General features: G+C 37.0%; 3 protein-coding genes across 5 annotated transcripts; 1 reads left to right on the forward strand and 2 right to left on the reverse strand.

Annotated features, from left to right (window-relative positions):
* Window positions 1-2,588: 2,588 nt before the first annotated feature.
* TBCK (TBC1 domain containing kinase) lies at window positions 2,589-92,028 on the reverse strand. Of its 2 annotated transcripts, none has more exons than XM_014062210.2 (26): window positions 91,926-92,028; window positions 88,175-88,393; window positions 81,656-81,728; window positions 69,007-69,121; window positions 67,258-67,331; window positions 65,972-66,113; window positions 65,450-65,510; window positions 63,775-63,836; window positions 62,272-62,333; window positions 59,787-59,935; window positions 57,329-57,467; window positions 56,444-56,543; window positions 55,149-55,198; window positions 53,886-54,015; window positions 53,530-53,628; window positions 52,364-52,426; window positions 49,910-50,036; window positions 48,825-48,875; window positions 46,927-47,010; window positions 46,380-46,465; window positions 44,283-44,319; window positions 40,873-41,034; window positions 29,222-29,397; window positions 20,252-20,427; window positions 14,316-14,475; window positions 2,589-3,266 (listed from the first exon to the last, which is right to left on the reverse strand). In XM_014062210.2, exons 2-26 carry the CDS (start codon window positions 88,365-88,367, stop codon window positions 3,156-3,158), a joined length of 2,682 nt encoding a protein of 893 aa, XP_013917685.1. In that variant the 5' UTR covers window positions 88,368-88,393; window positions 91,926-92,028; the 3' UTR covers window positions 2,589-3,155. The 2 variants fall into 2 exon arrangements, with proteins under 2 accessions (XP_013917685.1, XP_087580308.1); XM_087724182.1 differs by lacking the exon at window positions 91,926-92,028 and adding an exon at window positions 89,232-89,267.
* Window positions 91,993-117,002, forward strand: AIMP1 (aminoacyl tRNA synthetase complex interacting multifunctional protein 1). 2 transcript variants are annotated; one of them, XM_014062224.2, is made up of 8 exons: window positions 91,993-92,118; window positions 93,838-93,944; window positions 102,904-103,037; window positions 106,461-106,574; window positions 107,354-107,515; window positions 107,968-108,173; window positions 110,265-110,433; window positions 116,757-117,002. In XM_014062224.2, coding segments are annotated over exons 2-8 (954 nt in total). In that variant the 5' UTR covers window positions 91,993-92,118; window positions 93,838-93,942; the 3' UTR covers window positions 116,924-117,002. The 2 variants fall into 2 exon arrangements, with proteins under 2 accessions (XP_013917699.2, XP_013917708.2); XM_014062233.2 differs by lacking the exon at window positions 93,838-93,944.
* Window positions 117,003-117,054: 52 nt separating this feature from the next.
* Window positions 117,055-121,126, reverse strand: GIMD1 (GIMAP family P-loop NTPase domain containing 1). Its single transcript, XM_014062244.2, has 3 exons — window positions 121,073-121,126; window positions 118,801-119,214; window positions 117,055-117,721 (listed from the first exon to the last, which is right to left on the reverse strand). The coding sequence occupies exons 2-3, from the start codon at window positions 119,191-119,193 to the stop codon at window positions 117,461-117,463; spliced, it is 654 nt and encodes a 217-aa protein (XP_013917719.2). The 5' UTR covers window positions 119,194-119,214; window positions 121,073-121,126; the 3' UTR covers window positions 117,055-117,460.
* Window positions 121,127-144,179: the final 23,053 nt, after the last annotated feature.

Consider the following 144,179-nt stretch of genomic DNA (forward strand, 5'->3'; position numbering starts at 1 on the left):
AGCCTTCAGCTCCAGAAATTTCAAGTTAACATAAATTATGGAGGACTGTCAAATTGGAGAAAAATGGGTAAAATTAATGTAAATTTAAAATAGACAATTGTTAAAATTTGCACCAGTACCTATCATCCTTGAATATCTAAATTTTGGATTCATGATAGATGTCTCCAAAATGCCAGAAAATAAGTAGGCTAATTACAGACTACAAAGAATTAACTAAAGATTATTTTGAAGGGTGGAAGCAAGTGATTCCATCTAGTGATAGGAAGGTAAGGACGCTAAATCTTTTTAATACCCTGGGTTCTATAATAACCATTGCCTCTGATTCCTCAGATACTGACAAGTTGGTTGTTGTAGCTAATATTAACAATTATCCTCTAGAAGAAAGATTTATTATGCTACTTTTGTGCTCAGTGGCGCCAGAGTTATGTTCTAAAACTCAGGGAAAAAAAGAAGATAAAATTTCTCCCTAAAGAGAAAGGTGGAATCAGTGACTCATGCTACAATCAGCTTATAGTGTTACTGCCAGGTAACTACATATTCACTAGAAAAACACGTCCTTTGATAGTTGAGGGAACATGCTTTGGAATACCTGGAGGATAAAAGGGATATCCATCTCTGTTTTGTCTAAGAATTATTTTTAATCTTACTTTTATATTTAGAAAAGAAAAAGAATCAGAGGTATTGAGGTAAGATGCATTGTATGCTTTGGGTTATCTAAGTACAGCCAGCACCATTTAACTTTTGTATTGTTTAAGCAACAGGAATGAAATCACGGATTTTCCAGCTGCCTGCTTTAAACTTTTTAGGTCATTTAGAGTTAGGGTGGCATAACATTTAGAGCAGACATATTAATCTAATATATTTCATTTAGCAAATTTCAGTAGATTTAGTCTAATAATGATAACATTTGAATCCTGCTCTGTTCTTTTCTCCCCAGATCTGTTTGGAGATGAGATAGCATCTATATTTGTTTAGGCCTAGAAGAGGCCTAAGCAGTAAATCAACATTCAGTCAACAGCAGGCAGTAGTAAAACATGCTGAAACTTTTCCCAAACAGCTTTGCATTTTCTAAGCGTGTTCCTAAACCAATCCAAAGCTTTTAAAAACGAACTATTGAATGGGTATGAAATAGTTTTTCCTTGTCTTCATCCTATCTTAGCTTCCACAGGGATGGGATGTTGGTTGATAAAGGTGGACTGGACGAATTAAATCTGGGTTATTTTCTCCATTTCTCATACTTAACTGCTATAGTGAACATTCCCAATGTCCTTATAAAGCTTATTTTCTATTTAATTTTTATGAACCTGGCTTGAGGTTAAAAAAAAAGCCAAGAGGGTAGTTTAGGCAGTTTTATTTATACATTTCAGTGGTGGGTTTCAAAAATTGTTAGAACTTCTTCTGTAGGTGTGGCCTGCTTTGTGGGAGTGGCTTGCTGGCCATGTGACTGGGTGGGAGTGGCTTGCTGGCCATGTGACTGGGTGGGCATGGCCAACTTGTAAAATGTGGTGAAACTCACTTAACAACGCTCTTGCTTAGCAACCAAAATGTTGGCTCAGAAACTCTGGCATTTGAAGCATGCAGGTCTTAAAGCTGTCAAGTTACAAGACCCTTGCACCCCTAACCCTTTAGAAAAAACCCCCCAGGGGTGTCCAAATTTGACAGCTTTAAAACTTGTGGACTTCAATTCCCATAATTCCTATGGCATTTTATTTTAATCTTTATTTTTTCATGAAATATTTAAACATAAGTAATTTGTGCATGGGAAATAATGTTCACCATATCCAATGGTACTCTTACATGAGTGTCCCAAATTAATAAAATGGAAAGTTGCACCTGAAAAAAAAAACACCTGATGTGGGAGAAATAAATCAATATAATGATGTTCCTTGAACCCTATTTTTTACACTGCCACTTAGATTTTTCAAATGATACATTATTTTGGATTGTAAAGGCATTCTAATCTAATTATTACTAAGCACTGAAACATTCTTTCATTCTTTCCATAAAATAAATAAAAACACACAATTTAAACTTGTTAAACACTTTTTAAAGGCAGTCTCTTAGTGAGAAAATTATTAGGTCAATTTCCATTTTTTGCACTGATGAGGATTCAGGGAACACACACACATACCAGTGGTTGGTTGCAGGCAGTACACCCTAGTATGGGGTGTACCGGGTACCGTTCTGGTACGGTGCTCCGGAGGGTCCACCCACCCACCTGAGCTCCTTACCTGTATTTGAGCTCTTCGGCGCTTCCACGCACAGAGCTTGTGTGATGCTTCATCAAGCAGCTGGAGCATTGCGGAGGCATCACGGAGGTAAGGACGCATGTGTGCACTGTGTGTGTGTGCGGTGCGCATGCATGTGGGGGACGCTGAGTCCCGTTGCACCATATCGGTTGCAATGGGATCCGGAACCCACCACTGACACACACATATACACACACACTTTCCTCTCTTCTTGATTAGCAATGCTAATATTTACAGAAACAATATTTCAAATATAAGAGTTAAAAGTTTATTCTTTTACAAATAATTTTCAAGTCACAATATATTTACATTTAACAGAATTATTATTATAGAACTATGACTTATCATGACAACTGATGCACTATCACAGCTGTAACAAACAAGAGATGATTTAAGTTGTTTGGACATATTTCTATAAAAATATTTTGTTTAAAGATTCAACAAGCAGGTTCTGAAAGCAATTTCTGGTCTCCCTCTCCCCCCTTTACTTGATTTTAAATATTCCATGGTCTAGAAAAACTAGTTAAGTCAAACAAATTAATTCTTGAGGTGAAATAATTATATCTAAAATGTATCAGTCACTCAAATGATACTATTCATCCATATAATTTCAAACTCATAATTTGAGTTGATAAGTGCAGATTTTATATATACAACTTTGTTTTTTCTCTTGCTGGATGGACAAATTTCAATTGACGATTTCCTAGAATTACATCATTTTAATGCTTTATAGCTTCTTCCAGTCAAAGTAAACTTCTGTAAAAAATAATAAATTGGAAAAAAAAACCCACTGAACTGAAAAAACACTGTAAACAGACACAATATTTGAGTCATGAGCAGAATTAAAATGTTGCTGTATTCTTAAGAGTTTTTCAGAGAGCTAGAAGACACTTCAAGCTTTTCTGGTCATATTTGTGGAGAAGGAACTGTTAGAAGACCCGTTGGCTTGATTTTGTTAATGCCGCCATCCAGAATGCAAATTCTTGGATATTTTATTTTCACCAGATGAGCTGCGAACTGAAGTAGAAATATTTTACGTTAGAATGATGCATATATATATTGTTTCAATACTCAACTTATGACTACAATTGAGCCCATTTTTGTTGCTAAGTGAGACAAATGAATTTTGCCTCTTTTACAACCTTTCCTGCCATAGTTGTTCTGTGAATTTTGTTAAGTGTTAAGTTGTGAAGTTAATAGCACGGTTGTTAAGTGAATCTGGCATCCTCATTTACTTTACTTGTGAGAAGATTGCAAAAGGTGATCACATGATCATGGGAAATTGCAACCATCTTAAATATGAATCAGTTGCTCATATTCATGATCATAAGTGGGGAAAATGATCATGTCACTTTTTTTAGTGCCATTGTAACTTTGAACAGTGATGAAAGTAATAGCAATAGCACTTTGACTTAGATACCACTTCATAGTGCTTTTACAGCCCTCTCTAAGCGGTTTACAGAGTCACCATATTGCCCTCAACAATCTGGGTCCTCATTTTACGCACCTCGGAAGGATGGAAGGCTGAGTCAACCTTGAGCCAGTGAGATTTGAACTACCGAACTTCAGCTAGCATAGCAGTAAGCTGAAATAGCCTGCAGTACTGCACTCTAACCATTGTGCCATCTTAGCTCTTAACTGGTTATATGTTGAGGACTACCTACATGTAGCTATATAAGAAAGACTAGGGTCTAAGACTAAACTTATTAAAGCTTCTGCATTCTCCTATTATCAAAGAGCAATCTTTACTTACTAAATTATTTTCAAGTAATTTTTATGTTTGTTTTATACAGGAAATACTACAGGTTTACATACTTTTTTCAAACTGAAGTGATTCAGTTTTAGCGGTAGTCCTCCACCATCTTACTATCACCCCGTTTATCCATAACGAGCACTTGTAGAGCAAGTGTGTTGAGACACTTCCCACTTGAAAATTATCCTGAATGTTTAACGTTTGCATGTTAGGTCTGGGTAACTGAATTTGAAGATACATATTAATTTCTTTATTTGACTGATTTCTATTTATTCTATTAGAATATGTTAGTGCTTTATTATATTTCTTTAATATTTATGTATGGATTTTATTTATTTATATCCCATCTTTATTATTTTTTAAATAACTCAAAACTGAACAAAACTATATTGTACTTTCCTCCTCCTATTTTCCTCACAACAACACTGTGACTGAGAGAGATTGATCCAAAGTCACCCAGCTGCTTTCATGTTTAAGGGGGGACTTCTACATTCAGTTAAAAATAGGCCAACATCTTTGTTTTCAGTGATAAATGTGTAAATTGCGAGACAACATAAATATTTTCTAGAGCAATGGGAATGCTACTGACTTTCAGATTTCACTTTGAGTCTTATAATTGCACTAAATATATATTCAATTGGTAGACAACATGTGTTATTACATATATTTATAGAATTTTCATAAAGTATCTTTATAAAGTTAAAAGATAAACACCAAGCAGTACAAAAAGAAAGAAATTAAGAAAAAAGTATTGAAAGCAATAGAAAGAAAAACAAGACAAAACAAAAATACTTAAGTGACTTCCAACATTCTTTAAAGCAGTTATAGACTTATTTGACATAGTTTTCTCCCTTCTAATTTATATAACATGATTTTATTTTTGCCACATTAACCCCTCACCTATTTCAAGAAAATAGTCTTAGTTTTTGCCTGAAAATCCTTCATTTGCTTAACAAAAGTATACTATAGAATGGAAAACCGATTCCTTGTAATTCTAGAATAAGCTCATGACGGAATATCTCCCATAACTATTTAATTAAGACATTACACAACAAATGCTTTATGCTTCCACTGTGATGCAACTACATGGATAACCATTTTAGAATTGGTCACACAACTCAGCTATGGTGTTAACTCATGTTAAATCATATTCTATAATATTGGTAATATGTAATATTAAACAAAATCCCTATGCAGATCTGACAAAAGTAATACATGCTTGTTTAAACTAATAACAACAAAAATATTTTGACCTCAGCTGACAATTAAAAAGGAAAAGCAGTACAAAAACTACTGAAAATCTATGGTTTCTCGATCTGAAAACTAGAGATTAGTTTGCCTTAAACAATAAAGATATAATTTTGTAATGTTTCACAAGAAATATTTTTTGTGTTGAGCAAATACAAGATAACATCTATTGGTACATGATGAAAGCTAAAAGAAAAATCCTTCAAAGGTTTTCATGTAGGTCTTTGGGGACTGGAGATAGAGTACCATGATCTATATCTAGTTGTTACTTGTATAGGCAAGTAATACAGATATAACAGTCAGAGGTAATTGTTCTTAAAAGCTTTAGTGAAGAAGAAAGCCAAGGAATCTTGGCGTCCCTCTTCTCATTCAAGTGTGGCCAAATCATTACAGGATAAACACAGGACTTGTGTGGCCAATAGCAAGAAGAATCCCAGAAGATCACATTTGTGGGGATAGGGGTACAATACAGATAGGACAACCTTAGAGCTTAGAACAATTATCTTGTTCTTTTGGTGAGGAGGTCATTCCTGTCCCCAAACCCTAAAACTATTTATGAAAGGTCTATTTGTATATATTGGGCATCAATATTTTAGGTCTATGATGTTCAACTATGCAGTTAGCAAGTTACATTAAGCCATAAATTGGTATTGCAGAGATAAGCAAGAAAGGCAACTGGTCATAGTAAGTAATGAGAGATAAATCACAGTACATATTAAATTCAGCAAATTTCTTTTGCTGTAGGCAATTCTGTTTGTTAATGGATGGACCATATTCCAACCTTTTGCTATTTTTGTCAGTCAATCAGAATTTAGCCACAATCCCTTGTTTTGCATGTGTAATGCTGAAGTGAAACTGAATTTGGGGTTGTTCTTCCTTCTCCTGGTTGCTCAGGAGAAGAGAGGAAATGCAAGGCACTTAGATCAACATTTCCCTGATCATTCATATATATCATAGTTTAGTACAGCAAATCCAACCCAAGGCCTACTGGTTCCATTAGGCCCTGAACAGCTAGTAAAGTGACACCACAAGAACATAAACTTTTAACATTATATCATGGTTTAGCATGTCAGGACAAGGTGCCAGACACAGAAGTCCTCTCCAGAGCAGGCCTGCCATCAGTTCACACCTGCTGATGAAAGCCCAGACACTCTGGGCAGGCCATGTTGCAAGGATGCCAGACCATCGTATCCCTAAACAGATGCTCTCTGGTGAGCTGTCTCAAGGAAAGCAATTGCAGGGGGACAACAGAAATGATACAAAGACATGTTGAAAGCCTCCTTCAAGTCCATGGAAAATGACACCACCTCCTGGGAAACTCTGACACAAGATCGATCAGCATGGCACACACTGATCCACCAAGGCTGCCAGACATCTGAGGACAGAAGAACAACCATAGCACAAGAGAAGCGAGCACTCCACAAAGCCAGAGCAACAAATGTTGCAACAATGGTGCCCACACATGTCTGCCTGACATGTGGCAGAACATTTCATGCCCGTCTAGGCCTTACCAGGCACCTGCAGACACATCGTGGACAGCCCACAACCTGATAGATGTCAAGGTCTTCTTTGAACACGATGGACGAACATCATCATCAAAGGGACACCACAAGAACACAAACTTTTAACATTATATCATGGTTTAGCATGTCCAACCCAAGGCCTACAGGCTTCCTAAGGCCCTGAATAGTTAGTGAAGTGCACCACAAGATTGTAAACTTTTAACATTGTATGATTTTTAGTGATAGTTCTCATATTATATTTATATACAGCCCAAGACAATTCCTCTTCACTTGATGTGGCCCAGGCAAGCCAAAAGGTTTGGCATGCCTGGCGTAGCATATCCCCCAAATACTAAGTTCTATTTACCCAAAAGGCAACTGCAGTTGCTGATGCCTCATAAAATCTATTGAATCTTGTGCTATGCTGTTGCTCTTTTGCATTGCCTAAGTAATTGATGGGGCTTTGACAAATGACCCTTTCAGAACTCCTGAGGAGATGATGAGCTATAACCGCCATCATGCTGGGAGACACATAGCAACAAAGCAGATGAGAATCTGTGACAACTGGTCAAATACGGTATTTTCTAGCTGGGTGGTCTGGAGAAGGAAGGAGAAATACTAAAGGTTTGATTTAAAAAAAAGAGACATAATTGAACATTTTGACAAAAAATGACAAGTCTTGCAAATACAATTCAGGAAAATATGAAGTTGGATGAACAGACATGAAAGAAAGAGTTTTGTATGCCTGTAGCTTTTTCATATTTTCATCTGGAAATGGGAAAACAATTACTACTAATATATATTAATGGAAATACCATTCCATAAAAAAGTAAACATAATAAATGCTTGATCTAAAATACTACCCAAAAAGAGAATCGAAACTTTTATGCATATACAACATTTCCCATTCAGATTTTGAGGGTGGGTGATGGGTAGGAAGTCACTTGCATTTTTATATCACCAAGTTTGCACATGGATGAAGGAATATATGCTTAAACACGAGAAACTGTCATCATCGGATGCATTTTTCACATTAAGATATTATTGGTATTTGTTATTATTTCTAATTTATTTTAATAGTTTTTATTCCAATGTATAATTAACTTTAACTTTTAATAGATTTATATGATATAAAAATCATTTATATAATGATTTATAGAATACTGGATATGATTTAAACAATGTAGAACCTAAAATCTGACATAAGGAAAACAACAGCAGTAAATAATATGTCTTTATTTCAATTCTATATTGAAAGGTAAATTAAAAACCAAAAAAGTTAAATGAAAACTAGGGCCAAAGGTAAATGTTCTCTACTGTTGCTAAGATATCTGATCGGCAGCCAAATTTCTGACAAGTTAAAGAGCAACAGAACATGTGAATAATCAAAGAGACTAAAATCAGAAATGATAGGTCATTTTCCAGTACTGTTTGATTTCTTACCTCCAAAGTCAGAACATAACTCTTACGGTGATTCTTTAACAAAACAAAAAGTTAAAGGATTATTTCTAGCACGTATTACCTCTGGCTGGAGGGGAAGAGAGAATCATTCCAAATATTTACACGTATTTCACTTTAAGTTTCATATATACTTCCTGTAGAGGGGAAGACCTTAGTTTTCCATTGCAAAATTATAGTAATAAAATGGAACTTTCCATTATAGGTGTGTTTCAAAGCAGAGGAATTTGAGTTTTGCATAAATAAAACAATTTCCCGAACCCATATTTAAATCATATCATCTTTGTAGACACAAAGAGACATAAAAATGATATCTTTCTCTTCAAACCCTCTAGATAAGCTAAATTACAGGTGGAGAAGAGAGGGAGAATTTTATCATCAAGTGTTCTAACTTCTTCTTACAGTTACTTTTTTTTAATGAGCCCTTCCAATCATGTAGCTTTGGGGAATAAATGTTGAAATAATATATTGCTCTAGAAAATGTAAGTATATTATGGCAGTCTATGAGACTGCAGGATGTAGTAAATGTATTTATCAACTCTGCATTCTATTATTAGCAGAAGAAATCAAATGCCTTAAATTAGTTTTCACTTGTAATTCATTAAATCCTGCAAATCCTTGTCTAGGGATTTATCTCTTAAGCTACCATGACATTCAAGCCTACCATGGGAAGTTATGAACAGAGAAAAATGAGTTGGTAGCTGCTGGGAAGGGAGTATACAGCTACTACTCTAAACTCCTAGTGTCAGAGATAGAATCAGAAAAGACATCAAAATTGTTTAAAAAAAGGATGTGCCCCTTTTGGCTTTTTAAAACTTCTGCATTATCTTTGGCACTGTATGTGACTAAACCTTCATATGGGTTCTACTGATGCATAAGGGAACAGCACCAAAATTTGGTTTCTTTTATTTCAAAGACAAAGTAGTAGCTCATTTATTTTTATGTTGCAGAGTTTATTAAGTTGTGTAAGCCATGTTGAGCAGTATTGAATGATGCTGAATTCAGTTAAATTGAATAGTTTATTTGGCCAGATGAAATTAGACACCCAAGGAATTTGCCTCCAGAAGCTTCAGCGTACATGCAAAGCAACAAAGTAATGTAATCATCATCATAATGATAACACCAATAAGAGGGTGGAGTAAAGAAGATAATACAGCCATGCTAAATGTGTAAATACACATAGACTATAGACAGCACTATGACAATTAGGTCACAAGTCTATGAGCTGTGATGGTGCAGTGGTTAGAGTGCAGTACTGCAGGGTATTTCTGCTGACTGCTGATTGCCAGCAGTTCGGCAGTTCAAGTCCCACCCCTCACGGTTGACTCAGCCTTCCATCCTTCCGAGGTTGATAAAATGAGGACCCAGATTGTTTCGGGCAATAAGCTGACTCTGTAAACGACTTAGACAGGGCAAGCACTATGAAGCGGTATATAAGTCTAAGTGCTATTGCTATTCAGCAGAATGATGGCACGAGGGGAAAAAACAGTCCCTGTGTCTGTCATAGTTGTTTTGTCATGCAATGCCCTATAGTGCTGTCCCAAAGGAAGGAGTTGTAACAATTTGTCCAGGATGTGAGAGGTCTACAGATATCTTCTCACACCTCCTTCTGCCTGTGCAATATACAGGTTTTCTATGGAGGCAGACTGGATGCAATTGTTTTTTTCTGCAATCTTAACCATCCGTTGGAATCTGTACTTGTCCTGTTTGGTTGTTGTACCAAATCAGACATTTATTGATGTGGCCAATAAATTGAAGTAAACAGCAATTTTATTTATTTCATATCATTATGTGTGTCTATATGTTTTCAAGTCAGGGTGGAGTCCTGGTGACTGGATTAGTTCCTGCAGTTTTCTTGGCAAATTGTTTCAGAAGTAGTTTGCTATTGCCCCCATCTTATGGTTTAGAGAAAAACTGATTGGCCCAAGGTCACCCAGCTGGCTTTTGTTCCTAATGTGGAACTATAATTCATGGTTTCCTGGTTTCTACCTTGGAGCCTTGACCTACTACATCAAATTGGCTCTTGCAACAACATTTATGCTTTGACCCAAATTAGCCGATTCTGTGAGGTGCACAGAGAAAACGAAAAGTAGAATGGCTCAGCGTTAAAACAATGAACACAACACAATAATTAAAGACTCCAAGTGGACTAGAATTATAAGCTGTAGATGTGTTGCATTTATAACTGCAATTCAGTCTTTCCTAGTCCTGTCCTGGTTTTTTTTGGGGTATGTGTGTGGATCATTACACTTATACAATAGTTTAGCTTTCCTACACCATACAGATGACTGGAAAACTGGTTTCACAGCTTTTCCCCATCTGAGGGTGGGGATGGGGATAACGCAAGATTTAAGGCTGAATGTAGACAACTATATGACTTCCAATTGCTTCCACAAGTTTGGAACTTTTGTTTTTACAAGTGAACTTAGAGGTGGAAAAGAAGCAACAAAATAAATACTAATAGAGTTGACTATATGTGACATATTTATTTTTACATACATAGTCAACATAGGATGCTTCCAAATTGGGCTTTCATCTTGCAATTATTATACCTCATGGATATTTTATAGAAGAATCTGTTCTATTTTAACCCTTCCCATCAGAGATGGGTTTCTGCCAGTTCGCCCCAGATCGGGGGAACGGGTAGTGGCAGCAGCAGGAGGCTCCTCCCACCCACCTGGATGCTTCTGTGCATGTGCAGAAGCACTGCATGAGGGCACAAGCGAACTGGTAGTAAAATAAATTGAAATCCACCACTGCTTCCCATGCCTTCTTATCACTTCTATTTCCACTTTCCCTCTGCCCCCTAAAAAAGAAAAGGTCAGGAGAGCACATTTTGAACGGAAGCAACAGTAATCCTCTGTTTAGAAACATCCATAAAGAAAGGATGGCAGAATGAGAAAGAAACAAAGTTAAAATAATAAAATCAAATTAATAACTTCTGCAATTGCAACTCTCCTCTTCTTAAAATCCAATTAATTTAAATTTCTAAAATATGAAATCAATCTAAGCAAATGGGGAAAGCTTGCAAGAACATTGTTATATACATTTACTTCTCTTTCCTGAATATGCCAATATCCTTTTTCATATATAATTCAGTTCAAAATACTTATATAGATGGTCTTAACTTACAATAGTTCATTTAGTAATGATTCAAAATTACAGTGGCACTGAAAAAAGTGACTTATGGCTATTTTTCGCACTTATGACCATTACATTTTGATGACCAGGTCATCAAAATTCAGATACTTGGCAACTGCCTCATATTTATGATTTTTGCAGTTTCTTGTTACTATGTGACCACCTTTTACGAAACAGAAAGCATTAAAAAGGTTTCTGAGATGTGGCTTGGAATTTAAAACAAGTGAAAGCAATCTAAAAGAGTACAACTCTACAAACATCAAGGTAATGAGTGAGATAAGTAGTAAGGAACAAACTATGACAAAAATGCACTATTTGTTCACTTGAGATAAAAGGAACATTCCCTAAATTCTCAACGGGTAAGGAATGTACCCCTTCCACTCTATAATTTCAAGTAGAAAAGGCAGGTATAAGAGTTCAGCTCACAAGCAGTTTAAAGTTCCTATTAATCTAGGTAGATGGCAAATGTGATAAGAAATAAACCTACCATACAGTACAGTCAAATATATATAATTTTAGATTTTGAGATCTACTTTATGGATTTATTTTCTTTCTTTAAAAGTAGACACATTTTCAAAATAATCACTCCTCTCTTGCGAAGCACAGATATCTCACCATTACTGAAGATTGCAATAAGTGCATTTTGTAACATTCATGCCATTTAGTTAGATAGAATGAAAAAGTCCATGAGTGTTTTTTAACAGGCTAAAAACACATCATCACTATTATCAGAGGAGAGGGCTAACATATCTCCTTGTGGTCATTTCACTTACAATATACTTATGATGCTTGTATGACTATAATTGCAATACATATTAAACGATGGGAAAAAATAAAAAGGCTGTTTATACCGTTTCTCATTTTAGCTTTCCATGATTTATATTAACTCATGCAAATAATCAGACAAATTTAATTTTCAAAAATTATTCAAACCTTTTTAAACCTTTTACCAAATGCTTCCCGGGTTTCTTATCTGAGTAATAATGTTTTGGTAACTGCTTTAACTCATTGATCTGGCCAAGTGACAAGATTCATGACTTCACCTTGCCTATTTACGTGTCAACAGATAACCTATGTTTGAAACTTTACAAAGCTGTTTATCCCCTTGGGGACTTCTATACTTATATAAAAACAAATATTCCCAAACAACTAAATGCCGAATAATTAAAAAATGAGAACACATTTTGTGGAAGAACCGTCTGTACCACATTGTACAAAATTTGAAACATTTCTATTGCTTGTAGCATGTTCTTTTCCACTTTTTGGTTGATTTTCCTTACTGGTAAAAAAAACAACCACAAAAATAATTGTTTTGGTTTTCCCATGCTCAGCTATGAGACTATAATGTTCTATTTCCTAATTCTAACTCTGGGTTATCTCCACAATAACCTCTATGAGACTGGGTTGGTTCCAGAGTTGGATTAGCTGATTTGGCATACACTAATGAATACTGCTATGGGTATCTACTGTGTAGTATTGTTATTTTGGGCCACTCAGCCAACAACTTTCCACTGAAAATGTGCCTTAAAATGAATTTTCCAGTACTTATGATGTTTTGAAACAATCTTCTTTAGTTATCAGCCAAATGAATAATTCCCACATGGAAAGGTCACCAAGCATATTTAAAAACCAATCCGTTTTATAGAAGGAAGAGATCCATGTTTAGGCCAGGAATGTGTCATCCTGCCTTATTTCATTATCAAAATTAAAAAAAACAAACCACATACATTTTGGGGAAGATGAAATCCCATAACTGTACTTCTAAAAATATAATACACTAGCAAGCATTCTGATGGGACAGTAAAATAATATAACCAAATTATTTTAAAATGATTCCTGTTACTGACTTAGAAACAGGTCATTAATTTTTACAGGGCAAAATAAATGAATGGTGATAAAAAGTTCACACTCCCTAAGTACTAACAGTTATAAAAACAGGACAAAGGTAAAGTTCATTTGTTTAATCCTCACTATATCTGGAATGGGCTTGAATTTAAGAACCTGTTGTTTCTAGAATCAAAGAACAAAATTTCTAAATGTCACTATCACCAGATTAATGAAATTAAAAACTGGCTACCTCTTAAAAGAAGAACATGTCTTATTGACAATCACACTAGAGAGAAGATGTGATTGCTAATATTATCAACCTCTTGAAACCGCTAAAAATAACAATTCCTTTTACCCAGTCATTCCTACAATTTCCTTATCATCATTTCAGGCAAGCAGAAACTATGTTGGAGTAAAATACCGCCTTTTTATTGTAATATGGGTTTGTCTCTATAGCCTAGCCTTGCTATAAAACATTGCATATATTTTAAAGTATAAAACACCCTGGAATGGAATGAGTTAATTTGCCTGTTAATCAGATTCAGATATATTTCTCATGAGAAGTGAACCCACCACTAATTTATTTGTTATTACATTATTAAACTTTCACAACTTATTGTAGATTATCAGAGTTATCGTCCAACATAACCAGGCTGAAATGATGATCTAGGCATTTTTACAAAAGCATTTGAACTCTCAATGTTTATGTAGGTATTACTTGATTTTTAAGGTGTCCACATAGTTAATGGTGGATTTGGGGTATACAATTTTACCAGTGGTAGGATTCCAATTTTTTTTTACTACCAGTTCTGTGGGTGTGGCTTGATGGGCGTGGTAGGGGAAGGATACTGTAAAATCTCCATTTCCATCCCACTCCAGGGGAAGGTTATTGCAAAATTCCCATTTCCTCCCGATCAGCTAGGACTCAGGAGGCAGAGAATAGATGGGGGCGGGGCCAGTGGTGGGTTCCTACTGGTTCTCCGAACTACTCAGAATTTCCGCTACTGGTTATCCAGAACCTGCTGAACACCACCTCTGATTTTTACATTTGTAAATTGTCTGTAAAATTGCAATTCAGGTAGTATTTGCCAAGCATTATTCTGAACAATATACATACTTTCTCCCTAAGCAACTTACCTGTGCTGCATTCTTTGACACATGTCCTACTATCACCACAACTCTCCCTTTAAAGCTCTGAAGTGTGGAAGTAGCAGGGCACTGGATGAATTCTCCTTCAGCAGTGAATGCTGACCCAAATGGGATATTGATACTTCCTGGTATATGCCCACGGTTAAAACTAGACAAAAAGATTTTTAGTTAAGGAAACTTAGAATGAGGAGGAGCATAAGAACAAAACTAGAAACCTTATAAAGGCTCACAATTCAAAAAGAGCATTGGTACCTACCTGATACGCTTCTTCTATTAGGGTGGAGATAGCATCCATGCATGGGTTGACACTGTCTGTGCTCTGATTGGACTGAGTCTGAATATTAATTAGCCAATGTACTATATGACCCACCTCTGTGAGTGTTACCACCCAGTTTCCAGCAAAGTAAATGAAGACACAGACTCCACGTGTTATCCCCCAAAAAACAATCTTTAGTGATACAGGTAAACAGAACAAAACCAAATGCATTCATCAACCATGAAAATACACCAACGGCAGGTAAAAGAGGTCGCCTCCAAAAAAGATAAGGGGCTGGATGCTATCTCCACCCTATTAGAAGAAGGTATCAGGTAGGTACCAACTCTCTTTCTCAATAAGGGTGGAGATAGCATCCATGCATGAAAACTCTGGAAGGATCCCTGTTTGCTTCTGATTCTCCTCTTAAAAACAGCATTTACATGTATTCTGGTTCATCAGGACAAAGATAGAAAATGAAGCTATTTAGTGCCGTTATTCTGCAGTTATCGGTTATGGTTTTCATAGAATACCAGATAAGAGAAGCCCCAAGAAGACAAGTTCACCCAAAGTCTGCTTTAACCAGAATTATTTTTCTACAAATGATAAATAGAACAAAGGAAATTGTTATTCTAAAACAGGAATAAGGAACTCTGACATAAACCTGAGATTTGAGATTTCTTGTAGCAACCCACCTCTGATGTAACCCTAGAAATACTGACTTACAATAAATTCCGTGGATAATAATGTAGGTTTGTTTTCAATATTTATGCATAATATTCACTGTTAATATTATTAGGCTCTTTTTTATTATTATGTTAAGCAGAACAATCATGCTCTCCTCTGCATTCGTGCAAGAAATGTATTTTTTAAATACATATTACTAAATCTGATGTGTTTATAAAGTTTTTTTAAAATACCTACAGTTCAGCTTCATATTAAATGGCTATTAAACAGGTTTTAATATTTTAATGAAGTTTTATTAATTGCATGCCGTTTTGCATTATTATTCCTATCTGACTATAAAAACAAGAGTAGATTAATAATGCTTGGTGGAGCTAAACAAGTTCCAATTTCACCTACTGAGCACAAATGTTTGGTTTCCATGCTAAAAATCAAAGTAATGACTTTTCATTTAAGTTATTGCAACACTATGATAAATTCTAAAATCCCCTAGGAAGGCTTACAGCTAATCTAGGATTAATACTAGTTTGAATACCTCTTAAAACAACTTGTATAAGCAATTCCATTTGGATGACTGTCAAGATTATAACCATGAGAAGCATAACTGATACATTTTCTTGAGATCAACAAAAAGCTGACCCATCCCACTAGTAAAAAGAATTCATTAATTTCATCTAGCTCCGGGCTGTCAAACTCACGGCCCGCGGGCCAGATGCGTCACACGCTGGCCACGCCCATGCCCGGTTTAGCAAAGGGGGAAAAAGTCCTGATACATCACGTAACACCGCTGTGACAACGCAAGTTTGATACCCCTGATCTAGCTTGAGGTAATAATTACCTTTGACTTTGGTCAACGACGGCAACATTTCAAATAAATCTACATCTTTATCATTGATAGTATAATAGTAATTAAAAGTAGGAGAGCCCTTTCTGAAAACTTTATAAATGCATCTTCTATAAAAAGAATATCATTTACGTTGGGTTTCTGCAATTGTTTTAGTGTGTCACCATGCAGGCCTTTGAAATATTTACTCTAATCTTAAATGGCATCTTAACCATTCCAGAAGTGAGCTGACTATAAGTAGCAGAAATGGACCCAACAAAACCAAAGGATTGTAGCTAATTTTACTAAGATCCTCAATCAAAGCATAAAAAGCTATTGGCTTTTTTATAACATAATTAGCAAACTCGTTTTTTTAAAGAGAAAACTGGACTATTACAAAAGCAAAATCACTTAAATGTTATGCTGTTATTTCACTTAAATGCTACCCTGTTACCCTATACCATGCTACCTTTTAACCTGAAGATTTTAACATAAAAAAAAATCATTACAGCTTATAAAATAAATTTAGATTATTTTAGTTTAGCTTCTATAAGATTTAACATGGGAACCACCACTAAAATAAGAATAACTAGAAGCTCAAAGTTGCTAGATTTGGCCTAACTGTCCAATCAATTTGTTATTAATTATATTATTTCTAAACATGCTGGATTTAAATTGTTAGGTGTGAATACGGGTATACCAAAGTATGAAATGATGAGCACAACTAAACTCTAATCACAAAAGTCAGGGACAATCGCTCAAAAATAATGGCTAAATTATTTAACTGTGCAGTTTGGATAGAGGCACACCATAGCTGGGTTTCAAGTTTCTATATGAGCACTAGATGTAATAGTATGTTGGAAAGACACTGGCAGATAGGAGGAAGACCTACAGAGTGGCAATGGTTAGGTACTATAAGAGCAGCTGAGATTGCAGAAGGAGTCGGGAAGTGGCAAACATCTCAGGGACCCAGTCTTTCCTTGAACTGTAAAGGCAAGGTGGTGGTGGTGGTGGTGGTGGGGGGTAGGAGACATACTTTAGACTTGTAAGATTCTCTTAATGACACCTTACAATAAAGATAGACCAAGTATTCCTCTTTCTGCTTCTTTTCTGGAATACCTCAAAGAGACTAGATGAGAATAGATGAAAACCCAGACATATAGGACAATTAGGCTCCCATCTAGTGGTTGACTAGATATGTGCAGTCTACATACTCACACTGAGTACTATTTAAACTGCCTGGAGTCTGTATAGATTGACCTTTTACCTTCTGTTCTAGGTAAGGTTTTCATTTCAGCTGAATTAAGAAGCTTCCAGATAAAGCTTTTATTGTAAATGACCTGCTTTTTCTTAATGGCATTTTCTTTTAATTTCCACTGAATTAAGAGGCTTCCGGATAAAAGTTTTATTGTGAAATGACCTAATTGTGTCAATGGAATTTTATTCCAAAATATTTTTCTATTGCTTCTTCCATTTTTTCCCTCAGATGGATGGATGGATGGATACAGAATTTCCCCGAAAATAAGACAGGGTCTTATTTTCTTTTGACCCCCAAAATAAGCGCTTGGCCTTATTTTTGGGGAGGTTTTATTATTTTTGAGGTGCAGGAGGCGGCGAGTGTGGTCACCTCATGGCTGCTGTGTTGCAATATTTTCGGCGAGGGCTTATATTCGGGGGAGGGCTTATTTTAGCACATGCGCTCAAAAGCCTCATTGGGCTTATTATCCGGGGAGGTCTTATTTTCAGGAAAACAGGATAGATAGATAGATAGATAGATAGATAGATAGATAGATAGATAGAGAAATAGCTACACAATACTTTTACATCAGTAAAATTAAATTACTCCTAAATCAGAAAATGTTTTAAATTCTGTTTAGACATATGCAAAATTATAATTAGGATTCTGGGCCTAAGAATCTGTAGGACGGCCCTATTTTTGCGTTCGAACACAAAAGCAATTTTTTCCCACTACTGAAAACAGCACTTGGCTTTCAAATGAACTCCAGGGAATACATTCCAAAAAGTGGGAAGAGTTGGGAAAATTAATTAACATTTAATTTGGGTTAACTGAACACTGCTGGTATGATTATTCCTTATATTTAATTAAAGATAATTCATCAGAAAATAGGGAACTCTCGAGAGTTCCCAAGGATTGCAAGTTGTGGATTCTTGTTTTAAGTAGAACAGATTAACAGTTAATGAGAGAAAAACAAAGCAATCTCTGTGAACTGAGAAATGCTTTCTATGCTTGGGATATAGTTCTCCACTGACTATGGAACTAAACTCCCCCAAGATACTGCTGCTTTTTGTAGTACTTCCTATTTTGGGTATATTTTACTGATCTATTAAAAGCCAACCTCTGGGTTTAACAGCAAATCTTACAGATGAAATGTTATTAACTTTACACACCCGCTATCTTGGCAAGAAAAGCTGCCTGTTAATTTCAACAAAGAGTTTATTAGTAGCAGAACTGCTCACGTTTCTGCGAGATTTTCTTAACGTATCGTGCAGGCAAATTTAAAAGCTTTCCTTATAAACGAACCTGGCTTAAAAAGATTAAACTGCTGCCAGAGAAAAAGCTTCAGAAAACTAAATAATCAAAATAGATTAACACGGTGAAGCTTGGCCTTGCAAACTTCAACAAGCACATGAAATTAATAAAGAAAGAGTAGTTACACTTGATCGCTGTTTCTTAAGTTAGATAGTAAAACATACTGAGGGTTGGGTTTTGGCTTCTTTTCAAGTCATGGCAATTCTGTGTTCTCATAAAGGTGTGGCTAAGAAAAGGGTGTTTCAGTATAAAAGAAATTCAGTTCTAAATGTTTCTAAGTCGCTAGCACTGAAAATAAAATTATCAGTTCAAATTAATGATACCTGACACAAGAAAGGACGCAGGATTTTTCATTGGGTCTTCTTACTGAAAAGCAGACATGTAGGCTCAGAGAAGATATGTTGAGTAATGGCAGTTATGTTGAATGAAGGAAAACTAAGTAACTTAATTTTAGAAAGATAATAGATAATCTATAACCTAGGGGAGAAATGAAAATAAATAGGATCATCATTTTTTATTAATCGTTACTTGGATAATATGAATTGCCCAAGAGTTTCATTAATCACTGTTGCAAGAGTGAAGGAAAGCAGACTTGTTAGCTATTTATACCTGGCACAGAAGGGAGCCTAAAGTCTATTGGTAGTACTGTACGGACCTTGTCTTGAAACTTCCAAAACAATCCAGTTGTTAGACTTAGGGATGGAAAAGGCATCTTATTTGACATTCAGCCAAGGATTTCTACATTAATTTTTGCAAGCCACTATTTATGTATTTATTTCTCTATCACATTTACATAGGGTTTACACAGTGACTCTGGGCTACTGCTCGTCCCAATCTACCACACACAAGGTTAATAGTATGGAGATTAAAAAAAAACAAGAAATACTTAATTTGGAGTTATTCCTGCTGTGGTCTGTTACGTTTTACTCTGTTGCAACTCGCTAGCACCACTGATACTAGGATAGTTATTTCTATGTCAGGCTGATAGGACTATTTGGATTTTTTTTGTCTGTTTGTTAAAAATGAACATAGTAAAGGTATATTGTCTTCTCCTTGATGTATGATTTTCTGGTTCCACCACAAATCCGCGAAGCCCTTATTCGCGGAGACATAAGCGCGAAGACTAATTCGCGCCGTTCGAAGCGCTAAGGAAAAACGCGACCCTACTGCGATGACATAATCGCGGAGGGCAAATCCGCGCATTCCCAAGCACTCAGTACCCTAAACCTAACCCTAAACCTAACCCTAAAACAAACCCCTAAACCTAATCCTAACCCTTACCTTAATTGAAATTGGCTTTCTGCTGCGGCGCCGTTTTAAAGCGCCCTTCTGTTGCCGCACTGTTGTTGCGGCGGTGATGACGTCGCGGCTTTAGCGACGCGATTTTATTACCGCTATTTTGACGAGTGCGGTTTTGTCGTGCTACGTGATTTTCTAAGTGCTGATGTTTCCCCACCCCCGCATAATGGATTAAAGATAGTTTAGTCCTATGAATTCTGGTCAGTGATCTCCCTCCAATGAATGGAAGCTTTTCTCCCATTTCTCATAAAATACTTTTTCAAGCAGAAACTGTGAGAAATGATTAAGCCACGACTTTCAGCAAAGAAGGATACTCCTCACTGTTCCGAATGTCAACAATCAGCAACTTTGGTTTGCTAGACTTTGTCTTCTTTGTTGGCGTTTTAGAATGGCCTGGTCCTGTCAGGTCACAGAGGTCAATCAAATCTTCAGCCGAGATCCGTGGTGACACTTCAGATTTCAGATCATTTAATTTGATAGAATCCCTAGACTTTTCGACAAAGAAAAGGAAGTGCAACAAAAGTTATTATTTGCATTGACCATTTCTATGAGTTTGTAAGGAAATATATTTCCACAACTATCTTGCAAGCTATTTGTCATGGCTGCCATTTTTCTCCAGTAGCCTTTTTCAGGAGGGGAGGCATGTCATGGCCACCATTCTGCTTCTTGCTTCCCATCGCGTCTTACCAGCCTGACATTTGCAACAGGGGAGGAGAGAGACTGGAATGTGCATGGTTAAGGCGGTGTTGTGATTGGGATTAGTTCATGGGGCTCATAGGCCACATGGGGTCTGCAATACTCCCGAGTATGATCTGACCCAAATAGAAATGCTACCTGTTTCCAAAAATAAGACCTCCCTGAATAATAAGCCCAAATGGGCTTTGAGCGCATGCACTAAAATAAGCTTTCCCCTGAAAATAAGCCCTTGCCAAAAATATTACAACACAACAGCAGCCATGAGGTGACCATGCTCGCTGCCTCCTGCACCTCAAAAATAATAAAACCTCCCCAAAAATAAGACCAAGCGCTTATTTCAGGGGCAAAAGAAAATAAGACCCTGTCTCATTTTTGGGGAAACACAGCACTTGGAAATATTTAACAAAATAGAGATACAATAAAACATGGATATTACTAAATAATAATAATATATTTAGTTACCAACCAACATAAAGTTTGTGATGAACCTTGCATAAGTTTGGTGCCTTGGTTTAACTCAGGGGTTTCCAAACTTGGCAACATTAAGACTTGTGGACTTTAATTCCCAGAATCCCCTAGCCAGGGGCTGGGGAATTTTGGGAGTTGAAGTAACAAGTGATAAAATTGTCAAGCAGTGAAGATTGCTTGGCGCAGGCTAAAGAGATGTCTGCTATTAGAGGCAGCATTCAGGGAAGCGAAAAATCAGAGTAAGAAGTGAGACAACTGCTTTGTGCATTAATTTGATGGTAGGCCAGGAGAAAGAATGGTTGACACAATGACCCATGTATACACACAACCCATCCACACCCTCACATTTGGACCTACACCCACACAGACATACATAAATACTGAAAAAAATGAACACAACAATGTTTTTATATACTATTATATAAAGTTCCTATTTGATCTTAACATGTTGATGTATTAATTAAAAATGTATTTTTCTAAATCAATGTATAGTCCACAAAGTTTCTTATGTATGTTTAGTGGTTCCATTTCTATCTGAGTTTGACACCACTGTCTATATCCACGTGGCACGTGGAGGCATGTCATCTGGCATGTGCGGCATCACCGTTACTCTTCCGGCTTTCTCGTGCGCATGCATGCACGATGATCAGCTGGCCTTCGTGTGTGTGGCAGTGCCAGAAATTGGAAGAGCTGATCTTCTGTTTGAATGTGCGTAGGCCAACAGATTGTTCCATGCGCGCCAGTAACCGGAAGACAACTTGACCACTGTGCATGCATGCGCTGGAAACTGGAAGTTAATTTTCCAGTGCCTGCATGCCCCCTGGGCAGCTCCACTTCCGGGTTGTGGAACAGATGAGCGTGTGCATGCTCCCTTTTGGCACTTGGTGCCAAAAATATTTTGGGAGAGGACAATAGTTCAGTAAAAGAAGATACCACTGAACAATAAAATTCTAAGACTAGGTTCTTGACATTTCAAAGTGAAAAAGCAACAAATCTTAAGTTCATTGGTGATGCTAAAAAAATAGCAGGAAGACAATGGAAACAAAAAATGGGTTACTTGACCATATATTGGAACAAATGGTAGCTAAAACTCTGTGTAGAAGGTTCCTAGAGTGACTTCATTCTTTACTCCAATTGTAGAGAGGTACAATTTATATGTTATCATACTATAGAAGAAAAATGAGTGGGTATGTGACTTTATTCTTTACTGCAATTGTAATGCAGAAAACAAAACTTTGAATAACTTGTTCGCAGAAAGTATTCATAAACTCTGGAAAAAAAACTTATTTTTAGCTATAAGCAAATTTTGCAATAGTTACCTGAAAAATTGCAAGCTATTTAAAGTGCACTAAAGCCCTAATTAGTTCCCACTTAATAAGAAAGGAAACCACTTCAATCATTTCTCATGAAGAGGTATGTGTTAGGATGGAGAAAGCCTCATAAAGAAACAAATATAAGAGAGTCCTGCTGCTGAAGCAGTATTTATTTTTCATCTGTATAACACCATCCACATTTGTTTTTCTCTGTGGTGGTAAGTCTAGGAGTTTACTTTAGGAAGCGATTAGCACACTGAGGAGAAATTCTGCTCGTGGCATGAAAGGTATTCTACATAATAAATCTAATACCACATTAGCAAAATTCAGAGTTGGTTTTTGATGTAAAAGGATTTGTGGATGATCACTGAAGATATTCAGCTGATAAGAATGTTATGTGTTAAAATCCTATTGCCTGTGGGCTTTGGTTATAATTCTGAGCATTTTGCTAGACTTGGAACTGTGGGACTGGCAAATGTGTACTTGCTTATGAGAAGAACGCAATATGAATTAAAACTTTCAGATTTTTTCCTAGTAATAAAGTATATCTATCTATATCTCCTTTTAAAAATGAAACTATTGCACCACTCAGATAATAACCTCAAAACAAGTGAGGCAGATTTTTATGAGAAAATAAGGGGCGGGGGACATGGAGATATTTCAGTGATTCTGAAAGATTTAGGGATACACACACACACACATACACAAAAACACACATACATACATATTATGGAATATCTTCTGAATATATGCAATATTTGCTATGTAATTTCCATCAAAATTATAAAGTATGTTCCTCAAGCAAATCAATAATTTTAAACCATCATTAAATGCTGATGTTCATGTCTCTTAATACTGCATAAATAGAATAGATAGCAAATCAGTTCAAAGTTGAAAAAATGCACTACTTGAAACAATTTCTTTGTTTAAACTTAACTAAACTAAACTAGATTAGATGAGACTAAAATTAAACTAAACCTAAACTAAATTATTGATACAAAGGAGGAAAGAATGTTTAAGTCTTGTTAACATAATCATAATGAAGGTAAAGAAAAATTAGCATATTTATAAATTGATAGAGACAAAATTGACAAAAATGTTTCCATCAGATGCTCAGGTCATTCCCATAACAATATTTTTCCCAAAATGTATTTCCATTGGTTAATGAGATAACAAACATACCACTTCATACTAGTAACACATGAGCCTACTGGAATGACAAATGATGGATTGGCAATAATAAATTATACTGAAAATAAAATGTAGCCTTAAAAAACATTTTTCAAATTCTTCAGGAGGGGGAAATTAGCTCTTGGGGGGATGAAAAACTTACTTAGAAGCTCCATGATGAGACCCATATAATCTTGAACAACAAAAGCAGTAGAAAAATAGGGGTGGGGAGAAAACCTGGCACTAGATGAAATACTAACACTGGCACATTCTTCAGAGAACATTTTGGATTGAAATGATACTGAAATATAAATAAAGATCACATGACTGTAAGTCAGAAAATAGCTCAACAATTCAAAATGCTTAGTGAGTCGGGTAAAGCAAAGAACCACTTCCTAAAGCTATAGGTTATTAAAATACTTTGTGCATGTAAAACAGAGCTGTCCTTCAATTTGTAAACAGTTAGAAGCTAACATGAATAACACAGATATGTGGAAAAAGTGAATGTGTATTAAAAAAGTCAAAAGTCTGGCTATTGAGTTTAATTCAAGCAATTCCAAATTTCCCATCAATATTTTATTTCAGGGAAATTGAACCAGTGTTGGGTTCCTACCGGTTCAGCTGAACCGGTAGTGGTTTTGCATCATGGATCACTGGAACCAGCAGTGACCCAGGCCTGCCATGCTCCCAAATCGTTCTCCGGGCAGTGCCATAGGCGCCATCTTGTTTTTGGCAGAACAATTTTTATTGCACTGTGCATGCCCATGCATGCGCACAGCGCACCCACGAGTGAATCAGGAGTAGTGCTTGTTGGAACCCACCCCTGAATGGAATGTGCATTATTATAGTCATGGCCCATGTTGTCTTTGGCAGGCTGCTAGTAATCAGTGTGACAAAACCACGGGGACAGGGGAAAAACACTACAATTGCTTAATTAAATGCAATTAGTTTTTACTATTCCCATGTATTTAACATTTTGTTTATATTTCATTGAAGCCAGAATTTGGTAACAATTTTAGAGTGGCCCTGAAAGTTGGACTCAAGACTCTGGATGGCTGGATAACCTTAAGTTCTCAAACTATCCACTCCTGGTTTAAACTGATTCTCCTCATCATAGGAGTTAACTAATTAATCAGACTGTGGGAATTAATTAATCAGATTGTGCTATGTTTATTAGAATTTAGTACCTTTACTGCTATTTATTGCATATAAAGCAAAACAAGTGATGAGATGCTGCATGCACACAAACAATATGTACTAAGCTCCTTTAATTGTCATTTCTTGAACTCTGAATTCATACTTAGAGGATCAGCACTACACAATAACTCAGATTAGAATGTTTCAAAATTTAAGACTTTTCGGCAAGAATCTTGCTCATGCTGTGACATAGCATATGAGAAAGGTGAGATCTTTCCATCTGCCATAGAAGATCAAAATTGAGGTACTATCCTTAAATTCAAGCAAGCAAAATGAATCTCTGTAGTCAGAGATGACTCATTAATCACACGACAGTAACCAGCTGTTCTTCACAGTAATTTCCATGGTCCATGTATGGGTGATTAACCTAATCGTACCTAAATGCAGGTAGCCTTGGATAATATAAGAATGTACTGCACTTCAGAGACAACATTCTGTCAGTCAAAATCTTGGCAGAATCATGGCAATAATGCCTAATGTTTGCAACCAGAATGATGGCTTAGTGAATTCCTGGAATAAATATATTCTTAAAATGCTACTGATACAACTACTGCTTGAATGGAATGTTCTGAAAGTGTTTTGCCAAATCGCAGACACTGTTATCTAATTGAATAAATATTGCAATGAAATTGGAAAGCCCTACTTCTGTCTAGCGAATACAATGAAGATGTTGTGGTTATGAGAAAAAAGACACAAAAAACAATCACCTTTTAATGTCAAGAGCATGTATGATGTAGAGAGTCCTATAGATGTGTCCTGAAAGAAAATGGGAAGGACCAGTTGTTGGTACACATAGAACATTCTGGAGATAAATAAAACTACTTTCCCCTCAAAAATGGCACTAATTATTAGCAAAAGAACCAAACTTTCATTCACCAACATTGATTGTTACCAATAATGCTACTGTCTTCCAAGGGAGAATATAGATTGCATAGCTGCCCAATAATTCATAAAGTGTTACCAGCAGCAGAGAGACAACGAGAAGTTCCAATTTGAAACTGTGTGGTGGGCACATTCAGAAACAACTGTTAAAGCTTTTCAAAAACTGTTAATAGTTGGGTGAAGAGACAAAGTGGGAGGGAGACACACACACACACACACACTCATGGGGGGGGGGAAAGATGGATAGAATTGTGAAAAAAGCAGCTGCTGAAAGATAATACTTTGAAGGCAAGAAAAAAAAGTTTCTTTTCCCTTATCATCAAGAACCTGGGAAGATCAGTGAAGAAAATGGATATTGTAAGCAAAATAGAAAATGTAAAACGTTGCTGCCTAGGCTTTCTTGTACTTACCAAAGAGGAAAAGGTCAGATATAAATAACACATGATAAATCTCAAAATGAGTAAACGTGGATGGAAAACTAAAATAGGAGGCTCCACCTGGCCAAAGACAAAAGAAAAATGCATGGCAGCATAGAAACACTGCCAGATTCACCAAACAATCAGTGCAAATTTCACCATGGCCATTAATCTTGGAAATGACCCTGGTGTCAGCACCTTTAGAGGCCAAAGGTATATAAATGTGTACTTCTGCACAATTGGAAAGTAGCTCCCAATGAGATGGCAGCAAGACTGCTTTTAATCTAACATTGTAAACATGAAGATATTTAACTGTTGAATGGGATAGTATTCAAATTATTTTACAAATGAACAAATAAATAAAGTCCCACCAGTAACAGATGAGGTAAGTATGTTACATCTTCACAGAGTAAAAATGTAGTAGTAGAACACATTGGCAAAATGCTGTTTTTATCACCAAATGAACAGACAATTGGCAAATACACCAAACCCACAGTTCTGTAAGAAGGTTGAATAATAATACTAATTTTGTGCTATTTGATTTCTGAATTATGATGTCACTATTACAACGTCAATGAGGATCCTGACCTGCTCTAACTTGGGGAAGGTACACAGCATATTAAACACTGCTGAGAATTCTAGCTGGTTGATATGACGTTTGTGAACCATGGAATAATGTAGTTTCTATAGCTTAACAATACCTCAACCATACTTCATGTTTTTGCAATCAGTGAAATAGATGGCATGGGGGCAAATAAAAAAAAGAAAGAAGAAAAGAAAAGTAAAAAGAAAAGGTAAGATAGCAGTGGAATAACTAGGCCTTGAGAGACTTCACCTGACACCTTGAAAAGAGGCTAATGTCCAATTTGACAAGAATATGTACAATAAGCCTTGCATTAATAGATAAGTGATGTGACATGAACATTTTCCAGAGTTATCTAAAAGATAAAATTATCGAAGTTCGAGAATTAACTTCCAGTTTGGCTATAGGGCTGTTTTTTGCCCTCTGGAGCTTTCAGGGAAGCCTCCTGAAGGCGAAAAACGGCCCTACGGACAAACCGGAAGTCACTGTTCCAGAACTTCTGGCTTGCCCATAGGCCATAGGGTGAAAAAAGTGTGCGTGGGGTGTCTGTGTCACACTGGTCACATGCACATGTATGGGGGGGAGGGTTCATGCATGCATGCACGCTGGGTCACACGCACAGCATTAGCGGGAGGTGCACAACCCCCCTGTGCTCCTCCCGCTTTTGGCATGTGATTAAAAAAACGTTAGCCATCACTGACCTAGGCAATTTTGACAAGGATTTGATAGTCCCTTAGACAGGAGGCTTCTTAGTCTCACAAGAGAAGCAGAAAATGAATCTGATAACAAAATAATATCGAAAAGAGGGAGATGACCGTTATATGATAACAAAAAGTTATTATTCAATTAACCTTAATGCCTATTATAAATGTGTTCTACATATTAATATACAAACTCAATCACTCTTGGAACTAACCTACTGGAACAGAATGATCATTTAGATTTTTGGAACAATTGTTAATGGAATGGTCTGGATTTCAACTGATGAAAATAATAATTTAATGGGATTCAATGGAAAAGATGGAATGTAATTTATTCCTGCTGTAGGAAACTGTTGCTAGATTTGCCAGCAGTTCTCTTTCTGACTAGTTGTTACCCAATGCCAATATGTTTGCCTATTGAATGTAACTTTTGCAAATTAATCTTCAGTATTATTGGTTTTAGAGCTTACTAAGTAATACATCTTCCATTGTAGGCTAACGTGTAAACCAGTATGCCAACTTTAAGATATTGAATGTATTTATCAGAAGTACAGGCTCCTGCCAAATACTCTACATACAGAATCTATATAAAACTATTTTCCATTTGAAATGCAAACTAAAGAAGGGCTGGGTTTTTTCCTTTACTCAAGCAACCCTGATATAATGGGATTTGGAGAGGAGGAATCAAACTCCTTCCTATACATTGTAAAAAATCTCTGTCCAATTCAAGGAAGTAACATTGACAAGAATTTCGTCCATGAATCCTTAGTCATTTTCTAAGAAACTCTGGGATGTGAAATGACATTGCTGCTGAACCTTGTATCACCTTGGTCTTCAAATAGGAAGAAGGGGTTGTTTTGGTTTCTCTGCCTGGTAAAGATCAAATATCCTCTGAAGGTAGAAGGTGGCTTGACCCAAACTCTTATTTCCTCAACAACCACTACAAAAATGTGCTTGCAAACTCACTCAGAATGTGTTTGATTTTGAAATCCTTCTTGTCATAGTCTTTTTATGATTATAATAACTATTCATAATTTTACAAGCAAATGATGTCCAACAAAAAATCAAGAGCCAACATTTCCCCCTTCATTTGGATATAAATCAATTAAAAATGGAATATTCAGGGTTTAAATAAATAATGTATGGTGTTACACATATATTAATTATATGACCTGCTAACACATTAAGTTTTAGAAGGACACAAACCATTTCAAATTCTAAATATTTTGGGTTTGGGGCAAATAGTTCCAGCGCAAATATTCTGATCCTCTTCCGACATTCCAGAAGTGTTCCAACCTTGATATGGACCAGCTGTTTCAAACTCAAAGCAGGTGTCCAAATGTTCTTCATACCACCATTTGGTTCCTTAAGTTTACATTTTGGTTCATTTTATTACACTCATTCACTATGATTAAGTATATCAACTCAACTCAATTCAACTCACTTAATGTTTGTATTTTTGCAAGAGGCAAAGTACAAGTGTAATTCCAACATTCTTGAAAAGATGACATATATAGATAGTGCCAAAACTTTATGCACTCCCTGGTTGAATCTTTGAGCTTATTATGTTTAATGATAGGCACACCCACTCATTTTTCTTCTATAGTATGATATCAAAATAGGAATAGGAATTAGTTATTAAGCTGTTAGACTATGAACATAATGTAACTAAGGTTCAAATCCATCTGTAGCAACAAAAATTTCATGGACAACATAAGCCATCACTATCTTTCAGGCTTGTGATTTGGAAGAAAGAGGATTTAAACCCTATGAATGAATAAATAAATGCAATTCTAAACAGACCTAAAATATTTAAACTTTCTATTCTGTTATAATGTAAGACAACTAAATAACTCACCAGGTCACTCCTGGATGTATCCTGATAGTCTGATGAGAAACAAGATATTAGACTTCTTGTAGAATTGCTTTCATTGGTTTGTTTAGGATGCTGGGCATATTGTCTGTATGTAGCACTTTTGGGAGTCCAGCAGAAAAGGTTAATTGATTCATGGACACACCGTTCAATATCAATTTCTGGAAATGAGACACCAATGAAAAAATGAAAGAAAAGAAGTGAGTATTCAAATAAGAACAAAAACTGCAGCTGACAAGCACATTTTAAAAGAACACATTATTCTAAAATAAATTCATTTTGTTTTTTTAACATACCTCGTAAATATGATAAAATAAGCATGAAACTTATTTCTCTTCTACTGCCATGTAACCAAGAGAAAAGAACAAGGTTTAAGATGAGGTATAGACTTTAAATTACAATATGTAATTACAGCTTCTGGGCATTCTGTAATGTTTTTAGGGTAAAATGTGGCAAAATCAGAAAAAAAAGGTTTAGGACAGGGGCCAGCAACCTCCAGTTCTGGAACCGCATGTGGCTCTTTCATCCCTATTGCGGCTCCCCGTTTTTGGTCAGGTCCACAATTGATAGGGCGTTCGGATAGGACAATAGAGGAAAAAGGATGCCGCGCGAGCAGGAGACTCTATGGTGGGGGAACCGGACTTCTGGTTAGCTCCAGAATTGAACAGGGGGCTTTTATTTAGGACCTTTGTAGCTCTTTGAGTGAAGAAGGTTGTCGACCTCTGGTTTAGGGGGAACTAAGTTAGAGAACTAAGAAATTGACAAAGAAATTGAAGTATGCTGTAAAGCAAAATTCTCTGAATTTTTAAGTCACCTAGAGTCACCTCCAGGAAGCATATAAATTGAATAAAGAAATAAAATTTGTAGTCAAGGTGGCTGGCTTTCACTACTTGATAAAATTGTGCAATAAAATTTGAAAATGAAAAATTGGAAAACTATAAACAATATAATACAATTAGCAACAAACGATGTTGTTATAATATTAGTAGGCCAAAAAGTACCAATATAAAAAAGCCCTGAAGTGTGGATTAATTGTTGAGTATGAATGGTTAGAAGTTCTTACTGAAGTTTTGAAAATATTTATATAAATTGTAAAACCATGTTTCTGTCTCTTAATATTTATTTTTTTAAAACTTATGGCAATTTGTGTCTTATAATTTGGAGTAGTGTTGTGTCTTTTCTACAAAATTACTTTCCTGCAAAGTCACATATATTCCGTGTGTCTGAAATCAGGACAAAGACATATTAGAAGGACACCACCTTTTACGGTTGGGGAGAAGGTAGGATAAAAATGCTTAATAAAACCTTAGTAATCAACTTTCAACAAAATTTCTCCTTTACCAAATTCATAATTCATAGCAATCTAGCTTGAAAACATCGACAGGTTATTTATAAAAATTAAGGAAGTCTGGTTAATAAATTTACTTGCTGAAGATTTAATGATCTGCAGCAGTGGTGAGGTTCAATTTTTTTTTTACTACCGGTTCTGTGGGTGTGGCTTTGTGGTCCTGGCAGGGGAAGGATACTACAAAATCCCTATTCCCTCCCCACTCTCAAAATTTCCGCTACCGGTTCTCCAGAACCTGTCAGAACTGGCTGAATACCATCTCTGATCTGTAGTAAAAAAAAAAAAAAACTACTGAATTTTCCAAAAACTTGTACTTGTATGCACTAGTAAGTTATTAGAGATAGGAGAAACTTGAACTGTGCATAGCACTCCATAATAATATATTAATTTTCAGAGGCTTTTCAAAGATAGTTGATAACACAAGGCAAACATAGATAGATAACAAAGGATACTTTTTTGAGAAAAAACAATCTTTCTGCAAAGACTGATCACAGGAAAAATAGTAATTTAAAACTGGCAAAATGTTATATGAATAGCACTGGAAAAAATGAACCATGCAGTCTCACATAAAGTAATCCACTTTAAAGCTTGCTCCTTTGAAATACAGGGGGAAATTTAGGAATGATCAATGGTTTGTCCATCTCAAAATTGGCTTTAAGAACTGGACTGACCCACAGCCTCAAACAGTTTATTTCCTAGGTTAGGTCACTCTCTATAGAACAGAAATAATACAGTGCTCCATAATAATAATAATAATAAAATGAACATATACATGACCTACAGCATAGCATATACATCCCATTGTTTTGGGATATTTAATTCATAATGTATCTGATTTTAAGCTGCGATCTGTCTGAAGAGATCCCATATATGCTCTATTATAAATCCAAATTTTTTTTCCCAGTTTTGCAATTACTTTACTGCAAATACCTGTTTCTTTGGCTATACCTGTTTCTTTGGATGTATTGCAAAGGAAAACGAGTTTATAAAGCACTCTTCCCTTTGAAAATGATTATGATCTCCTCTGGATCAGAAGCTGCACACCAGACAGTCTGAGGAGCCAATGGGCAAACAGCCATTGGAACAGAATTGGGAGGCAATGAGGCTGAGCAGAAAGGGCTGACTAAGATAATGAGGGACCAGAGTCTGGCAGGATGCCTACCAGAGGAACATACTGGCAGCCACAGAAACCAAAACAAAGATGAGCTTCGTTGGGAGCAGATGACAACAAAAAATTCTAAACGAGTCTTTTGGACTGGATTTATAGAATAACTTAGGTAGTTCAAAGTTGGCCACTACTAATCAGATGATCTACATGAAATACAGTTCAAGGCATGGTTCAATGTGAAGGAGAAATAATTCTCTCTCTCTCTCTCTCTCTCTCTCTCTCTCTCTCTTTCTCTCTCTCTCTCCCTCCCTCCCTCCTCCCTCTCTCTGTGAAGTTTTCTTGGAAGTAGTTTTCTATGTGTCTCTTTCTGAAGGTAAGTATGACTGGCCCAAGGCCACCCAGCTAGCTTTCTGCCTAAGACAGGACTAGATCTCAAAGTTTTCCAGCTTGCAGAAAAAAAGCATTTAAGAAATTCACTAGAAATTGAGGTATAAGAAGTAACAGTATTGCTGCCAAAAGATTCTTAATCAGGTGCAGATGAAGAACCCATCACACTGTTTAAAGAAGTAGTTTAAATACTGCTTTGTGTCAATACCTAGAAAATAAAACTGTGGTGTGAAGATTGGGAAAGATCCCTATTCATATTCTAAAAAAGGGAAATATTTCCAAGTTGATATGCAAACTATGAAACTATTGTAATAATTAAGAAAGAAGAACAGATACATACATAAACACAGAAATGATAGATGAACAAGCCAGTTTCATAAAAAAATAAGGGGAATGAGATTGTTTAATATCTTTAATAAGATGGATAATCGAGAGCAAGAGAACATAAGAAGGATTTTTATCTATGTATTATTGATTACAAGAGTTTTGGTTGGCAAGATCATACCTGAATGTAAAATATATTAAGGCATGTGTTTATTTTGATTCTTTCTTCTTAGGAATCATTATAATGGACAGAATGTAAGAACTGGATTTGAGAAAAACACACTGGTTGAAAACTAAATAAGGGAATGCGACACAATATGGATTTCCACCCATATCTGTTTAGCTTGTAAAGATTTTACAGCCACAATACAATGGCTGTATTGAAAGAGATGTCAGCTGAAATCAAAATTGAAGGACAAAACATCAACTGCCTGAACGTCTATAGAGATTCTCAGTCATCCAGATCATGGTTGTTTCAAAGGGGCTTTTTTTAGGAGGCAACTGGACTTTCTTCTTCTTTTGAAGATGTTTGCTTCATATCCAATAAATTTCTTCAGCTCTGACAGGATAGTGGGGAATGGAAGGATTTATATTCCTTGCAGACAGCTGGTCATTTGCATCTTTTTGGAGCAGGGGTGTCAAACTTGCATTATCACAGCGTCGTCATGTGATGTATTGCGACTTTTCCCCGCTTTGCTAAATCAGGCGTGGGTGTGGCCAGCATATGACACATCTGGCTCGCGAGTTTGAGCTCTGTTTTAGAGGGTCCTTGAAACACTTGGAGGTTTATCTGTGTCCTCAGAGTAACCTGTTGCCTCCTGAAAAAGCACCTTTGGGACAACCATGACCCGAATGACTGACTGAAAAGTTAATCAGCATGGATTTATAAACATCATAGAGATCAGGTGGAAAACATGAATAATTACAAGAATTATCGTATTTTTCAGAATATAAGATGCACCTCCCCCCAAAAAAGAGGGTGAAAACTTGAGTGCGTCTTATACACTGAATGTAGCCCCATCCACCCATTTCCCCCTACCGTTTGGCTCCTGCCTCCCAGCAATTTTACCTCTTTGCAGCAAACGGGGACTTGCGGAGGCTTCAATAAGCTATAGCAATCCCTGCAGCCTGTAACAGCTGATGATCGGGAGAAACTAAAAGTGAAACTTCCTGTTTGCTCCACGTGGCAAATTGCTGGGAGGCAGATTTTTTTCTTCTTCTGCCAATCAGGCTGTTGGCTGCAAAGAGGTAAGTCAACAACTATAAATGCCTATAGCAGTAATGATGAACCTTTTTGGGCTCCCATGCCAAAAGTGGGGGGAGCGCAAGGGGGTCGTACGCAGACGTGCCATATGCATAATGCTATGCACGCAACCCCCCATGCCCATATGCGCCCATGCCCATGCGTGCTCATCCTGCGCATGTGCGGGTGACACCCCCTTTTGGCCCGCAATAGACTTGGTTTTTGCCCTCCCCAGGCTCCAGAGGCTTTCAAGGAGCCTGAGGAGGGCGAAAACAGCTTCCCCTGCTCTCCTGAGGCTCTTTGCTGTCTCCTGGACTGTACTGGTGGCCACTGAAGAGCCTGCTCTTGGAAGTGGAGGCTGTGGCCGATGGGCTTGGCCCTGGGCTCTTTCTCTGCCTGCCTGGGAGATGAAGCCCAGGGAGGAATATAACAGCCATTTTGGAGGGAATGGTCCCAGCACCTTCCATTTATATGCCTGCCACTCCCTGTCACCTTCGGAGGCAACAGAGACTGCTCCTCTTGGTGGGGTGGCTGAGCTGGCCCGCGCCGGGCCCCAAGCCTCGTGACCACTCCACCCAGTGCACAGACTTTGTCTCTATTGCGGCCTGAGAAGGCCTGCACTTTGGCTGGCCGACGCCTTGGGAGACCCAATTCCTGGCTCCATGTTCCTGACCTGGGTTATGAGACAACCCCTGGGCATTATCCTCCGCCCCCTACAATGCTATTGCCACTACCATCTCTGCCAGGCATGTTGCCTACGTCCATGCCACTGCCGCCTCAAGTCCCAGTAGTCATTCCGCCAGTTCCATCAGATGCACCAAAAGCATCTGCAACCACCTGCCACACAGTGGCTTCTCCTTCTGGCTGCTCCAGCATCCCAGCCAGAAGCAGCACTGTGACCGCTGCCGAGGGCGAGGGGGCGGTGGTGGCAAGGATGGGCAAGGGCTTCCCTCCCTCCCCACCCGAGCGGGCTACTTGCAGAGCTCCAGCCGATGAGGATCCGCGGTCTGGAATGCTGCTGCTTCCAGCCGGGATATATTCTGCCAGGTCCTCGGCGGTGTCTTCATACAGGTAGCTTGCCTTCCCACCAGCAGCTCCTCCAGTGTCCTAGCTGGAAGCAGCAGTGCAACAGCCGCTGTTACCAGGGTGAAGGGTTTGCAGTGGTGTGAACAGGCGACCGCCACCCCTTTGTCCCTTCCCCAACAGTGGCTGTTGCACTTCCTCTTCCAGCCAGGATGTTGGCGGAGTAGCTGTTGGCAGGGAGGCAAGCTACCTGCATAAAGACCCGCTCTGCATCTTTTGGCATGCACGGCCGTTGCTCTTCCTGTTGCTGTTTTTTGCGTGTGCATGCGTGCCAGGAACCAGATCACCAAATGGTTGATGTGGATGTGCACCCTGGAAACAAAAAGATCATTTTGTGGTGTGCGCATGCACACAGGCGGTTCCACTTCTGCTTTCTGGCACACCAATGCCTGTGAAGACCAGCTGGCTGCTGCGCCCGAACCTGGAAGAGCAACTGGTGATGGCTCCGCGTGCCATAGGTTCGCCATCACGGGCCTATAGAATGTTCAAATTATTAGACTTATTTTTAAAAGATTGCTTTATTATTATTCTAGACAACTTAACAAAATGAAGAAGCTTTTTAAAATAAATGCTTGTTCTGAAGAGGCCCATGCTATTGTTTTAAAAAGTGCTATTCTTTTAAATAGCAGAGAATAACTATACTTCCAGAAAGCACATCAATTTTAACAGCATCTGTACAAGTATAGTCTGAATTATAACACTATAATCAGTGTATATTGTCTGTAATGTTTGTGGCAAGGAGGCAAATTGCTGAGAGGCAGAGGCAGATATTTCTCTCTTGTTTTTCCCCCCAAAATCTAGGTGCATCTTATACTTCAGAGCGTCTTATACTCCTAAAAATACGGTATCAGCCTTAAATTAAATGGCATCTTTTTTGCAGTTCATGGCATTATAGAAACAGGTGTGTGAAAATAAATCACTTACTTTCTCTACCAAAGCCAAATTTTCTACCTCATACTTGGCTGCAAGCTATTCAATATTGGCAGCTATGAATAGCTTTTGTTTCATAATTCCCTTATACACCTTTGATGAAGTTTTGAAACCTGTTGTATAAACACATCTGCTTCTTGCTCCTAGTCAAACTCATCAGACATACGTAATTCCAAAATTCATAAGGATAAACAAAACTCTTCTACAAACATTCAGCTCTTATGTCTATCTGTGAAACAGAAATAGTAAAATCCTAATGTTCTGTGTTTATTTCTTTCATGAAGCACTGAGCTAGCTCCTTGATACATGTTCAGAAAACGTTAGCTCCATTCCCATTTGCTAATGGAACTGTTTACATATTTGAGCTATTTTTATTATCTGTACATGTCTTGATACTTCATGATGCAGTTGCTGCAATCTAAAGATGTTTTGGAACATATGGAGACACACCTCTTTGCTTTTCTACAAAGCAGTCATATCTTTTCATGGAACTATGCTACAGCTGTGAAAGACAGCTGCAGGTTTCTGGGAAGATATGAGTCACCCAGAGTTGGTTATAAAATGGGCATGGGGTATAAATATTTAACCAACCAACCAACCAACCAACCAACCAACCAACCAACCAACGCTTTAAGGACCTGTAAACATATGCTAAATGCTTCAAATTACTTTTTTGAGTCTTTAAATTTTAAGTGCGCCACAGTCCTAATCTACATGTCTAGATCAAAGAAACAAATATTGTATTTTTTGGCCTATAAGACACTCCACAGTATAAGACGCATCTTAGTTTTGGGGGAGGAAAATAAGAAAAAAAATTCTGCCTCTGCCTGCTAGCATCCATGGTATTCATCTGTTCTGTCAGTGTGTGAGAGAGTTGAGGACTGTTTGGAAACAAACATTATTTGCTGTGTGAACAACAAGAAAGGAGACAGCAAGGAGCTTTGTGTACTAAAGCTGTATGCTGTGCTGAATTCTGAAACTAAAACTGAAATTGAAACTTCTCTCCTCTGCTGAACTACCACGTTGGAAAACCTGCTTTTGGTATTGTATGTTTACTTAAGGTGTTATGTTATATATAAAGAGAAGTTATTGAATCCTGCTGAATGAGTTACACCTCCTTGCAGCAAAAAGCGAACAGCCAGGTCAGCTTCAGCATATTATTGCAGCCTGACTCAGCATGAGCAGCTGATTGGTGGGTTGATCGGCCTCCCGGAATACTGCCAATCAGCTGATCCAGGCTGCAGGGATTGCCACAGACCATTGCCTCCTCCGTGCCTTGCGTTTTTGGCTACATTCGATGTATAAGATGCACCCAAATTTTCACCCGTAGTTTTAATCATCAACATTAGATAGATATACTTAATATTCAAAGGAAATCTCTTATTCCCTCTCTTTAAATCGAATGAGCCACGGCAGGGCTTCCTTTTTCATAGGAAGCACCTGTGAAAAAAAGTGACATTAGGAGAATATGTGTAATATTAGAATTGAGATTTACTAAAATGTCTCTCTTTTCTGGAAAACATCTACAACACAAACAAAAGTATGATTTTTTTAAAAAAAGGCAGTGAGGTATTGTGGAAGGTCAGGTAACATGCTAATTAGGAAGTAGGGTTAAGGTTAGGGTTAAATTATGCATGCTGTAAGTAAAATATTTGCTGTTTTGCATAAAGAATTCCAGAGAAATAGTTGATTCAGAAAAAAGTTCTTTTGTGACACTGTTTTAAAAAATATATAAGCTACATTTTATTAAATTCTGGGCTTTCTATGGAAATAACAGCACAAAACCTAATATTTATGTGTATACAGGTGAGTACGTGTGTGTACATGTCAATACAGCCATAGAAAGTGGATATCAGTTTGCAATCCCAGGATTACTTCAAATGCTGATGCAGTAAGCCTTTCAAGGGCTCACACTGTTCAGCTCAATACTTCCCTTGTTTGAAGCCTGCCTTTTTCTCACATCAAAGGAGAATCAGACTGAATGACAATGATACAATTTTGATTACAGTGTGCATTTATTGCAACTGAATTTACCCTAGCTGCTGAACTTTGGTGACACAAGATACCGAGGACTTGCCCAAAAGCCTTCTTGAGGCCTTTTAAAAGGTAAAGGTTCCCCTCGCACATATGTACTAGTCGTTCCTCACTCCAGGGGGTAGTGCCATTTCAAAGCCAAAGAGCCAGCACTGTCCGAAGATGCCACTGTGGTCATGTGGCCGGCATGACTAAACACTGAAGGCGCACGGAACACTGTTACCTTCTCACCAAAGGTGGTTCCTATTTTTCTACTTGCATTTTTATGTGCTTTCGAACTGCTAGGTTGGCAGAAGCTGGGACAAGTAATGGGAGCTCACTCCATTACGTGGTGCTAGCCGACCTTACTGATCGACAAGCTCAGCGTTTTAGCCACTGAGCCACCGCATCCCTAGCTTTTCCAGACCGCAAAATTAATATGGTCAGTCCTGGTTCAAATTGTATTTCTCATCTGGCCTTGCCAATGTCTAAAGTAAGTAGGAATTCTGAAAATTATATTTGTGCACACCTGGCAAGCAGCAGTTACTCTACACCGTGATCTGAAGTATATGCCACATATCCTTTGAAGAGAGAATCTATGCAAACTCTTAGGTATTTTTTTTTTAATGACAGTTAAGGAGAAATCATTACAACCTACAACGCAGACTACAACCTCAATTCAGGTACACATAAATTCACATAATGAACTAGTTCAGAACTCTACTTCAATTAAGAATGGTTCTTTAAAATCTTAGTTAGGAGCTGGTCCCAACCATTTAACAAAGATTCTTAGTTCTTAGATGGTTTTAAAAACTTTAGTTGAGATGCCAAGATTATTTAAATAAGATGTTAAAAAGTAAACCAGGGCTCACTGGAATTCTGGTTCTTTACCAAAAATAGAACTATTCCTAAAAGAGGCCCCTTAATGTCTGATTTTTTTTCCTGTACTATTATCTAGGGCATACTTCTAACCCAGTAATTTTCTCATGTAGTAATTTCAATTTGCCTTGCATGTTTCCTACAAACAAATCCCAGAACCTTCAACAGTCTATGTTCAAAAATTTCATAAGAAATTTGCAATCTGGTATGAACCATGGTTAACAAAATTACCCCAAAACATTACACAAACCACTCAGTTTGATGAGTTAGATTTCCATTGCTTGAGTGCCCTCCCTCCCTCCCTCCCTCCCTCCATCTATCTAGGAATGACTACGAGAGACAGGAGGGAGATCTCAGATTGGACATTCAACAGGTAAAAGATGTTTCAGCCCACAGAAGGGAAGATGGCATGGGAAACATTTCAGAAAAGACCTGCCCTAGATTTCCAGAGAGTAAAAAGAAAGGATGAGAGAAATACTTTCGGCCTTGCAAGATTCTTAATCGTACAATAAAGCTAGAGTTAGTACTCTTGGTTGTGCTTCTTGTCTGGACTTTGCAGAGCTAACAATTCTCACAGCAACTTATAGTGCCAGGATTATAGGTATCCCCAAACTCCTTTCATGCATTCCTTGGTGTCCTGTATTGGGGGGAAAAATCAGCATTGTCTTTCCCTGGCATTTGAAGATAAGAAGCAGCATGAAAAGCATTCGTTCAGCCTGAAAATAGGCTTCATATATCTCTATAAACAAAAAATGCTCACATAAAGAGGGCAAAAAGAAAATAATCACTCTGTTTAAGTATACAATACTATTTGCATCAGTATTCCACTCAATGTAGCATGGCTTTGTTTATCAAAGGGTTGCTTTTCCCTGCTGCATAGGATCAGATTCTATGGAGAGTTAACATATTGTCATGACTAGCATTCATGGATGCATATAATTGATTCAGAAAATACACACTGCTAAAGTTTTAGCAGAACAGAAGCACTAAAATTGTAGAATTTATAATGGTCAGTAAAAAATTATGACTGTTAAAGTCTTTCCTCAAGAAATAGGATCTTGATCTTGCAGCATCCAAAGGTGAAAATGACTTGCAGACATGCTGTGCTTCTAAGATGGTAAGTGGAAGTACAGGGTGAAATGGAACTCAGAACTGTGGGAAGGGAAAGCAGATAATCCCGGCATCATGCTGCTCTCTTAAACTGCTTGGGAAGGCCTGGACCCAGTCAGATACGGATCAGCTGCTTCACAGACTTGAGGTTGGGCAGTGGAAGCTGTACTCTGAAGTGCTGCAATCTTCTCCAAATCATAAAACCAATTTTCTGGGAAGATTTATCTTTTTCAACTCCAAGTTCAAGAGAAAGCTGTGATTGTCATTTTATCACTGCATTTAATGTCAGAGCTTAAAATATCAATTGTGCTAATCAACCTAAACTCTGACAAAATCACAATCTGCAAGAAGACTGACCCAATTCTGCCTGTGCAACACAGACTAATGTAGGTAAGTAGAACTGTAAGACCCAAATGACTCAAATTGAATTACAAGAGGCTGAATGGTCTTATATTTTGGCATATACGCAATTAATTCAGGTACCTCATATTATTAACATACATATGTATACACCAGAGGTGGGTTCCTACCAGTTCGCACCTATTCGGTAGAACCGGTTCGTCAAATCTACCGAACCGGTTAGAAGAGGTTCCACTCGGAAAGCAGGCCACACCTACTGAAGAGGTTCCAAAATTTTTTGAAACCCACCACTGGTCCTTGGATATGATTATTCTACACTATCATGCTCATATTTATAAAACTCAGTGCCTCTGTGAAAGGTAAGGATGACTACTGTGTTTGTGGTGCAATCAGAACATTGCGTGTGTTGAAGTTATTTTAATGCAAACCAAAGATGCCTTTTAAAAAACAAGTTTACATCATATTCTTATGCATGCCAGTGCTGTGTGTGAGGTAATTTAAGATGGTTCTGACAAGTGTCGTCGGCATCTTCATATCCGGTCACATGGGCAGCAAGCTACTCCCACAAAGGAGGCCACACCCACAGAGTAGGTTCGAACAATTTTTGAAACCCACCACTGGTATACACACAAAAAAGTGCATAAAAAAGAACTGAACTATACTGAAGTATATTTACTGAAATTTACCTCTTTCAATTTAACAAAGGTTGCCTACAGCTAAGTAAAAATGTATTCAGTACAACATAATTACCTATTCACACTAATTCTTTCCTATTCAAATTCTAGAAATTAGGAATATCAGAACAAAGTCTAGCCAACGAAGGTATAAAACTGATAAAGATAATACTGTACCTGGTAAATCAGAAAACAGCAAAATGCACTCGTTGAAGCCATTGGAGAGAAGACGATCCCTCAGCTGCTGTAGGATAGCCACTCCAATGCAGAATGGGAAGGAAGAATTTCCCAGTAGTAATGTATCCCACAGATGAAAGATTTTGTGCAAAGGAAAGACATCTGCAAGGCAGCCAGCAAAGAAATATCAATTGGGGGAGAATAAGTTTTCAAGTTTGTTTGTTTTTGTAAATAGGTAATCAGGCAACAAGCACAAGAGAGTACAAGACTTAAACAGATTTCTTTTTTCTTCTTCCTAGAATGCAGATGGCAAGAGGAGATTCCACAATAAGTATAAATGAGAAGAGCCTCTAAAGCAGGGGTCACCAAGCTTTCGGACCTCAGGGACCACTAAATTCATAATTTTAAATCCTGCAGAGCACTAATACGATCTGCCCAATGACCGGCTGGGTGAATGTGGCTAACTCGATATCACTCATGTCAAGGGATGCCTCGCCAGCCTGTCTGCCACTCCTCAACTGCCCGCCTGGGCTCCTTATTACCCCAACAGGAAGTAGTTGCTGGAGCTAAGCAGCCACCATGAGAAGAATTGGCAAAACAGCCCAGTTCAAATTGGATCTGACCGAGAAAGAGGCTCAGCAGAAGCAACTCACTCAGGACTACAAGCATAAGCTTTCCAAGCAGAGGGAAGACTTGCGGGAGTGCAAGGCCAGGTACCAGCGCTTGGAGGTGGTCAGCCAGTTCCAGGTCATGATGCAGTCCCATTGGAACAAGGTCCTCTGGCTCTTTGCCACCAGTGGCACTTCCCCCCAGCCTTCGACCAGGAAGCCGAAGCAGACCGTAAGTCAGAATTTCTGCCCCCTCCAACCCACACAAAAAGACCCTGAAGGGGGAGACTCTCTGCAGCAACACAAACATTCACTGCACGTATCCAGCCCAGGAGCCGTAGTTTGAGGACCCCCAATTTAGTGCAATATAAAAAATGCAAATAATTTTTTGCGGACCATCAAAATTTTCTCGCGGACCACCAGCGGTTGGTGACCACTGCTCTAAAGCAGTTTCTATTGTGTATCTTATTTTAGATAGCAATGTATGGTACTATGCAAAAGAAGGGCCAAAGCATAAGGGTTTTAACAGGGATATTCATGAAAGCTATGGCCCAATCATATCTGAACTGCAAAATGTACTAAGGGATAGTTTTAGCAGGCAGCAAGGAAAAGAGGACTGAACAAACAAAACTTGGGTAAAAATTAAAAAGCACAAAGCACAAGATAAAGAAGACAACATACTTTAAAAATGACAGCAAATGTACATGTCTCAGGAAAATGTTGTAGGATTCTGTCGGTCATTGGGACCAGAGGTTTTGTCTTCTGAGTTTTCGGATTTGTGCTCAGGGAACATCTCTCTACCAGCATGTGTCACAGAAGTTCCCTGAGGATGGCTCCAGCACCAGACCAAAAGCTCAACTGTCCCAATGACCTACCATTCAGATTGAATCCTGCAACATACATTTCATCTATTCACCAAGTTTGAGTTTCAGTACAGTTCCATCAATGGCCAAAAAGGAGCATTTCATCTAGTTATTTATGATGTAGGCAAAAGCACATTATATCAATCTTTTTCTAGTAATTCTTAATGTGAAGTAGAGTAACACGAAAGAGCGTTGACAGGCAGGGCTGGGCAACTCTTTAGATCAGTAACTTGGAAAAGCTCCTTTTGGAATGGTCCCAAGAATGTGACAATAAGTATCCATCCAGGAGCACTTAGAGCTACCTCGTCTTCTCATGGGATCATGCAATGCCTTCTAAGGCTATCACCTTATCTTAAGAGAAGTCCTAGCTAATTTAAAGAGTTGCTTTTCCACATCTATTTAAGCTTCAGAGCATCTTTATGAAATCTGGATTGAGAAACACTGCACAACCCATGTCACACTTCAATTTAGGCATGGCTATCAGTATCAGAAAATACCTGAATTACTATTTTTTGAATACTGAAGATTGTTAGATGGTCCTGCTGTCTTCTTCCAATCCAGATACTTTGTTTAAAGTCAGTGCTACATTCAAGTAATGTGATTGTGTGTTTATTATTCTTTTTAATTTAAACTGATGCAAGGTTCTATCATTTCCTGATCTGGGCAATAATAATTATAATAATCAGTGGAATAGAGAAATCATTTGGAGGAATTAAATTTAATGTGAAGGACTTCCTTCCTAGTCCTCTGATATAGCTGGAATGAATTGTAAACCATATCTGCCCATTTCATCTAAACCAGGGACTTGCAGTTATTATCAGTTTTAAAACCAATCTTGATACTGTTTGCCTATTTCATATGAAATCACAACATTGATGAAGAAAAAAAGCAGAAATACTAGCTTCTAAAATTCTTATTTGGATAAAAATAAAGGGGAAAGTAGAAGTCATGGTTCAAACTCCTCAAGCACTATTTTTTAAACCTGGTACCCTCGGAACATGATGACATAAGCAAAACTGTCTGTTAATTCTGTATGTTGTAGTACAACAAAATACCCACTTTAATATTATTAATGAAATATATACTGTCACATACAGGCAGAAAGGTAGTGTGATCTGATAATCTCTCCACATGTTATTGGTTAAAATTAACATAACAAATAAATAGGGCCAAATAATTTTGTATTTATTTTAAAAATGATGTTCAATAATTTGAACCTCAATTCCTAGAGGAAGCCAAGAGGTTAATGTAGCACATTTCCTCTACAGCTGGTATTTTCTGAATTTAACTATACCATATTAGGCTAATTGTGATCAAGCCTCTGGGTAATGGTTACTTTATAATTAGGTATTTTAAATTTGAAATCATATCAGAATTCATAGTATGTGACAGTACTGTGTCATTTATAACAGTAGCTATTATAAAATTCACTTTTTATTTAGAAAAAATGCTTACTGTTTAATGTCTAGACATACAAATCTCATGTTAAGTATGAGCCATATTCCACATATTTATGGATGTCTGTAGGATAATTTCTAAAGAATTGTACATAATTCATTATGTACAATGAGCACAACACATTAACACAATTTTCAATATATATTTCTGAAGAACAAATTGAATATTTAACTGAACAGATAAAAGTAAGAATTTTGCGCAAAATGTGAATGGCAGATTGAGAAGCAAGAGGAGATATTCAGGGTGAAAATATATCATCCTGAAATGTATATATGACTGAAATAATTCTGTTTTGCACTAATATTGCTTTAAATGCACAGTTGTATTTATTCACTGGGTGAATAAAAAGCATCTTCAATGAGGGTTTAGTGCTTAATGATGATTATTGCCCTGAATTAGAGACTGCCAAATAAAAATATTAAAACTTGCTTGCGATAAAGAAGCATATACTTGTAAATGAAAAATGAGAAAAGATACTTACGTGTGAACATTGTAAGAAACCAAGGAATAGCATATAGCTATAACAACATCATGGGAGAAAAAAAAGAATATATTGTTAAGAGTAGATCATTGTAAATTTTCAATCACAGATTAGATTTGGAATTCTATAAATCTAACTTAGAACATGTATGAGAAGTTTAAATCAGTTTCAATCTCTATTATGATATCCCACCCAATCTAGAATTCAAAATTTTTGAACCAGAGTCTGATTATATTTTAGTGCTGCATATAAGATGTTCCTCACATAATGATCACTCATTCTGCAACTGTTTAAACTTAACTCTGGTGCTGAATTGATAAGTGTATTATAAATGCTTTTTCACAAATATTGTAATTATGATTTAAAAATTTATTCGCTTGAATTCGGAGTTTTTAAAATGAGCTTAAGCTTCAGAAGATCCATCCTATATCTAGATAGCCACTAACTGAGAAAAAGAGCTAATTCTGCTTATTCCATCCATCTTACTATTTCTACTTTCATCAACAATACTCTTTGGTATGGTGAGGACTTCCTACACTTTTCTTGGTGCATACTGCCCCCTACCTGTCCCAACAGGTATAAGCAAGTTAACAGCACTGCTCTCTTTTTTGCCACTTTGTTTAGAGAAAATTCCTCTATTGTCCACAACACAACCGGCAGTAATAAAGTGTGATCCATAATTAATAGAATACTTATATGCTTCTGCATTAGGATGTTCTATACACAACAATCCTGTGAATATTTTTTTCCAAAATTGTTCAACAGAGAACAATTTGGGAATACAGAATAAAAATAAGTCTCATTTTATACCACTGTTTTCTTCTGTATTTTTAATGGTTATATTTGATTTTTATTTTCAGGTGCAATGAGAGCTCATAAAAGTCAAGAGGTAGTGCCTGCCTGATCCTTAAATTAGGACTTCTTTCTTATAATTCCCAGGTCATTTCTAAAAAGAAAAGATTGTTAGCCACCCTGAGTCTCCCGGGAGTAGGGCGGCATACAAGCTAAATAAACCTAACCTAACCTAACCTAAGATTGGACACCCTGCCTGAGCAGAGGGCTGGACTAGAAGACAGACCTCCAAGGTCTCTTCCAACTTTGTTATTCATAGATAAAATTAAGTTGTAGGGAGCATACAGGGAACATCCTCTTCATGCAGGAGGAACCAACAAGATTAATCAGTGTTTCATATGACAGGATTAATTCTCAAGCATGAAAATAGTATTGCTAAGTGTATATACTTTGATGGATTCTGGAAATATTTTGTTGAAAATCCTATCAAATGGCAGATCTTGCAGAATTTGGCCGCTTGATAGCTGCTATCAGCGTTTGGTTGATTCTTGCATTGAATTTGTTTTGGACCATGGTACGTGGATATAGATTATATCTATATTCGAGTTTTCCCCCGAATGCCATCTCTCTGCTTAACTAATTCCCAGAACACTGCCAATAATTTACTAAGATTGTATTACTATTATTCTTCTCTTCCATCCTAGTATCTATCTCTCCACACTTATGTCTATAACCATATTGCTTGTATCTTTCAATTTATATTGTTTTTGTTTCCTAGTATGATTTGATAGCTTATTAGTAACCTTGATTATCACTAAGTGTTGTATCTTTTTATTCTTGATGAATGTATTTTATTTTCCTTATGTACGCTGAGACCATGTGAACCAAAGACAAATTCCTTGTGTGTCCAATCACACTTGTCCAATAAAGAATTCTATTCTATTCTATTCTATTCTATTCTATTCTATTCTATTCTGTTCTGTTCTGTTCTGTTCTGTCCTATCCTATCCTATTATTAAACCTCCTGCTTTTTCTGCGTGTATTAAAATATATAAGCTGCAGTGGCGCACTGGTTAGAATGCAGCACTACTTCTGCTGATTACCGGCTGCCTGCAATTTGGCAGTTCAAATATCACCGGCTGAAGGTTGAGTCAGCCATCCATCCTTCCAAGGTATGTTAAATGAGGACCCAAATTGTTGGGGGGAAATATGCTGACTCTATAAACCGCTTAGAGATGGCTGTAAAGCTCTGTAAAGCAATATATAAGTCTAAGTGCTATTGCTATAAAAAGCATTTGCACTTACATCTGGGATGAAACCTATTTCATTGAGGTGGTTACTCAGTTCAGGATCATGGAATGCAATCATCTGGGAGAATACCGTAAGATATTCTGGAAGAAAAATAAACAGTAAGACTATTCGGAAATGATTTCAGCAAGAATTCAGCCTCAAGGATTTTGCTTTATGGAATCACCGTTGCAGCAGAATTCCAGGAAAGAGTTAACAAACTCAAAATATTTACTCCTAAAATAATTCACAGCAGAGAAACAAAAGCACAACACCACCACAAGGAACACTATAAAAACTATGAATAGTAACACTATCAAAGTAAGAGATCAATGTGTAGCTTTATTAAAGAAATTCAAAACAAACTGTATGCTGCAATTCAGCAACTGCGGCTGTTTTAAGTTAGTAGTTAGATGCAGTTTTCGTATTTTTTTTTAAAATTGTGGTATGGTACTTTCCACTAGATATCAAAGCAGATTGTAAATTTTAAACTATAAAAAGATAATAACATGTATATAGGTTTTTAAAGGCTTATTTTAAATGAGATTTATAGCAGAAAACCTACCTTGAATAACATGAGAATTATCCTTTAGAAAGAAATTATAGAGATATTTTGGTATAAAAGCAGACATGCAGGAATAGGCCAAAGCTAAAAAAAAAAAGAACCAGAAAGAGAGTCAGCTTTTTATCCAACCATTACAATTTTTAGAACAAATTGAAAACAATGTTAGTCTGTTCCCATTAAATAATTCTGTAAAATTTACAAATACAGGTATCCTTGACTTACAACCATTCATTTAGTGATCATTCAAAGTTACAACATCACTGAAAAAAGCGACCTATGACCATTTGAAACACTTGCAACTGTTGAAGCATCCTCACAGTCATGTGATCAAAATTCAGATTTGGCAACTTGCAAGTATTTATGATGGTTGCAGTGTACTGGGATCATGTGGTCAACTTTTGCAACCTTCTGACACACAACATCAATGGGGAAGCCATAATTCTTAACAACTGTGTTACTATCAATCAATCAATCAATCAATCAATCAAACAAACAAACAAACAGAAGAGAGCTGGAAGTTAACAGTAACAGAGTTAGAAGTTACCTTGGAGGTCATCTAGTCCAACCCCCTGCTCAAGCATGAGATCTTATACCATTTCAGATAAATGACTGTCCAGCCTCTTCTTAAAAACCTCCAGCAACTATAACTTCTGTACTGTGCAAGTTGTTCCACTGGTTAATTGTCCTCACTGTTTGGAAATTTCCCCTTAATTCCAGGTTGCTAATGTTGTAAAATTTCTAACTTAACATCTAGAGTGATTTTACTTAATAATTGTGGCAAGAAAAGTTATAAAATGGGGCAAACATTCACTTAACAACTGTCTTGCTTAGCAATGGAAATTTTGGCCTCAGTTGGGTTCGTAAGTCAAAGTCCACCTGTAATTTCAAAGATTAAGCAAACTTATAAATACACTACAGTTGGATACAGATTTAAATATATATAATATAACAGAACATTTATACTCTTATCAGTAGAATTTAACAAATTTGTCTCAGTCTAGATCCAAGTCCCAGAAATCCATACTGGAATTGCAAGAAACGTTTATGTAATACATAAACTACCATTCATAGACCAAATATGAGAAAACAGCAATTAGCTGAAGTACAGATTTATCTGATTTATCTGTGCCTGTCCTTTATCTTCCTGTCCTGTCCTTCTCTTCTCTCTTTCTTTCTTTCTTTCTTTCTTTCTTTCTTTCTTTCTTTCTTTCTTTCTTTCTTTCTTTCTTTCTTTCTTTCTTTCTTTCTTTCTTTCTTTCTTTCTTTCTTTCTTTCTTTCTTTCTTTCTTTCTTTCCTGTCTGTCTTCAATATGGTCACCTATTCACTGAGTGATTCTGGGTAGCTAATTCAGAGTTAAAAACACCTGACTAACCTAAAGCTATCACACCTCACATGCTAAAAGGGGATCCAATAATACCTTGGCTCAATATTGGGAAAAGGACCAGGAATCTCAATTGGGGCAATCTGAATCTCAAGGGAAGTTCTCCCACAGGATAGGCACAGTGACAAAAATGTTCCTGACTTCCATAAGATGACCTTAGTTAACGAACTAACCCAGAGCATGCCAACCCTATTTGAATGTGTTAGGTGGGCAAGACAACCGGAAACAGACAGTCGTGCAGGTATCCCAGCCTTATGCCATGTATTGTGAGCAAACTCATGAATTGCTCTATAACAGAGCTGTCAAACTCACGGCCCGTGGGCTGGATGCGTCATGCCCATGCCTGGTTTAGTAAAGGAAAAAAAGTTCTGATACATTATGTGACGACACCCTGACACTGCACATTTGACACCCGTGCTCTATAATATGCATGAGCCTAGTGAAACGGAAACACAGAGCTAATCAGGATTTAATCACTGCATGCATGAATTCAACATTCATAAAGACAAAGCTTACCTTCATTGTTGAAATTCAGATACAGGAAAGGCGCACAAAGGGAATCAAGACCTACAAGGAGATATATTATGCAAAAATATTGCTATGAAAAAACAACAATCCACGGAGTTTAAGAATATCCAGAAGATAAAGATGCAATTATATAATCAAATATTCTGCAGAAGTTATTTACAGATATACCGTAGGCTACTTTCAAAACTATCATATGTGATGTAGTCACCAAGTAAATTGTTAAATAAATCCATGGGTTTGGAGGGGTGGCCATTTATGCCTACCTTCTGAAAAGATTCATATATCAAATAAATCTATAATCAGAAATTTGGAGCTCAGTCTGGTCATACTTCCAAGAAAACTCAATGGTCTCTGTCATGAATACTAGAGCAGGTTCTTTGAAAAAAATATGTTTCATTCCAATAATCTGGATCATTCTTAGTTCTAAGCCAAAATGTGAGATATGGGGCCCTAGCCATGGGCTTGAGAACAGTTCTTCCAAGATATGCATAGAATTATATTCGGGTTATGTGGATAGTGTTATATTTGAATATTATTTTGTTTAGCCATTAAAATAGCACTACAGTTCTAACTAACAAAGAATACCTGCCAAATGTCCCCACTTATCAAGACATATGACTGAAACTCAGCATTCTTGCAGGGGGAGGGGAGATCTTCATTCCATAAGGGCTCCCAACTCTTCCTGGGACAAGGGTAACTTCCACTCTGGGAAGCTCATGAAACCTCAGCTCTTCTTCAAGGCCTTTGGGATTTGATTGATGTGCAGCTTCTATCCCCAGAAATCTTATTATTCCTTAGCTTGATTGCATTCTTAACTGCAATTATATTCTATAATAGTTCTATTATACATTATTGTTTTATTTTGTTGTATGGACTTTGGCTGTTCCTCTTGTACACTGCTTAGAGTCAATTGACCAAAGTAGTATATAAATCTATATACATCAATTATTAAACTTACTCACTGAAAGCAATGCAACCCCCCCCCCCTCTTTCTCTTAGAATGAATTAAGAGCAATTAGGAAAAATATATATAAAAAATATAATTGCTAGCCACAAGAGCCAGCTGAACTAACCTTGCCAGTATACAAGATCAGGATGAGAAACTACCCAGGCTTTCAAAACCCGCCTAAATTTTGCATGGCCTTCCGGCGATGACAGTAGTTCATCATACTGATGACAGCGAGGGATGTCAACTTCAATCTACAATGTAAGCAACAAGAAGGAGCATAGGACAAGCCATAAAAAGAGACTAGATGCCCAATCCCTCTGCATTTCTACAGTTCAAATTAGTGTGAAAGAAGGCTTATTCTAGGCACCAAATATCAGGCCTGGGAACATTTGGAAATGCCATTTTCTAATGAGTATAAATCCTTTAAATAGAAACACAAGGTAGGAAAATATAAATGAAAAGACTCACTACCCTGTTTTCCCAAAAATAAGACCTGCCTGGATAATAAGCCCTCCCTAAAATATTTAAACACATGCACAGCCGGTCCCCGCCATTTCCTGGGGGAGAAAGGGGGGAATATGCTCCACGCGCCCTGCATGTACCTGCCATCCACGTGGAATGGCCTCGTGGAGGCCACTCACGCAAACCCTAGCTACCACTACCCTTCTCTTAGTGGCGGCCACAAAAAGAGTGGCAGACCCAGCCACGGTAGGGCTGGCAAGAGTGTGCCAGAAACAGAACTGTCGACCCTCTCTGGATCAGCTGATCAGCAGGCCAAAGTTAAGGGGCCTCCTGCACCTCAAAAATAATGTGACCTCCCTGAAAATAAGGCCAGGCGCTTATTTTGGGGGTCAATAGAAAATAAGACCCTGTCTTATTTTTGGAAAAACATGGTAAGTGTTCCTTGGATGCTAACTGAATGCTGTAGTTTCATAGTTTACCTTGCAACAGTGCTCAACTCTTATTTTCCCATCAAGATCAATTTGTATTTCTAATCCTCATAGCAATGGACGTACAAAGGACCTAATAATGCTGTCCCAAACTCTCCATAAACTTGAAATATAATTACTAGGACATTTCCCTTGCCCCCAATTATAGATTGAATTGAAACAAGAGCATCTGGAGTAATAAAATCCTATTATATGCACTTGACAGAAGATCAAAAGGCAGAGTTCTGTCATAGGAGAAATATGGGAGTTTATTTGCCTTTCATGCATAATATTCAATTTTAAGATTAAAGTCATTACTATGGGGAAATAAAGACAACATGAAACCAAGTTTTTTTTCCTTTATGTTCTTACATATGGGGATGCAGATGGGGATAAGCTAGAAATAGGTATAATTTCATGGCCATCACCATCATTAGTTTTATTACAGTCTTTCAACTAATAAGCTCAAGAATAAAACTTTGTAAATATATAATATATTGCAGGCATAGAGAAATATAAGTTCTCCATAAGTTTAACAAAAATCTGTTTTATTAATTCTATTCCTATAGGCTATAGCAGATCTTCCATAGCTAAATATTTAAAAAGTTACTGAATAAATGATACAACTCCAATGATTTGACTACATGTCATACTGTATTATAGAATGGGCTCTTACACAAAACATCTATAAGACATGTCAACCTTCTGATTGTTTAAGAGGCGGTTATGGTGCTTCTCATTAGACACATTTTACACACAAGCTTCATTGATTACCACTCTTGATTCAGTTCAAAGTGCTGGTAATTATCTACAAAGTTGTTCATGGCTTGGGACCAGGTTACCTCCTAGTATTATCTCTCCATATTTATATCTCAGTCCTGTTAGATTTGACAGGACAAGTATTCTCCAGGTCCTGGTCATCAGGGTGTATCATCTGGAAGTGTTTCTTTTCAGTTTTGGCACCCATCTCTGGAACAAAAATCCGTCTAAAGACTAGACTTGTCTTGACCCTGCTAACTTTTCATAAATCCTTGAAGATTTGGTGTTGTTATGGAGTTTTGACTGGGTGGTTTAGCCTGTATAATGGTTTATTGTTGTGTTGGCTATTCTTTTTTCATTTTGGCTGCTGTATAAGTTTATTTATTAGTTAGGGGTGGCTATATTAATTTGAAAAGAAAGAAAGAAAGAAAGAAAGAAAGAAAGAGAAAGAGACAGAGGGAGGGAGGACTGGTTAGAGTACAAATGCACGGGTCATACCACGTAGTCCAAACTTTACCCATGTTTTCATTCCAAATATGTTAAACAGAGTAATAATAGTTCCGTTGTGATGGAATTTCTACAGTAGCAATGCTATTTTATTAATAAATAGTATTAAGTAGTATTTGGAAATAATTCAATGTGTCAGGCACAAAAAAATCAGAAAGCAAGATGGTTCAAATAACCCTCTCTACACGAATCTGAATTACTAATGGTCAAAGTAAATTGGAAGTAGATAAAAAGTCAACAGAATTCAAGTGGACTGGACTTGCATCTCTTGTAGGAGCGAAAAGACTGATGATGCACTTGACTCTTCCCTTGGGCTCAACTCGGTTATCTCCTACACAATGATTCCAAAGGCTTATGACACTTACAAGTAACAAAAATCTTACCTGTCTGTCCGTAGGAATAGGAGTGTCCTTATCAATAGAATCATATTTTGCTTGAATATCTCCCTAAAATGAAGATATTGTAAGTTTTAGTGTAACACTGCCAAACATTAGAAACATCTCAGAAACAACCTACAGCCTATGAAAATTACATAGCATCCCTGTAGCACACAGATCTACCAAAGCTCTACAGAACATCTTAATTTAAAAAAAAACCTTGTAGTCCAAGAAGAAAAAAACAGGAGTCATCTACAACATACAATGTAAAGACTACTAAATAGCCACTATATAGGACAAACAGAGAGAAGAACAGTAGTGTGTATTGATCATCACAACTAGCAGTCAGACACCATGATGAAAACCTCTTTAATTTCACAATACATGGACCGAGTTAGTATAGTTTCAATTGACAAGCTATGTGCAGCCTAGATCAAGATAATTTTTAAAATGGTAGATAATTCCTAGAAGCTTGTCACTCAAGATAAATCAGCCACCCACAGGCACATAGAGATAAACAATATGTACACATCATTCAAAATAGACAATTAAAAATGTTTTTTTTAAAAAGACCAGAACACTTCCACTCAAGCAATCAACAGCCATATGTAAGTGGGATTATCACCAGTTTTAACACCAAATAAATACAGTAGCAATAACCTAATCAAGGAATTTATCAACTGAGACAAACAATCAAGCAGTAAACAACCATCTACTCAAAGAAATACCAAGGAGAAGACAATTTGCCACCAACACTGACAGGACAAGCAAATCTTTCGCATAGATGTTACCTAGTCAGGTAATGAAATGTCTGCAAGCAAAGCACCAAGCTCAGAGAGCACCAAGGACTCCACTGAAAGAATTAGTTAAGTCTCTACTAAGAATTTTATTTATCCAGAGCTCAAAGTACCTCAAAGAAGAGATGTTAATCAGGAGTGCAAAACTGTAAATGTAGTTTAGATAAAAATTCAAAATGTCAGCTACTATCCCTACCTATGTTGTATCATTGCTACAGTCTCAGGCCAAAACTGCAGATTCTACTTTTTCATTAATATTTTGTAGTCAGTTGTGATTTTATGTGTACAGGCTAATTTCCAATGTTTTGTAGAAGGTAGGGTTGGCATATTGCCTAGACAAGAGAACAAAAATCCTTGCATCTTTCTTACTCTTACCTCTACTCCAAGTAGTGCTGCCCAGGTTAAACCTCTCATTAGAGGTGGAATATCAACTCTGGCTTCTTTCCAAATTTGATTTTTTTTATAAGGATAGGCCTAGAAATAACATATCGATCTTGTGTTAGTAATACTTCTATACTTTTAATAGGACCTAACATTTCAATGCTGTTAGCCTTTTGTATTTTATAATAATTTATATACATGCTGTGAAAGATTCTATAGATCAAATGCATTGATGGATATCAAAAAAATATGAATATGGCTAATAAAATTCATGGCAAAATTCATCAAGGGAAATTAAATAGATAAAACCAAGATTATGATGGCATTTGAGGTTTTACTAAACAACACACCTTTAGTAGTCTGTCAAATAGGACAATCCTGTTTAGCTGATATTCAGTATCCCTCTCCCGAATAATAAGAGGAAGTTTGGCAGCAGCAGATAATTCGTTGTTACTATTTGAATGGGGTATATTTGACTGGCTGAAAAAACCCAGAGAAAATAGTTCTTAAAGTATTATCTCTAGACTTAAACAACAGAAGTAATCATAAAATAAACTAGGAATGAAATAATTGAAATCATTATCTTGTGTGGAAAACAAATCCAATTTTCTTTTTATGAACTAGAGCTTGATTAATTTATCATAAAATATCTTTGTATAAGAATATAATACAAATACACTATATTGCCAAAAGTATTCGCTCACCTGCCTTTATTCGCATATGAACTTACAGTATTTAACCTGTGATTATGTCTCCCCGACTGAACTGCTGTTAGTATTTTTTCCCCCTTTGGATTCATTGTTGAGTCACTGACACTGCATTAGTGCCCATAATGTGGCTAGATATTTCCTTAGTCTACTCCATGCTTCATTCATTTTTATTATCCTACAGATGCATATCAGTTAAAACATGACTTCTCCAAATTAATGACTTTTTTCATTATTCTTTGTGCTAATTATAGTTTGTCTGGATTTTATCAGACTGATTTTCATTTATCTGTTCTGTATTAATATGAGTATTGGGTAGAGAATTTGTAACAGTTGAGGGGAGCAGGTAGTCCTGTAAGTAGCTCGGTTCTATGGTATCTAAAGCTTTAAAGGCAATAACCAGGAAACTTGCATTGCACCTGAACATCTATTGGGAGCCAATATAAGTTCATATGCGAGTAAAGGCAGATGAGCGAATACTTTTGGCAATATAGTATACATTGTACTATGTAATGTTATAAAACATAATACAACTACAATTAATCACTGCTCATGGCTGATCTACAGGGATCAATAGATGCATTAATAAACTTTCAGAATTTCAATTTCTTCTTTCTTCAAGCCCTACTATAAAATATTTTACTGCTTCACAAGCCTGATTCTGGGAACAACATTAAGATACTTCTAGATTTCATAGGAGTAAATATATATGTTGAAATTAACAAATTAATCTACACTGATTTGCAGTAGATCTACTTTAAACTCTGGAACCATTAAAGACTCTTACACATCTTATTAATTTTATCTCTAAGCTAGTATTTTGCTTCCAAAGCGTCACCAGTCTATTTCCTAGGAATCTGAGAGATTTCTATCCTCTCAAACAGAAAATTTGTTTTATATACTTACTCGTCTTCAAGCAATGGATAAAATGCTTCTCCACCAACATCTTTCAATCTCTAAAAATAATATAAATTTTCAGTTAGAAAAATATCCATTTAACATAGCCGAGAATTAACAAAACAATGCTTTATTATTTATTTATTTAATTTATTTGCTGCCTGCCTTGTTTTGAAACTACTCTTTTAATACAGTAGTTTGATCTTGGTTCAAAAGGAGGGTTGGATTGTTTGTGGCAAACACAGCCAGTATGTATATGCAGCCTAGGTGGTTGAAGACGACTTCAGAACCTTTCCCAAAATTCTGGAGCTCATGCAAGGATCAGTGTAGCATATTTATTCCATGATACTATCAGTGCAAAGGAGGGAGACTTGAATGGGAAGATCTTGAATGGGAAGTACTTGTGTTTTGAAAAAATATAAATGTAGAAGGCAGGCTGGTTAGTTTGATATTGTTTATGAATAGTAGGAGGTTTAGGGTAGGGTTGGAGAGAAACACTTCATTCTGGCCTAGGCTTTCCAAGAGCATGAAGCAAATACCTTGTCCTGACAAAAAAAAAACCTTTTATTAATTTACTGTGAATTCTGCTCATTCACATTTGGCAAAGTATTCCAAAGGAGGATTTACAGTCATAGACCTTATCTGGCTTGGAGAGCTGCCAGGCTGATATCTGCAAAACTTGGCAAGGAGTCTTGGTGAACCACGAACCAATTAAGCAAACTAATTGTCTCCTGCAAACGCCACTCCTCTTTTATTTCCTCTGGGAGGGGCTGTTCATCGTCCACCTGTGGCCTTACTCCCAAGTCGACACCTGTTCTTTAGCTGTTCCCTTCATCTGGCAACTCTGCATGTGCGCACACTGGGAGTAGGCTCCAGATATTCATCTGCCTCACTGATGTCTGACTCTGAAGGCAGCTGATAGCTGGCATACGGCTCTGACCCCTCTCTGTCTCCAACACAGAGTCCTCATCAGAGCCTTCCTCAGACTCCAGGACTGGCCCATGTTTCTCCCCCAACCTCCTCACTGTCCGAATCGGCTGCCAGCTCTGCGGGCTACTGGTGGGCCATAACACACTTTTAGAAGGATTAGAATTTCAGCAGGCCCTCCATGCACTCCCTAAATATGCTGTGGATAAATATAGTTAAGATCTCAGGACTACGAAAGGAATGCAATGCAAAGATGAGTCTCGTTGTGCAAGGCAAAGACCATTCTAGTAATAATGGTTACAGAACTTAAGTCAAACATACGTATTTAAAATAGATAAATGATCCATATTCTATTTCAAGGAATCATAATATCTTACATTCCTGAGCTGACAGAGTGATAGTGTCACAGTTGTATCATCCAAAAGGAAACTTCTGTCACGCCCTTGTCCAAAACTCTCCCCATCTTCAAACAAAAAACTAGGAGTAAAAAAAGAAAAGGAAAACAAATTTCAACAAAACAAGCAGTAGCTTACTTAGGTTTTTCCTCCCCCCCCCCCCGTTTCTAATAAAACTATACTTTCATTATATTTGAAAGACTTGATCAGTCTGCAGTTTCGTATATTTAGGGATATATTTATATTTACTCTGCTTCTGCTTGTTAGTTAACATAATTTACAAATAAAAATAGTATATTTGAGAAGTTGAGGTGCTAGTCAAAATAAGTGCAGTTAATTTTGCAAATGCAAACAATGAAAAAGTAATACTGATACGCCAACCATTTTAAAGTGAAAAACTCTTGATTTTCACATCATGTGAAATTAGCTTTTGTTGTTACACGTCATCAAATAGATAGGTGGGTATTTGATTTCAAGTGGTTACTTACCTACAGGCATCTATATTTTAATTTTAATCAAATTGTTTAGCTACATGATATTAAACAGGCAGCTAAGTAATTGACTGGGATGGGCGGCTATAGAAATGTAATTAAATAAATAAAATTAATACAATGAAATATTTAAGCTGAGGAATATTTTAACTGTGTGTGTGCGCAGAGAGCACCTCTGAAGACCTTTCTACAAATTCTCATTCATTTTGAAGGAAATAAAAAGTGCAAATGTAACGAATCAGGCAACTAGACCTTTAGACTATTGGCCCTTTTTCCTATTTAAAAGCCAGTTTCATGTTATCATTTCTATATTTCTTTCTTGCTTTTGTTCCCAAAAGCAGAGTGTTCTCCTTCCCCTTCCGCCTGTATATCTTACATAGGAAGTGTGCAGATGGGAGGCTTGGAATGAATGATATCCTTGTTGACAAGCTCTTTCTCCAAGTCACCTCCAGCCAAACACCAGAGATAATACACTTCTTCAATTGTCCTTTCTGCTAGGTAATCAGAACTTTCCTCTATTAATAGAATTCAACAAAGACATCTGTTAAACACAATTATTGTATCAATTGACCAGCAGCTTTCTTTTCCCTAGGTTGAAAATCATGTATTTTGAAAACTGAATGAAAAATTTTCAAATAAAACTTTTCCATGCGTTATCAAATAAAAATAATATTTTACTCACAAAGCAGGGAAAATGTATAACAGAAGGAAACCAGCTGGGCAATCTATTGGCTGCTCCGTAGGAAGAATGTTAATGTTTCCTTAACAATTTGTTAGCAATTCAATAAATACAAGAGACAGGACTCTGTTAAATACTTCATTTGTTCATAAAATGGATTTTATCATCAGTCTCTTATTATATATAGCTGTGGTGGCTCAGTGGTTAGGAGTGCAGTACTGCAGGCTACTTCTGCTGACTGCCGGCTGCCTGCAATTTGGCAGTTCAAATCTCACTAGGCTCAACGTTGACTCAGCCGGAAATTCCATCCTTCCGAGGTGGGTAAAATGAAGACCCAAATTGTTGGGGGCAATATGGTGATTCTGTAAACCATTTAGAGAGGGCTGTAAAGCTCTGTAAAGCGGTATATAAGTCTAAGTGCCATTGTTAGTGCTATATAAGGCAATATAATAGAATGCAGGATGAGTATTAAATTAATCCAAAATGTTTATGTCTGCTCCATAAACTATACTAAGAATAGTATACTGCCCACTTCTCCAATCCAGTGTGTTCAGAAAAATTCAACTTAAACCATCATTATCTTGAATTTAATGACTAATACCCAGGATAGACAGGGACAATAAGAACTATAGATCCCTGTAGAGGATGTCTGCCTAGATGCAATGCTTTAAGCATGTGTGCGATACAAAATGTTTTCTACTTAATACATCTGAAAATCTATTAAAACAACAACAACTTACCAAACAGAATAGCAATAGCACTTAGATTTATATACCACTTTATAGTGCTTTAAAGCCCTCTCTAAGCGGTTTTACAGAGCCAGCATATTGCCCCTAACAATTTAAGCCCTCATTTTACCCACCTCATAAGGCTGGAAGGCTGAGTCAACCTTGTAGCTGTTGAGATTTGAACTGCCAAATTGAAGGCAGCCGGCAGTCAGCAAAGTAGCCTGCAGTACTGCACTCTAACTACTGCACCACCAAATAATGTAATTAACTATTAATTCATCTAAAGTAGCATTATTGAAAAAGTCACAACTCTTTCAGATCTCATTTCCCTATCTAGAATGTATTTAATTGAAAAGGCTGGGGACGGAACATATCACTCTGGAATCTGTTGGTAGTTATGTTTTTTCATGTATGCCACCAAGCAATCATTTTCCTTACAGTTGGCTGTAGTTGGCTAACTACATAGCAAATATTTCATTAAAATCTATAGCCAGGGATTTCCGCCCACAGAACTAGAAATGAAACATTCATGTTAGCATCTGAAATCTGGAAATTATCAGGATACAAAAGAGTTATTAGTTATAAAGGGTTATAGGTCAAAGAACTTTCAGGAGAAAGAGGACAATACTAATAAACATGGATAAAAAAGAGCATTTATTCTTATATCGACTTTATTATATTTACAAATAGCTAAAGGTGGTGAACTTATCCAACACTCTTTCCTGATAGACTTAGACTCAAAATAACTTTATTGTCACTTTGAGTGTATGCTAATCAGCATACATTAAAATGAAATTTTGTTGCATACAGATCTCAAAGGGCCTCCCTCCACCTCTAATATACACTACATAAACATGGCCAAATAAATAAATAAATAAATAAACAAACAAATAAATAAACAAATAAATAAACAAATAAATAAATAATGCATATACCCACATTATATGACATGGAGAAACAACACAGTCTAGTTCGGATGTACAAGGTGCGAAAAACGAATCTTACATGTTTATCATAAAGAAAGGGAAGAAAGCTGTTACAGAATCTGGTAGTCCTGCTACAAATACTTTGAAACCTCCTCCCCGAAGGGAGCAATAGAAACGGACCATGAAGTGTGTGCCTGGAGTCTCTAACAATGCTTTGAGCTCTAAGCACATAGTGCTTATAAGCAGTATTCTGAATGACAAGAAGCGAGCTTACTACCATCTTCTCAGTTGTCCTTACCATTCTCTGTATGGACCTTCTATCTGAGGTACTGCAGTCACTTTCCCTACAACAGCAACCCTGTGAGATGAGTTGGGCTGAGAGGGAGTGACAAGCCCAAGGTCACCCAGATGGCTTTCATGGCTAAGGCGGGACTCATCATCTCCTGCTTTTTAGTCTGGTAACACTGATACTAGGGAAACAGCTGGGATCGCTTATCTTACCTTGAAATAGCTGATTAATATCCTCAGGAAGAGATAAATTAGCACATCTTAGATTAGGTGAGAAAAAACTGACAGGTGTATGGAAAGCTGGATATAAAGATGAGATTTCATTGAACACCGGATCATTCAACAATTTTCCAGGAGTAGGCCTGGTATATCAGAAAAAGGAAATAAAGGCAAACATATAACAAAAATCCAAACAATGCATACTATATATACATTCATTCCTATAGTCCTATGCACTTTTCCTTAGATGTAATATACATCTATATCTATCTATATACACACACATACCCCTTATTTTTAACAAACTACACTTTCTGTTTTCACTGCATGTATTTAATTAGCAATTGAAGCAAATCCCCCAGCATTATATTTTGCAAACTCATAGTCAATCCTCAAGGACACATATTGAGCCATGTTCACAAGAATAATCCATTTGTGAATGCAGCATGGATCAAAAGTAGACACATGACTCCTGCCTCAATGTCGCAGTAAATTAAAATTGATGGTATAATTTTACAACCCACCCCAACCCCCAATTCATGCTTTGCTGCCTCGTCATGGTTTGGCGCATATGTGTGCACTGCTACTGACGGTAATGAGTAAAAAAATGCCAGGAGCCCATTCCAAGTCTTCATCATACCAAAAGGGTCAGCCATAATGTGAAGGTCAGTCAGGCTGCTTAGCTAAATCAGGCAGACATTTATACTGGTCAGCAGTGATACAGGAAGAATTTGGGGGAAAGAAGATTTCTTTTTGAGAACAGGAAATAAATTTCATACTGTTTAAGAGAAGACCATGGTAAACCACTCCTGTACATTAAGAAAGCCACACAGGAATAAAATATAAAATGACTGATGATCTAGGGGCAGATGTTGAGACCCTCAGTTTGGATGGCGCTTCACCTACTACTGAGGAAAGCTGAGGATATTTTGGAACATTACTGTGATTATGATGTGTCTTGATTAAAGGCTTCAGGATACAATAATACAGGTAGTCCTCAAGTTATGACCACAATTGAGTCCAACATTTATGTTGCTAAGTGAAACATTTGTTACGTGAGTTTGCCCAATTTTACGACTTTTCTTACCACAGTTGTTAAGTGAATCATTGCATTTGTTAAGTTAATAACATAGTTGTTAAGTGAATCTGGATTCCCCATTGACTTTGCTTGTCAGAAAGTCACAAAAGCTGATCACGTGACCCTGGGAAACTGCAACCGTCATAAATATGAACCAGTTGCCAAGTATTTGAATTTTGATCACATAACCACGGGGATGCTTGCAATGGTCGCAAGTATGACAAATGGTCATAAGTCACTTCTTTCAGTGCTGTTATAGCTCTGAATGGTCACTAAATGAACTTTGTCAGTTGAGGACTACCTGCATAGTTGATGATGTTATCCATGCAGAAAAAGAAAAACCAAATCACAAAGACAGAATAACAATTTTGCATGAATGCAGGGAAACTCAACACAGCAAAAGATGAAATGAATTGACTACACATTGACATTTCAGACATCATTAATTGGAGATGGATGGGGCCTGGACATTTTCAATCAGAGATCTTACTATTTATTACTGAGGACATAAAACACAAAGAAGATGTCAGTGTTCCAAGAAATGCACGCATAGAAACCAGAACTCTGAGGCAGGCAAATTCCTCAAAGAACAATTTATTGGCTACATCATATTGGCACAACTGATGAAAGCCGACTCAGAGTTCCCGCTACTTTCATCTAATTAAAAAATAAAAGTTTCCCCTTTCCCCCCAAGTCACTGGTCACACTGTCCAATCAAGATGCTGGCTGGTTGCCTGGTTACTTCACTCCTCCCTTGGTCAGCCACCTATCAGCATGTCCTTGGTTTCCACAGAAAACTTTCTTGTTTTGACTATAAAACCCCATGTAGCTATTTCCCCATCTCCTTGTCCCTTCTTCTGCTTTGTGGCAACATGAAGCCTCCAAGATGGCCTCAGCCAGGTTCATTTCAAGGTTGAGAGAAGGAATAGCACTGCTTGCATAGTTAGTAGAGGTATAATAAGAAAGCTTCTTGAATATAATACAGTCAAAGATCAAAGAATATAAATTAGCAATGAAGAAAACTCAGGGAGTAGCTCAGGGATGAAATGGGGGGTCCTTGTTGCTCTCTGAGCTTGGTTGTTCTTCTTTCTTGGTTGTTTATTGTTTATGTTGGCAACACAACTTGCAACTCTACAATATATTTCTAGATGTTAACTAGAACTATAAAATGTGACTGAAGTCACGGTTGTTTGATATCTATTATTTACTTTTTGTTCCAAGTCTAAAATCTGCTTTATATGGACAAAAAAGCTGCTAGACATAATGGACATAAAGTTTTCAAAGTAGGCCTAGATATCTACAGTTTTCATTTTAGAAAATACAGAGCAACAAATTGTATATGTAACACTTGTAGTTTTGCTTTTTTTTCAGTCTAATTAATGTATTTGTAAGGTCACTTACCGTTTGGAAGGGTGGAATGTAAGACACTTCTTAAGTAGAGCTAAAATATTTTCAGGAACTTCCTAGTTCATAAAATATAAATTTCAATTTAGTCAACTCATTTATTGCGGCCGCGCGAGCGATTGTGGGTGCACCTCGTTTCACCCACATAACACCTATCCTCCGCGAGCTGCACTGGCTACCTGTCGATCTCCGGGTACGCTTCAAGGTGCTACTTGTCACCTACAAAGCCCTTCATGGTAGTGGATCTGGGTACTTGAGAGACCGCCTACTGCCAATTACCTCCACTCGACCAATTAGATCCCATAGATTAGGCCTCCTCCGAGTTCCATCTGCCGGTCAATGTTGACTGGCAACCACGCGGAGGAGAGCCTTCTCGGTGGCAGCTCCGACCCTATGGAACGATCTCCCCGTGGAGATTCGTACCCTCACCACCCTCCAGACCTTCCGCACAGCCCTTAAAACCTGGCTGTCCCGTCAGGCCTGGGGTTAAAGACCGTAACCCACCCGAATTGTATGAATGTTGTGCTTTTAATGATGTACTGTCTTATGTGTTAATCTGTTTGTTCTCCCTTCCCTCCGAATTGTAAGCCGCCCTGAGTCCCCCCAGGGAAAAGGGTGGCATATAAATAAACTACTCAAACTCAAACTCAAATATCAAATCTATACAGATTGTTTTATATGGTTTAACCAAACAATGGACATCTACAATAGCAATAACCATCCACAGTACATATAAATAAATTAAAGCCAATAACTAATCCAAGTTGCAAAACCTGGAGAAATTGTAATTGCCATGATGAAAAATATATAAATAATAGATTAAAAACTTAATAAAATAAGATCAATAAATGAATCAATATGGCTAATTAAAAGTTAAATAAATTAAGGATAGCAAATATTCAACTAAATGCTCTTTGAAAAGGTTCATGTTCCGTAACATTCAGACGCAGATAGAGCAAATCTTAATTCTAAAGAGACAATTTCAACAAGGCTGGAGTAACATCTGAGAAATGTTCCTCTGGCCTACATTCAAGTAGGGTATAGTTGGATGTGATATACAAACACTAAGCAAAACATGCCAAAATATAGGCACTTCCTTTCAAAATGAATTAAAGTGAAGTATTCTTCTGATTTACAACCAAGAACTGGGGTATAAATTATATCTGCTACACTTTAGAACTGAACAAAATCAACTAAATATACTGCAGCAGATTTTCAATCAATCTTTACTACGGCCACAGTCCATTACCCAGCAATTTTTTTCATTACATGCCAATTCAGAAAAAGCAGAAACAGTTTAATATAGCAGATAGGAGTGAATATCCAGTAACTGTGGATATTCAGAGAGTAATCAATCTAAGGATCAAGTAGTTTCTTTAAAGGCATTGTTATTAAATCTTTTGGTTTATGCTTCAAGAAAAAATCTACTATAATTATAAAAAAAACCATATAATTATGAGTGATAATTAATCATTGTGGGTATAAGTAAGAAATTCTGACCTTCAGAATGTCCAAGCATCCATGCTCCTCAGCTAGTACTGTTATGATGTCATCAACACATCCTGTATGTGAGAATGAATTATTAATAATTCTCAAGAAAACAGCAAATATTTTTCATGTTTTTCAAGATTTATGACCACAGCATGAAATCTTGAACCTATAAAAGCTTCTTCTTACATTCATAGAAATAGTTTCCCCCCTCTTTTACTGGTATGCACGTAATGCTTCTCTTCTATCTGGTCTCTCAAAAGCAAAACACCCATCCAGAAATGTGTGGAACTGAGATGCACAAAGTGGATAATCTAGCCAATAGAAGGATGAGTAAGCATTTTTGCTTCTGATTTCTATATTTGATTATGAAGGACATTATTCAAAACTCTATGTAGGCATACTTATCAGCACACCAAACTGGCTCTCTTGTATAAAAAAAATAACATTATTGCAATTATTCTATATTAGCTCTCATGTATACAAAGAAATAACATTTTTGCAATTATGCTACACTAACCAAAAAGATACAACATAGTATTTTTAAAGTGTCCTCATTTTATATTTCAAGAACCATTCCACAATATTCTCTCTTAGAAAACGTTCATCTCTAGGGAGAAAGCTGATACCCTGGATGTCAACAATTCACATAATAAATTCCATTCTAGTATCTGAGATCAAAATTATTTGATCACCTTAAGCACAACAATGAAAATCAACCTGTTTTTGTTTAATACACCAGGAATAGCCAACTTTTTCCATTTGTGGAAAATTCATAACTTTGAGAGAATATTCTGGGTTTTCAAACAAAATGACTGCTTTATGACATCTTCCGTACTTATAAAATGACTTTGGGCCATAACCAATAGCCAATATCAGTAAAAGGCATTTAACAAAAGGCAAATTGGTAACATTATTTTCTATTACTTCCTCTTTACCCATATTTTCTGCCATGTTTGTTTTTATATATTTTTTTCAGGGTAAGTTAGCACACTTCCAAACAAAGTATTGGGCATTGCCACTCATTATTTTTATTTTTTGACTGGGGGCCTAGTTTCATTATTGAAAATAAAGATGCTAGAAGTTGGTATTTTGCTCTGAAGCACAACAGCTTCCCACGTCTTTAGAATGAAAGAGTTGAGTAAAAATTTGGGTAAAGTTGCTTATATCAGTATTAAATATATATGTTCTAAAATATGGATGGTCTGATAAGCCTAAAAACTGTAGGGTGGCTCCTCTTTGTTCAAAACAGTAAAAAAATAAATCAGTTGTAGCAAATTTAAGAAAAGGTTAATAAATATTACATTGGGTAAGGCCACACCTATTTCATTTTAGTTGTAACTTTACAGGTACTAAATGTAGCTATTATATACAGGCCCAGTGTTTGCAAAAGGGATGATAAAATATCAATCAATGTTCAGAAAAAGGTTACAACACTTAAAAGAATAATGAAGGCATAGGTTGGTATATTTTGTAGGTAGTCAACACTTATTCCACTCCAAAACCAATGAAAGTTGTCTCACTGTCCTAATAACCTGCAGTTAAGAGCAATAATACTCTGCTGCATTTATGGGTAGAGCTCACTGAATGCATTTCCAATTTTCAGATACCACATTCCAGAGCTTGAATAATAACTCGGTACTCATTTGGGATTTTATGAGGCCTTCAATGATTGTTAGTTACTCACCAAGATTAAGTATCAGTTTTAGTCTCTCAGCTACATCCAAACTCTGAAACAGCTTTCTGCCCTAAAACCAACAATAAAAGGGGTGATTAATGAAGCGTTATTATGAACCGCATAGTCATTGTGTGTACTTAAATCATGTATTAACTGAAACATCCGTGAGGATAATTGTTGTTTTTAAACAGACCCCAGTAAAAATGTGCATAGGCCTAAAAGATCCGTATGCCTATCTCAAGGTTATGCTGAATTTCCTCTGGTCCACACCACAGGAGAAGGGGGAAAGTGCAACAACGGCAGTATTTTCTGGACATTAATTCTTGTCTGAATTTAAATGACTCAAAGAAAGTTCAAATATACCAAGCATGATCCCCAAATATCTTGAAAAAAGAGAGAGCATTTCTGAAGCTGGGGCTGCTCAGGTGTATTATCCTCACTAATGTTTAATGACTTTGAAAGTCCTGATGAAGTTGAAAGTTGTGGTCCAACTATGGTTCCCTCAAAAGCATAAAAACACATGTCACATACCATACAAAGTTCAAATAATATAATACCAAGAGACCACACATCTGATTTAGGTCCAGAACGCAAGGACTTTTCACTCTGTATGTAATCACTGCATTTAATAATTCCTTGTGCAATTACTTCAGGGGCCAGATATGATGGGTACCTAAAAATGAATATCAATTTATTAAAATAATTAAAAACCAAAACAAAATAGTAAGAGAATGCTGAGACAAATTATTCCTGATCACAGATATTACCTTGAAAAAGAACATTATTTATGTACCACATGGACACTGATTTTTATAATTTCTCAGACCCGCAACACTTTTTATTGTTTATTGACCCAGACAATGGGATAAGTTAACTTATTTTCAAACTATACTTCGAATTTTGTTAAACTGTTAAAAAATTATTATTCAGGAGCAGGTGATGACAAACAAACTTCACAACTCATTTGCCAATGCCTATATTTTTCTTTAATGTACAGTCATAACGATGACAGAAGAACTTTTTTTAAAAAAATGTATTCTGTCATTGAAGTCAATTTGAAGGTCCAATAGGTTTTACCAGTAAGCCATGGAAATTGAGAATTGACTTGGTACCTAAAGTCAAAGTCTGCTTTTAAAGGTCTAAAATGCACTACTGAGTCCACTCTAAAGGACAACAAGTCTTTTTTCCCAAGCTACTTATAGTTTTCAGAGTGTTCCTTCTATTACACAATTTCCTAAGTTGCTATTTTCTCCTTTTTTATCACATTAATATTATTTCATCATTGTTAACATGATTTCATTAATGCAAGAACGTATGTGTATATCAGGGTCTGTCTGTCTGCCTCTCTTTCTCTCTCACTCTCGTCGATGGCCCCATCAGAAACTGGTTTGGAGGAGGAAGATGACCCGGAACTGAGGCCATCAGACAGGGGTGACACGAATCCCCAGAAGTGTCCAGAAAACCTGGGAGATAAGGAAGACACAGACATGGGCCTGTCTAGAATCAAGAGGAGCAGTCAACTGGATTGCTGACCTCTTGCACTAACAGAAGCAGGGGAGAATCAGCTGCTGATTTTTAGCCTCAATCAGTGGCAACAGACTGCGTCCAATGAGGAACAGCTGTCGTAAGAATAATAGAAAGTGACATTTCTATGATTCTAATGAGAAATGCCTTTACTGGTGAATTTATTCTATGCATACACAGTATTTCTTGAATATTGGAAGAGCAGTAAATGTCAATCTTAGTCAAACAATCTAGAAAATTACTCTTCTAACGTTCATATATGATTTATGGTTATTTTAAAACAATCAACTTACCCTATAGGAAAGTCAACATCTGCACCATAAGCAGTCATATGATAAAGGCCAAATTTTGACAACTTACTATGCCCCTGTTAAAAGAAAACAAACCATTTAACTATTCGACAACGTTTTTGTGCCTTGTACATTAGAAATAAACATCAATACAAATCTTTGAGGTTCCAATTCCTATGGACAAAATTTGAAAAAATACCTCCCAGTGGTTTAAAATTATCTTTTTTTGTAAAAAGAAATCCTTCTTGAGCATGCCTGTTCTTAAACAGGCACGCAAAATGTTCTTTTTTTTTAACAACCCACGGTATAAAAATGCACCAAAAGGTACTATGATGTTTCGCCTTTATTTATACACTTTGGCTTGTTTCAAACATACCATGTTTAGTCAGAGTTTGTGACCTTCACTAAGAAATTGTGATTAATCAAAACTGAAGATAACATTTCTGAACTCATCACTTGAGGATAGAAAAATATTATTATGTCCAAACAGAACTGTTATTGCTTGAGTGAGTGAACAATTGTTTCACTGGCATATTCCAACATAGGGCACACATACAACTTTTATACCTATGGTATATGAGAAAACAAATTATCCCAAGGAAGCCTTTATTATATAAATTAGGAGTAGATTGCTTTTATGGAAACAGACTACTTCAGCAGAAACATCTCTGTTGAAGCTAGGCAAATTTATTGGAAATGAAATGAAATGGAAGGAGAGTCTTTTTAATCTGCCTATTTCCCATGCATGATTTTCACTCTAATAGTCAAATACTCATCCAAATTCATCTACACACATGCTCAAACACACACATTCAGCCACTTAATTTCACTTCCACAGATCTAACATTGGAGCTTTCCTTCCATGCTGAATGGCTGGGAACAGGCATCATTTTCTGCCAGTCCTGAAAGTACAGGTAATCCTCAACTTACAACAATTCATTTAGTGACCATTCAAAATTACAGCAGTACTGAAAACAGTGACTCACGACCACTTTCACAGTTACAACTTTTGCATGGTCATGTGATAAAAATTCAGACCCTTGACATGGATACTGATTCATATTTATGACCATTGCGTCTCCCAAGGTCATGTGATTATTATTTTTTTGCAACCTTCTCATAAGCAAAGTTAATGGGGAAGCTAGGTTCATTTAACAACAGGGTTACTAACTTATCAACTGCAGGGATTCACTTTAACAGCTACTGCAAGAAAAATCATAAAATGGGACAAAACTCACTTAACAAATGTGTTACCATATTTTTCAGAGTATAAGACGCACCTTTTTCCCTCAAAAAAGAGGCTGAAAATCTGGGTCCGTCTTATACATTGAATAAAGCATTTTTGCCTCCTGAAATCCTGGCCCATTTTTTGCTCAATTTTGCCCCTTCCCCAGCCTCCAGGAGCACTCTATAAGCTTCCTAATGCCCTTTTTTTTGAAAAAAAAATCGGGCCGTTTTCGCAAAAAATGGGCCGTTTTGGGGGAGGTTTGCAGAGTGCAAAAACTTTTTTTTATTTGCCTCTTCAAAACCTTGGTGTGTCTTATACTCCGGTGCATCTTATACTCTGAAAAATATGGTACTTAACAACAGAAAATTTGGGCTAAATTGTGATTCATAAATTGAAGGCTACCTGTAAAGAAGCGAATGGGGTGGTGATGAAATTAGAATTGTTCACATAACTGCTTCAGGCTTTTCCTCAGGCCTCTGCCCTCCATGTATAATACATAATAGAAGTCCAATAGCCAGACTCACCTCTCCGTCCATGAGGATATTATTAGGTGAGAGAGCTCGGTGGACTATTCCATGCTCATTGAGATACTGCAAGCCTTGTAGCACTTCAAAGGCGATGCATAATGTTCTGAAAGGACTGCAGTGAAAGATTGCCAGGTTAGAATTCTTGTGAGGCAGCACAATATTGTTGGATAATGCTTGCATACCACATTCTCATACCACATAGACTGGGAAATTCATCTCATACTGTGAAAATTGCTGTAAATTGCTTTCATCATGCCCTGGGCTTTGATTTTGTAGTCTTTTATTGTTATATTTAATATACTGTGAGTTAATTTGAGGAGGTATCTGACAACCAAAAGGCTTTTTATAGATAAAAGAAAAGAATTAAGTTGGCATTGTGATAGGTGACTAAACTGGAATTACAAATCTTAGATTTCTTTCTGGCTTGAAGACCTCATTGTCTCTGTAACTCAGAATGACACCAATAGCACAATTTTATTTCCTCAAATCAAAATTCAAGCTCAGGGATTTAGTCCAATGTAAGTATTGTCAAAACTTATACAGGTGAAACTCGAAAAATTAGAATATCGTGCAAACGTTCATTTATTCCAGTAATGCAACTTAAATGGTGAAACTAATATATGAGATAAGACTCGTTACATGCAAAGCAAGATAGTTCAAGCCGTGATTTGTCATAATTGTGATGATTATGACTTACAGCTCATAAAAAGCTCATAAAAACGCCAAATCCACAATCTCAGAAAATTAGAATATTGTAAAATGGTGCAATATTCTAGGCTCAAAGTGTCCCACTCTAATCAGCTAATTAAACCATAACACCTGCAAAGGGTTCCTGAGCCTTTAAATGGTCTCTCAGTCTGGTTCAGTAGGAATCACAATCATGGGAAAGACTGCTGACCTGAAAGTTGTGCAGAAAACTATCATTGACACCCTTCATAAGGAGGGAAAGCCTCAAAAGGTAATTGCAAAAGAAGTTGGATGTTCCCAGACATCAAAGCACATTAATAGAAAGTTATGTGGAAGAGAAAAGTGGAAGAAAAAGGTGCACAAGCAGCAGGGATGACCGCAGCCTGGAGAGGATTGTCAGGAAAAGGCCATTAAAAAGTGTTAGGGACTTTCACAAGGAGTTGACTGAGGCTGGAGTCAGTGTATCAAGAGCCACCACACATAGACGGATCCTGGACGTGGGCTTCAAATGTCATATTCCTTTTGCCAAGCCGCTCCTGAACAACAAACGTCAGAAAAGTCTTACCTGGGCTAAAGAAAAACAGACCTGGCCTGTTGCTCAGTGGTCCAACGTCCTCTTTTCTGATGAGAGCAACTTTTGCATCTCATTTGGAAACCAAGGACCCAGAGTATGGAGGAAGAATGGAGAGGCACACACTGCAAGATGCTTGAAGTCCAGTGTGAAGTTTCCACTGTCTGTGTTGATGTGGGGAGCCATGTCATCTGCTGGTGTTGGTCCACTGTGCTTCATTAAGTCCAGGGTCAATGCAGCTGTCTACCAGGAGATTTTGGAGACTTCATACTTCTTTCCACAGACAAGCTTTATGGGGATGCTGACTTCATTTTCCAGCAGAACTTGGCACCTGCCCACACTGCCCAAAGCACCAAAACCTTGTTCAATGACCATGGGATTACTATGAGTGATTGGCCAGCAAACTCGCCTGGCCTGAACCCCATGGAGAATCTATGGGGCATTGCCAAGATAAAGATGAGAGACATGAGACCGAACAATGCAGAAGAGCTGAAGGCCACTATTGAAGTATCCTGGTCTTCTATAACACCTCAGCAGTTCCACAGGCTGATAGCTTCCATGCCACGCTGCACTGAGGCACTAATTGCTGCAAAAGGGGCCCAAACCAAGTACTGAGTATATATGCATGCTTATACTTTTCAGAGGTCCGATATTGTTCTATGTACAATCCTTGCTTTCTTGATTGCATGTAATATTCTAATTTTCTGAGATTGTGGGTTTGGGGTTTTCATTAGCTGTACGCCATAATCATCACAATTATGACAAATCATGGCTTGAACTATCTTGCTTTGCATGTAATGAATCTTATCTTATATATTAGTTTCACTGTTTAAGTTGCATTACTGAAATAAATGAACTTTTGCACGATATTCTAATTTTTCGAGTTTCACCTGTATAATACAAGCAACTACATTTCACACAAAAAATTATGGCTACCTTCTTAAAACAGTTGGTTAATGGCCCCATAGAGCATGGAGTATGCTTCTCCAAAACCCATTTAATTCATAGTACAAGAATCATACTGTACATGTTAGTTTTAGCTGTCAGGCTGACAACGCAATACAAAAAGCATTTCATCCTCCCACTTCCCACCATCACAATCAACCTAGGTGTGAGACTGATCCGAAGGATGACATGACCTGATCAAACATTGGTAGAGAATCCTCAGCAAAGAGGTAGAAATTTTATATGCTGGGGCATATACATTCGCACATGTACTATATTCTGTGTGTTGGCAGGTGAACTACACCATGCCTGAAGTCTTTTCTAACTCTGTAGTGAGAGCATTATTATACACTTAGGTAAAGATAAAGGTTCCCCCACACTTGCATGCTAGTTGTTTCCGACTCTAGGGGGCAGTGCTCATCTCCGTTTCTCAACAACGCTGTCCAAAGTCGTCTCCGTGGTCATGTGGCCGGCATGACTAAACGCCAAGGGGACATGGAGCGCTGTTACCTTCCCACCAAAGTGGTCCCTATTTTTCTATTTGCATTTTTACGTGCTTTCGAACTGCTAGGTTGGCGGAAGCTAGGACAAGTAACGGGAGCTCATCCCGTTACACGGCACTAGGGATTTGAACTGCTGAACTGCCGAGCGTCTGATCGACAAGCTCAGCATCTTAGCCACTGAGCTGCCGTGTCCCGATTATATACTTGGGATGCTTTATTTGATCCCCAGATTTATGAAATGTATAAATGGGAAATTGTACACCACTGAGACACTAGAGGGCCTCCTTTGCATATATATTGTCCACAAAAGATACTGTGAAAAGCCTAAACCAAGGCATTTCAGGAGTCAATATAGGCTTAATTCCATACACCCCACTGCTTAAATTACAAACATGACATTAACTGAGGATTTAATTATGAGCCAATGAAGGCATTATTAACATTCCCCTGGATCTGCCAAGTCTTCTATGGGCATCCAGATCTACCTTATGCTAGAATATGTGCAGGTTGTGGGACAAAATCACCATTTTTCATGTTGTTTTTGCACATGAGTCAAGAACTCTATCAATAATTACTGAGAGGAAAATAGGGAATGACATAAGCAGACAAGACGACTCTAAAGTTTCTTTTTTAAAAACTGCATGTGTTTGTTTGCCTAAGATCCAACGCTTAAAACAACTCTAATTAGATGCAGAGATGTTGCAGAGTTTTACAAGTAAGCTTAAAATCACACTACTTGAGTTATGAACTGTCCCACATACATCAATGGGCAATTGCTGGATACAAAGACTCAAAAAATAGATCTTTTTAATTATCAGCCCTACATCTCATTTTACACAAATACACTGAAGGTTTTCTCTCGTTCTTACCTCAAAAATATAGATTTAATTCTATGAAAAGTCAGCCCTACATCTCATTTTACACAAATACACTGAAGGTTTTCTCTCGTTCTTACCTCAAAAATATAGATTTAATTCTATGAAAAGTCAGTTCTACGTATAAAATCCAGATAGTGGTTGGCAAACGAAACATGAAAAGTCAGATCCCCCAATTCTATAGCCAAAAGTTAATTTATTTTTCCCAATAAGAAATTTCAATAATGTGGAAAAAAGTAGGTTGCCTGATTTAAAAAAATAAGATTAATATGCTAAATAAATTCCTACTGCTTCTGGCCATTGAGGGGGAAAAATTAAGTAGATTTTGGACACTGAATTAGCAACAGACAATTCTCTACATTTAGGAATAGTTTTACTTATTTCCTACATTCACTTTAATCTTTCAGTATAAAAAATATATGACTCCAATTTTAAGTATATGTGTTTAAACAAAATATACCTTTATGAGATGGTAATATATCCTGTGGCCACCTGAAATTAACAGCCAGTGAAAAGAAAAAGAACCCTCTGTTTCCACATGGAGAATAATTCATGCTTTTAAAACATGACCTCAAATAACCTAGGTAGGAGAAGATGTAATAATACTCCATTCACTAAAGGAAATGGTAGTAAAGAAAAACGAAACTAGCTGTAAAGGAAAGCAAAAATTTCTGTTAAAAATGCAGTGGTGAGTATTTCACCAACATTTCACAAATGTTGTGTGCAATGGGTGTTGATTTTTTGAATCCCTAAGGGTAATTCACAGTGAGCCTGCGTTTATTGGATTATTAATACAAAATTGTGATGGTGCGAACATCTTAAAAGTATTCATACCTGTTTCTTACTAACTTTAAACTTTTGTTGTAGAATATAGCAATAGCACTTAGACTTATATACTGCTTCATAGGGCTTTACAGCCCTCTCTAAGTGGTTTATAGAATCAAAATATTGCCCCAACAACCTGGGTCCTCATTTTACTGACCTCGGATGGAAGGATGGAAGGCTGAGTCAACCTTGAGCCTGGTGAGATTCGATCTGCCAAACTGTAGGCAGCTGATGAACAGCAAAAGTAGCCCTGCAGTACTGCACTTTAACCACTGCGCCATCATGGCTCCTATATAGATGTATTTCATTCCTACAATCCAAAATCAACCGGGGATCTAGAATATGCAAAAATGCCAAAGAACTGATATTTTGTACTGGAATCTCGATTTGGATCTGCCTGTTAGTTCAGAATACAAAAAAGGCTTTTCTATATTCATATTCATATTTTTAATTTATTTTGTCCTCTTTTTCTCTTTGTGCATTGCAGGCCTTTGTAATTATGTATTCCTGTACTAGCAATTACTTAAAGTAAAGAAGCAATTATATTAATCAATAATAACTTGTCCATCTTGTTTTTGTTGTACTTGTTTTCCTGGATTTTAAACCGAAGTCTCTCCAGTACTTCTTGAGGAAAGGGATCGTTGAACTAGTGACATTTCATAGACCAGGAAAACACTTTTTAAATTTGTTTTTCTTTCTGATTACAACCCTTTGAATTCCAAGAATCCTTTAAAAACTTTTTCCAAGCAGAAATGAAGACCTGCTTGACAATAAAAATTACTCTCTGGAAAGTGCTTCCAGATACTTAAAATACTTGGAATTGAATCATTTTGAATTTGGAATTGAGTTTCTTTGTGCTTTTTCAGCTGCAATTATTTTAAAAATAGCAATCCACTCATACTATCAGCTTTGTTTTTCCCCCCTATAGAATTCCTAAGAGGAATTCTGTTTTTTCTTTCCTCAGAACTATATTTAATGTTGCATAAAATGACTTTCTGTACTATGCTCTAACTTAAAATTGCACAAAACATCAAATTTGTCTGAGGGTGTCCTGGACTGCTTCTCGTATTTTATCCTTTAAAGTGAGGCCAAATGTATTACATCAATTTAATAACATTTAAAACCATGGACTAATGAAAAAGTGCTGATACAGCAGACCAATAGGGTTATACTCTCAGTTTCAATACAACGCTATTATAACAGAAGAAAAAAAGTGAGTATAAAGCCTACCTAACCTTTTGGAACCAACATAATAGGATATGATCAAGAAAAATAGCTGTTGAATAGTAAGATCTAAGGTAGGACAGTGGTTAAATATTTTGTTTTTTGTTACTAGCCAACGTATTTCAAGAGAGACATTAACAATCTCATAAGCTGCTCATTTTCCTAACTGTGCTGGGTTACAACTCCTATCACAGGAGTCTTCCGAGAGTGGGCAGCATACAAAATAACTAAATAAATAACTAACTAACTAAATAAATAATAAACATTAAGCAAGAACAGCGTATAGCAAGAGGCTATATAAGGCCAAAAAACATCGATTCCCTCTTTTTGTCTTTTGCAACATTATAATTGCACAATGTCTCAGTAGTCCTAGGTTGGACTGGGCAGACTGGGAGGAAAGCATTTATTTTATCCAATCCCTTGTGTTATAAATGCCCATAAGACCATTGTCCTTTGACAGAGGCAGTGAATCAGGGGTGGGTTCCTGCCAGTTCTAACCTCTTCTATAGAAGAGGTTGCACAAATCTACAGTGCCGTTTAGAACCGGTTCCAGCTCCCTCCCCCCTCCCGTCCACACATCATCAAGATGAAGAGCGAGAGGAGGAATTCTGGGAGTTGAAGTCCACAAGTCTTAAAGCTGTCAAGTTTGAACATCCCTGGGGTTTTTTCCCTAAAGGGTTAGGGATGCAAGGGTCTTGTAACTTGACAGCCCTAAGACTTCTGTGCTTCAAATGCCAGAGTTTCTGAGCCAACATTTTGGTTGCTAAGCAAGAGCTTTGTTAAGTGAGTTTCACCACATTTTACAAGTTGGCCACGCCCACCCAGTCACATGGCTAGCAAACCACTCCCACCCAGTCACATGGCTGGCAAGCCACTCCCACAAAGCAGGCCACACCCACAGAAGAGGTTCTAAAAAGTTTGAAACCCACCACTGCAGTGAATACATACCATTAGAAACTAAGAACACTAACAAGTATTATAGCAGGTGAAAGATTTTTCAAAAGAAACCTATAAACCAAATGAAAGAACACCCACCTCAAATTTAAGAAAAACTCCTGCCCCTAAGGAATGGTTTTAAAATAAAACCAGGGGTGGTATCAGAATCCATCAAACAGTCCAAGTCATACACGGATAAGACAGTCAGTCATTAATGCCTTTCAGTTAAGGGATAATCCAAATAACATAGTCCAGTATCATATAATCAGTCCGGTACACAAAGTTTGCTAACAGTTGCAAAACATACAATAGCTCACGGTACTTAGATCCGATCAGCCCAGCATCTAACGAACAGAGAACTAACAGTCATTCTGGCTCCCTCTTATGGCCGACTGAGGAAAACAGCAACCAATGACATTTTATAGTATGTTTAAAGAAACAGGTATAACATTGTTATATGATTTATATATTGCCAACCCAACCGTTAGAATTATATTCCTAACACTTACAAAAATGCACGTGAAGCCACAGTTAAAACATATTAAACTAGCATCAAACAGTGAATTCAGATCTTTCTCAAGATTAAAGAAATCATAGCTTCTGACACGAAACCTAGGTTAATCTTTCCCCCAGATGTTTAAGATCATGGATCAGCTCAGAGCACTTGTAAAACAATAGATGTGCTGTCCCAATACTACAACATCTTTTGCATCTTTAGTTTTGAATTTTTTTGTAGCTCTATTTCTGTTCCAAATATATATTTATTTTAAAAAAATAAAAGAATAATTAGGAAAAGGAGAGTTGGATTCCACATAAACAAATCATGACTAATGGGCTGGGTTTTTTCCTCCTTTCCTTTCTTATATTATGACCTCACTACAACAAATACTGTTTTGGAAATGAATTTCTGGAAAAGGAATAAAAAGAAATAAATTCTAAAAAGATTACATACCCCAAAATGTGATTTGTCATACGTGGTGAGATTTAAATGGTTTATTTTCTTCCTGCATGTAGGTAGGTAATGTTACTCTTTTTCATTACATCATGTTGTCTTGAACTCTAATTTATTTTCTCAGACTTTGATCATAGTTCTCCATGTCCATGTATTCAACACTTAAAATTTTATTAAGACAAATAACATGGATCCACGATTGAGAATGAAAACAAAAACAACACAATTGTCTCGTAAAGGGAGAATAGACATTTTTTGATCTCTATGTTGATCAATCAAGCTCTTTCTGGCGAGATTAATTTGTCTCCGTCAATTATTAAAAACAACAAAATATTCCTTCCTCTTTCATTGAAGAGCATAAGCAGACTTTTTAATAAATAAAAATGATCAACTTTTCTGTGATCAACTCCTCTAGTGCTTGTTCATTTTCAGAACATACAATTAAGTGTACCAGTCCCAACATTACTTGGAGGTTCAATGCTCTAAATCAGGGGTGTCAAACTTGATTTCATTGAGGACTGCATCAGGGTTGTGTTTGACCTCAGGGGGCTGGGGTGGGCATGGCCAGGGTGGCAGTTGCCAACTCGTCACTCGTGTCAGGGGCGCCTGAGATGGCCTGAATGCTCTGCCAGTGAAAACGGGCTCCCAAGCTCCGTTTTCGACTGCCACGGCCTTCTGCAACCCACTGTCAGTGAAAACGGCGCTCAGGAGGGCTGCACAAGCTCTATTTTTCACTGCCGGAAGCTCTGGTCTTTCACTGTTTCGAGACCCAAATTCCCTGTGGGCTGGATCCAGCCCCCAGGCCTTGAGTTTGACATCCCTGCTCTAAATGAAATCATCATAAACACAAGGCTTGAATCCATATCAGATTCTGATCCTGAATATATATCATGAGTATTCAGTTGCTAAAAAATACAGTATAGGTAGTCCTTGACTTACAACGCTTCATTTAGTGACCATTCAAAGATACAATGGCACTGAAAAAAATGACTTTTGATCAATTTTCACACTTATGACCATTATTGCATCCCCAAATCAATGGGGAAACCAGATTCGCTTAACAACTATGTTACTAATTTAAGAACTGCAGTGATTCACTTAACAACTGTGGTGAGAAAAGTTGCAAAATGGGGAAAACTCACTTAACAAAGTATTGAAAAAATCTTCCCTTATATAAAGGCTATCTCTCATTTGATTATGCAAGATAATACAACAGTAATGCTTTTACTGTAGAACAGAACAAAGATATCTAATTCAGAAAGTAGACAGTACTTCAATAAAAGCAAATAAAATCTACTCATCCGAATCAGATCATGTTTTCCACCAAGCTAGTAAAGAGCTGCAGACATTGTCTGCTTCCGATCAAGGATTCTATGTATAACACATTATACCTCTGCATTTCTCTGATGGTTCATTGGTAATTTTTCAAAACCATAACCTCTGAAACATATGACAACTTTGTTTGAGTGAAGACATATTATGTTGACTTAGCTCACAAATTCAGAACTATCCACAAAGTAACACAGGTGCCAAAAGTCTGCATACTATTTTCCTAGATTTAAATTTCAAAGTTTCAAAAGGCAATTTTTAAAGCACCATATAAAGTACCACGTGAATGATGAAGAACAAAATAAAATATTCAAATCCTTGGAAAAATATTCCCATAAATGTTTGTGAAAATATAGTTATTCCTTATGTTAAAGGATGTCCAGCTGATGGACAACCTAAAGTTATGACTGAGCTGTTGATTCGAAGTGGTGGATGGCACTTTCCCTCATTATCCCAGCCAACAAACTATCAAAGCCACACAATGCCCCCATAAGCATCACAAAGTAGTGGGTGCATTTTTAACATACTGTGTAGCCTATTTTCAGTGGTTCATGAAAACCTTGAGGAAGGAAAACACCATCCGTGATTTTACCTTGCAAATGCTCCTTCTGTTGTATTATCTTGCAAAATCAAATGAGAATAGAATTTATACAAAATACATGGTTTATGTAGTTATATATGAATGAAAAGATGGATTAACAGTGCTGTAAATGTTAATCTTCAAACATGATCTTTTCCCTCCTTAGCTAAACCTTTTAAGAGCCATACACATTGACACGCAAATTGTCTTCCTCTCTCAGACTGATATTAAATACTTGTTCTAACTTACATGCAAATTCAAGTTAAAAGCAGCTTGAGGATAGCAACTAGTTCTTAGCAAAGGGACTGCTTGTATCATACTAATGGACAATATAAGTGGTGATAAAAATGCATTCATTAATTCTGAAATGTATAATTCTACATACTCTTCATAATTCTCTGTGTTTCTCTCTTTTTCTCTCCCTCCCGCCTTCCCTCTCTAAATTCATAAACATGCACACAGGCATACATATACAGTATGTGTGCACATATTTATATATCTGTAGTATGTCTATTTACACATACACACACATACCGCAGAATGCTGCTAAATTAGTATTATGCACTACATATTGGGTTAAGATTAATCAGTACTTAAGACTTTCCATACACTTAAACTCAATTGGCCACCTAATGAGAAGGAAGGACTCAGTGGAGAAGAGACTAATGCTGGAAATATTGAGGGCAAAAGAAGAAGGGGGCGACCGAGAGAATGAGGTGGCTGGATGGAGTCACTGAAGCAGTAGACGTGAGCTTAAATGGACTCCAGAGGATAGTAGAGTACAGGAAGGCCTGGAGGAACATTGTCCATAGGGTAGCAATGGGTCGGATACTTCACAACTTCACAACTAACAATAAACTCAATACAAATTTCTAATTCAAAGAACCTATACTATTTTGTTTAAACATTTTTTCTTTTTTGCTGAACAACCACAATTTATCTTCACCTACAAAGAGTCTTTAGAAAGGCAATAAGATGAGCATTCTACTGCCACGGTAGAAGTGTATAAATTAAGATGCTTTTTGAGACTATAGACTACAACAATACACCCACCAAACTTGACCAAGAGAAACAGAATAATTCAATGGGCTTTATGGAAAAAGTCCTTGTCTATTCAAAAGTCCTTGTCTATTCAAAGGGGTAGACTTTGTTAACTAGGCACGAACAAAATTCCAGTTTTTCAAGTGGGACAGTAGTACAATCTTTATTTGTTTTACGCCACTGATTCATTATCAAATGTTCTAAAAATGATTTTAGACTATCTGAGACATCTAATTCTCTTTTAAAACTCTAAGCTGCTCTTCCAATTGTATCTCAGTGAAATATTGTATATCCTCCAAGAAATAAACTCAAAATTAAAACACAGAGAGACAGGGAAAACAAATAAAATAAAAAAAAGAATAATCTTGCAAACTCATAATAGAAGAGGAAATATACAGAAATATACAAATACCTAGCTCATATGTAATGTATACAATGATCAATGACTTCATAAGCTTAGCTGTGAAAAAAGGATCAGACAGCTGGAAAGCTGCTATTTTCCATTTTGCAAGGAAATATGGACTGTCCACTCTGGTATATCTTCAATTTCAACACAGCCTCACAAGTTTCCTGCTGACTTGACATCAGCTTATGTTACAGGTGCAAAGGACATTTTTTCTGACAAGTGTAATGAATTAATCTATAAACCATAAGGACAGCTTCTCTCATTCCGTAAGAGTTTCAAAAATTAATTGCAAAAACATTCACATCAACTTTTGGCTGTTCTATCTTAAATTAATACAAACATGTATGAAGCGTTGGAAAATCTGTTGCAAAGCTAATTCACCAAAATGGATTAAGGAACATAATGGACTATTTCCCTTTCTTAAATGATTTCTGGCTATTGTATTGAAAAAGCTTACAAAGGAAAACAATGTTCACTTTAATTAAATGCAATACATTTTTTTCCCTGGGCACATTGGAATTCTTCTTGAGGTAAAATATCATTTTTGTTATACTGAAGCCATGCCGCGTTACTGGCTTGAGTGTGGCACAGAAAAGATATTTCGTATGTATGTGCTGCTTAATGTGAATCTTAATGATTAGCATTAGGGCTTTCATATACATTTCTTTGGTGGGGATTTTTTAAAACAGTTTTGAAAAATGTTTCTACATTTTAAGCTTTTTGAGGAACAATGGAAATAAAATATTGAAAATAAAAATTATATTGTTTATGTGTATATAGAAGAAGGGGACGACAGAGAATGAGGTGGCTGGATGGAATCACTGAAGCAGTAGGCATTAGCTTAAATGAACTCCAGAAGATGGTAGAGAACCGGAAGGCTTGGAAGAATGTTGTCCATGGGGTCACGATATGTCGGACAAGACTTCACAACTAACAACAAAATGTGTATATATGCATATATAAGCAAGAATTTTCATGCAAACCTTTGTTTGTATAGAATACTTTGAAATCAAGGGTATATTGGAGACTCTGTAACTTTGCTTTTACATAAAATAGTGTGATATTTTGATGCCAAAAATCTAAGGCCCAATTCAGGCGGGGAGGGGGGGAGTTCACTGTATTTAAAAGAGTTGGAACATTCTGTTCTGTTCATATTGTTTTAAAGGATTTCAGGCTCTATAGTTAAGAGAAAAGAGGGAAGACTATAAGTCTCCTGCATAAGATTGTATTTAGGATTTTTTTCAATAAATATAATAATCCAAACACAATAAATTTAAAAGCATAGAAATATTCTAAATAAATACAAGTAAAGAAAAATGTTTTTCTTTTAGGTTCCTTTTTCACCATTACTTGCAATTTAGATACTTAAAACTCTTTATAATCAACACACAAAGGATCTTTGTAACGCACACAGAGTTCTACTGTAAATTCCAAGAAACTGTTTTTATATTTTTCAAAAACACAAATGTTAACCCTAATGCAAACAAAATATAGTGGGAGAAATGTCTGGCAGGTTCTATTATTTTCAATTTAAAAAACCACAACTTTTCTCCTTTTTCTGCAGAAGTAAATATCTGTTTTATTCTAAGCGTGTGTTAATCTGGCTGTCAGAAGGATAAACCAAAGCTGGAAGATGTCAGGTCTGAATCTATATAGACCTGTAAAGATTGTTAAGGTTTTAAAAGAAAATGTGTATCTGGACTTTTTCATTTAAAGTAGATAAACTTTCAGTTTGCATATTTCCTTGCCATGTTTTTTTCTTGATATCATACCTTGCTGGTTTCCGGTCTCGAAGCAAATCTTCCAGGCTGTTTCTACAATGTTCAGCAACAACCACCAGCCTCTCTGATGGAAAATATAGGCATGAACAAAGACAGTTTTAGTATAATAATATGCATATAGACACCAAACACTTTTACTTTTAACATCTTGTCAAAATTAAAACCATATTATAACACACTGCATCATATAATATAAAGAAGATGACTACTTAGTTTAATGAGATATAACAGAATGAGGAATCCATAGTTCTGGGGTCATCAATAGAATCCAAAATGCCACCTATGATGCCATGAGGCACATTCCATTTTTTGTTTTGTTTTTTGTTTAACTGCAAACAAAATTAAAAAACGAATCTGGAATTCCACAAACTAAAAAACCTCCAAATTTACCTTTGCTTCCAAGAATGCCCTTGGATTCGAGATAGGCCCCATACAGATTATTAGAAAAAATATATTGGGAATTGTAGTTCACTGCTGGCACTGAAATGTGTCTGTCTGCCTGGCAAAGATAAGCTGGGTGCTGAGGTGTAGTCTGAATCTGTATAAGATGCACCTTTTTTCCATCAAAAAAGAGGCTGAAAATCTGGGTGCGTCTTATACATTGAATACAACATTTTTTGCCTCTCGAAACCCGTCTCCTTCATCATAATGGCCGTGCATAGCCTTTAGGAGGCTTTCAGAGTGCTCCTGGGGGCTGGGAAAGGCAAAAACTTTTGCTCAATTCCCCCCCCCCAGTCCCCAGGAGCACTCTATAAGGGCTATGCATGCCCTTTTTTTGAAAAAAACCTGGCCAGTTTTCACAAAAAAACCGGGCCATTTTTGGGAGGTCTGCAGAGTGCAAAAACTTTTTTTTAAAAAAAGTTGCCTCTTCAAAATCTTGTGCGTCTTATACTCCAGTGCATCTTATAATCTGAAAAATGTGGTACTTTGTGAATAGGCAAATCTCCCACCCCACAATTTTTTTTGTATGTCAACATGTTCAAATACAGGCAGTCCTTGACTTACCACAGTTCATTTAGTGAGCGTTCAAAGTTACAAAAGCACTGAAAAAAGTGACTTAGGACCATTTTTCACATTAACGACCATTGCAATATCCCCCTGGTCATATCAACAAAATTCAATTGACTCATAGTTATAATGTCCCATAGTCATGTGATCATTTTTTGCGATCTTCTGACAAGCAAAGTCAATGAGGAAGCCATATTCACTTAGCACCCATGTTATTAACTTAATACCATGTTTCCCCAAAAATAAAATAGGGTCTTATTTTCTTTTGACCCCCAAAATAAGCACTTGGCCTTATTTTGGGGGAGATCTATTATTTTTGAGGTGCAGGAGGCCCCTTAACGTCGGCCCATGGCCCACGGATCATCTGATCAAGAGAGGGATGGAAGGCCTATCTCTGTTTCTGGCACACTCTTGCCAGCCCTAGCACTGCTAGACCTGCTGCTCTTTTTGTGGCCACCACTAAGAGAAGGGGCAATGTAGCTAGGTTTTGCGGTAGGGCCTCTGTGAGTCCATTCTGTGTGGATGGCAGGTGCATGTGGAGCATGTTCTCCCCCCCAGGAAATGGCGGGGACTGGCTGCGCATGGGTTTAAGTATTTTAGGAGAGGTCTTATTTTTTGGGGGGGTTATTTTCGTGGAAACAGGGTAATTGCAGTGATTCACCTAACAACTCTAGCAAGAAAGGTGATAAAATGAGGCAAACATCACTTAACAACTGTCTCACATAGCAACAGAAATTTTGGGCTCAGTGAAAGTGGAAGACTACCTGCACAAATACTTTGTTGAGAACTCTTACCTGGTGAATACTGAAGTTAACATAAAGCTACTCTGTTTCCCTGAAAATAAGACCTCACCGCTTAATAAACCTAATCAGGCTTTTGAGCACATGCGCTAAAATAAGCCATCCCCAAAAATAAGCCCTCCCCAAAAATATTGCAACACCACAGCAGTGACCACTCTCGCCACCTCCTGCACCTCAAAAATAATAAGACCTCCCCAAAAATAAGGCCAAGTGCTTATTTCAGGGGTCAAAAAAAAGACCCTGTCTTATTTTCAGGGAAACATGGTAGCAGTTATTATTAATAAGCAGTAAATCCAAATGTAGTGTCACTTGTCAGATTTCATATACTTTTTTATCCATTTATTAATTTTGAAATATATATATATATAGCTATTTTTTATCCCAAAGGAGGATTTAAAGCCAATGCTTCATTAGCAGGGAAAGATCTATTAACAAACCTCATACCAGCTTAGCAGAAAATATTCCATTTACTACATTTTCTCTGTTTGAAGGAAATGAAGTATGTCAGTTTCTAAGTTTGAGATATTTTTCCCCTATTCCATATGTGTGCATCTTCCATCAAGCCCTAAAATACCCCTTTGTGACGTTCTTCTTAAAATTGCTTAATCCCAAGGATGAATACACAGCTTTTTCTCTCCTTTGGCAGAGATTTATTAGATCCTATGAACAAAAGGATTCCTAATCCTAATGACCGCAGAATGGTAGTCATATAAGTTTATGAAAAAACAATTAAGGAATTAAAAAAAACTAATAGCATTATTTAACAGAATAACAGAATTGGAAGAGACCTTGCAGATCTTCCAGTCCAACTCCTGTTCAAGCAAGAAATCTTACACCATTTCAGACGAATGGCTGTCCAATCTCTTCTTAAAAACCTCCAGTGTTAGCTTTATTACTAAATACTTTGGGAGTTAAAGGGATAGCAATTTAGTGCTGAAATGAAGAATAATTCTTTAATTTCATAATATTGTTACAAATTGAAGATTGCTTGGTTATTATCTATCACTGAAATGTTTAGTTGACTAGGAAGATACTTGTGATTTGAATGTCCCTGGATTGATTGTAGAATACTTACTTAACTGCCAGTACCAGTCCTGTTTCATCTAAATACAATCTTGGTGAAACAGCTTATAACAAGACTAGTGAACATAAGGGTTATGCCATCTGCTATTCCTTTTCAATCTAAAATAAAAGACATTTTTTTCTTGCTGGAACCTTCTAATGAATTGTCTTTCTAAATCTGCAGCAATCCTGTCACACTTCATATAAGCCTGTATATAAGGATTCCCGTTTTAACAAACAAAATGCTTAGTTATATAGGATACTTTAGTTATATTAATTATACAACTAAAGCTAACTATAACACAACTGACACTGGTAAAAGAACAAAAAACTTACTTAAAAAGAAACTAAACCTATTATATTTTCCCAAAGAGCACTTTATGGTAGGAAACCAAGAAAACAATATACTGTAATCTATAATCAATTCAAAACATTATTTAGAAAACAGGAAAAAAATCTCAACCTTTGAGCCAACTTATATATAAAAATACACTATTCATAATAGACAATTCACACATAATATACAACTTCTAAGCAACTGGAAAGCACACTATATAAATAGAATAAATGCAACTGGGGGTAACCCGAAGAGCTGTAATACATGCATACCAGCATTCTGGTGGTGATTATATGTAAAGAGTTTCTCAAATTCTCCTTCCCTTCAGATTTGTGAATTTTAACTTCTAGAATTCTCAGCAGTAAGGATGTTTGTTGGGAATACTAGGAGTTAATCCACATAATTATTGGCTATTCAGACAGGGACACCTGCGAAATAAATAAATAATATTGCAGAATCATCTCACTGCCGAATTGTACATAGTGTTTGCCTGAAGTGGTAAATAAGAACCACAGCTTATATATCAGCTAAAAGCTGTAGAGCATTGTAATTCTAAAGCAGAAATTTCATACTTTTATAGTAACCCAGTCCAAAACTGTTAGATCGGGTAAAGGAAGGCACACAAAGGCTCCAGTAACAACAGCTCTTTATTGCAAGTCAGGTAAACACCCGGCTGGAGACGGGTCGGGCAGCATCCCCCTTTAAAGGGATCTGTCAGACCTCTTGACCAATGGGATTTGACCAATGGTGGAAACCTCTATCAGTGGGAGGGGGGATATCTAACAAAACCTCATTATTTTCCTAAGAACTTAGGACAAACTACCTACCTATATATATAAGAGATATATTAAAAATATTTGAAGTTTTAGGAGGTGGCACGTGTTTGACTTTGGATCCGAAGCTAAGCAAAGTTAGGTCTAGTTAGAAATTAAATGAAACATCAGCTCAAAACAGAAATCTTCAAGACAGCATCTGAACTCCCTATTGGTTGTTTGGTTTTGTTAATTAATTTTATTCTAGGAATTTTAATTGGTTTGGGAACTGTTTGTGAATGTTTACTGGCATTATGTATTTATCTTGTTTGCAAAATTGCCAAGAGTGGTTCAAGAAGGCAACATGGGAAATGGGATAAATAAGTAGTCACTTACATTTACTATTATAATTGTTTTTAGTTGTTTTATCACTAAAGTATAACACAAAACGAAGAATGGTAGAATCTGTAATGTTTCCTATGCTTCTTTCACCTCTTCTTTTTTTCCCATTCATAGAAATATTTCATCAACAAGTAACTGTTAAGCACTTCTTGAAATATAAAAAGTTCTCAATGTATATAGCATAATAGTGACATGAGTCAAAGCTCTTGGCTGATACGTCTACTGATTATGGGTTTCAGGCCCCATCTCAATAATATTCTCCATTGTAACTACACCTTTTCTTTCCTTGTTCATATCTCAAAATGAAGAAAGATCAGTCTAGTGCAAACCTATCCTTTTCTCTCTGCAACATTATCTAATATTGACTTTTAAGTTACACTTTAAAAAGTCATTGTGCACAAATTAACTCAAAATGTAAAAAAAGAAATTAAATGGGATATCATTCAGATAATTAATAAAACTAAATTGCTAGTACTGTAGAAGGGCTAACACAGACTTCATCCCTATTATTCCTTAGTATGTCATACAAAGGATATATTCCTCAAGATGTGCTAGCAATGGAAAGAAAATCTTCTCTTTACATGAATAATAGGCAAGATTCCCAGGAGGGATTTCAGCCCATGGCAAAGGATTAAAATCATGCAATTCCAGGTGTCAATATCAAGTATAATTTTTACATAAATATTAATAGCATCAATGGCATACACACACATTTATCAATAGTTAATGTTGCTTGCTTGATCTCATTACATATGCTTAAATCACACCAGAAAAAAAGGAAGTTAAAGCTAACTTAACTCCATGCATTTAAATGAACTAAATGCACTAAGTACTTCAGAATGTAGGCTATTGCTTCTGGTTTACCACAAAATGTCCTTAATTTTCATTAAAATCATGTTAAGCTATAATGTGGTTTGTTTCATGTTATGTAGACTCAATGACTATGGATGTAAACCATGATTTATGGCATAGTGTGATTTGTGCATTCATCTAGAGCTTTCCATGACAATAACAGCCAATTTGCTATATACACAGGCAGGCATATTAAAATAAACCAAGGCTAATACGTAAAAGTAAAAGTAAAAACTCAGCAAGTCTAACATATATATCACAACCTTCTCTACAGTCAAAAGACAAGGCATATGAATTATGAGCTTACACCAACATTCTCTGATCTGGTGTCTTCCAGATATGCTGAATGACAGCTATCAATATCCAGACTACATGGGATTAATGGGAATTATAGTCAAGTTGTAGAGAGCCAACAGCAACCATGTCATGTTATGATATCATCATGAAAATAGTGCAATTGTGTAATGACATTATGACACCTGGTAGAAATATATCAGTCACCTAATGCAATTTGCCTCTACTTATGTTGAAGAAAGCAATGTTTCTTAAAACACAAAATTTAAATTATAAGAAATTAATATGCTTCATTTCTTTTTTCATATGATGTGAAAAAGATGCAGTTTAAACTGCATCATTCAATGATTTCCAATATTCTGAAATCTAAAAGGAACATATCAGGAGGTGTGAATGACGGTTGGCCCATCAAGCTTACTGTTATATGTGCTAGCAATAAATTCTATAATTTAAGAATTTAGGGAGTAGGAAGTGGGGAAGAATTGTTGAGAGCGCCTTCTGTCAAGCACATTTCTTTTCAAACTCCAACATCAAAAGAGAGATTTAAGGAATTAAAGTGAAAGCAAAACCCACTGATGAAATACAGGACCCAGGAAATAAATGCAATGAACGAAGTTCATACATTTAAAACCAGAGAGCCCAGAAAAAAAAAAAAGCTTGAAAAGAGACAAAGGGGTGGAAGAGAAAAATATATAGACAGAGTGTGAAAAAGAAAAGGAAATAGCTCAAAATTATCAGTGTAATTTGAACTACAGGATAACAAAGCCCGTAAGGAAACAGCAGCTACACACATCTGTGTCTGTTATGTGTAACAATAGCGACAAGATTGAAATATGCTTCACCAGAGTCAGTCTGGAGGAAAGCAAACAACTGCCTTCGAGGAAAAATAAATATAGAAGTCTTTGAAGTTCTAAAACTCTGAAGAACATGGACAAAATAATTACTGTAACAGTCTTCCAATCACACCCAAAAAGTTAGGGGTTGAAAAGAACAACATACTTACCATGTTTTCCACGAGAAATATCCACGTACTGGCAAAGCCGGGGATGTGTAATTGTCTTAAGAATCTGAAAGCGCCCCAGGATCTTTATGGAATTTGGAGTCAAAGGTAGACCATTGCTCCCACAAACATCATTTGGAAGAGCTGAAGCAAAAAAGGTGAAAGCTCCTAATTCTGAATCCTTTAAGGGAAACATGTCAGAAGTCTAGAACATGGGTGCCCCTGAAAGAGAAATGAAGAGGAATTGATAGAAATAGGTTGCATTCCTAGTTTTTACAACAGCCACTGAGGCAATATAAAAGCTGCTAAATTATTATTATCTAAATTATTAGAACCAAATAAAGATATTTATAAATCATGAGGTTACTTTAATTGAGATTTATTTTATACCAGTCAGGCCACTCCAAATAGAAAAGCCTAAATCTGAGATTATTCAGGTAGCCTTTAGAAAGAAAATATATGGATTAAATAAAAAATAAAGTGTTTTTTCCATCATTACTAGTTCTAAAAGAAATAAAAGATAAAAGTATTTCACTTGTAATGAAACCCAAAATATACCATTAATTTCCAGAAGGAATAACTGTAAAAACAAATAGGAAAGTATTAAAAACAATCTCAGATAAATTTGACATTAAAAAGAAAAGCCAATATATTAGCATTATTTGAGATCTATCAGAAGGGTGTATATAAATTTTTTGCTTATACATTTTACTTATAAATCAAATGAAAGCTGCTTTGATAGTACTGTACTGTTTTTTTAATTGGGGGATTAAAGTTGCATAGCTGGGGGCACTGATATTTTAAACATGTATATAAAAACAGCTTTCTCGGTACTGGGATAGTAGTAGTTTCTATCCTAGTAGTGGGATAGAAACACTCACTTCACACGACTGGCAACTAGTCCCCTGAGTTTCAGACAGCTGAATTTTCCATACCCAAAGATATGCTGATAATTACACTGAAATATTTTACCCTGCAAAGCATAATCTATGACTGTACTATTGTCTACTATGTTACAGATATGTTCAGGTTCTGGGTGAAGACAATTCAGTATTAATACCTTATTTATCATTAGGGTTAATTTAGCTGAAATGTATGATGAGCTGAAGTGGGAGTCCATTGTATATCCACAAATATCTCCATCATGTCCTTGGTGAAGAGGATGAGTATCCCATAGAGAAAGGAACATATTGCTCTTTAGCCAACATAAGACTATGGCAGTGGTTCCCTGTTGTATCCTCAAAACCAGCGGTCACCAACTAGTGGTCTGTGAGAAAATTTTGGTGGTCTGCAGAATCTTTGCATGTTTTGCATTTTTATATTGCACTAAATCAGGGTTCCTCAAACTACAGCCCCTGGGCTGGATACAGCCCACTGAAGCAAATACTCCACTCGCTGACAGGATGGGGTCCTTCAGGCACTTAGCTTGGCTGCCTGTTTAGTAGCTCTAGCCCTTCCCTCCCTCCCTCTCTGGGAGTCCAGGTGCTTCAGTGAGTGGTGCGTGAAAGTTTGGCTGGGCTCCTTGAAAGACAGAGTTTGAAGGGGCCTATCTAGCGCCCAGGCTGGCTACAAGGGAAACATTCATTCTTGGCCGTATTTGAGATTCCTAGCTGTAATGGACAACAAACCTAGGGTTGACCCTGGGCACTTCTCTCCACTAACAGGCAACCAAGCTAAGTGCCTGAAGGACCCTATCCAGTCACTAATTCATATTAGCCCTTTGTGGACACGCACCACTGGAAGATATGAGGGGTTCAGATACTGTTTATTGATCAATCTCTCCATGGAATGAAGTTTTTAGTTTCAAGACCCAAAGGAGACATTCATAGAAGTAATATTTTCACTATCCTCAACTAATATTTTAATACACATATATTTCATTATATGAAACAAAGGCTCCATTCAACAGGATCCATTTTATTTTTCAGCAAACATGATTTACAATTTAAAGTATTGGAGAATATATGATGGTGACAATGAAGCCTCTGGCATGTATTAGTTTCCTTGGAACGTTCTACAATATTTGTAATGAAAAGCAAATGAAGTCAGCATAACTTGGACTAAAATCTTTCCCATGGATAAGAATTAGTACCTTTGCGGGCAAAATAAGTAGGCTTCATAAAAGCAAGCCATGAGAGAAAGAAAACTTTGAAAATCAAAGTATTGAAAAGCAGGATAAACAAAGAAACAAAAATGAAGCAGGGTAGTTGAAATTCCTAAAGCAATTGGAAAAAAATAGTTAAGAAATGAAAAGGGCAGTGGAGAATAAATACAAATGGCACTGGAACTAAAGATGTGAAGGCCTGGTGGAGAAAAGCAGGAAATGTTCAATTCCTGTTGCATATTGAACAATGAAGTAACTTCTAATACAATATTTTCGTAACAAAAAAATAGAAAAGCTTGTCTAGTACAGTAAAAACTTTACTTTCACTCTCTGGGAATAAATAATAAAAACGAAGGATAAAAAGAAGTGAAAACTGCTAATGAGGAAAGTATTTTAAAGTCATAAGAAAGATCAGGCTTTTAATACAGCACATTATGTTTTCTGAGTTGTAGTTCATTCCTCATCAAACAAATGAAGTCATATATATATGACTATATTACTATAGCTATAAAATAGCTATATTTGTAAGGATGATTTAAAAATTGCATGAAATACTAATTTTGTATCCTTTAAAACATTCTTAAATCTTCCAATCTGATTTTAGATATGCCTAATTTAGAAGTGCATTCAAGATGGATCACTCTTCAGGCAGATTTTTCTACAGCCTTTTTACTTCCTTGTGCATCTAATGATGCATTTCCATTACCCTTACCCTTTACTATACTTCTATTTCCCAATCAATTAGGATTTGATTACTCTTTTAAACAGAATAGTGAATGATACAATCAATATTCACAATTAAGTGTATTTTTTCCTATCCACTGCTTTGCTTTATCTTGGTCTGCACTTACCCATCACTTCAATCAACATGCCATGTAAAAATGAAAGAGTGTAATCTAACATAACAAACAATGGAAGAATAATCAAGCATATCAGACAGTACTGTGTTGCTCATAAGCAGCTCATAACAATGAATCTCTATCATTATCTGTCAACAAGGACCATTTATATGTCTGGTTTTAAAAGACTCGGCCAACAATTCTGTTTTTGCGGAATAATTGAAATCAGCAAATACAGTGGTTTCATTTCCCTTTTCAAATTGAACAGTTTACATGTGAATCATAGTAAAAAAAAAACGGCCTGTCACTGGAGGGTTTTAAGAAGAGATTGGACAGTCACTTATCTGAAATGGGGTCCTGCTGGAGCAGGGGGTTGGACTACTACAAGACCTCCAAGGTCCTTTCTAACTCTGTTATTCTGGTAATTAATCAGTGGAATGGCTTGCCACAAGAAGTTCTTGGCGCTCCAAACACTGGAGGCTCGTAAGAAGAAATTGGACAATCATTTTGTCCGGAATGGTACAAGGTCTCCAACCTGAGAAGGGGTTGGACTAGAAGACCTCCAAGGTCCCTTCCAATTTTGTTATTCTATTAAAAATTGATAAACGACTTGGGTTGATCCAACACACAATGCTTACCTCCAATGTGGCTTGAGTAACCGTGCGAACAAAGCTATATTCTTACACCTCCGGGGGCCCGGCCCGTGCAAGGAAACGCACGTAAAAACGCGGTCCCCGGCTCACACTCACCCCCCTTCCCCCTCAAAAAATGCAAAAGCAACCCTCCCCACCAACCCTCCCGCCCAGCCTACCGATCCTTCTGCTCCCCCAGCTGATCCTCCTTCCTTCCTCCCGACTCCGCCCTCAAAAAGGCCTGACTGGCCAAAGCCAGGAATGAGTGCGGTTGCGCACGCGCCGCGCATGGCATTCCTCGGCCTCCCCGTGGTCGGCGCCTGCGCGTAGCCGTCTATCCCAGCTTCTGCTTGCAAAAGTAGGATAAAACGGGTAAGTGAGATGTGGTATGTGTTGGATTGGATGGGGGGGGGGAGTGTTTAGATTAGCGAAGGGTGGCCGGGTGACCTTTTACCGTTAAGGATGGGGCGCGTGCCTGGATTTCTGGTTTTTTTTTTTCTCCTAAGGGGTGTCGCTCAGCGGGGAGCTCTGATGGGGCCCGTCCATTGCTTTTGGGTACAAAGTCAGGCTTGTAGATTCGGGGGGGGGGGAGTGGAATTTCCTCTTGATAATAGCTGGGAAGAAACGAGTGGGTGGCTGGGCAGAGCCCGTAAAAGGGGTGAGTGGGTGACAGGAATATCTATACGCAGTAATTCAAACTCTCGCTATTTATTTATTTATTTATTTATTTATTTATTTATTTATTTATTTATTTATTGTGTTGCTATTTCTTGGCATCTGTGGAACTGGGGAAAGATAGGTATTCAGGGAATGTCTAAAAAAAAGTCTGCTGTAAGGAGAGGAGAGGAGGAGGAGGAGAATAGGGGGGGGGAGGTCGAAGCTGTCAAGAATCCCGCGAATGCCTTGAGAGAATAATAAATAGTAAGTTTTTGGTTGGGGGGGGGAGGGAGGAGTAGCGATATATTCCTGAACTTGTTGCTTCATTTTCTTCCTTGCCTTCTCTTGTTACAGTTTTACCTTAGGTTTTTTCCCCTCTCTCCCTGCTCAAGCCAACCCACAGAGATAAGATGATATACAGATAAGGAGAAGGGAGGAAAGGAAAGTTTCATGCTAGGGCTTTCTGTTTTAAGATTTTTTTTCCGCTTTCCATACATGACCTTTGGAAGGAAAGTGGAGAAGTTTCTTGGATGACAAGCGAAACCTCTTCAAAAGAAAAACCAGAAAGTCCAATTGCCTCTTAGGAAAGCACCTTTGGGACTACCATGGAATGACTGGAAATCTCCATAGAAATTTAATGCTAGAAAGCACAGGATTCATTTAGATGGCCTTCAGTTCAGTACATTGGAAACTGGGTGTTTTTTTTTGTGGGGAGGGGAGACTTCTTACTACTTTGAGAGCTGCTTCTAGTTATTGGCCTAGATATGAAATAATAACCCTATACAAGAAGTTTTTTTTTCTTCAGGCAGCTGTAATGAACATACTATATGCATAGATTCAGTCATAAAAGCTCACCTTAAAGAGTGTTGCTCTTTTAAAATGTTAGAATATTCACCTTTTTAATGCAGCAACTCTGTTTCAACACGTTTAGGGTCCTATTTTATTTTAATAAAATAAAAAATATTTTAATAAAATATCTCTTAGCTTTAGAACTTTTGCTTTGGAAGTGTTCATTCATAACTCTTGGCATGTGGCAATTGATGTTCTTGGTGACATAAGATAATTTGGTTTTCTGATAGCTGATTTTCCAGTTAGATGGCTGTAAACTTACTAAAATGAATGAATGTGCCTGTGTATGTATATTTACTTTATCTTTACTCCATTAATCTATTTACACCTGAACTTGCCTAATTCTATCCTATGTATACTAAATTCAATATGTGTGCCTTTAAGATCTCGTTTGCATTCTTTTTCTTTTGTCTGTGCAGATGTCACTGTTCATTGCACTGGCTTACCACCCTTGGTCTTTAATGCAGCCTAATTCTTAAAGGAAAAAAGAATTGGTCAATATGATAGTGCACGTGCATTTTCAAGGCCTGTTTTAATGCTGTCAAGGGATATTTGCATGGTTAACTCTGCCTCTCCTAATATCAGGTGCTCACAAAAGACAAATTTGGTGGGGAAGAGGAAGTAGAGTTGAGGGTCGTATCTTCCACTGAACCTTGCAGTTTGAATCTCTTCTCTGGCAGTACCTGTTAAATGTGAGTGAAACTAACATTTGGTAGCCTAATACATTCTTTTGCATCAAATGGAAGGATATTTGTATTACTGTGAAGGAAATAAGATACGGATGTGCAAAATAAGGATCTAAGGCCAGTATATCATTATATGAACAGAGCTTTAATAAAAGATGGAAGAGGGTGCTGAAATCAGTGCTTGATTATTTTTTTATATTACCAGTAGTTCCTTCATCACTACCCTCTAAACTGTTTATCCAGTTCAGGAAAGTATTTTTCTCTCAGTAAGACATCTTCAAGCTAAGCTTCATATTGAAGGGAAGAAGTCAAAGACATTTTTGACAAATGGCTGAAGTCAGTTCTAATAATAGATGTCAGAGTGAGCTATATTTTATTAAATGTATTTATCAAATTTTTCTGCTGCTCATTTCTATACTTTTATAGAATATAGAAATATTAACTAAAATCGAATTTAATTTTCCTTATGAAAGTTTTACTATAAGTGATTCTAAGATTATTAAAGCTTTTCTCTTTTTATTTCTAGTCCTTCCACTATGTGGCTATAGTGAAATAGTTTAGTAGAATACTTTGAACATACACCTTCCTTATGTTCAATAAATGAGATCCTTGACAAATCAATTACTGTATTTTTCAGAGTATAAGACGCATCAAGATTTTGAAGAGGCAAATAAAAAAAAAAAGTTTTTGCACTCTGCAAACCTCCCAAAAATGGACCATTTTTCACAAAATAGGGCCCGTTTTTTGTCAAAAAGGGGCATGCATAGCCTTTAGGAGGCTTATAGAGTGCTCCTGGGGGCTGGGCCAGTTTTTCACTCATTTCTGCCCTCCCCAGCCCCTAGGAGCACTCTGAAAGCCTCCTAAAGACTATGCACAACCATTTTGGTGAAGGGTTTTGAGAGGCCAAAAATGCTGTATTCGGTGTATAAGACGAACTCAGGTTTTCATCCTCTTTTTTGAGGGAAAGAGGTGCGTCTTATATTCTGAAAAATATGGTACTTAGAGTTATGTGCTAGCTCGCTTGTCTTTTTTCCATTTAGTGTAAGTGCTTTGCTAATATTTGGAAGGGCATGAAAATAGGCTTTTTTTTTTTTTTAGAATTGCAGAGAATGGACATTTTGGAAAAAAACCTGAATATTTAATTTATAACACTCCTTGCACTATAAAATGCTTTGCAAAATGTATTATATATAATTTGGATTGCTTATATAGGACTTTTTGCTCTATCGTTATGCTATTGATATTTTATTTGAGTTACTTTTTAATAGTAATATTAAAAATTATAAAAGAAAAATAATACTTGGATATACTGTAAAGAAAACTGTATAGTAAAGAAAAGAAATATTTAAAAAATGACTTCATTATAACAAATATATTCAATTTTGATAACTTATTGTCTTCTCATTAAAGACAATGATCTTTTCTTCCCATATCTAAGCTCTTGCCTATAAACAAATCCTTAAAACGTTGTCAATTCAGTCCTAGAACTAACGTATCCATTTTAACCTTGAATAAATTAACCACCTTAATATTGCTTCTTTTTACTTTTAGCAATCTTAATTTTTAGTTCCTTCAAATAATATTCTAGAACTTGATTTCCTTTTTTTTTCTTTGTCTTTTCTCACAATATTCTTTAAAGGATTAACTTGTTTGTATCTCCAATATAGAAAAACTATCCAGATCCCTCTCTCGGTTTATTTCTACATCCCTTTTAATTATTGAGTGTCTTTCTTTTGCATGTCAAGTGTAGCATCTACAATTCTAATAGCTTGTCATTTTTAAATCCACTTTCAGTTCTGTCTCATTCTTGTATGGTAAAACTTGTTCCTTTCCATAACATCTTATCTATAGAGGGAGATAGTGATATCATCCACTGCGTTCATTGTTAAAAAATAAATATTTTTCTCCTTTCTGTAGTAGTACAATTTAAATATTCTTTAATTGTAATCTTTAGTTCCTTCCATATAATGTCCCATCTTATCATGTTCTTAAGAATTCAAAAAAAAAATTATTACAAAAAATTCTTATCATTAATTCCAATATCTCATTTTAAATCCATCTGGGCCCTTATTCTATTGACCCAAATCAATGTTCTAATCACCATTTTGCTCTCATCAAAAAAAATTTAAGTCCTTAAATTTAAATTTATACAACCTCTTTGGCTAAGAGTTGAAGAAAATATATGTGGTGTTTTCAGACCTGTCGGTTTAATGGTTCCTAAAAGCTGAAAAGCAATAAACAAGCAATTTTTGAAAGTGCTTAGGAAGTAGAAAGAAGGAAGTTTGATCAAGATGTTGATTGGTTTAACCATTTAATCATGTCTGACTCTTGGCGACTTTATAGGCAACTGCTCTCCATGCTACCCCATTACTAACTTATCAATTGCAGTGACTCACTTCACAACTGTGGCAAGAAGGGTCATAAAATGGGGCAAAACTCTCTTAACAAATGTTTCATTTAACAATAGAAAATTTGGGCTCAACTGTGGTCATAAGTCAAGGACTACCTGTACTTGGCGACCAACGGAGAAGAGATGGAAGAGAGATAGTGGGTCAGGGAAGTTGAAGAAGAGGCAATACCTTACCTTACACAGACTATACTATAATCATTAAAATTAAGAATTTTTATAGATCAATTTATAACAAAAATATGATTTGTATAATACAGCTTCTGGGGTAGAAATGGTGAACTGAACTAAAGTGGAGCCAACAACCATGGTGGAATAAAGAACCCTTTGTAATTCCTCTCTGGCGAAGGAGATGATTCCACATCACCCACAAGTGTTCCAGATAGTTGCTTCTCATGAAGACACCAAGGCAGCAGTGTCCATTGATTACAATTCTGAGAGACAATGGAATAGTAATCTTGCTCAAACTAATGATTCCCAACATCATTAGTTTGAGCAAAATTACTAGTCCTTGACATTTCTAGGAAAAAGCAGTGGATGGGAATCAAACCTTAGGTTACCCATTTTGCTACATGACATTCTGTCTGAATTAGCAGTTTTAATATTAGTTTCTTCTTCTATGATATTTTCTTTGTATTCTTTCCATGGAGTTCAAAAATGACTTTTCTCTACATAAAGATGTAGTTGTTCACCCCTTCATTTCTTTTATTTTTAACTGTTCTGCATCTAAACAGACAGAAAGCTGTGAGGGCATTCTTTTTCATATTTTATATATCATTAAAACTATCGGTATATTCTCATCGTCCTTTATTTTTCCCACCCCTATTTTTGTGCGAAAGTAATCCTATAAAAAAACAAATATTTTCCTCCTGAATTTTATTGAGTTCATATTCTTTGGGTAAGCATATTTTCGGGTAAGAGTATTTGAAGACAATTTAGTAAGATCTTTGCAAGAAAACATTTTTTCCACTTAAAAAATATGGGTATGTTAAATCTATACCAGCTTAACATCATCTTTATCTTTTGGTTTTGTATTGTTTCTCTTCAAAAGTCTAAATTTTATTATAAAAGAGTCATACTATTTTTCATTGTTTTTCTGCTGTTGATTCATGGAAAAGGTGTAAGCTTTAACGAAATATCAATGAAATAACAGTTGCTGGAATTGGCTATGTCTAGTTTAATGAAAAGAAGGACTAGGGAAGACATGATAGCAGTGTTCCAATATCTCAGGGGCTTTCACAAAGAAGAGGGAGTCAACCTATTCTCCAAAGCACCTGAGAGCAGGACAAGAAGCAATGGGTGGAAACTAAACAAGGAGAGAAGCAACTTAGGTTAGGTTTAGGTTTAGGTTTCATTTTATTTATATGCCGCCCTATTCCCAGCGGGACTCAGGGCGGCGCACAAACCCAAGGAGGGAAAGGGGAACACAAAAACTACAAATACAGGCATTTAAAAACAACCAACAGCCACACAGATCGAGGGGGGAAGGGAACTCATCAACCCCAGGCCTGCCGACACAGCCAGGTTTTAACGGCTTTTCGGAAGGCCTGGAGAGAGGTGAGGGTCCGAATCTCTGCGGGCAGTTTGTTCCAAAGGGCCGGAGCTGCCACAGAGAAGGCCCTCACCCAGGTGGTAGCCAGATGACATTGGCTAGTAGACGGAACCCGGAGGAGGCCAGCCCTGTGTGATCTAATGGGTCTTTGGGAGGTAATTGGCAGCAGGCGGTCTCTCAAGTATCCAGGTCCAATACCATGTAGGGCTTTATAAGTAACGACTAGCACCTTGAAGTGTATCCAGAGACCGATCGGTAACCAGTGCAGCTCGCGGAGGATAGGTGTAACGTGGGTGTACTGAGGTGCACCCACGATCGCTCGCGCGGCTGCATTCTGGACAAGTTGAAGTCTCCGAATGCTATTCAAGGGCTGCCCCATGTAGAGCGCATTGCAGTAGTCCAGTCTTGAGGTCACGAGGGCGTGAGTGACTATTGCGAGTGCCTCCCGGTTCAGGTAGGGACGCAATTGGTGCACCAGGCGAACCTGGGCAAATGCCCCCCTGGTCACAGCCGACAAATGGTGTTCTAAGGTCAGCTGTGGGTCCAGGAGGACTCCCAAATTGCGAACCCTGTCTGAGGGGTGTAGAATTTCACCCCCCAGCCTGAGTGATGGAATACTAACCAAATTTTTGGGAGGGAAACACAACAGCCACTCGGTCTTGTCTGGATTGAGCACAAGCTTGTTAACCCCCATCCAGACCCTGACAGCCTCCAGGCACTGGCACATCATGTCAACCGCTTCACTGAGTTGGCACGGGGCGGACAGATACAGCTGGGTATCGTCCGCATACTGATGGTATTTTATCCCGTGCCGCCGAATGATCTCACCCAATGGCTTCATGTAGATGTTAAACAGGAGGGGGGATAGGACCGAACCCTGTGGGACCCCATATTTCAGGGGCCTAGGGGTCGACCTCTGCCCCCCGACCAACACCGACTGTGACCTGTCCGAGAGGTAGGAGGAGAACCACTGAAAAACGGTGCCTCCCACCCCCACCTCTCGTAACCGTCGCAGAAGGATACCATGGTCGATGGTATCGAAGGCCGCTGAGAGATCAAGAAGCACTAGGATGGAGGGATGGCCTCCATCCCTGGCTCTCCAGAGGTCATCGGTCAGTGCGACCAAAGCGGTTTCCGTGCTGAAGCCAGGCCTGAATCCAGACTGAAAGGGATCCAGATAATCGGCTTCATCCAAGGACCGTCGGAGCTGAGAGGCTACCACTTTCTCAACAACCTTCCCAATAAAGGGGAGGTTGGAGACTGGACGGTAGTTATTCAAAATGGCTGGATCCAGAGATGGCTTCTTCAGGAAGGGTCTCACCACCGCTGTCTTCAGTGCCGGCGGAAAGAAGCCCTCCCGAAGGGAGGCATTCACCATCGCCTGGATGCAGCTCCGCATCACCTCCTTGCTGTTCGCGACCAGCCAGGAGGGGCACGGGTCCAGTGCACACGTGGCGGTACTCACCGCTCAGACTTAGAACTAAGGAGAAATTTCCTGACAGAACAATTAATCAGTGGAACAGCTTGCCACCAGAAGTTGTGAATGCTCCAATGCTGGAAGTTTTAAAGAAGAGATTGGATAACAATTTGTCTGAATCGGTATAGGGCATGGGTGTCAAACTCGCCGCATCATGTTGGTATCTCGTATTGCGACTTTTTTGCCTTCACAGAGCTGGGGTGGGCATGGCCTGCTCATGACAACAGTTGATAACTTGCAACTGTTGAAATATAAAAAGCCAAAAGCAAAGACCAGGCAATGGTTAAAAAATTTGAATTTGTGCCAAAGCTATAGAGAGTGCCAGAGCTATTAAATGTTTAGTGAAATGTTTTTGTGGAATATTAGATGTCTTCCTTTTGCATAGAGGTTCTACAGTGGGATAGTAACTACTTTTTGTAATGAGCTTCAAGTTCTTTAAATGTGCGTGATTGGATTCAGAGAGGTATAAGGAGAATTCTGTTTACAGAAAGCTGCTTCTGGTGGAGGTAACTTTGCCAGTATTTTATGCTTTCTGCAGCCTTCAGTTCCCCAAAGACCCTGGAGCCAACTTATGCAGCTGTGGGTCACTTTATGAAAATTCTCTCTGTTGAACCTTTGTCTAAGTCCATTCCTGATGTTGAAAAAGCCTAAAATCTTCATGGCTAAGATCCTTTTTTTCTGTATAGTTACCATTTGCTAGACAGTTTAAGTATATACTGTATATATGGAGCAGGATTGCTGCTTGCTTATTTCTTGCTTATGGATTATCCATAGTCACCTGAGTAATTTCAAAAGGAGCAGACTGTTGTCTCAAATAATAGGAACATCCTAAAAATACTTCCTTCTTGTGAGTTAGAGAACTTTGGGATCAGAGAGTGTCTCTGCTGTTGAAGGGAAGGTAAAAGAATCAAAACAGGAATCTGTCCACAGAATCTTGGATATTGCCAGAATACTGGATTTGGTATGCCTTGTGTCTAATCCAAATTGATGTTTATCAAAAGAAACTTGAGACAGAGGGAGGGGGGAGGAAGAGAGGGAGATTTCTGTTGATTGAAGGAAAAAGTAAAATGTCTTTCAGATTAAACTTGATCCCCAGTGAACTCCCTGTACATTTTCAAGTTGTTTTCTTGGCAGTAATATGGAAACAGTTTGCCATTGTTGTCTTGATGTTTTATTGACTTCTCCATGGTTCCAGGATTTCCTGGTGATTTCCCACACAGATGCTAACCAAATCCAGCTCTGGTTCAGATCAGAATTGAACAGGGGCTTGCCACCTGCTCTAGGAGACCTATGATGTATGATATATATATATATATATATATATATATATATATATATATATATATATATATATATATATATATATATATATATATATATATATATATATATATATATATATATAACATCTATACTTAAGAGTCATTCTAAAGTAAATTGAAGATCCAATTCTGTGAATTTTATCGTCCCTGATTCCTAGGAAATTTGCCAAAAATATTGAAATGAATTGCGATTTTCAGATACTTCTGCAATTTTCATTAACCTACTAAAGTCATCTGGATATTGGGAACTTTACTTCTTAAATATGCTTGATATCGAGCAGTGTGTTAATAAAAGTCCTATTTATTCAGGGTTTTATATTCTATTAACTTAGAATGGGCCTGTAGATAATAATACATGCTATCTTCAGCATATGTTAGACTAAGAGTTTGGTCAACCAAAGAAGTTTGCTTAATGATTAAGAATGCAGTGCCTACTGTGTATTCAGTTACAAGTTCTTGTAATTATTCATAAGTGAATTGATTGATTTACATTTATTGAATTTTTTCTGGCACCCATTATTCAAAGGGCCTCAGAACAAATTGATAAATTAGTTAAATTAATCCTAATTAAACAGATAGAAGCAGTACTAATGAATAGTGTGTATTTTTAATACCTTAGAGTGGATTAATAAGTGCTTTGTGAATGTAATGGTTGTGGAAGCATTCTGTATTTTTTCATGATTGCCCATGTAAACAGTTAAATAAATAATTAAATTTTCTCGCTAGTTTTATTTATTCATTTTTCATTTGTAAAATTTATTGGCCAGCCATCTTACCACAGGATATATCTGTGCATTCACAATCGTAAAAAGATAAAAACAATACAAAACCTAAAAGACATAAATAAAATACTGTATAGATCCAAATACTGCCATACACAGCTCACTCATTTTAGTGAGTCTCAATTAAATAGTAATATTAACTGACACTATATATTTCTGGATGTTCTCCATTCCTGGACATTTCCCAGTCATATTCATCAATGATTATAATGGCATACAGGTGAATATTGGAATGGCAATATAATGAATGTATTAATATATCCTACAGATTTTTGCAGTAAAATATAGAATCTTAATTCTATAGTGGGGAAGAATCTGTAGTGGGGAAGAATCAGATCAGCTAGCCACATGAATTCAAATATTTCATGGATATTGTAAGCAAAATCTGATTAAATTGAAGTGGGGTATAAGCTAATAAAAATAACTAGTTTATAGATGTGTTTGCTAGTCTCAGAGTTTGAATTTAGGGTTAAATTAACCAAAATAAACCATGAGAAGAGAAATGAAAGAGAGACCTACAGTAGTTGTAACTTTGGATCTGTGCCATGATTAATTATGTGTTATGATGAGACTAAATAAAAATATGCTTTACGGAAGGAAGAAAATAAGTGATATTCCTATGTTTGATGAAAACCAACAGAAGCATAGTAGTCTTGGAGAGAACATAACATAAGAAGACATTGTACAATGACCTTCCTTAACCTGAATGTTTTAAGATGCTGAGTTTTGAAAATATATCCAGAAAAAAAACTATGCTGGAAATGTCTGGAATAGAAGAAATTGTAGTGAAGCAATTGTTAGAAAAGAAGCAATCCTTATTTGCCTGTCATTCTTGCTATTGTTTACTCCACCAGAAATTTGTATAAGTCAAGTGCTTAGTATGGTCAATGAAAATTAGTAAAAGGGTAAAATTTGGCTTCAGAAGATGAATTTGATAGAATATTTCAGAAAGAACTGGTAAGAGAAATTGGCGTATGCAAATGTGCGTATGTATAGCCTTACTAATAACTATTTCCGTTATTTCAAGATTCAAAATCTCAAACAGGTTTACAGCTTAGAAAACGCTTGCCATAGAACACAAAACTTTTTCACAAGGAAAACGATCCATCTTTTAAATGTTTGATTTCAGTTGACTCAGTTTGTCTTTTATGTCTTTAAAAGTGGAATGTATATTGTTATATATAGAAAAAACATGGTTATTACAGATGATAGATAAAATGTCCTTTTTATAACTAAAAAGTAAACTAAGTAAAGTAAAAGTAAAGACTATACATAGCAAAGTCAGTGTGACAAGTTAATGTGAGCTTTGAGTTCTAGGGAAAAAAGTGAATATGTTATTAGTTACGTTCAATCTATTTATTCAAAACAAGGTTGGAAATAATTGCATTAATGACATGTTTATATTATCCTGTTTCTTTTATCTAGGATTTTAGTCCGATCCTTGATGAAAATGGCAGCCAACAATGCAGTGTTGAATAGACTGGAGCAGAAGGGCGCTGAAGCAGATCAAATTATTGAATATCTTAAGCAGCAAGTTGCTCTTCTGAAAGAAAAAGCCAGTAAGACATAACATTAAAATAGATTATTAATTATCCATTCTAAATCAGTTAGTAAAATCTAAACTTAATTATTTTTATTACCTATTTCAGATAATAGCTTTCCTATAAAAGACTATAACAACACCTAATTTCCCACTTTTTTTAAAATTCAGAAGACAAGTTACCTGGTGTTAAAAGCTGTCAAGGGGTATATTTGGCGGCACTCTTTTAAAGAAACACTATAGTTATGGCTAATAGGTACCGGAATTAAAACTGTAAAAACAATAAGAAGGGAAATTATGGTTTTATAGTCAATAGAATCATAGAGTTGAAAGGATGATTTATGTTATTCAGTCCCACTCATTTAGTGGAGAAATCCAAATTATAGCATCCTAAATAGATAGTTGTCTAACCTCCGCTTGACTGCATGAAATGGTGAATTCACAGACTTTGTCTTGAACTGACTTTGCTGCTATGAATTCTTTTCTAACATTCAATCACAATCTGCTTTCCTGTAGCTTACATCCATTCTTCTATCCTGTAACTTACATCCATGTATTCTGGAACAAGAAAGAAGAGGTCTTTACCTTCTATATGACACATTTAGTGATCTTTAAATAATGCTATTATATTTATACTTCACTTATTTTTTTCTCAAGGCTAAACACACTCAACTTTTTCAATCTGTGTGAATAGACTGATAGCACCTTTGCCTCTTTGTTGCCTTTCCCTAAGTTGTTCCAATTTCTGTGAATAATGGTTAAACGTGTTGTGTCGGAAATATCGAGTTAGATTGATGCTGAATTTAGTGGAATGACTATATTCTGTGAATCAGAAATTATCTTTCTCTTGATGCAGCCTTAAATTACATTTGACCTTTTTTGCAGCCACATCATTGTCCTGGTTCCAACTTAGGTCTTTAAACTGCTTTAACAAGGATTTTTTTAAAAAACAAACCACCTATTACCACTAAACCAGATATTCCTGGTAATGATGCATTTGATTTTATGTCCCTAAGAAAAGAACTGCCATCTAGTCCACAATTAGAATTTGTTTTCTAATGAGCATGCTCTTGTTTTGTTAGTTGAATACAAATTATTACATATCTAAGGGAGGCCTAGAGCTCCCAGGTTCCTGGTTTCTAGGCCAGCACCTTAACTATTACAGCAAACATCTACAGTATTTTTACCATCTTAAGGAAGTTACTGTATCTAATCAAACATGTGATAAGGTTAGCCCATATCTTGTTCTTGACAAATCTATTTAAGCTACCTTAATTATTACATTGTTTTCAATAACATATGATCTGTTTTAAAATCTTCCTACTTATCAATATAGACTGATTGGTTTGAAGTTTGCTGATTTTCTTTTATTTACGATGGGACAATATTCACTCATTTCCAATCTGACACCTCATCAGTTTCTTGGTTTTTTCCTAAGGATTTGGTTAGTTTCTTTAGTATCCTAGAATCTTCATCTTGATCCTCAAAACTGAAACACATTCAGACCAAATACATATTCTGTAATCATATATCTATTTATTTCAAATTTCAATCCTGTTCCTTCTGATTAACTTTTTGTTAAACCGGTCTGAACTGTTTGAAAATCTGTAGGCCTTGTCCAGGTTACCGGTCAATATTTTGCTATTTTTATTGAGCAGTTGGGGTATGTATGTATGTATATATCTATGTATAATGTGTGTGTGTGTGTGTCTGTGTGTGTGTGTGTGTGTAATAATCTTCACTAACATTCTTCAGTAACCTCCTGTCACCATTTGTGCACTGTTTCCTTGAGACTTGGCCTGGTTTCTATTTATTTTTGATTTTCTCTAACTTGATGGAATGTTAGAAATAAATTATATAAAGGGACTGTCAACAGATAACTCTCTGAATATTGAACATTTAGCTAGGCAAGGGAAGCTGGCAAATAGAAGAGCCAACTAGAGACTGCTGAGAAAAATATTTCCCCCCTTCCTTCAACCCCCTACTGTTTTCCTATGGGAAAGGCTTTTGGGCAGCAGCTTGGAAATATTGTGGTTTTCCAATCTGAGCTGCCCCCCCTCCACTTCTGGATATGCAACATCAGAATGGAGATGAGCAGTCCATTCTGTGCTTCCCAGTGTATGCACATGCATGCAACTCAGGGAAGAACAGTAATATACACATATATAGATACTGAAACTACAAATTTGATTAAATATAAATAAATACAGACAACTTTCTATGGCCATTGCTAGAAAAGCATTTGGGGAAAAAATCTGAATCCTTTTCTTTTTTTATTTGCAAACCCCCACTTAGTATTTTTGTTTATATTTTGAATTTGCTTTTTCTGCTATTCTCCATATTTTTTTGCAACTTTACAGTTCCTGAAGAAGGGAATTTACTTTTTCACCTCCATTGTTAGGATCTCCCATTTATCTGATTTTTTAAAAAGTTACATCAAGATACATGTCTGACTACTCTGAATTTTTTGTAAAATAAAACCAAAATTGTATGTTCAACAATATTATGGTTGCCATATGGATATTTTTTATATTCTATTGTTCAGGATTTTAAGCTTTGTATTTAATGCATGCATACTAAAACTTTGTCCTTTTTATGATCTAAGAGATTGTATGGCCTAGAGTCAATAAACAAGGTTTCTACTTACAAATATGAAATGAAACCTTTCAACAGTTTTCACATAGTTACGAGATAATATCTCCAGAATCTGTCATCTTTTTTCCACTCCTGGTTTCTTGTTATAGAACATTTAAACAATAAAGTGTTTAGCTATGCATTCCATTGGAATAGGCATATAACATGGTTCCAGCTTGTATTCCCACCAGAACCAAAGCACAACAGTTCATTTCTTAGAATATATGCCAAGGAAAAGGGGGAAGAAGTGTGAATTGAATAAGGAGTCCCTTTTGTATATGTTATGGCTTTAATTGGAAAACACAGCGTTCAGGGGGTATTACTGCAGGGTTTTAATAACAACACCGGGTGGTAAAATATCTGTTTTAATATTTAGAAAAGCTGGAGTGAGTGCTGATATAGGCATTCCATAGGATCTCTCTATAGACACCTGTTCCTTGTTCCATAAGCTTTAATGGAAATCACATGGAACTTTTTGATTGCATTTTCCATTATCGTGACTTTTGCTTATGTTTGTTTGTTTTTATATCATGACACTATTTTCAAATCAGATATTTGAGCATTCATAATAGATTCGTAAATGATTCTGGGAACTTTCATACTTGTAAATGTATCCAGTGTAACTCTGTATTTTTAATATAAATGTTTAATCCAAGTACATAAGGTACAAGTAATTAGGAGATTTCTCCATTGTCTTGAAGTTTTCAAAACAAGTGTTCTGTTACCAGTATATAGCTCCTAGCAGTGAAACTCAACCCTTTTTTTAACAATTCAGCAGTGATTCTAATGAGAGTTCTGCCTCTTATAGTCTTGCAGGCGTCTCTGAGGGAAGAGAAGAAACTACGTGTTGAAAATGCTAAACTTAAGAAAGAAATTGAAGTGCTAAAACAGGAATTGATCCAAGCAGAAATTCGAAATGGAGGTAAAAATAATGTGTTGTTTTATGCAAGCATACCTCATTTATAGGACTATTTTTGTAGGGTCCAGTATTTTTTAAAAAAACATTAAAAAGAGCATTGAAGGGCAGCAGAATTGCATTTCTTTTGCTTAATGTGATCTGAATGAGAAGTAAAAAATCAGGAGGAAAAAGAAAGATATTTGCTACTGTGTTTTCTATGCTTCTTTGGCAAAAGAGATTTTGGTGACGGTTAAGAAATACCCTGCATTATAGTATCTCAGACAGAAGTTATATTGGCAAACTTGAAATATTTGAATGTTTTGTTTGTTTTTAAAGACCAAGTTGATACAACTTTACTTGCAGATAAGGTTGAAAATGTTGAAAAAGGTTATGGTCAGGTCTGATCTTTTTTGTACAATACAGTAAACATCCATAAACATATGCAGTTTATAACTTCTATCCTTTGGTTCTTTTTAATGTATGGTTATATCTCAACTGTATTATTAACTCATTGTAATCAAACCATCTAAAAAAAATCTGGATTAAGATATCCACATGAACATCAGTGATTTCACACTTTAGTTTGTCTGCGTTTGATTATGATCTTTGCAATTTTCTTTACCATTAATTATCATGATATGAAAAAAATACCAGAAGGCTTAAAAAGTACATAGAAGAAAATATTTTTTCAATTAACAATGTACTTTTATTCCAACAGATTTCACAAAATAAGTTTAAATAAGTTTAAATATCAGAATCAAGATGTTAATTAATTGGAATGAATATTTTGTGTTTAACTGTAGTGAAACAAGTATCTGTGCCACCTAGTGACTTGGCTTCTGCAGTTTCATTTTCCAAAGATCTCTCTCAAACATCATCTGCTGCCGAAGCTCTAACTGATCCTAAACAACAAATCAAGGGACCCAGTGAAGAAAAGAAGAAGAAAGACAAAACAGAAAAGAAAGGTAATATGTTATTGGAGACTTCGGCAGGCTCATTTTCTAACTCAACTCTACACGTTAGTACCCTTTGCTTTTCTCTCAACTGCTCTCAGGCTTGTAACTATCCTCATTCTATAAATGGAAATTGGACTTTGTTTTGTCAGTTTGAAGATTTTTCATGCTTTTTGTTTACAACTATGCTTTGGAATTGTAGGGATTACTGGATAAACAGGAACAATGATTTATTTTTGATGCCATGTTTGTTGTTAGAGTAAATAATAGCTATGTTTTTTTTTACCACTATGCTTTATATTACAGTTGTTGATGTAATTGCAATGTTTTTGGTTTTGATGTCATGAAAGTGTTCTTAATACTTTACATAAGGGAGTTTTTGTAATGAAAAAAGAAAAAAATAGGTAGTTTTGTGAAGTGAATTGCATCAGGATTTATTAATTTGGTTTCCCTCCTTTTTGTAGGAGAAAAGAAAGAAAAAAAGCAGTCAGCTGCAAACGATGATTCAAAGCCTTTAGATGTTTCTCGGCTTGATCTTCGTATTGGTTGTATTATGACGGCAAAGAAACACCCAGATGCTGATAGTCTTTATATTGAGGAAGTTGATGTTGGAGAAGCAAATCTAAGAACTGTTGTCAGCGGTTTGGTGAAACATGTTCCTTTAGAAGAGGTATAAATGAAATATCTCTGATGTCTTATTTGAGGCATTATCAACATTTTTATTTATTATTGTTCATCATTTATGTAAAACTATTTATAGTATGTTCCTGTTAAATTCTTAAATCTCAAAATCTTGAGATCTTGAAGTTGAGGCTTAGAGGTTTACTTAGTGAAACTTTTGATATCTTTTTAATAGTTTCCTTATCTCAAAAAAAAATCTACTAGTTTGAAGATTCAAGTAGTCCTCTGAGATCTATGTAGCATACCCTACCATTAGTTCCCTACTCTTGTCTTCTAGATATTTGTAGTTGAAGCTTAGTCTGGTGATCAGTTGTAATACATTGAACATTGGTAAGGCCGGTAGGCAAGATTTTACATTTCTTCCTCAGTAACAAAAGTCATCTTCAGTAGTCCAGTTTGTACTTTTAGAAACGTTCCAAAACCCACATTGTTCAATTACAGTTGGAAAAGTTTTATATTTCTATGCCAGAAGTAAAGAAAACTAACAAGGATCTTAACCTTTATTGTTCATATAATGTCTGAATTTGTATCTGAATTTCTGTTATGCAGTCAGAATCCACCTTATAATATACTGAGCAAATTATTCTTAATATTCATGGATCAGAAGAACGTATTTTTCATAGCATTCTACTAATATTTGTTTTACTTATTGTTCTAATTTCTCACAGGTTTCTGTTGTGATCATTATCTAATGTGAAACATGCTTTAACTAATACCAAGCACACCATTACTTTATGGTGTAGCATGCTTGGCTTTTCTTATATAGTGAAGAATCTGCAACCTAAATCCAATATGGTCATTTCTGGAATATTGTTTCTTGTTAAAAAGGATGTGATCTAAACCACTCTGCATTTATATTGGTTAAAATGCTCAAGTGAAAAAAATACAAAAATAGAAACCTGGATATAAAGGAATGCTAGAAAATGAATTAAAAATAAAAATTAGTCAAAAGAATATATACATAGTGTACAATCATATACACAAACATACATATACACACACAGACAACATTTTCCCCCAGCTACAAGGTTTCTCTTCCAGTATTGTACCACATTGATTCTTGCTGCTATTACCATATATCATAATAAACTATCTTACATTTTTCACTTATATTTTCTCAGATAATATGTAATAAAATATTTGTGTTTTAATTCAAATGTTATTTACAGAATTTTTTGGAATTTTTGGCATATTTTCATCCATTACTTTTGATTTTTTTTCATAACCATGTATGGTAAAAAGGTATTTCTTTGTTATGCCGTTTCCAACATTTATTGTTACAAGATTTATATGTCTTGACAATTGTTGAGAGACTTATTAATCAGCTATAGATTTTCTATCAATTTTTCCTCAAATTATAGCTTGATGCAAATTTTATTTGAGTTATGGTCTCATTCCATTTATGAATGAGACCATCTGGAAATTGTATGTTGGGAAATTGAAAACATGCCCTAAAAGAAGCCAATGGCAAAATGCTTCCATAGCAATTCCAAAAAACCTATATGTCCAAATGAAGTCACCAGGTGTCACATCAAAAAAAACTTTTCTTTTCTCTCCTTCAAATCTGGGTTGGAACAGAAGCCTATAGAGTTTAAATGAATGTCTTGGAAGGCATATTATATGTGCAACCATTTCAATTTAATTTGTTCCAAACATTTGTTCTATCCTGACATTTGGGATTTGTAAATATGCATAACATATTTTATCCTGAGTGGTAAACCACTTGACATATTTGTTACATTTTCCTTAATTAATTTAAAATTCTTAATTTAACAATTAAAAGTTGACTTTTGATAACTAAAAATGGAAATCAAATAAAATACTGCTTCAACCATCATCCACCACATCAGGACACAATGCTAAAGTTTTTATTGCTTCTTATTGCATTAGTATGCTAGAGGACCATTAACATTTAATTAGATATTTCTTGATTGTATTGTTGTATTAGTGAAAGAAAGAAAAAAATTATTTGTATATTTTGCTCCATGTTCTATGCATTAATCTTTTCTTACTACTTTATTTGGTAGAAACCTGAAAAGGCCTCCTTAAATTCCACTTTTTTCTTTTAACTTCTATATAGATGCAAAATCGGATGGCTGTATTTCTCTGCAACCTAAAACCAGTAAAAATGAGAGGAGTGGTGTCCCAAGGCATGGTGATGTGTGCTAGCACACCAGAAAAGGTGGAAATTATACTTCCTCCTAACGGAGTTGTTCCTGGAGAAAAAATTACATTTGAAGGTTTTTCAGGTAAGCAGAAATGTCTTGAAGATTGAACAGAAATTGATGAGAATTTTTTTATATGAATTATGAAAACATTTATAATGTGGTTTTAAATGTTGCGTATCTGCTGTAATTTAAACAAAAATGAAAATAAGATTTTAGGAATGACTGTTCACTAATAGGTAATGCTATTAAGGAGGCAGAGAAAGAGAGAAGTAATACAGAGTACTATTGTGTACCAAGTTATTATGCATGTCTCAAAGAAAAATGTTTTAAGGAGTATGTTTTTTGCCAGCTATCTATCTAAAGTCGCACACTAGTTCATATCTTGTGTTTCATAAGGTTAGTATTGAATAATGTTGTTCCTTTGCTGCTCTCTTTTATCTACTTACTAAAGGTGTATGTTTAATTTTTGTGTTCTGGACCTTCTGCAATCCAATATGTAAATTGTGGATCATATATAGAATCCCCCACTCTTCAAAGGGAGAGTAGAATACATTTCTAAGGATGATAAAACTAGTAAAAATGTTTTCAATAATAAGAAATTTTGCTCAAATAACTTTAAAAAAATAATTGCTTCTCTAATAGATACAGGTATTCCTAGATTTACAATAGTTCATTTAGTGACTGCTCAAGGTTACAATGGCACAGAAAAAAGGGACTGATATCATTTTTTCACACTTATGACCGTTGCAGCATTCCCATGGTCACCTTTTGTGACCTGTCAAGCAAAGTCAATGAGGAAAGCTAGGTTCACTTAACAACTGTGATATGAACATGCTACCAATTTAAGAACTGCGATGATTCACTTAATAACTCTGGGAAGAAAGTTTGTAAAATGGGTCAAAACTCACTTAACAAATGTCTTGCTTAGCAACAGAAATTTTGGGCTTAATTGTGGTTGTAAGTTGAGGACTACCTGTACAGTATAGGCAAACAATTTTGTTGTTTATCTAGATTAAATAAAAATTCTTTAATGCAGAATCAACCAAAAAGGAGAACACAGATGTCAAAACCACTTTGGAATTATCTATGAGATATTGTATGTGTTATTTTTCAGTATGATATGAAATTAAAAGTGGAAAAATAATACATGTCCTCTGATAAGATTAGATTTTTTTAAGTTTTAAAATAGAAAGTTTGTAACTATTCCTTATTCCAGAATTAATTTTAGGGAAAGCAGTGTTCTCTTAGTTGCAGAAGTGGAAAAGGGGGAAAAAACTAAAATCCAGACTTAATATTATAAAAGTAGGTTTTCTTATTTTCTTACATGATAAAATATAGAAGTCTGCACATTGTATACTTGATAATTGGTGCAATGCCATCAAAGCCATTATTGGTTATTATATAGAATTGTAACTTGGAGGAAGTTATAATTCTATAAAAGGAAGAATGAAAATATACAGCTGGACAAGAGTGCTAACAGAATTTTATTAAATCATAGTCTCTTGAGGCATTTCTGCAAGTTTCTTAACCAAAAAGTGGTAGCGCTAACTTTGAAATTGAGCTTGAGAGAAAAGTATAGGAGGGCAAGCCATGTTTGGTTATAATTAGTTGGGATTCCATAAAAATGAAGTTATATTTTAAGACAGATTTAAAAATCCGGCGGGGTAGGTAACCTCAGAACCTGAACCAATAGATTTCACAGCCACAAAACTTACTTTTCCTATCACGTAGCCTATGGAGTAGTGGAAAAAAAGAGTTGCTTAAAGATATGATAGTATCCCTCAAAACGTGTGTGTGTGTGTGTGTGTTTGTATGTTGTTGTTTCTTTGACCTCAATCTTTTATGCTGACAGTGTATGTTCTTGCAGTGAATTTTCATAAATTTTCATACTTATATTTATTTAAATGTTAGCAATGTTTGTAGGGGAATAATTTCATGCATCTTGTAGACTGGTATGTTTCAAGTAAGATAATACAGTTTGCTAGTATGTAGCTAGAATATTTATTGTCCTAGACCAGGGGTGTCAAACTCAAGGCTGGATCCAGCCCTCGGGGTGCTTAGATCTGACCTATGGGGTGCCCTGGAAACAATGAAGGACTGACCTCCGGTGCCTTTGCATCAAAAATGGAGCTCGGGAGGGCTCCATAAGAGCCAAGGTGGCGCAGTGGTTAAATGCAGCACTGCAGGCTCCTGCTAGATCAGCAGGTCAGCGGTTCAAATCTCACCGGCTCAGGGTTGACTCAGCCTTCCATCCTTCCGAGGTGGGTAAAATGAGGACCCAGATTGTTGGGGGCAATATGCTGACTCTCTGTAAACCGCTTAGAGAGGCCTGAAAGGCCTATGAAGCGGTATATAAGTCTACTGCTATTGCTATTATTGCTATTGCTATTGCCCATTAGCTTTGTTTTCACTGGAAAGGATTCCAGAAGGCAGTTAGAGCCAAAAACAGAGCTCAGGAGCCCATTTTCGCTGGCAGAGCACGTGGGCCACCACAAGCACCCGTGACATGAGTGATGGCAAGCTGGCCCTGTCTGCCTTAGCCACACAGACACCCCCGCCCAAGATCAAACACAACCTGATGCAGCCCTCAATGAAATCAAGTTTTACACTCCTGTCCTAGACAATCAAATCACCATCTCCAAAAGGCATAGCAGCAATTGTTAATTAACTCACTGGTAACTCCACTTGAAGATGGTTTTCTATGATGTTTTGGGCCTCCCCACACTGTGCAGTACTGTGCGCACACAAATAGATTTGTCATACTCACCACTGAAATTATGCTTGTTCAGATTCTAGAAACTTTCATCACATTTTCAGGAGGTTATAGAAAATGTCACACTATTTGCATATGATTGTTCCTTTTTTCTGCTTTTCTTCAACAAAACATTCTCTTTAAATAAAACATTGGGAGTTGCTGCTGGTTAGTGAATTTCCTTTTACAGATGATTATGGCCCTGTTGCAATTGGATATGTTTTTATAGTGGTTTTAGTCTGATGGATTGTTGTTTCCTTTTTTGTTATATTTTATTGCCATTTTGATTTATAAAGTGTCTTTTAAGAGTCCGATTTATAAGTCCAGTTTTTCATAAACAGACAGGAAGCAGGGGGAAATGCTGTATCCCTCCTTCTGTTGCCACAAACTTAGCAAACTGCATTACATACACAATTGAGAGGCTGCCATGACAAATTAACTTTGTTATGAGAGATACAGAATTTGTGAATGGGATTCCTCTTTGATGGGAAATCTGAAATAACTGTGGATTTTTAATAGTTTCAAATGAAGGATTTATAACTTACCTCTGATAAATTTAGTCTTTGGAGACTATATATCTTAGCTGCAAAATAGGAGACTGCTCTCTAAAGCACCAAAGAAAAATAATGCTCACAAATCTGGTAGATATGAAATAAAGGCATCCCTATTTTTTAACAAGCTTCAGTATACTAAAGATTGAAAAATAGCATTATATTTGGTCATTTCTCTAATTTCTCCACCTTATTATATAACATTTCTTGCAATAATGACAGAGTAGTAGTTTGCTTAGCAATATAATAAACTTTTATATTAAAATAAAAACCTATTGTTGCTGCATTTATATCACCGGAAATACTTTGTTTAGACTTGTCTTTCTGATAAGATGCTGAAGGAAGATTGTCCCATATTGGGTGGGAAATTGCTGTTTACTTACTAATGATTCTTTAGTCAGAGCAGCACTATAGATTGATGTTTATTAATAACAGTATTTTGAATGCTATACTTAAAAAATATCATGTCTATCCCCAAGAATTCTCTCCATTTTTTCTTATAGATGTCTTTCAAGAGAGACAGTCTCTCTTGAAGAAGACTTGTTTCTCTTGAAAAGAAAAGGATGAGAAGGGGGGGGTTATGGAGCATACACCATGGTGTTCTGGTAATGTTTAAAAGTGGTGCCTGTGCTAATCTAATACAAGCTCGCCACAGATCCCTGGAGAGTTTGCCTGGGTATTCCAAAGCAAGTTTTAATAGAACCCAGAAGGTTGTTCTGTAATAAAATCCAGATTTTAATTTATTCTTGAAAACTAAATTCAGTTTTGTAATGTTTGCATTTTAAAGACTTGCCTGCTCTTTTGATTTGATATATATTTTCTTTTGCATAAAGAGGCTTTTATTTTATTTGAAAAGTTTTACCGTGAGGAGATGTCATTTTAATTGCCATTAAGTTACTTATTTTTTCGCCTCTAGAAGATAACCTGTTGGTCTGAGATTTATGGCTTATGCACTGAAACTTTGTTCCCAGGCCACAAAGAAACCTGAAAAGTTTATTTCAAACCACCAGATAGTATAGTCGAAACCATTTTGATCCAAAATGGCCATGGCCATATTTTTATTGCTGTGTCCAGCTTCCTCTCTGACCTTTAAAATGTGCCATTTTAAAATTTCTAATGAAACATCAGAGTAGATCAGTACAAAGATGCACTAGTGTTTAATAGATAACCAGGATAAAAGTGAGATTTCTTTCTGTTCACTGGCAACTGGGTGGGCAGATAATATGCTCGTGTATAAACATCTGTCATTAGTTGATTTTTCTTTCTCAAAAACCATTTGTTAATTTGAATACCAATCTGTCAGGTGTGAAGAACCAGACCCACATATGTAGAGTACAAATTAGAGTGACTATTGCTCAACTCCTCTATTTCACAGGAATCTTCCCACAGCGGCAGGTTGTCTGTGGGGAACATTAGATAAAGTCCAACAGCATTCAATGGGGAGTCAGACTTTGCCCTCTTGTACTTACATTACAACTGAAGAATTTGACCGCTCTTCCCATCCAGAATGGTTGTTCTCCAACATAATTCTATTATACTTGCTGTAATTTTTATCCTTTACAGGTGCTAAATTGTTTAAATCTTTGGGTTCCAGGAAAATATTAGGCTTGGAATTTATATAAAAAACAATATTCCTCCTGTATTGCAGCATATCTGTTCCTGTCTTTTAAAATAGCTTCAGTAACTATTGTTTCTTAAATGAAATAATGGCTAGAAAGGTCTTTGATTGGGAAGTTGGCATTACTTTGAAGACTAGTACTTGCTAGCAAGTACTGCTTGGAAGAACCTATTAATATTTACGTGTAACTTCAGGATTTTTTGTAGATATTTGTTTGGTTACTTGTAGGAACAGAATGATAGGCCAGGTAGATCTTTGAGCGAGTTTTTCTTTGCTAGCCACCTGTTCTTGCAAATAAGAATAGGAAGTCACTAGCATTTCTCTGTCTGTTAACCTATATATCATCTAGTACATGACAGATGACTTAAGTTGTCTTTTGTTCTAATGGGCTATGAATAAAATTCAAATGTGTAGAATGCCTGGATTTAGTTCCCATAATAGGTACCTAACACAAGGGCTTTCAGATGGTAGAAGAAGTCCTTGTTTTAGAAGATATACTCATAGTAAGTTCACAGATTGCTGTGTGAGTCCCGTACTAAGGAAATAAGGAATAAAGCATTACTGCTACTCTGCATGGTCTTGCACATTCCTGATGGGAAGCAGAACACCTAGCTCACTTAAATGGTTTTCATAATCTTACTCTTGGGCATTGTATTATTCTACTGTTGTGCTGTAACCTCAGGATTATTTACAACAAAAAAGGCATAACTCTTATTATCCCATAACTAGGTTACATGTGGAAGGCTGCATTATTTTATTTTTAATCAGTTTGAACATACTTGAGTGATTTTTTTAAAAAGGTGAGACAAAAGAAACCCAAAGTAATGTATCTTATATTGTAGATACTATTTGAAGATGATATTAAATTAGTTTGCCAGATATAAGTACGGTTGATTATTAATTTTCATAGATACTGTTCATTGCTGCCGGCTGGAATTTTAAATCAGTTCTAAACCATTCTTTTATATATTGGCTAGAAACCAAGTCAGTTTTAACTGTTGTTAATAATGTTTCTGCAGGTATATTGTAATAATTAGTTATAGAGAAGAAGGATGAGAAGAGGAAGTTCACAATGTTTTGACTTTTTTTCAACTCATATTATTAGTTTAAGTTCAATTTTTCTCAACTAAGGTTTCACAAGAGATTGGGATGGATGGATGAACAAATATCTTTTTTAAACTTTGTCCACTGCACAGTCCTTTGTTCACTGCCCAGTCTTGGCACTACCGGGCCGTGGCCTATTTCCAACTAGGCTGCACAATTAAGTTATGCTGTGCACACATGTGTCTGGGCATCAGCCCTGCGTGCACATGCGCATTGGCCTGCCCATCATGGTGGCCTGGTTCCCCTCTCCCCTCACCGGACCACCAAGCCACAAAGGTTGGGAACTGCTGATATAAATCGATTCCTTTATGTTGTGAAAGAATATGAGTTCAAATTCTTTGTTTCACTTTCTTATCTTCCTTTTTCCTTTTTTAAAAAGGTGAACCTGAGAAAGAACTTAATCCCAAGAAGAAAATATGGGAGCAGATCCAACCTGATCTTCAGACCAATGACCAATGTATTGCTACATACAAAGGAGTGCCATTTGAAGTGAAAGGGAAAGGTGTGTGCAGGGCTCCTTCGATGGCCAACAGTGGAATCAAATAAATGAAAGCAAGCTTGGAAAAGTTTGAGATAATTTTGAAGGGAAAAATATGAACATAAATAAATATTGCCTCACTGAAAACCATGTCTCATTTATTTTATTACAACCTTATTCCATACTGTATAGTATGATGTATAGAGTGATGTTATTAACATGTTAGTATTAGCTAATTTTAATATATTTTAATGAAAATATTTTATGGCTATACAGCTTGATTAGTGCACACAATATAGGCATTTTAAAACCATCTTGAATATATGAATATATGAAATTTATATTTGATCCTGGATACACTGGGTGAAAATAAGTAGTTTTCAATAGTATACTTCAATCTGACACTATGTAAATTGAATCTGAAAAAATAACTCTGTACCCCAAAGCGTTCATCCCACTGGGTCTTGAACCCTGGCTGTCAGTCTCCAGCTGATGAGCTCAGCATCTTTAATCATTGAGTCATCATGCCTCCAAAAGAGTGAATTATAAAAGCGCAAAGAATCCAGAATTTGGAAATAGTAAGTTATTTAAATGTATAGCATAGTTTATTTTACATGAAGGGTCTGGAAACCGTTTTGTTTTAGAAACTCCATAATTTTTCTTAAAGCTTTTAGGTTTTCATGTTTTAGAAACCTAGCGTGATTGTCAATAAAAATGCATTTTTGCTGAACTAACTGCATTACTTTATGTAGTGCGTCTGAGGCACTATGTAAATATTTGTCTATAGTAAATGATGATTTTTCAATCTGGTCTGCATGAGTAAATAAAATGACAGTGTAAGTTTTCCAGTTAGGCCCAAGGAGTTCCTGCAAAGGTTAAAAAGAAAGGACAATGGCTTAATTATTTTACATACATGATTTTATCTTTTTCAATATCTAAGCCAATCATTGTTTTGAATCTGCAATGGAATATTCCTACCTCCTGCCTCTTATTACTGGAAAATCCCAACCCTTTCAATGGAATGTTTGGGAAGTATAGGTTTGGTAAAAATGAGAATCCAAGTAATTCTGTGTGATTCTATCTAAACTTTTTCATGCAAAATTTGATTTAATTCATGATCACTTAATAATTGCCTAAATGAAACAATATGTTGGACAAGCTATATATATTACTCTGAACTCTACAGGAAAAAAGGATGCAATAAAACTAGATTAATAGAGTAAATATTTAAATTTATCATGCTTATTACTAGCTCCCCCTCCCTTATAATGAACATGCTGTCCTGTGGTCAAATTGAAGATTATAGTAAAAATATTGGCATCACTTTTTTAAATTCATAATATTTTAGTTATAACTCCCAGCCCGGTGCAATTTCTATTGTAGTTTGATGTTAAGTTCTCTGAGCATTGAAGCCTGGTGTTGGGGCAATATACCGTATTTTTTGGAATGTAAGACAGATCTTTTTACCCCCAAAAAGAGGGTGAAAATCTGGGTGTGTCTTATACACTGAACACAGCATTTTTGGCTTCCCGAAACCCAGCCCCTTCACAAAAATGGGCTTGCAGAGAGTTTGGGAGGCCTGCAAAGTGCCTGGGGAGGGCAAAAACAAGTGAAAAACATTTATTGCTCATTCCCCCTCCCCCCAGTCCCCAGGACCACTCTACAAGCCTAAAGGCTATGCATGCCTCTTTTTGGGGGGGGGAATGGGCCCGTTTTTGCAGAAAATAGCCAGGTTTTTTGCTTGTTTTTGCCTCCCCACAACCACTAGGAGCAATTTGCAGGCCTCAAACTCTCTGCATGCCCTGTTTTTCACACAAAAAAAGATGCATCAGAGGGTTTAGGAGGTCTGCAGAGTGCAAAAACATTTTTTTAAAAATTTACCACTTCAAAATCTTGGTGTGTCTTATACTCCGAAAAGTATAGTGTTATTTCTTATGGACGTTACCTCAATCAGTTGTATGGTGGAAGTTTCCTCTTCTTCACACAGTACAACATCGGCTCTTAGAACCAAAAGTGCCAAGTGTAGACCTTGCTCTCCAAAGTGATGAGCTACCGCATCTTTGACGTCTTTCTGGATCTGCTCTTTGCTGAGGCTGCTGTGAGGATATCCAGGAGTGTCCAGCACATGGACTTGCACAGTTAGTGCTCTTCCTTGCTGACGCCCCAAATCTGAAATGTTACAGCTGCGGCCTAGGTGGCAGGATGTAGTCACAGAGCACGGGGAAAGAAAACTGGCAAAGTCTCTGCTGCCCAGAAGAGTGTTTCCTGCTGCACTTTTCCCACTTTGTGTTCTTCCAAGCAGGAGGAGATTGATCCTCATCTTGCTATTGTCAGACATTGTATTTCCCTCTTGAAATTCCTATGAGATGAAAAGTGAATAGTAACATCATTTAGCAAAGGAAGCAGCACTATGCAGACATTGCTACTATACATTGGAGCTAAGCTTAATTGGTTAGGAAGACCACTTGAAGAAGGAAGCTATTGAATTGCCATTAATAGGCATTAAAACAATAACACTAGATGTCGTTCCACAATCTTTGAGCAGATGTGTGGATCTCTTTGTTCAACATTACATTAGGTTTTTTTAAATATTTAACTTTGCCCATAAAGTTACTTGCCTACATTAAAATATCATTCCAAAAAAGTACGAAATGATTACAGTACTATATCTGGATCAATAAAATCTTCATTTTTAAAAATACCTACAACAAAGGAAATCTGATGTCAGCCTTTCAAGTACATTTTTGGGGAGTCTAGTATTTTTTAATGAATCAATTTTAATCTCAAATCCATGACACAATTTTATCATTTTTAAGAACATGAAGAATAGCTTTAAAGTGAACTGGGCTATTCCAAAGATGAGCTAAAGAACTGAAGCCCCCAACAATGGCCACTTTAAAAATAAATATTGTTTTAATTTCATAGGGATGTTATGGGTTTTACTTATGTCACAGATTTCATCAAATAAGAGAGCATCTCATAAGTGAAAATATTGCTAGTGTTGTGAACTGGGAAGATCATATAGAAGTTGGGAAAAAATCCCAACTTTTGGTTTAAAGTGTTCTGTTCTATAAGATTTTCTAATAAAATGTTTCATCATCTATTTTTAGAATAGATTTCCCCCCAAAATAGTTAAATATTCACGAATCTTATTATTTAAATCCAATATTTGCCACCATATGATTCCAATATATTTTCACTGCCCACACTTCTGGAAATAAAATATCTTTCTTACTATATGTTGTTCCAAGAACTTGCCAAGACTGCAAGAGAAATAGATAACTTTCCAGCAGAGCTACAAAGAATAATATTCTACTATATTTTCATTCCATATAGTAATAGCTCATGAAATATGTGCTGAATTATATTTTTGCAAATAAGATGAATTAAACCCACCTTCCTCAAATGGCAATCTTAAATAGCTAAAGAAAACTTTGGTGGTCCACTATTCCTAAGTCTCCCATTGATCTGAAAAAGATAGTGTATTTCCTTAGTATTAACATAGGAATACCTCTAAGAACAGAAATTAAATCAGGAACAATATTCATTTTTTTTAGAAAAGTGCAACCATTCCTTCCCCTTATCTCCTCCTTTTCACTATATTTATATTATTCTAGGCAAAAGTATTCAGAATACTGGATTGCCAAAGTCAATGTGAAGTACCGGTATGTTTAGTCTTTAAAAAAAAATGTGCAGTATCATTAAGCAGCAGAAGGCAAACTACCAAAATAAACGTGGCAGACACATTAGATATTCTAGGGGATCATTCAACATCACAAAAATGCTTAGTGCAACCTGATCTAGTATGGTCTTTTGTCTTTTATTCTTGAAGAGCAATGAGGAATATATTGGAAGCTTCCACTTCTCAATTTAAACTACCTAGAAGTTCTTCCACTAAAAATAGAGATTATTTTAATTTTAATTTGTCATATGTATTGCTTATTCAGGACTTACTGGGCTGATGGTTAAGAAAGTCTACTATAAATTATACACACATAGTCACATATTCACATATGCATTCTACACACACACATCTGAAAGAAGCTAGCCCTTAATTCATAGCCACATAAGAAAACCTTCCTCCTGAACATACTCTTAGTAAATCTTAAACAAAACTCCTGTTTAAAGCACTGCATTTAGGGAAAAATATCAATACTCAGATAGGAATAGGATCAAACAGCAATCTGATCCTCAGGTACCATCCAAAGCTTACTTACTCTATTGTGCCATGAAGTTTTGTTCTGCTTCTGTCTTGTCAATCTGTACTTTACTTTGAAGCAGATCTTGATAATGTACCACTGTGAGACAGGTACGGAGTCTTTATCAAAGTTAATGAGTTACAGAATGATCGTTATTAAGAAATGATATGAGTGTCCCATCTGTCACATAATTTCTTGTCCTGAAATTGTTAGCCTGATCTTATCTGAAAGTAATTTTTCAACCAGTATTTTCAATACTTTGATGGTTTGAAGAGCTGTTAAGCTTAACAAAGGGAGTTTTTTTCCTTTTTTCCTCCTCCTTGCTACTATTTTTAGTTATCTGTTTTTTAAGAATATATTTTACGTGAGTAATAATGTCTATTAATTTCCCCCCAAATCAGTGTACTAACTTACAATATATAAAATTAGACTAAAAACTGCAAATATAAGAAATAAAGAACTAAAATTATTCACTTTAACACTTTATAAACAGAATTTAATAAAGATTAAAATGGTTCTTAAAACAAACACAAATGCTTCAGTTGACTTGGCCCCAGAGGTGGGTTCCTGCCAATTCTAACCTCTTCCATAGAAGAGGTTCCACAAATCTACCATGCCGTTTAAAACCGGTTCCAGCTCCCTCCTCCTGCCCGTCTGCACATCATCAAGATGAAGGCCGAGAGGAGGAATTCTGGGAGTTGAAGTCCACAAGTCTTAAAGCTGTCAAGTTTGAACACCCCTGGGGTTTTTTTTCTAAAGGATTAGAGTTGCAAGGGTCTTGTAACTTGACAGCTTTAAGACTTGCGTGCTTCAAATGCCAGAGTTCCTGAGCCAACATGACTGGAGGAGGAATTCTGGGAGTTGAAGTCCACAAGTCTTAAAGCTGTCAAGTTTGAACACCCCTGGGGTGTTTTTCCCTAAAGTGTTAGGGGTGCAAGGGTCTTGTAACTTGACAGCTTTAAGACTTGCATGCTTCAAATGCCAGAGTTTCTGAGCCAACATTTTGGTTGCTAAGCAAGAGCGTTGTTAAATGAGTTTCACCACATTTTACAAGTTGGCCATGCCCACCCAGTCACATGGATGTCAAGCCACTCCCACCCGATCACATGGTTGGCAAGCCACTCCCACCTAGTCACATGGCCAGCAAGCCACTCCCACAAAGCAGGCCACACCTACAGAAGAGGTTCTAAAAAATTTTGAAACCCACCACTGCTTGGCCCCCTTAGTAAATAAATGCCACAAAAAATATTAAAAGTCTACTTTGTTGATGTATAGTCTATACTAACAGAATCTTGAAATTTTGACAGAAAGTTTGACCTTTCTTCCATTTTATTTTTCATTCTCATGCTTTCCTGTTTTCCCAGGTAAGGTCATATTTTACTATTACTACATTTATGTCAGAAGGGCCTACCAAGGTGTTTCCAAGTTGAAAGGATTAGATGATGACATCAACATTGCCCAGGAGATGCTGGGGGGGTGGGGAGAGGGTGCCTTATTTCCTGTTATTTTTCCACCAAGTAAATGGTACCTATTTACTTACTTGCATTTGCATGCTTTCAAACTGCTAGGAAGGCAGGAGCTGGGACAAATTAACAGGAACTCATTCTGTGATGTGGCTTGTGCACTGAGTTTTGCACTGTCAAGTATTGACCTCTAAATGTTCTTCTGCCTCAGTATTCTAACCACATGAGCCTTAGCAGGCCCTAAATTTTACCAATGATAACTATATAATTTCTCTAAGGTCTAAACTCCTCTACATCAAATACATTCACACATATCCTCCACTGGCACTGGCATAGACACTGACTAGACCATACTTCAGTGTTGGGGGTGGTATGAGGGGGAAATATAGGCTGGTTTAGAAGCAAGAATGGGCGGAAAAACACTAACTGCTGATTTGGGCTACCCATCAATATTCTTATCCTATAACCATATTGCTGTCATATTGCTGTTCTCCCATTCTCCATATCTACTCATCTATCTCACAGGTCTCCACACACCTCACTTCCTAGCTTCACCTCAAAGAGTTGTCCCAACTGTGTCTTCAAAAGTGAAGCTGAGAAGAAGAGGGCATAATGCAGGGGAGAGAAGACTTCTTATATGATCTTCCTTAGCCATACCACACAGTTTTTGCCGCTGAGGTTTTCTTTGAATTCCTGGCTGCTACTATTGCACATACAGGCTGGGCTACCACTATGGTCGCATGTGTAGGAACCCCAGTTTTGCTTGAATCTGTCTTCCTGCTATGATATGTGAACCTCTGGTAGCAAATAGTGCAGTTGTTTCTCTAAGCACAAAGTGGCTGCTTTTCTAAGCAAGTACAAAGGGCAAACAATAAAATAAGTGGGGCAAGTAAAAATACCCCATTCCTGGATTTTTATAGCTTCTTTTATTTAAATTGTTGGAACAAGTGTGGGAGAACAGTAAATGAAAAGAATGAAGTGACTCTTTTGTCTCGGGATATTTTTTTAACAGGTGCCAGAAAGTTTCCTCTTCTGTGAAGATCTTGCATGCATAGGTAATGTTATTTTTTAACTTTGTGTAGATGTAGTTTTGATAAATAAAATACAAAATTGTTTAAAAGCACTTTCAATCATTTCTTAATTCATGGTCTCTTTTTGTTATGTTTTTATTTCACAGATACTAGGAGAATAACAATGTAAATATATAAATAATTATACAAACTGTGAGTTTATAAAAATAGATGACATCACATTCCCCAAATCCGAAAGTCTGGCAAACACTGTTGCCCAGGCTTGCATTGTTCCATCCATTCTATCTGACATAAAAATGAGCATGCTAGTACATTAACAACAGTGGGTATTTGTTTGAATTTCTGTGCATTTATATTTATAAGAGACATGGTGGTGCAGTGGTTAGAATGCAGTAATGCAGGCTACTTCTGATGACTGCTGGTTGCCAGACATTCGGCAATTTGATTCTCATTGGCTCAAGGTTGAGTTGGTTGAGGCTCAAAGTTGAGGATTTCCATCCTTCCAAGGTGGGTAAAATGAGGACCCAGATTGTTGGGGCCAATATACTGAGTCTGCAAACCAGTGGTGGGTTTCAAAAAATTTTCGAACCTACTCTGTGGGTGTGGCCTCCTTTGTGGGAGTGGCTTGCGGGTCATGTGACCTGGTGGGAGTGGCTTGCCGGCCATGTGTTTGTTTTCTTTCTTTCTTTCTTTCTTTCTTTCTTCCTTTCTTTCTTCTTTCTTTCTTTCTTCCTTCCTTCCTTCCTTCCTCTCTCTCTCTCTCTCTCCTTCCTTTTGTCTCTCTGTCCCTTTTTTTCTTTCATCTCTCTCACTTTTTCTTTCTTTCTTTCTTTTTTTATTTCTTCCTTTCTCTTTCTCTCTCTGTGTGAGTCTGTGTGTGTGTGTGTGTGTGTGTGTGTGTGTGTGTGTGAGAGAGAGAGAGAGAGAGAGAGAGAGAGAGAGAGAGAGAGAGAGAGAGAGAGAGAGAGAGAGAGAGAGGTGGGTTTCAAACATTTTTGGAGCCTCTTCTGTAGGTGTGGCCTGCTTTCCGGGTCCACTGGTGGAACCTCTTCTAAACGGTTTGATAGATTTGATGAACCGGTTCTACCGAACTGGTGCGAACTGGTAGGAACCCACCTCTGCTGCAAACCACTTAGAGAGGGCTGTAAAGAACTATGAAGTGGTATATAGTGGTATTGCTATATACAGGCTGCTCATTTCTCAAGGGACTGAAGATGGTTTGTATAATATACAATACAAAGAATTCGCAATCTGAATACCTACCATCAAAACACATTGTGAATGAGAATATGTTTAAACTCTTTAAAAACAAGACATTGGGATTTTTCTTAACCAGAGTAGCTATATAAGCAAGTTTCTCCATTCGAAAGTCTACTGCTGAGCCTAGAAGGACAGAACATATCTCTTAAATATTAATTGGCGATAACATCCGACTCAAACCAATTGCTTCCATCCTAGCCATTGGCACAGAGGCCACTGATGTCATGAAACCTGATCAATAGTCTCCCAGGACAAAGGCTCCTAGGAATCTGCTTCCTATGAAAAATGAATGTGGATTCGTGTAAGCCAAAAATAGTGATTTTCTTTTGGGTAAGTTAGTTTTTATGCACAGTCAGAATTTAATTGGTTTAATTGCTCAGTGTTGTGTGAACTCAGCGAATCTGTTGGGAAGACGGGTGTAACTGTTAGAACTATTCATTGTACTAGTTTGCTATTCCAGGTTACATTAATTTAAGACAGGCATTGTGAAATTACATGTTAAGCTATGCTGCTCCAACTCAGAACAATGGCAATTCTCCACAATGAGTATCATAACATGAAAGATGCTCTGGAAGATCTCTACATCTGGAAGATCTTATGACCGCATGAGTAGAAGGATTTAAGAAACTTTTCTTCCTGTGGGGATATGACAGGCCAAACATGAAGTTGATTTATGTTACTATACTCAAGATGCCTCCTTCAGGAAAGAAGTCTTCCCCAAGGTGGCAGCAAATGCCTATATCACAGGTATCAGTGCAACTAGAATGAAATTTCTTTTGTTCCGTTTATAGTAAGTTTTGCACTGTTAAAAATTATGTGTACCTTAACACATAAAATGATTTCTGGAAAAAGAGTTTTTCAAAAGAACTTGAGAGCACCGTACTGGGAAAAATTCTTTGTCAAATGTAAGTCGTACATTTTTATGTACATGTTAATTTTCAAAAATTAATACATTTGTGAAATTTGGTTCTACTTATTTGTGGTAAAGGAGATCACAACTATAGAACTTAATCTCAGAGCATCCAAGCTCCGGACTGACACAAGAGGAAAACGCTACGCCTGTGATGTAACAATCTGGGTCTATTTCTTCCAGATTAACAGTTTTGACATTGTTCAGGCTACCTTCTTGATTATTGATATGTTATTGCTTTCATCTCATGTATGACTTTAATACCTATTTTGTAAAAAAAAAAAAAAGACTTAAATAGCCTGCACTTTTTCTTTCCTTAATATATTTCTTAAATTTCTTGCATACAATTTGCTCATGTCATTCAATAACAAAGTTCAGCTAAAAAGTATTTTCCTATACTTATATTGTTTTATGGTTGCATATATTTTCTACTCTCCAGCTACCGGTATGTCAGATACAATTTCCATAACTCCAACCTAAAATTTGTAATCCAGGTTACCTAAAAGGCACCTGAAAGCCAATGGCTGATCCAGAAAACCAAAATGTTTTCAATGTATATAAACATCTTATTTATAACTCATGTTATTGCCACCCATAGTTTTATTCTTTTGAATTCTCGGTTCCCATACATTCCAGCTCCTTCACTGCAGACAAGCAGCCTGATTGAGCCGAGTGATAATGCCACAGTAAACAATTTAAGATGTGCTCTTGCAAGCCTCACACTGTCTGATGGGAAATAAGGAGACATGAATGGATGAACTAGCACTTGCAGATGGCACTCCATTTTATTGTTGTGAAATACTGATAGCATCCTATATTGGAAACAGAATATAGTGTGTGTGGGTGTTCACTCCTTTGAAATCCAAGTTTCAATGTTGTTCCACAAAAGGAAATGGGTGCCTTCTGAAAAGAAATATAATGTATTGGCCTTGGAAAAAGCCTGCAACTTCTGCTTTCATGGAACACTTCAAGGAACAGTTCTCCTTATGGGAAATCCAATGGCACTTTCTGAAGAAGTCTGTAAGACAGCACAGTAGCCTATCATTGAATGTTGGCAAGAACAGTCAAAAGCCATAAAAACATACCTTGGGCCAGAGGTGGTATTCTGCCGGTTCTGACCGCTTCACCTGAACCGGTAGAGGAAATTGCAGGTAGCTCCACCCACCCACCCCGGCTCTACAGCATCCTATTTAAGCCCATTTCTTTAGACAAAGTGCATGCGCGGAATGCAGAATGCAGGCACGGAATTGGCACTCACATTTGCGAACCGGTATGGAAAGTAAGTGAATACCACTCCTTCCTAGGACTATCTTATATTCAAACTTGGTATATATAACTAAGTTCAATTTAATCGTTTTGATTTAAGATAGTGGTGCATGGTAATCATACTTAATGTTTGTCTGGAATGAGGGCAACAAAATGCAAAGCAATGGTGGGAAGTAAAGCAATGCCAGTTTCTTCAGCACAGATGCCGTACCTGTTTTTCTCCCTTTGGGGAGATCTTCTTTTCTTTATTGTTTTTTTTTTTTGAAAAGGAAATTACTTTAGGACCTTACACGTTGTTACTTTTCCCCCTCAAAACTGCAGGAAATGTTTGGCAGCAAGAGTTGTGGAGGACTTGAGGGACTGCAAATAAAAGCCAAGCTCCTGGTTTAAGATAAATAATACCAAAAGGAATTCTTTTGGAATTATAATGGCAATAATAAGATAAAAAAACAGAACTCTCTTTTGCAGGGAAAGAAACTTTTTTGGGGGAAATTGGGTAACAGATTTTGGCACAATCTAAAGGAATATATGACTCCAGAAGAGTTAGGCAATGACTTCAAGCTCTAGTGACCTCTTTGGCCTTTCTCCAAATTACAATTTTCTATCTTTTAAAAAATGGCCTTATCCAGATTCTTTTGGCTGAACCTTTTGCCATTTTATTAAACCTCAGGGGCCTTTCCTTCTCACAGCCTTCAGCTTTCGATCATTCTTTATTTCCTGCTGTTTTCTCATTGACAACCTTGCTAAAATATACTATTATATTTTCTTTACAATCTAGAAAAAGCATTGTTTGCTAATAGTGATGATAGTTTGCATAATTTACTAAATAATTTGTTAAACCTGTAGTGTTGCCTTTTGGGTTTATATTAAATTGTTGTGTAAATTGTGTGTGTGTGTCTCAGTATATTTCATGTACTCCCTAGTTGTGAGACCAGGGAAGATAATTGAGAGTCTCTTGATCAGATTTCCTAGCTGCCATACAGTATGGGTAGTCCTTGACTTATGACACAATTGGGACCAGAATTTCCATTGCAAGTTATTGTGATGCTAAAATGAGTCATCACAGGCCCAATTTTATGACCATTTTTACTTCAGTCATTCACTGAATCAAGCTTCCCCCAATTGACTTTTTGTCATAAACTAGCTGGGAAGATTGTAAATCTTGATCATGTGACTGCAGGTACAATGGGACAATTTGTTGCATCCAACTCACCATGGCCAGCTCTCCACAGCAAACTTGCTGTGGTCAATTCACTTGGCCAACTCACTTTGGGACAACTCACCACAGCCAACTTGCCATAGGACTGTTATGTAAATTGGACAAAATGTACCACAACTGTTCAATATTGTCCCTACTATATAAGCAAGGAGTGTTGCATATTGTATGATTATCATCTTTTCTATCATATTAAAATATGTGAAAACTTTGACTGCTCAAAGCAATGATGTATGACAGGGAACATGGCACATGAATGCAAGAAGAAAAAATGTTAAAACACTGATAAATAAAACAAAGGACCTGTTGTCTGCAAAATTATGAAATGGGGAAGGAAGTAATATGTCTCCTGGACTGATAAATAAATGCAAGGAAATGAAGGTGTAGGTTTTATTATAAATGAAAGGACTACTATATATGTCAGAGAATATAAATTGGTATCATAGATGACAATTAAATGTTATACTCTAGTGAATGGTTATAATGGAAGAACCATCTATGACTTTGAGCTATATATTATGAAACTCTAAATCAATTTAAAACCCAGGGAAAATATTATTTTAATGGTGAGAGAATACAGAAAAAGTGATTGGGACATTTGGAGAACAGAAAAATGAACGAGAATGGAAGCATTTGGTAAGTATCTGCTTTGAATATGATCTGTTTGGTTTGAGCATAACTCTATTCATATGTATACATGGCAAAGGGATGAGTATAAATTGATTATTGTTTTAATGTTTTTGGATTAATGAAGGATACAAGGGTGATGAGAGGTTCTAAGTGTGAGAAAGAATATGTTTGAGTCAATCTTAAAAATGGATCTAGGGAAGAAATGGACAGGGAAGAAAAGGAAAGAAGTTAAAGAAACAAGTTTGAAAACACAATGATTGCAAGTAGAGTCCTGCATGTAAATGTATTAGAAGATATTAATGTCCCAAAGGAATAAATGGAAAGTTGGTGTAGAGGAAGAAGATGTGAAAGGAGTGCTTAGAGATTTGTATGGGAATAATGTGAGGCTGCATATGTACATGGTGTAATTGGAGAAATGTTAAAATATGGGTGTATTTATGAAGTAGCATGAATGTGAAGACTGCACCCATGCCTAATGATTGGACGAATGACACTATGCAAAGCGAAAGCAAAAATTGATTGCAAAAACTATAGGAAGATTATTTTGTTACCTGTACCTGGCAAAGCGTCTGGCAGAATTTAATTGAAAGAATATGAAAGGTGACAATGAGTAAAATGTAGAAAGTACAGAGTCAAATCACTATGTGCAAACCAAGTTTTTGTTCTTCAGCAGGACACTGAATGCATGGAAATGATGAGAAACTTTACTGTATGTTGATTTACAGAAAGCATATGAAAAAATGAGGTTTGAAATATGGTATAATTTACTATGAATATGAAGTTAAAAGTTAGTTGCTGAATTTGACAATAATGAGAAAGAAAGAAAGAGAGTAAAAGAGAAAGAGAAAGAAAAAGTAAGAGAAAGAGAGAGAGATCGAGAGAGAGAAAAGGAAAGAAAGAAAAAAGGAAAAAAGAAAGAAGATAGAAAGAATGAATGGAATATTTAGCCAATAATGTAATGCTGAGCAAGCAGTAAAGTATAAATATGTGATGTTCCTTGGTTATTATAAAGAATTCTTTTGGTGACATCGCAACCTCATTGATATAGGACATGGGTGTTCATATACTTTGATGAGCAGATAATGCTGTATTATTGGCTGAGAGTCACAGTGAACTCAATTTGTGCTGAATGTTAGATTATATGAAGCAATGAAGTGTATGGATTTGAAATTACTAAATCAAAAGCCTAGGTAAAAAGAAAAACAATAGAGTCAGAATGAATTGGTTATGAATGCGTGAGGATCGATTGAGTAACAAATATGAAAAAAGTACATTGAGGTGGTTTGAATGTATAAAGAAGGTGAATGAGGATCAAATTTAAAAGAAAATATACTGTATAAAGGAAGTGTCAAAGGGTTCAGAAGAAGTCTAAGGAGAGGAAGTCTCAAAGAGACGAATACTGATAAATTTATATTTAGATGGACTTTTTGAAATCTTTAAAAAAACAATGCTGAGAATTTTAATGGGTAAAAGGTAATTGTTGATCTGTGTATACTCATGATGAAAGCAAGGAAGGTTTGCAAGAATAATATAGCATAGAATGAATGGTCTTGCTCAGAGGTGGGTTGCTCTCGGTTTTACTACTGGTTGGTTGTGCATGCGTGCACAGTTCAATGTCAATTGTTCTTCGCCCATACGCAGAACAATTTACAGTGAACTGTGCATGTGCGTGCACTACTAAACAACATGCTGGCAATGGCAGTGATGACCGGGGAATCGTTTCAGGCGTGTGGACAGCCTGGATTGCTGCCAGTTCTGCAACCCAGCCCCAAATACCACTATCGCAACCCACCTCTGGTCTTGCTATAAACTATATCCTGTCATTTTTCTGCTTTTAATTCATTGTGCTTACTACTTTTTACCATTTTTCCTGTGTATAATGCTGCTTACCCCAAAAATGAATAGTTTAATAGGTAGGTAGGTAGGTAGGTAGGTAGGTAGGTATTGAATTGTTTTATAAAGTGGCAGGAAGAATATTTGCTTATAGTAATTTAAATAGGAAAATAGAATAAATAAGCAAATATTCATTATAAAACTGACTTCCCTATCTTATAATACTTGATAGAAATTTAGGACATAATACTTGATTTAGTTTAAAATATTTTTTTATATTTAAAGCTTGCTAATGACCCCAGTACATTTTCCCTATGCATCATACAGTTCCAAACCACTGCAAATGTAATATATTAAAAATGCAATATGGAAATTACTTTGCAAACCAATGTGGATTTCTTTGGCAATGTAATAGTTGAAGATCTGCTATAGCTGGAATGTAAAAAAAAACAACCCACCCTACAATTCATATACATTGGAGGGAGTGGATTAGTAGTCCAACAGCAAGTCTTGCAGTTCAAGACTCCTTGAGAGCATATGTCTAAATTCCAGCAAGTTCAACCTACTTTGCTGTGTTTAAGGAAAGCAGATAAATTGAGCAGCAATTTTTTTGTTCAGGTAACTGTGTCCCAGAAGACCAAACAACTTTTATTCCTGGATTTAACTGCATGTATCTATGGACATAGTTTGAAATCCAAGATTGCACCCTTAGTTCTGCATGGTTAAAAGCAGATTCTGACTTGGTCTAGCCTAGATGACAGAGCATTGGCCAGGATTAATCCCTGTCTACTCATGAAGTTCAAGGAATCATTAGAGATAAAAAATATTCAGGAGGTAATTTTATCTTCTGTTTCTGGGATATATTTTTACATATAGTTACGGTGCTTAAAACTAAATCCCAATATGTTAATATATGTTATTTTGGAGGTATTGTTCAAACTTCCCAGGAGGTCCAAAGTTACAAGTATTCCAGGAAAATAAACATTTGCATTAAGGAAATATTAACTGGCTACAACATGATGAGATCTGGTTGTATTATGTTGCTATCTCATAAACAGTCCCTTAACTTGCGCACATATTTTCCTGTATTAGTATGGTGACTAAGTGAGGCCTGAGAAAAGTATGGATACTTTAAGGAGTCACTTTATATGGATACTAGCTGGATATCTGTGCTTCGCTACGAAACTATGTGATCGGGCTTGATAGTTAAAGCTTGAAAATTAATGTAGAATGTGTAACTCCTTGGCATCAGAGCATGTTAATATATGGCAACTGGCAGTTGGAACAGAATTGTTGTAAGAGCCGAGGTGGCGCAGTGGTTAGGGTGCAGTACTGCAGGCCACTTCAGCTGACTGTTATCTGCAGTTCAGCGGTTCTAATCTCACCGGCTCAAGGTTGACTCAGCCTTCCATCCTTCCGAGGTGGGTGAAATGAGGACCCAGACTGTGGGGGCGATATGCTGACTCTGTAAACCGCTTAGAGAGGGCTGAAAGCCCTATGAAGCGGTATATAAGTCTAACTGCTATTGCTATTGCTATTGTTTTCAGGTGGGGAGGGAGAGTAGAATGTCTAAACCCTCAGCCCGCAGGTCGGATGAGTCACATGCTGGCCATACCCATGCCTGATATAATGAAGAGCATGTTAATATAAAGCAACTGACAATTGGAACAGAGTTTTTTTCAGGTGGGGTAGGGGAGTAGAATGTCTAACTCCTTAGCATCGCAAGGGGTTAATCTAATACTTTATAAGAAATACTGATGATCTGATGGTCATTTTGACAAATCCTTCTTAGCCAAGCAGAACATACATGCCGAATTTTCCCATTTCAGATCCAAACATGGAACACCTTTATGATATGTAGTTCAGTAGAATGGTTGAGATGCTACGAGATCAAGAAACTAAGAGAGTTTTCTCTTAAGCACAAAAGTTGGTTGGGTGACTATGGGCCACTCATATTTCCTCAACTCAACTCTTATGTTGCTGTGAGGAAAATAGAAGGGTGGAACTTCATGGCTTGTGACAACTTTGGACTTACTGTCAAAACCCAAAAGACTGAAGTCATGCACCAGCCTGCTCCTCATGCATCATATACAGCAGTGGTCCCCAACCTTTTTATCGCCGCGGACCAGTCAGACGAGCCTCCCTCAGCCTTCCGGACCGGCGGGTGGGAAGGCGGCCATCCTGGGCGCGCGTTCCGCAGGGCGGGGGGGGGGCTTCCTTCATGCCAAGGCCGACAGCCCGCGAGGCCACCCCGCCTCCTCCTCCTCGGCCGCCGGGGGAAGGGAGGGGGAACCAACCCCGCGATCCGCTCGCTCGGGCAGCCCTTTTTCCTCGCTGCAGTTCGGCGGGGGAAAAAGATGGTGCCGTGTCCTACTTCGGGCTGGCGGGTGGCTGGCGCGGCGGAGGCCGGCTGCTTCCGAGGGGGTGGGCCTCCGCGCCGCGCTCCATGAAGGGAATAGAGGGAGAAGGCGGGCTGCGGCCGAAGGGCCCCCGAGAGCCCCGCCGGCCTGACGCAAAAAGCGCTTCGGCGGAGCGGCGGGGGGGAGGGGCGGGAGGCAGGTGACACTCCAGGAGGGGGGGCAGAGCTGTGCCGCGAGTCTTACATAAAGCCCCCCCTCCCCACCTCGGCGGAGGAAAACATCTCCCACCTGGGTGGGGCTGCGCGCGAAGCACCTCTCGGAACGGCGAAGCTCCCCAAGTTCCCCCGAAACGGCCGCGCTGTGCCCCTCCCCCCCGCAACCTTAGTTTCTCCTTGGGAGGAAAATGCAGCGCCGCCGCCCCCTCCTGCCCCCCCTCGTCATTCCACGGGGCAGGCGGGCCGGGCGAGTCCGCGGACAAAGTTTCGCCTCCCAGGCAGCCTCCGCCAGCAGCATCCCAAGTTCGGGCCGAGGCCGCCGCCGCCGCCCCCTCCCTCCCGGGGCGAGCAGAGCAAGAGGGCGGGGGGGAGATCTGGGGCGGCGGGGGGGGCTGAGAAAGGGCGCATTCATGAGGACTACAAAGTTGCAAATATGGCCCCCGGCCGCTGCACCGATCATGGCCCCTGGCCGCTGCGCGGCCCGGTGCCAGGTACTCCACGGCCCGGCACCGGTCCGCGGACCGGGGGTTGGGGACCACTGATATACAGAACCCAAAATCACAATCAAATGGAAGAAACTATAGGTAATGAATCAGTTTCATTATTTTGACTGTATCCTCGCCTCTCCTAAGCATTAATTATTATGCAGGAGATAACTATGGAATTACAAAGACAAGTTCTGCTTTTGTGCTCCCTTGTGTGGGAACATTGAAGAATCTGCTCATTAACAAAGTCTACAGAATTGTAGAACTTACCATACTTCTTTATGTCTATGAAATGTGCACTGGTATCGAAGGCATGGAAGATAGTTTGACCATTTCTAAATGATTTGTCTTTGCAGTTAGTTTGTTAGTACCAAACATTGAAGTTTTATCAGGCATCTCTACCATCAGTCCACACCATATTGATGAGAGCATAGACCAGGCTGATAGTCATATCACTCATGTACCAGATAAGCACATGCTCAAACAGCTCTTTTGGGGGAAATTATCTGCTGGAAGATGCTTGCTTGTAAAGCAGAAGAAACATTTCAAAGACACATTAAATGTCTCAGCGATGTTGCTTGATATAGATCTAACCACCTGGGAAAAGCTGGTGCAAAATTGAAGCAAAGCTGAATTGCTGAAACATAACGTAAGTATGAGCTGTGTGGGACCCAGAATATAGGCATTTGAAATATAATTTGGATGATGTTTAAGGCAGATAAATTATCACACAAACCAGAAATCAGAGAAATAAAAATAAATAAATGTATGTCCTGATCTGCATATTAGTAAGCGTCAGAGTTCTCAAAAAATGAAATCCAAAAGAATTTTTTTCCCCTATCATATAACATTTTGCAGTATATTACTTTCCTTCTTTTCCATCATTTTCTTACAAATATTGAATATTAAGACATAAATCCCTTGGAAAGTTTAATTTTTAAATCTGTCTTGAATATTTGTACAAAACCTTCTCTCTTTCAATAATAATTTTTGGAAACGAATGATCAACTTGTTCATTTGTCCCAAAACTGTTTTTAAAACCTGGTTCCAACATAAGAAATGAAAATCAAATAAATTTGATAGGTTTTGTAAATAAGCAGGTAACATATTCTGAGCATTTATTGAGAAAAAGAGTGAGATACGGTAAGTTGATTTTTGACAATTTACTAGCCACAAGCAACTAGAATTTTTTTCCCTTAAGAAATGTCTTACAAAAATAAATTGATTGCTTCTATCCTTTCTGCTAGCCAGAATACTGCTCCATTTTCAGTGCAATCACTTCTCTAAAGAATGATAATAATACTTCATGTATATTAAAAGAATCCTGTAAGACACACTTCTTCTTAAATATAAAAAAATAAAGTATATTGTTAATTGATTCACATAAATCATGAGAAACTTGGGGCCTGATTTCTACAGTAAATCTCATATTGATTGCTAAAGGTTTGTATCTAAACCAAGAGTCATGGGTGCATCATGTGACATATTAGGACCCCCCCCTTTACTAAACAGGACGTGGGCATGGGTGTGGCCAGCACCTGATGTCTCGGGAGTTTGACAGCCCTAATCTAAATTAACTTTTGATAACGTTTTTGTGATTCAGGTAAAAAAGGTGAGACTTGTGAATACATATTTGTGGCTACAACCTTGACTCTTTTGACCCCTGTGTAGATGTCCCTGCTGTATTTGATTTTCTTATATTGCTACTGATGGGAACTCATTTTAAATTTAAATTCCACTCTAGGATAACATTTCCATTTTTGGAGATTTGCTCTCAACCAGCCTTCAGCTACATGCCTCTTACAACTGAAAACAAGCCAACCAGCTGCAAGATTTCCCTTCAGCAGTGAGTCTATTTCTGCTGTCTGAAGGCATGGAGATGCTGCTGAATAGGGACAGAAGGCACTAAGCAGCTTTCAATCACTGAGTTTTCCATTGAGGAGTGTAAAATCTTAGTAATGTGCCCTTGTGTATTACCTTTCACACACAACTGCCTACCCTTGCAAGTGAGGTTATGGGTAGTATTGCCTTAAGCTTCACTGACTGAGCAATTGTTCGTGACTTATTAAACTTTAAGAAGCATACTTTGCCACATTTTGTTTTTAGAGGACTGAGTGCCTTTTATTTTATATCCTCATTAATCCATGCCCCTCTTTTAAGTCCGCTGAGAGAGATGTACAGATTTTTAAAGAAACATTTCCCGAGAGTCACGTTTTCATTCTCCCATTCTCATCACAGGATTTTTTACCTCAGATTCACCAAATAGGAAACATGTGCTCAGAGCTTAATAATCCTGCTGCTATGAACAACGAATTCCAAAGATTTGGTGTACAGGGTTTGCTAACTGAAAGTTAAAAAAAAAGATTATGTGATCTTTCAATTTCAAGTTTTCTTTATGTTTTTGACAAGGCAGATGGAACAAGGGAAAATATTTTTCTTTATTATTTATTTATCAAATTTGTATAGCTTCCTATCTCACAAAAAATAATCTTATTAACATCATCACATCACAACACAACACTACACAACATAACATGATGATCCTAGGCACAGAGGAGATAAAATGGCCATCTCAGCCTGTTTCTGGTTCTCTGGGAGCTCAAGGCCTGAAAATTTAACCAGCTCTTAAGGGACTTCCGGAATATCAAAAGAGATGGAACTGATCTGATTTTGTGGGGAATAATGATTCATAAGGCAGGCATGTGGCAAAGAAGACACACCTCTTGGGACATGTTTACATTATTGATACCTAGTTGATGGTACTCACAGCATAACATCTCTGCCAGATCTAATGGGTCAGGCTGATGCAACCAGGAAAAGGCTCAGTCCCTGAAGGTTTCAAAGATTAAAACCAACGCCTTGAATTGAACCTGAAGCAAACTGGCAACCAATGCAGCTCATGGAGCAGAGGTGTAGCATATGTTGCTCTAGGAGCACATATATAACAGCTTGTACCACTGCATTCTGTACCAGCTAAGCTTCCAGATACTCATCAAGGGCAGGCCCCTTAGGGCATATTGCAGTAGTCCAATCGGGAGGTGACTAGGGCCTGAGTGATTATGAATTGGCCCTGCTGATCCAGGAATAGGTTCAACTGCTACAACAGACAAAAGTCTAGCCATGACTGCAACCTGCTCATCAAACAAGAGTCATGAGTCTAGAAGGACTCCTCCAGGTTGCATACTGAATTTGTCTATGGAAGAGTCACCCAATGTAGCACCAAAGATGGCATAGTCTTAGAGTCTGTGGGCCCCAAAATTCAGAGCCACTTAGTCTTGCCAGGGTTCAGCTGAAGCCTGTTGTTTCCCATCCAGACCTTTACAGTCTCAGAAACAGTGACCGAAATAGTTAATAACAGATGTTATCACTTTAAATGCCACAATGGAGTCATACTGAAGGTGTCTAATGGACTAAAAGAAGATTCTACAACACCCAGTGTGCACCTTGTTTCCTTCTTCACCATCTTTGTCAATTCTAACATTAATGCTAATAGTTCTTATTTTACTCTGTTGCTTTTACTTATGGTAGGCTGCTTAGAGTCACTTCTAGGCAAACTTGGGGGCATACAAATTTTTAAATAAATAACCTAGTTTAATGGCATTTTACAAAAGGACAAAGGATATATTCTATTCTATTCTAATCTCTCTATATAAAAATGGCTGTGTGTGTGTATGTTCCAGCATAACTCTGGAACGCCTTGAGCAATTTCAACCAAACTTGGTACACAGATGACTTACTCTCTGGAAACAAATACTGTGGGGATAAGACACCCCTAACACCCCTCGGCGTGTGTGTTCTATTAAGATACAACCTGTTGTGCCTTAAAATGGCTTCTACTGTACATCACAGTGGAATTGCATGGTAACAGCTTCACAGTACTCCACAAGGGGGCTCCCTCTGGTAAGGGGGAAAATCCAACATTAATTATGTTTGGTCCGGACATTTGTGAAAGTTTAATACAGGATTGGAATAAACAAATACCTGGACAACATTGGGATAACAGCTAGTTTTTAATAAAATATAGTAGTTATTAATTGATTTTTATCTTTATACAAATGTTCAAATGGCTTTTACAAATACATAGGCATGTAGTAGCAGCATTATAGTAAATAGAAGTTTAGTACATAAACCAGCAATTGTGTATGAATTGTATATATGAACACTTGCCATGCATTTTAAGCTCCCTCCTTACATCATCGTTTCCGTACAACCCTACTCAAAGAGTATTGAAGAAACAAGGAATATACATCTGTGCAGAACTCTGTGAATGCAGAATATATGAGAAATATTATAATTCATTGTATGCAACTCTAATGTAATAAACTAAGAATATTTGTAGGATGAGCCATCTGTTGTTCTCTTCCACCCCCATCCCCAGTTCACAGAAATCATTATAAAGATTTATTTTATTATATTTCATTATTATGTTTCATTTTGCTTCTCCTTCAGGAATTCAAGGCTGCATATATGGTACTCCCACCCCCAATTGTGTTCCCTAAACAACAATACAATAGAGTAGATTAGGGTAAAACACATAACTGCACTCATGTCTCCCAGAGCATTTCCTTCAATCATTAGTTTACCAATCAGTCTAACACCATATATATTGCATTTATGGCTGAATTTACATGCTATGCTAAGCCCTGATTTATTTTAATTATGGTTACTGACTAAAGCCAGAATAAGCGATACACTATATATGGCTAACTGTACTTAGCCATAGTACTGCTTTAATGAATACAATTGTTATTTAGAAGCCAGCTGTCCTTTGTTGGAAAAGTTAATGAATAGTTAATTGTTAATATGCCCATGTACAGTTTTTCTTCCTGTTCCTGGGCAAGAACATGTATTGTATTGGCTGTTGTCAGACTCCCATGGTGCGATGTACAAATCCTAGGGGTTTGTCCGAGTTACGTTTGGTTGAAGTTTGGTCTGCTGATGCAATGAAGGGGCTTGTTGGGCAATTCCTATTGTGGCTGAGGGCTAATCTTAACTTTTGTTCAAGAGCCGAGGTGGCGCAGTGGTTAAATGCAGCACTGCAGGCTACTTCAGCTGACTGCAGTTCTGCAGTTCGGCTGTTCAAATCTCACCGGCTCAAGGTTGACTCAGCCTTCCATCCTTCCGAGGTGGGTAAAATGAGGACCTGGATTGTTGTTGGGGGCAATATATTGACTCTGTAAACCGCTTACAGAGGGCTGAAAGCCCTATGAAGCGGTATATAAGTCTAACTGCTATTGCTATTGCTACCTTGCTGCAGGGAATTTGATTTATGAATAGTGTTAACTATCTCTTTATCTCTAAAGTGCTGACATCTGCTGTAGGCTATTAAGGAAGGTGGGGACTGCTTTCCAAGAGCATGTTTCTCCATTTCTCATCTAAGCAAATATAATATTCTGCATTTTTAATATTTCTCAAAATATGTCATTTTTCTAGGAGTGGGGTAGGTGCTAACTTTCTACAATAGGTCAACTCAGTTCTCATAATTTACAATATTGTGATAATTCATAGCTTTCTGGAATAAAGAATATATAATTTAAAAAACCCAAAATCTTTCCAAGGTGCTAACACTTGAAAAATATAAGTTTATTATGTGGAAGTTAAAAACTAATGCTGAATTAAGCCTACAAGTTTCTTTTTTAGAAATTGAATTCTTTAGTGATCCATTTTTATGGATAGGTTTGTGAATATAGGGGGAGGGGGAGAAATTGCTTTGGCTTTATATCTAATAATGTAATTCCAAGATGCTGATATTTATTTATGTAACTTTATTTCCTGTCTTATTCCCAGGACTCAAAGCAGCATATTCATATAGATTTCTCCTGACAACCCTGTGAGATCAGTTAGGTTTAGAGACAGTGACTAGTTCAAGGCTTTCCAATAAATGTAATGGTTGGTAAGTTACCTGAAATCTTGATCTCCCATGAAAAGAGACAATTATGTTGACGAAATGACATTCAGAGATGTAATGTAAGTCATTTCTTCATAAAAGCTGATTCTGTTTAAATTAGCATTTATGAATTCTAATATAAAAAGTTCATCTGCCTTTATGGCTGTATACATACATACATACATACATACATACATACATACATACATACATACATATTATGAGTACTATATGAGAAGTGAGAGGTGGCTGGGGCAGTAATGTGGTTTTATCTTTTCTTTATAAATATGGCTTTATCTTAGTGATAGTTGTGCTCTTTCAGGAGCTGCAATAAAAATTAGATTGATTTAGAGATCTGCTCATTTAGAGAGCCCTTCCGTCCAGGATCTTGACTTTCAATCAGATGTACGGTGGGAAAAATCAAAACGATCATCTTGCCTTTAACCCAGAAGCACTGAATATGTAAAAACAGGAGGAAAAACTGTACAACATTTTGGACTTGAACTGAGGAAGGTTGCAGGGTCCAATCTGGGTCAGTCACTGGGTTGGTCACTAGGACCAGAGGTTTAGTCTTTCGAGCTTTTGAACTCATGCTGGAGTCCATCCTCATGGAACTTCTCTATATCAGAATGTATAGAAGGAAGTTCTGGGAGAATGGGCTCCATGGGTTTCAAAAATTTTTAGAACCTCTTCTGTAGGTGTAGCCTGTTTTGTGGGAGTGGCTTGCCAGCCATGTGACCGGGTGGGAGTGGCTTGCCAGCCATGTGACTGAGCGGGAGTAGATTGGCAGTCATGTGACTGGGTGGGAATGGCCAATTTGTAAAATGTGGTGAAACTCACTTAACAACACTCTTGCTTAGCAACCAAAATGTTGGCTCAGAAACTCTGGCATTTGAAGCACGCAAGTCTTAAAGCTGTCAAGTTACAAGACCCTTGCAACCCTAATCCTTTAGAAAAAAAAACCCCAGGGGTGTTCAAACTTGACTGCTTTAAGACTTGTGGACTTCAACTCCCAGAATTCTTCCTCTTGCTCTTCATCTTGATGATGTGCAACGGGCGGGGAGAGGGAACTGGAACCGGTTCTAAACGGCACTGTAGATTTGTGGAACCTCTTCTATAGAAGAGTTAGAACAGGCAGGAACCCACCCCTGCTCTGGTCCCAGTGTCTGGCTCAGATTGGACTCTGCAATGTTATTTTGGGACATGTATAATGAGCCAAGGTGATACAGTGGTTAGAGTGCAGTACTGCAGGCTACTTCAGCTGACTGCTAGCTGCATTTTGGCAGTTCAAATCTCACCCGCTCAAGGTTGACTCAGCCTTCCATTCTTCCGAGGTGGGTAAAATGAGGACCCAGATTGTTGGGGGCAATATGCTGACTCTGTAAACTGCTTAGAGAGGGCTATAAAAGCACTATGAAGTGGTATATAAGTCTAAGTGCTATTGCTATATTTGCCTTCATTTGTATAGAAGGTTTTAATGGGAATTTCCCTTTTTAAACAATATTGCTACATCTCTAGATAGAGAAAGGAGCATATTTGTACTAATAGGAGTGAATAATACCATCTCTGATATAATAGACCTAGAGAGCAAATTAGAAAATTAGATAGTAGCCAAACATAACTTCTTTATGACCTATGGTTGAATGGTAGGTAGATTGATGATATCAAATAAAAAGGTTGTATGGGAAATCCATTTTGGGAAACCAAGTATTATTTCTGGACCACTTGGGCTTCCCAGTGTGAGGCCACTTACCAGATACTCTCAAGGGCACTGTTTTTCAACCTTGGCAATTTCAAAATATGTGGACTTTAATTACCAGAATTCCCCAGCTGACACTGAATTGAAGTCCACACATCTTAAAATGACCAAGGCTGAAAAAACACTGCTCTAGGAAATACTGCTTAAGCCATATCAAAATACACAACTACATGTGAAAGTAGTATAGTTTTCGCTTAAAATTCAGAATCTCTGTCTGTGGGTGTGGGTGTATATTTGTACACACACACACACACACACACACACACACAAGCATTGTAAGTTGCTGTTTTCAGGAAAGGTTAATAACTGAATGATTCTGAATAGAGTTGATCTTTGCTTTCTCTTTAATTTTTCCTAGTTCTCAATTATCTGAATAGTATTGACCTACTGTTTTTCCTTCTTATTTAGCATCACCTCAGGATAAATGCAGATATGTTGACTAAGTGGTTCCCTAAATTCTTAGTAGTCAAAATGAATTTAGCATGCCCCTCCTTCTACATTCATAGAAGACTTAATAGAAGAGCAGACAATCTTTATTCATGGCTCAGAACAGCCTTCCCCAGCCTTATATTCCCCAATGTTTTGAGTTCAACTCACATAATTTTTATGTTTACAACAAATCTTAGGAGAAGTCCAATAAAACAAGTACTCTATAGAGCAGGGATGGTAAGCTTTCCTCCCCGCATCCCTCAGGAAGTAAACTTATTGGCTGTTTCAGATAACATAATATTGTGGCCCACGAGCGGCCAGCAGAGCTGGTAGCAGATTTGGACAGTGAGGAGGTTGGGGAGGAACATGGGCCAGTCCTGGAGTCTGGGGAAGGCTGTGATGAGGGCTCTTTGTTGGAGCCAGTTATCAGATGCCTTCAGAATCAGACATCAGTGAGGCAGACGAACAGCTGGAGCCTATTCCCAATGTGCGCATGCACAGAGTTGCCACATGAAGGGAACAACTAAAGAATAGGGGTCAGCTTGGGAGTAAGGCCACAGGTGGATGATGAATGGCCTCTCCCAGAGGAAATAAAAGAGGAGCAAAAGGGGAGTGGAGTTTGCAGGGGACAATTAGTTTGCTTAATTGATTTAATTCAATATTAATTGAATTATTTAGTTTGATTATTCCTCATAATCTTTCTCTTGGTAAAATATATATATGCAGAAATGGTTGGAGCTACTGTGTCTATGCTGGTCTGTCTAATGCATGCTGAATTTCTCTAATTTATACAGAAATTCCCTCATTCATTTCTTTTTCTTTCCATTCATAGCACTGTAGGTTCCATGAGAAAGGGGATTCACAACCTGAATTCCATTACTTTGGATGGGGAGAGGCAACTGGAAATAAAACTGTAAGAAATAATTTCTTCCTGCATATTCTCTCCATCATCTTGTTCAAGATTCAAAGCGATTATAGTGCAATTTCCAGTTTTTCATACACAAAGAAGTTCATATGGAAACTATCGAGTTATTAGACCCTCATGTGGTTGTGGTTAAATTTCTTGTACACTTTGGTTTTTACCTCAGCTGCCTTTATAGCTTTCCTAATATCATTTTGATGTGTAGTTTGACAGTGTTTTTATATATTTTTTAACCACCTAGAGTTTTACAACAGGATGAAACAATATATAAATAAATGAATAAGCATTGTTATGTGATGGTCGTATCAGGTTGAATATCATTTGTAACAATGGTGGCTTACAGCCGACCTGGCTGTTCTGGAAAAGCTCAGTTATTATTAAGGAAACTAGCGGAATATTGTGGGAAAGCCAGTGAAACAGAAACTTTTCACTGTGACAGAGTCTTTTGAAAGAAGCCCAGCTTTTTTCCTCTCATCATAAAAGAGGACACCTGTTTTTTTGCTCTGTCAACTTTTCTTTGAAGGACAGCTCCCATGCCAAATCCCAAAGCTTTCCTGGGCTCCACCACCATTCACTCCCACTGCAGTGTTTTTGGCCTCCCATGGCTCCAGCGAACTCCTAACAGCAGGCACATTCCTTTCTAAAGCCAACCAAAACAAATAGCCCCACACCTACTAAACAAAGTCACCTCTCCTGTTGAGCCCACCACTGTCTCCCAGAGAATGAATGAATCACACATGACAGATGTTAGTCACATCACTCAAGGCCCTTTCGGAAGAAGTCCTAAGGGACCGTGGACAGGAGAAAACAGAATGCATCCCAGATGGAGGAATGCGATTAATTTTGGTTTGTGAGCAATGCCATTGTTAACCATAAATTTCATTTGCAATCTTATGTTTTCTTGTTGGCAAGTCTGCCTGTGCCCTCATTTATATTCTCTGGCACATACCTTGCCATTTGCCTTACTGGATGCTATCTGAGTACCCCACGAGCGAGGTTAACCTAAAGTGAAAGCCCTCAAGTCTCCAAATTCATCTGCAGATAATTTTTATTCATATGTGATTTTATGACTGTGTATAAAACCACATCTTTTAAGTGTCTGAGTCTGTGTTATGTAAAAAACATATCAATTTTATAATGCATATTTTAAAATGGGGGTTGAAGGACTGGAGTCAGAATATTGAAAACCAGTATCATCTAAAAAGCTTTCAGAATAGCTATAATTTCTCTAACTAGCCTTGCAAAGCAAAGTAAAGACTTAGAGAATATTTGCAGCTCAAGGTTGAACTGTAGGATTCTTGGTTCTCTCTGAGTTTCATTTTTTTTGCAGACATTTCATTACCAAACTAGGTAATATCATCAGTGCTAGTACTGACCACTACCATTGATCATTAGCACTGAAGATGATACTTAGTTTGGTAATGAAATGTCTGCCAGAAAACAACCAAGATCATAAAAC

The sequence above is a fragment of the Thamnophis sirtalis genome, unplaced genomic scaffold, assembly GCF_051295495.1.
Source record: "Thamnophis sirtalis isolate CommonGarterSnake01/CBP01778 unplaced genomic scaffold, rThaSir2_p1.2 scaffold_10, whole genome shotgun sequence".
In the NCBI taxonomy this organism is placed as follows: Eukaryota; Metazoa; Chordata; class Lepidosauria; order Squamata; family Natricidae; genus Thamnophis; species Thamnophis sirtalis.

Bases quoted from the DNA above. Each gene is read 5' to 3' on its own strand.
- TBCK (XM_014062210.2), bottom strand. From the start codon at position 88,367: ATGTTTCCCTTAAAGGATTCAGAATTAGGAGCTTTCACCTTTTTTGCT. The intron at 62,334-63,774 runs GTCAGAATTTCT...TTTATGAACTAG, and splicing joins GATGCTTGGACATTCTGAAG to GAAGTTCCTGAAAATATTTT. The intron at 3,267-14,315 runs GTAAGTTGCTTA...TTTCTACTTCAG, and splicing joins TGTCAAAGAATGCAGCACAG to TTCGCAGCTCATCTGGTGAA.
- AIMP1 (XM_014062224.2), top strand. The intron at 107,516-107,967 runs GTAATATGTTAT...TCCTTTTTGTAG, and splicing joins AGACAAAACAGAAAAGAAAG to GAGAAAAGAAAGAAAAAAAG. The intron at 110,434-116,756 runs GTAAGCAGAAAT...TTTTTTAAAAAG, and splicing joins TACATTTGAAGGTTTTTCAG to GTGAACCTGAGAAAGAACTT.
- GIMD1 (XM_014062244.2), bottom strand. From the start codon at position 119,193: ATGTCTGACAATAGCAAGATGAGGATCAATCTCCTCCTGCTTGGAAGA. The intron at 117,722-118,800 runs GTAACGTCCATA...TAACCTTTGCAG, and splicing joins CCACCATACAACTGATTGAG to GAACTCCTTGGGCCTAACTG.